The 144,179-nt window shown below is 43.4% G+C and overlaps 2 protein-coding genes across 3 annotated transcripts; one reads left to right on the top strand and one right to left on the bottom strand.

Moving 5' to 3' along the window:
* The first annotated feature begins 52,029 nt into the window (after window positions 1-52,029).
* oxr1a (oxidation resistance 1a) lies at window positions 52,030-130,062 on the top strand. Of its 2 annotated transcripts, none has more exons than XM_079227696.1 (15): window positions 52,030-52,187; window positions 86,176-86,258; window positions 99,175-99,282; window positions 102,177-102,290; window positions 112,025-112,177; window positions 113,476-113,660; window positions 115,144-115,811; window positions 118,121-118,280; window positions 121,148-121,313; window positions 124,315-124,395; window positions 125,476-125,601; window positions 126,376-126,528; window positions 126,678-126,773; window positions 128,354-128,427; window positions 128,669-130,062. In XM_079227696.1, the coding sequence occupies exons 2-15, from the start codon at window positions 86,220-86,222 to the stop codon at window positions 128,802-128,804; spliced, it is 2,259 nt and encodes a 752-aa protein (XP_079083822.1). In that variant the 5' UTR covers window positions 52,030-52,187; window positions 86,176-86,219; the 3' UTR covers window positions 128,805-130,062. The 2 variants fall into 2 exon arrangements, with proteins under 2 accessions (XP_079083822.1, XP_079083821.1); XM_079227695.1 differs by having other exon boundaries at window positions 118,115-118,280.
* Window positions 130,063-133,423: 3,361 nt separating this feature from the next.
* Window positions 133,424-141,609, bottom strand: sqlea (squalene epoxidase a; the record flags this gene model as incomplete). The annotated part of the gene is made up of 11 exons (XM_079227784.1): window positions 133,424-134,510; window positions 135,263-135,350; window positions 135,480-135,576; window positions 135,803-135,945; window positions 137,193-137,288; window positions 137,753-137,924; window positions 138,356-138,469; window positions 138,572-138,668; window positions 139,197-139,374; window positions 140,721-140,967; window positions 141,331-141,609. 11 exons carry the CDS (start codon window positions 141,607-141,609, stop codon window positions 134,318-134,320), a joined length of 1,704 nt encoding a protein of 567 aa, XP_079083910.1. The 3' UTR covers window positions 133,424-134,317.
* Between the last annotated feature and the right edge of the window lie 2,570 nt (window positions 141,610-144,179).

The raw sequence follows: 144,179 nt of genomic DNA, 5'->3' as shown, positions 1-144,179 counted from the left end.
TGTTTACCTCCAGTAGAGTAAATGCCGTCTGAGGTCAGTGTTAATGTGGGAGTGTGGAAAGTTCACTCCTCAGCAACTACAAAGCTCTTAGGAAGGGAGACTTAATGAAGTGAGTCAGCCCAAAACTCCCCACACCCTTGCAACGAAGCATGTAGCTAAGCCTATTACCACATTGCATAATGCAGTAAAGCACAGCACCATAAGGTGTATATTGTCCGGCCTCCTTAATCTCTTATTATACATCCTCATAAAACATATCAGCCCAGAGCGGGGTCAGCGTGTTCAGGTAAATGAAGCCGAGCCGTGTTACTGTCCATCGCCGCTGATGCTCTCTGGTGGTGAGATGTTCGTGGTCGATGAGACGCAGGTGTTGGGCTGACTCGTTTTTGGGATCACTGTTGCTTGTGTCGTTTTACTTGGTGGTCCATATTAGTGAGAAGACAATGTTCTTCTTCATCTGTTAATTTCAACCTTTTTCCTAATAATGCCTTGAATCAAGGAGCTGCAATTATTTTCAATGTTGATTTTTATCTGCCAAATACATCTCGATTTTTAATAGTTCCGTCTGTGAAATATTGTATTAAATCAAAGTGTCTGTCAGTTTCCCGCAGCCTCAGGTAACATATTCAGATGGCTTGTTTCGTCCAACTAAAAGTCACGAACCCAAAGATACTGTATTTAGTATATTGTCATTAGGGCTGAACCAATATAGGAATTTATTGTGGATTGCAATTAAGAACACTAACTATAAGTTGATTATGGTTAATTTCCATTATCAAATATCGTCACATGAGTGACTTGAAAAAGAGAAGTGCAACATAAAGAATGATTTAAAATACAGAAAATTGATCATGTGAGAAAAAACAGTGACATGATGCTGCTATTTTCTATTTATTTTTATCCTTAATTTTTGCAGCAGGACATTATGATTTATGATTATCTTGTTTAAAATAGTTTGTTTTTCACTTAAGAGGATGTTCCTAAAAAAAAAGATGACGTGACGCATGAAACATATTTGTGTCTTCTATGTTTAAGTGCCATTTTAAGTATATTTTGATGATTATTGGGATAATATCGTAAATCACAAATATTTTTCCCATGATAAAGGTGGCGACATGATGCGTTCATATCGTCCAATGCCGAACTATTATACGGTATGCAGAAAAGAAACGCATCTTTTCCATTGAGAAACTAATCGCTTGAAAAGCGACTCAAACAGTAAATCGTCGTTGCCGCTTAGTTTTCTCGTCATTCGTCCAATCAAATAAAATGAGCAACCGTGTTATCTCTTAACTCTGACTTCTAGTCATCAAATAGAAATTTCGGACTAATCATAAAAATGACAATCCACATGTTGAGAACCTGTTGTCGTAGTGGAGAAAAGGAGCACAATCACCTCTATTATTACTGCAAAGCATGACACTCACACACACACACACACACACACACACACCTTGAATGATGACTCTCGTGATGAATTATGCACGGCCCTGCTGGTTTTGATTAATCCTTCGCCCTGCCGTCATCAGCCAGTGCTTACTGTCACCAATTGATTCCGCGTTGAGATTTGCCGGGATGAAACTGAAGCATATTCACTTAGCAGAAATTATAAAAACAAAAAAAAGAAACAAATTCAATTGGTTCTAACGAAATACGTTTTGAGTATATCAAACTGTGCTTTCATGCTTTTGATGCTTTGTTTCCGTGCCGATAAGCCGGAGCTGTAAAGGACGAGGCTTGATGTTTATCAAGGTGGCCTCGACGAAATTCGGTATCTCTCCGATTCATCTGTGAAAGGATCTAAAGTCATGTGGTGTTTTAACAGCTGCGACTATCTCATCTGTCTCTGCTACCACACACACACACACACACACACACACACACACACACACACACACACACACACACACACACACGTGTCGACTGAATTACCAACATCACATCTGACTTTTGGCCAGGAAGACTGTTTCCTGAAAACCCACTTTGTGGGTGTTAAGCTGCTGCCATTTTTGAACTGAGGTGTTTCCTGAGACGACATCTAGCACAATCTGCTTTTACATTGAGCAGATAATGCTGATCCGTGTTTGAATCCTACTGAAACGCTACTAGGAGTTATTGCAATGACATGGAATAAAGACGCATTTGAGGCTGAACGATGCTGGGCAGAGCCACGTGAGACCGTTAATCTTAAATAATGAAATTGGTAAAAGGGGGTTCGTCTGCAACCAAAACCCGTCCCCTCTGATCATGGACCAGCGTTCTGACTCTGTTCAGCACTTTGTTCAGGCTACATAAGAACCCTGTAGTTGCTCGGTCTCCATGGGCTATTTCACATGCCAAAAAAACTAAAAAGCACTTCAATTCATTAAATGTACCAAAATGGGCGACAACACACTTCCCAAACTACTTTTATATGGCGGACTCGGCAGCTCTTTAAAAAATAGCAATCTCCACAAATAGCTGTATAATAACAGATGCCGATGCGTTGTTCTCTGGAAGAGGAAACGACAGACTTTTTGGCCACCTGTAAATTTACGCAAGGCCAGGAAATTTTGATTTGATGTCGTAACATGCAAGTCATGGCTTGAGAGGGAACGACTTTCGGGCCGTGCAAAAAACATTCAACATTTCCAGCATGGGAGAGGCATCTGCTGTGCACGTCTCAACTCATACCCATCACCTCATCGCCGGCTGTTTCACCCGGTACAAACGTGACCCGGCGCTTCCCTCCCGTCAGCCATTACGGAAGAGGCTGCAGGCTCTAGAGTGGTGGCTAATTCGCCCTTCTCCTACAAGCCAGGGGGCGACATCGTCGGCAGCTAAGTAGAAAGTCGGCGGCAGCGTGTAACAAGATGGCTCTTACCAGCTGCCTTTGGCGTGTGCCATGAGTGTATGTATGAAGACTCACAGGTTATCTTTGATCATCTCTCGTGTGAAAATGGCCGCTACAATTTCCCAGAGTCCAAGATGAGGTCATCCAAAGTCTTTATAATGAGAACATACAGTGCAATAAATTGGAATAATAAAGAGTTGTGGTGTTCCAAAACATTGATGAATGTCCTGGCGCCACAAGAAAGCAATTAGATGATGACAAGGGCAGTGACGCAGTGATTTGTGGCCGTCTGTTGTAACGTGATTCCCGGAATCCAGCTGAAAAGCGAATTTGGACGCTTCCAAGAAAATGCATTCTTCCATTACGTTGTTTAGCGGGGGTTCATATCGCCATGAGACAAAGATGCCCCAGAGACTCGGTGCCACTTAAGTGCTCCATGTGCGGTGTGCTGGGAAGGACTTATGCTTACATGTAGGGGCGACGTCGCGCAGCCACAAAGCTGCCCCCCCGCAGCCCTCCCTCGTCTTGGTATAAATACCTCGAACTGTCATCTTCATCTCTTTTGTCTGACTCTTTCCCTGTTATCCCGCTAATGATGATTATCTCAAAAGAGATTTATGGAGGATAAACTCACTCAGCAGTCATCTTAAAAAGAGAGCAGGTGAACAACAGGACGGGCAGTTGTGGGATGTAGCTTACGTGGTAGCGGCAAAGGCTTGGTCTGGGGCCGTAATGGCTTTACCTACATACAGTAATCGGCACCATGGGACCGGTTGCAGGATTACGGAGGATTTGCCTTGCTAAGCCACAGGGACCCAACCCAGTGACCCAACCCCCTCTACTTCTCACTCTTCTTTCTTGAGCATGGCAACAAACCGCCCTCTTCTGTCTCCTCCCAGTCCACATGATGCATCATGGGTAGCATAAAGGATGGCGGATACCCTCCTTTTGGGTATAGATGTTTCACAAAGTGGTTAAAATCGGTTTCTCTTGCATTGGTGGTCTGAGAGTAATGGTTCCGCGCTCATTTCTTCGGTTCCGCCTTGTTTTTTTTCGGCCGATTTGACTTTAACGTCCAAATAGCTGTTGGGGTAAATCAAGGGCATGTTCCGAGTGCAATTCCCTTCCCTTGCAAACGGAGCGATAATGTGACAGCCAGATGACACGCATCACAAAACCGCCGCCACGTAACTTGATGGGAAGAAGGCGACGCTGTTGGCGAACTAAACTCAGATTTGGCCCCCGTCACTTAAGTTGAGCGACCATTGCCTTTGGTTCCACTTTGGGACACGGCTTGAAAGCTAATTTAATCAAAGCAAGGGGGATGGGGTCATTTTTGACTGATACTCCACGGGCGTTTGTCTCTGTCAGCCTAATATCACACGGTGAAGTGACTCAGCAGTTCCCAACCCCGACTGTGTGTATGTCTTTAACTCAAACTGACAGTGTTCTAGCTCCCGTACATACCTTGCCATGAGCTACTCTGCTTGAAAGCTGAGGTTTCTTCTTTTTCCCTACTATTGTCATCATCGTGTGCAGCCTCCATGCACATAGAAACTTCAGGAACACTCACAGACAGAAATAGATCACCCAGGGAAGGCAGAGGTTTATTTTGAGTAAACGGTGAGCTGTGAAGAAGAGATTCTCAGTAGTTTTCTTGGCATAATGTAATCTCACGGGGCTGTGTAGTTCCTGACTGGAATGGTGTTATATTGTGCATGCAAGCGAGAGCAGAGACTCGTTCCCTTGGTGTGAGGAATGACTTTTGTTGCCAGGCCTTCATGTCAATATCTCTTAAGTGGTTAATTCTTTTTGTCATCGACCCGCCAGACTCCTCTATTAGAGCTACAGAACGACATATTTTTATGTAATGTGCAGGAGATGGCGTTTCTCATGAGGGCGTGAAAGTTGAAGGAATTGAGGGAAATGCTCAGAGGGAATCTTAATCTTATTAAAGGCGGGGACACAATTGTTTGAAAGATTATTCAGGATCTTGTAGCATTATTTGTTTAACTATTATAATAAACATTGTATATTAAGTATTCAAATTGAGAGATCGTGATGGCAGATCGATCCAAGTACCTTGCTCGCGCGTCATCGACGTACAGTTGTAGTGTCATTCCAACATGACACCACGGACCTCTTGGGTTGCAATCTCCACCATATACAGCCGTCACCAACCATTATCATGTGACCACTGTTCCACATGTGCATTGTGCTATTACACCTGAGCCAGTTTCATTTGCTTAAAAGCTAGTGAACCTTGATTTATTTTTGTCAAAAATATCTGATGTTTATGTCTGATATGTTTGCAGAGCCACGGTTCAGCTAGCAATAGTTTGATGTTTTGCCATATTTGCTTTCTGGCCGAGATTTGGACCACTCATGTCTGTCCTAAAAATATGAAGCTACAGCGAGCAGCAACAACAAAAATATCTGCCTGCCTCAGAAGAAGTAGTTGTAGCGCGGAACTCGCTCTAAAGCCGTAAATGGTTTACGTTTAGTTTGTTGTAGCAAATGGGACACAATGAGTGGATTAGCTAGCTTTTAAAGGTGTTGGTAGGCAGATTTTGCACATTTCCAGTATTTATGCTAGGCTGTGCTTAGTCTCCTGGTTCCAGATTCACTCAAAACCTCTCCTGTTTTCCCACTTTTATTGTTTTGGAAGGGGAATTGGCTAACAATTGGCTAACCCCCAGTCTAGACTTTAGGTGTATCAGACGTGGTTTCTACTCGCACAGCTCTTGCACAGAGACAGTTATTCCACGTTTGCACCTGTCTGTCTGGGGAAAAATAGACGTAAAGCCTAAATAAAAGCTTCTAGCCGCGGTTGCGCCCGTGAGCCGAGACGTTGAGCTGTTGCAGATATCTGCATATATTAAAGTATCTGTTGTGTGAGATGTGCGAGTCAAAAAAACGCGTCTGAACAGTTGCAGTCTAGACGGGGTGGTTGTGGGTTGTAGCTTCAAATGTACCAACAGGGTGATCTCTCCATCATGTCACATAGTATCCATGAATTACTTTATGGCTAATTTCTGAAGCCAGAGAGCTCACTTTACATGCATGCTTTTTTTTTTCTTTTAGTACCTTGTTATCTTGTATTTAAATTCATAATGAGACCGGGTTCGAAAAGTTTAATAAAACATATTAAATGAACTCAGCCAGCTCAAACTCGTTTTCTGTTTAGTGGAAATAGTCATTTGAGAAGCCTTGCATATTTTAACCTCATCGCTGTGAAATTCCATAAGCATAGATAATATTACCCAAAGCTGCCTGTCTATAAAAGATATGGCCGTTATGATTCAGCCTACAATGAGCCTCCTGCTGCTCTATTAGGTGGTGAAATAAGAAGTAAACTCATTTAATTTCTTTCAACCCCTCAATGTGTTAGGTATTATCTTACTTTTACACTTAGTTCGATTTTAAGCTTTTCTGTCCAAATCCACCCAATAACAAAATAGAAATTGTTGAAGTCCAAGCGAGATGAATCCACTACCCCGTTCACTGGCGAGTCTGGCAACATTTACATTGAGATGTTTTATTAGCTCTCATCCAGGGCAACGGCAAACATCACCCAATGACGCCACCGACCTCGAGCATGTTGCCGAGTTCCTCCGGGGAGACGAAAAAATGCCCCCCAGCAGATAACAAGCACGCGTCGCAACCATTAGCAATAGCTCAACGCAAATATGAGTCGAAAAAAATGACAGGAAGGAGTTGTTTATTCGTCGCCCGGTAATTGACGGAGCATTTCCATCACGGCATTGTGTTTCCTGCCAGGCTAATGTGACCCCTATTAGTTCAGGAAACGTGCCGCAATCGGGGCTGCACAGGCCAAAGAAAATGAAAGGGGGGGAGACGAGGGAGGCAGGGAGAGATGTAAACACTGGTGAGGTGCAGACAATGGGACGGCGACGGGACAGGGGAGTGGAGAACAGAAGGGAAGATGAGTCATATCACTGCAGCGAAGTGGGCCCTGATTAAAATGCCACTGCAGCTACAGGACTATATATATTTATTACTCACCAAACGCTCATGATTTCTAAGCGGGCGTTGATTTACTCTCAGTTGAATGTTTTGCTTTGAATCCTTGTGTTTTATAACATAAGAAAACCAAGACATGTTCTGTGTTGACTCTGAACAAGACATTGTTACACCTCTTGTCCAGTTGCATGTCAGTGAACTGGTCACCCCCTCGAGCATGGAGACAGTCGACATACCAACAACGGGAATTGATTTAGACAAAAAAAAATATCTACATTGCCTACACTTTCTCAGCCGATAAATGTTCCTCTTTCCCGACTGTTTCTGAGGCGTATTAGAGGAGAAAACGCCCGTGCCCTTGCTTTAAAGTATCCTGTACTGTGTTACACGGCTGCTGTTGTTTTCCTGCCTCTGTACTTCTTCACAGCCGTTACTGATTTAGCTGCATGCTGGGCCAGCTAATCCTGCCTCTGATCAATACTCCACTTCTCCTGCTAACACCCTGGATGTCATCCAGGAACTGCCGCAGCTGATATGTTTATTTACCTTCTCCATCTCGTCATTCACAAACCCTTCAGGGAGGATTGAAATTTACATCTGAAACTGTGTGCTGGGTACATGCTTAGCTCATCTTTGTTTTGTGTGAAATAGCTCAGTCAGCCCTGAACTCAAGGCTGTGTGTGTTAAAGCAAACGCATCACCTAGTATGTGTCATCACCTTTTTTTACTACCGGCAGCTCTCAGCAAAAGTCTGTCTGTCTGGGATTCGCCTCGATCCATTACATGCTTGGATGCTGATGGTGTTTGTCAGGATGCTTTGAACGCGCAAAGACAATTAAACTGAAACACAAGGCTGGCTTAATGACGCTCGGCAGGGAGAACGTCCTCAAACAAGCTTCTTTTGCCATAGAGATGGAAGTAGACACGGTCTGGTCACATCGCACCGATGTGTAGTTGTGGTGCAGGGTTATGCATTGGTGATAGTGCAGGTAAACGGATAAACCCATTAAAAAATAAAACTTTTTGAAGACATTATGATTTACTGACACACGTCGACTTTGGAAACTGTTTAGAAAAGGACAGGCAGTGATTGGACGAACCATCTGTCATCCAGCTTTTCCAACTCACTTCTTACCGAAGCGAGTTAGAAAAGCGGTATCAGTCTTATTTATTTTTTCTCATTGAAGCAATGTTCTCCAATTCTGATATAACTTATGTTATTGCAGCAGTACGCTATCCCTCTAAGAATCCATCTGCCGAGGAATGTGAATGCAGATCTCTCTTACCTGTGATCGAGGGATGCAATGGTTATGGTTCTCTTGACAATTTTGATTTGTCTGCGTATTGGTGTTTAGTGGTCTCTTTCGCCACTTGTTAGCAACTGCCTTTTTTTTGAGACACTTCAAAATTCGAAGGTGGGGTGTTTTCTAGCGCATTTTTATTCGACGAACATGCTCTTCTTCTTTCTAGCGGCTATAATTAAAGAGAACTTTAACGTCTCATTTTTGGTGCAAATTTGGTATCCAGCTACGTAGGTTTGAGCAAAATGCAATGTATCTATTTTTCTATTTGTGTTCTAAATTAGTCCCTTAACTTTATGTGGTGCACCTATGCAGCACTTTCTTTGTTTGTGTCAAGTAGCTTCTTCTTTTACTGTAAATGGCTTAAACAAGAAACGTATTGGTTCATGTTCACTTTAAGCCCGCTGGCAGGTGAAGCTGGCCTCGTATAATCCCAAATAATGTCTCAATGTATTTTCAGTTTTGGTCCTGGTTCAGTATAGACCCTAGAAAGCTGGAAGGTTTGTTATTATTTTTTTCTGAGGGGAGCGCTGGGTTTGGTAAAGCACTCTGTGTAATCACTTTAAAGCCCTGGAACACTGTGACGAATGGGTGGATGAGTCACATTTTAACAGCAATGGAAGAGGAAATTATGCGACTCTTTGAAAATCTCTCTCTCTCTGTGATCCCTGGGCTCTGAATTCTCCCTCAGATTAAACAGTTCTGTTTAATGAAATGAAATAGTTTAGAATAATTGGCTGTCAGTGTGCATGTACCTGCAGCCCTTTATGGCGAGATATTTCTCATCTCTTTAACTTCCCCCTGCTGCTATAATGGTATGAAATGTTTCAGATATTAAAAAAATAATAACAGAACCTGTTAAATGATGTGCTGCTTTAAAGTTGAACCATTTTCCAAACTGATATAGCTCAACTACTGGCCTATTATATGAAATGTGCTGATATTCATAGTCCCCATAGGGATGAATGCAAATAACCTTTTAGCGCCACCAGGAGGCTGACATTCGTGGTTTTAAAGTCCAACTGAACTGCATTTAGTCGGCCCCCTTTTAGGATAGGGGCTGTGTTGTTTTTATTAATTATAGTTTTTAAGTTATACAAATAATATAAAAAATGTCGTCATGTGTGATTGACAGCAGCTAGCAGGCTGATCTCGCGCAGGGAAACCGGAGCGAAAGTAAACGAGCATTGGTATTAAGGAAGGAGCACGGTGACATGCCCTCTGACATGTGCAGGAGCGTTTACATGCTCTTCAATGTGCAGGAGCGTTTACATGCTCTTCAATGTGCAGGAGCGTTTACATGCTCTGACATGTGCAGGAGCGTTTACATGCTCTTCAATGTGCAGGAGCGTTTACATGCTCTGACATGTGCAATAGCGTTGACGCGCTCTTCAATGTGCTGCAGGGTACCTAGCTCGCATAGAAATGTTAGCGTTGCTCCTTTCATGTCCGATGTTTTTATTTCTCCCAATTTATGACCAAATGCCTGCAAATGAATGCCATTTCCATCAGCTTTGTCTTTTATTGGTCATGCCCACTTAGCGAACGTTGGCTTGCTAACAGGCTAAACTAATTTGCCTATCACAGCAAACTACACCCGCTAAACATTAGCATGTTAGCTTTAACGCTAGGAGCCTGTTGGTTTTGGATGCCGGCCGCATATAACAATATCGTAGAACTGCAAAGCTCGCAGTAGGAGGAGGAACCGACTTGGAATAATGTGTAAACTCAGACAGAGTGAAGGGAGGTTGTTCATGTTCTTCTCAACATTGCATGAACGCAGCATTAGCACAGCCTCAGAGCTGCTGGCGTGGCTGTTGTGAGATATATGTTCAGATCCTGGGAGGTGGTGGGAAATGAGGTCCGGGATCCAAAAGAATTATAGTAAAAGTATATTTAATAAAAAATGATAGACAGTTTATGCTCCCGCACGGGCCCTTTAAATCCACGGCGCACCTCAGAACACAGGTCCGAGTGGTTCGCTGGGCGGAAGGAAAGAGGCCGAGCGTTTGCGCACCAGTTAGTTTTATTACCTTTGTAAACATATTATTGGCCCTGCCGTTTCAGGGGCGGAAATAGACTTCTTCTTCAGTCTTCTTCTCCAAAAAGGGTAGTGTCCATTGTCTCAAAAGTCAATATTCGGCTCCGCCCCCTCAGACGAACAAGAGAACTACAACTCATGTAGTTCATGTCATGCAGTTATGTTATGCAGTATTTGTCTAACATTCATTCACACATCAATCATTCTACAGTAATAAAAGTGACCTTCATATGCATACAATTACAAATCCCTCATAATAATATCACTTATTAATTATCATATTTCATGCATTGTAATGTACACACAACACACAAACAACTCATTTTACATAGATGTGCAAGTCCAAATGTCACAAACTAAGCTTAAAGTATAGTTTGATAAAATGTTTTATAGAGCGGTGAAGCCGCCCTTGATGGAGCGTGAAACCGGTGACAAACTGTTGACAACAGCGTATGTATGTGGCTTCTAACAGTGCGACTGCGCTAACGATTCATCTTAACTGCAGCCTGTATTTAAAATCTTCTTCTTTTCTTTTTGAAAACTGCCAATTTTAATGTGACATACTTTTTTCTCCTTTCTATAATATTTTCGTGGCCGTTTGCCCGTGTTGCTATCGTCTGACTCACGGATGCCTTTGATTACTTACAGAAGCGACTGCATCCGCGGTTTCCATGTCGCCTGAATGAATTATCCGACATTTCCAGTGTCACACAACTTTGTGTGTGTGTGTGTGTGTGTGTGTGTGTGTGTGTGTGTGTGTGTGTGTGTGTGTGTGTGCGCGCGCGCTGGCTGCTTTAATCACCCCATTCTCCTTCCCTCTGGCCCTCCACTCATCTCATTACGGACAGGAGAGGTTGAGGAGTGAGGCCTGCATAGGCCTCGGCATTAATTATTGAACCCTATCTTCTTTTACTCTAGGTCCTCCTCCACAGTCTCTGATAACCTTAACTCGCAGCCATTATACAACGTTGGGGATTTAACCATTCAGAGGCTGCGCTACACGTGACACGTTTGCCAACACAAGCAGATCTCGCCTCCTTTTTTAATTGGGTTTTAATTGTCCCTAGTCATTACAGCGTAGCCGCGTTGCTAATTAATTCCACTCTGGTTTAAATCAGTGTGGTTGTGGGGAAGAAAAGCAAAATTATCAAAGCTGACATTTGACTCTTTTGTCTTTGTCGAGTCGGCTGAGTTCCGCTTGTTTCCTCCTGCCGTGCCCGGTCAATTTGAATTGCTCAGTTGGAGGCCGGCAAATGGAGGTTGATGAGATCAGCGTGGCCGAGGCATTCAGACAACTTGAGGGCGACCTGACTGATGCTGGAAATCTAACGTGTGTGTGTGTGTCTGTGTGTGTGGTTGTTTTGCAGGTTTGAAACGTCAACCTCAAACCTCAACCTTCCAAAGCCTCCAAGCAGGAGAAAGAAGACGCTGCCAAGATGTTCAGCACCAAAAGGTCAGCACAATGTCACTTTTGATCTATTCTTATCCACTCAAATAAAAAAAGCCCGGCAGAAATCTCTGGGAATTTTTCAAATGGCTTCTGCTGATAATGGCTGACATTTCTGGTCAGCTTTGTTCGGCTGATGACTTTGGTGTGAAGAAAGGTAATGGTTGACTTAAGGTCACAACACAAATATGGAATCATTCCTCTTTTTGTTCCGTGTAAAATATGTGAATTATTTTGAGTTGACATTTTCAGCGAGCACATTTTCCAAATAGGTGGAGCCCAGAGAACCTTTTAAAGCTGAAAGTTTAAATACTTTCTTACTGCCTTTTGTAAGACGTTTTAGGAAACCCGGTTCTCAGTCTTTTCCTGGTCGTGTGTACATTCTGTATTTTTAATGTGACTCGCGGTAGCATGCACAGTCTTCCCATACATCATTTATCGTGTGTGTCATCAAAACAAAGTGCTTTTTGGTTGCTTTGTTCATGTTTTATTGTGAAACAGCTTGGGTTTGGTTTCTATTTAATTATCTTTCGCACTGGATGAGAACAGCCCATTCCATTGAAAACACAAATGAATTTGAGTTCTGAGAACTGTACGTTTTTGTTTTTAATCAACATGGTTATAATGTCGTCTTACACTTGAAGCTCATTTTGTTTTCACACCCTTCAGCTGTTTAACCTCGGGAGGTCCAGTGGAGAAATTGAAACCTGCGCGACAGTAGTTTTTCAACAGGAAATGTTAGGCGAATGTGTCCACAGCCCAGACTGTTTATTTTTAAATGTATTGCCTGTATTAGACGTCTTGTCTATGACATTTTAAATGGGCTGTTGTTTTGACAAACGTATCTGCCTACAACTTGGTACGAAAATACAATATGTGCATGTGCAGCATACAAAATATTCTGAGGCCCCTCATCGCTACCTCCTTCTACTGACATGGATCGTGGTTATCTGGATCGTGGTCATGTCTGCTACTCATTATATGAATCATTTCATATTCATGTAATGTGCTGTAACTCTGTTACATTGTTCATTCTGGTCACATGACATCTATTGCGTCTGTCCATCCGGGGAGAGGGATCCTCCTCTGTTGCTCTCCTGAAGGTTTCTTCCTTTTTTTTTTTTTCTGTGAAAGGGTTTTTACTATCTTTATTTGGAGGAGATTTTCCTGATCCGATGTGAGGTCCCGGGACAGGGATGTTATGTGTACAGATTGTAAAGCCCTTTGAGGCATATTTGTGATTTTGGGCTACACAAAATAAACTGAATTGAAAATGCATCAGGAATTGACCATTCACAAAACCCTTCTCCCAAATAGCGGTTTAACTCAAACGTACTACTGTAGCTTAGCAACTGTAACGAGGTGTGGCAGGCCTGAAGAGCGTTGGATTTCTCTACATCATGATGCAATTTGCACAGGGCTGTGATAATAGCAATACTAGTGTTTTTAAGGCTGGTGTGCAAACAATTAAAAGGGAATAAAACGTGTGTTTTTCTGCTTTAACGTAAGCTTCAAATGTTAGCATGTCTGGCTAATTAAAAGCAACAGCGGTAACCCTAGGAAGTAGACTACATTACTTTATGAGGCTTGAGGATATTTTAGGAAGATCCACTGTGTACTATATCCCCACTGCGTGAAAGCCGGTCTAGATGCTACTGTTTCAGAATGTAGGGCAGCATTAGCAGCTCTGTCCTGCTCTTTATTGGATTTGGATGCAATCCCTTACAAACTCTATCCGAGATGGTTGCATACCAAAAGACTGTAAACAGTCATTTAAAAAGCTTATTTTTTTCTCCTTTTTCCAATGTTAAAAGTGAAACTTCTTGAAAACACAAATAAGCCATCAGTATATAACCTCTGTGTTGCTTTTCCAACTAAGCTAAGCAGCCAGACTTAGTTGGGAATGACTGATGAGAGTGACTCACGAGTGTGATCTTGCATTTCTTTTCCTTCTCATACTTAAAATACAACATTGACACTACAATACAGTATATTCTTGTCTTCCACATGGATCATCAACTGGTTAGAACATTTCCTGTATGTCTGGGACCTGTTGACTTTAGCCTCAGGCTTGTAGCACGATATGTTACCATCAAGTGCACTTTTAAGACATTTGAAACAACTCGGCATGAAACATTAAAAGTATCTGGAGACGTTGTCTTTCATCAGCCAGCTAGCTGATGAAATCTGTCAAAATTGACTTTCCTTTACCTCTGTCTGAAATCAATTTGTTTTAAGCGTGGTTTAAAAAAGAGCTTGACGGGTTTAGCTTGGGGACTGGGATTTGTGCTGTGATTAAGGCTGTTCGCATGTAGAAATTGCCTTATTTCTGTATGTAAAGAATTGTGTCTCTACCCTGGTGAGGATGGAGAAGTTGATGTGAAATCTAGGTAAACTCTGCGTGACAGTGAGAAAGATAAAAGCTGCCCACCAGCTGCAGTCCCCAGCCATGACTAAAGAGAGAATTCTTACTGCTGGCGTCCAAAACTGAGGCCCGTCTGGTGAAATGCATTTTTCTTTGTTACATATATGTTCTTCAATACCTGTAGTTCTTATAGTTCTGCAACTGATCCTTACAAGATCAGCTGTTCACATTTTACCTTGTCCCTTCAAATACTCATCTATATACCACACACAGGGTTGTCATCTGTGGCTAAGCCGATTTTTTATTTTTTTTTGTGTGTGTGTGAGATCATGGTACTGTGGGTGAGATGATTAAACCAAGCCAGCTCTCCATCTTCAGGGAGCTGTGTCAGCACAGGCGATGACACGAATACGCTCAAAATGACTTTAATAGGCTGCCATCTTGAAATTCAAAGACTCCAAAAGCTCATTCACATTTTCTGCTGAATGCGAAACAAAGCGATTTTATTTCTCTCGCCCTAAACTGCTGAACGCAACATAAAACAGGGCGAGGAAATCTGTGTATCTGTCAGGAATCTCTATGTGCTGCAGTGGCTTTATCTGTGGGTTTTTAATATTGTCTCTATACTCGTGGGCTCCCTCGCGTCACCTCAAACCACAGTCGCATACAATGCAAGGCCCAAATTAAAATGTAATCAGTCAAACGTCTTAGCGTGGCAGTCTACTTTTGATCTGAATGGACTGGAAGTGTGGCACAGAGGGGCGGATAATAAATCCAAAGCATTCGCACGTCTTTGTGCTTCTCCCTTTTCTGCCTTGTGCTCTCTCCTCTACTGAACCGTCCCGCTGTAATGGATAAGCGGAGAGCGCACGTATCCACAGCCTGATTGTTTGTGTCGATACGTGCTCATTAAAATGTAACTGGAGCGCCGTTAATCTGCGTCTTTCATTCCGCATGAGGACATTTATGGAGTGACACACACATCTTTGATTTGGGTTGCAATTTGAAACTCCACCATGTCAGAGCTGCTTCTGCCTGCAAGCATAAATCTGCGATATTTGTAACGTTTTGTGGTTTTTATATAAAATTGATTTACAGCAACCTGTACAGCTGTGACAGTCGTCGTTGCCGCTGTTTTTTAATGGATGTAGCTATTGTAGATGGTCACGTAGGAAAATTACGGCCCTGTTCTTTATCCTCCCTGCAAAGCTTTTACTGGCCCTTTTAATTTCTTCTCCAACCAGCAGAAATAGCAGTAACACCACACCTATCTGAGCTCAAGAGATTTGCGTCCTTTTTTCTTCCATCCCTTCCTACTACAACTAACAGTCACTGAATTGTTTTGAGTCATACAAGTAGTTGCAATGTCCCAGTTAAGCCACATTATACAAATGAAAGTGAATACTCCTCAACGTCTGTTATAATCATTCACTGTCAAATAGCATGTGCGCCATTTTCATCGCAAACCAAGTTTTCCAATGGACCGATCATTTTCACTTCCAGAGTTAAAACTGGGACGTTTACAACCGGCAAAGCTCCAAAAATGCGACTCATTGTAAATAAACAAGTTATTCTCTTAACACTGCTGACTGGAGGCAGTTGTAGTCTTCTTCACAGGTGTTTCAAGGTTTGTTCAATGTCTATTTTTGCTGTTGCTCCCAGCCAAAAGGTTTCATATATGGCTCCTGGCTCCTTTTTTGTTTTTGTGGACCTGCGTGGGAGGACAAGGACAAAACTTAGACAAATTTGACAGTCTTTTGACTTGTAACTTTTCTACGCACCAGCTACATGGACCGCAGTGACTGCTCTGTTAATTGTTCGTTTTCAGTGACACTACATGTCCAGCTTACACCTGAAATTGCGTGGACGTCTTGTAACTCCACGACGTAACGCAGTTTCCGGTTGAAGTCACTCAGCGCTATCTTCCCAGGCTGTGCAGGTGTTTGCTCAGATTGGCTGCCCTGGAGAGTAGTTTTGGTTTCCACCTTTGGTTGTCAGACGGGAGAGAAATCCTCAATACAAAGTAGTTCCTCCCATTTTTTGTGTTAAACTTACAGGAACAGGAAATAACTGTCGCGCCGGCAGCAGCTCAGACAGAGATCACGGCGAGACAGTGCGAAGGTGTCACAACAGTACCCAGTAATTGCTTTCAGTGGGAGCTGTAATTAAATTACCACAATATGAGTTGGACCCATTAGCGGCAAAATGGTGGGTATGACCTCGCCAAATCTCTCCACAGCCTTTCCCCATATTTAATCTGACTGAGTTAATGTTTCATGTGGCTTGACTGTGATGTGGGATGCTCCATTATAGTGATGCATTGTGGAAAGGTGCCTTCCTGCGGTTGCTGATACTTTCTCCCACCGCTTCAGTGGATGACTCGTCATCAACGATCCAAACAATGAAGAAGGTAAACACCTGTGTCTGTACCTGCACCTCTGCCCTCATCTTAAAAGCCATCAATATGACACCTATTCATTATTGTAGTAAAGCTTCTGATGGCAAGCCAGTAATTACGGTCTTAACGAAATATCAGATCCGACATTGACCCCCCCACTTATCCTGACCTTCATAAGGAGTAATTGGATATCTGACTGTTTTGTAGCTCTGAGCTGGTGATCGACATCAATGGGCCTTGCACTTGATTACTTATGTATGCAGGGGAAGAGAATGGTGTCTGGGGGGGGCAGAGTGCATGCTGGGATGTGTTAACCCCCATGCGAGGGCCTGCTGATCCAATCATGATGAACAGGCTGTCACCCCGACACTGCACGCCATCTCTCCTTGGGCCGACCTTGAAGGGCTTTGCAACAGCGTTGCCGTGCCTCTTAGAAGATATGAACTATCTTGCACGTTGAGGACTTACTAATGTAATATACAGTACATTAGGTGGGGCTGAACATGATTGATTTTAGTTGAATGCCAAGCCAGTTTCTGCTTTCGATTATAGTGCAGATGGTAGTTTGTGAGCGGCTGGCAGGTGTCCATTGTGATAACATGACACCTCAAAAGCCCCGGTCAGCATTTGGACCATATTTTGTATGGCAGTGCACAAGGTACTGATGACGGTAGCAACAGTACTTATACTTTGTGCTACAGTGCCACAGAGAAACGGTCATACTCTCATTGTAGTCACCAGAGTAGAGGACGGGATCTGGGAAGCGGCGGCGAAACAAAAATGACAAAGAACACGAGTTGTCCGATGATGATATAAGTTGTAAACCTGTCGATTAGCCATACTTTTCGTTGAAAGAGAAAACAAAACTCTCTTTTTCTTCTCCAACGCTTTACTACAACGCCGTACTTACCACAGTTAGTTTTCATTGTCCTGAACACCTGAATCAGTACGTATTGACAGTTTAAAAACAGCTTTTTTGTGGCCATGAATAGACCTGGATGGATGGGAATACTGCGTAGATGTGGTCTCAATCAAGGTCCTGCCACTGCAGCTATGGAGGAGGTTAATATCAAAGGTAGTCTTCAGGTTTTTGTGGTCCTTTTTTATTGATAAAAGAGCAAGTGCTTATACAGTATCATAAATAACATCATAAATGCATGCAGGCCTTTTCAGATGGGCTGCGTGAAGACTCTCCTGGCGAGAGGAGACTATTCGAGCCAGCAAAAACAATGTGGATCGAATCAGTCTCGCGGCGAGAGATATCCGAGTCGTCTGTTCCACCACTACTCTTAGTTCACCAATGCAGACGTCAGCAGCTTTTCTTTTTAATCAGGCAGACTTGGATGCAGCAGGTCTTAGACATAGAAAGTGGCAGCATCAGTAATGGAGCCGGAGGACCACTAAAGCTCTGCAGGAAGGCGATGAGGAGAGGGCTTTCTGCTGACACTAGAAAGAGGGCGGTATCGGGTGTCAAGGGACACATTAATGCTGCTGTTTCTTTCATGGGCCTGAGCAGAGTAAGACTGGATAAATGAGCAGGAAACGGGTTTTGCACATCAGTATTTGTGCACCGCAGTTTGTATATACAGTATATATTCATGCTCTCTGAAAAGCCAGATGCCATCGAAATCCCATAATCTTTTCATTGAATGCTGATACATAATTTGCTGATGTGTCTTTGGCGTCGCTCCGTCCGCTCTCGCTGCACAAGTCTGTTTCTCTGTATAACGAAGGCGTTGTTCAGTCTAACTTCTCTTATTGATTGAGGGGCAGTCGACTCAACCACTCTATTGATTTTTGCATTCTATTTAAAGGAGGTGTTTTGGGGGAGTTGGTCAGTGGCCAGAAATTTAAAAAAAATCCCAGCTCCGCTGTGTCCTGACATGCAGATCACCAGTCGGATCACAGTCGGTCAGTTTTGTCCACAAGGTTTAGTCTGTCATTGTATTTGTGGACGGATGAGGCGAGTCTACAGCTTACTGCAGGTTGTTTGTGGCAGTATTTAAGCCCCAGCCTCGTGTGCTACTTTCTCTTCTCTAATCGTCAGTGGGATGAACACCACTACCATGACAACAGATGCATGTTGTGGCTGTCTAGCACACATGGCCTTGGTTCTGAGTGCACTCAACTTCTGCAAGAGATTTTGAGCCTGCGGGTCTCTTTCTGTTCTGATGGAAACGGTTGCAAAAGAGCAACCCTGGGCCTACGACAAAAGAAGCCCCTCTCAAACCTGAGAGTGACGCTGTACTTAAAGTATTTAGTAATGCTAATTTTGCAGCATTTATGGTGACCTTTTTATTTTTGCTACAGCAAGCTATGGTTGTGCAAAAATAAATGTCATTCATTGCCAATTTTAATAGTTCAAGCGAAACTGAAAAATAAAGTTTTTAAACCTGGTGCCTACTAAATTGTAGCCTCAAGCCCCAAATGATGACTGCATCAATTGGGAAAGCTTAATCCGATTGTGCTGCTTTTTTTGGGGGTTTGCATGACTGCTTTATTGATCTAGCATAACATGCTAAAATGTTTGCCTCTCAAGCAGCTAAATGTTCCGCTTCATTCTGCAGCTAGCTTAGCGGCTTTAGTAGAGCTTTTAGCCGCGGTAGAAACCGCTGAAATGGTGGATCAGAGTTCTTGGGCCCGGCAGCCATAATAACAAGCCAAAAGATGCTAAACTGTTTGGTAGAGCTGAGGTGTTTGGTAATCCTGCGTGGGTTTGTCACTACAAGTAACTAATTTCACAATACACAATTTAACAATTGTTGATAAGATATTGTTTAGTGCAGCTTTAAACTTAATCTTGTGATCCTGTTGTTGTACATTCCATCTTCTAGAAATGTCAAGTCAAGGCCCCTGAGAGTCAACAAGTCACTGCTCTTGTTTCGTAGCTTTTTGTTGATGTTGCTTGCTGTCGACTTTTAAATTAAACTGGGGTAAGATTGGTAATGAAGGACATGTATAACCAGGATGAATCCAGGTCGTTTTTACTGCATCTGTATTATCAAGGGCCCTTATTTGTATTTATCCACAGCGTGTAGCCAGCATTCTCTGGCACTACAATCAAAGTGAGTGGTGGGGAACGGGATGTAGCTCCACCCAGAGGATCCATCTCACCTCGTAAACCACGACACCAACGTAACGGAAACAATAAAAATGGCAAAAACGACAGGATTTAACATGCATGTTTTCTCTTTTTAAAGGCAGATCACGTGTTATCGGTCCCACCCTCCCCTCTCAGTCTCCCACCCTCGCACTTGTCACTCATTTTCATGAGCTGTCTACTACAACCCAGAAGTGTCCACATCTGACTGGAGGCGGTGTATTTGAAAGGGAAAAAAAACAAACACCACGTGTCCCACTGGTTGAATGTTTCTTACCACATGCGTCTGTTGTTGGGACCCTTCTGTGCATTAGAGCCACACGAGGACGGCAAACGCCACACACCCTCCAGAGAACGGATTGACATGCGGATTGTAGTATAGAACAGATGCTAAACCTTTGTTTTGATGTGGGATATGGTGCATGTTGTAGTGTTACATTTGTATTTATCTTATGGTGGCAGTTCAACAGAAACGCATCAATAAGAGTGCGTTGGGGGCGCAGAACGAACCGACGGCGATACGCGTTCCTCAGGAGCCTCGGTTATTTGAGTGTGCATTGCCTCACGCATCAGATCAATGGTTGAACATCACCTGGTCAAAATTGTGAAAGTGAGCCCGCGGGCCCCGGCCACTAGCTAATGAAACTTTGATGCAGCTTTATTTAGAGCTATATTTTACGGGATTACGTTCCAGGCTCCGTTTCAAACTTCAAAGGCGAGCTTTCACCACAGCAGTGTTCACTGTTTTTTTTTGTTTTTTTTTCCTTCATCCCCTCCCCCACCTTTTCGTCCATCATTCAAAAGGCTCCCAAGTGATCAGTTCTGATCTGACTCTTTATTTTTCATCCTTCCCCCACTTTGCTCGGTTAATCCACGAAGTGAGATATGTAGTGTGTGGCTCTCTCGATTTAGATTAGATTAGTGCTTTCATCACTTGTGGCCAGATGAGAGTTATCACAGGATGGGGGGCGTTTGGGTTATAGAACTGCCAGCTCTCTATTAAAATGGTTCTGGACTGGTGACCGCTTTGTCCCAGAATAAACACTATTTATCTAGCGCATATGCATTCATATCCCCCAGCTGATGTGACGGCATGTCAGTGGTTGGCATCTGTCGGTTGTCACAATGTGCTGAGTGCATACAATGGGGCCGCACGACTAATAGACTCGAGATCACAATCTTGTGCGATCTATTTTGTGTTGCGTTCCTGCTGTGTTCGCTTTAGTCCTCGCTCTAAGCTGCATCAAGGAACGACAGGTGTGTGTTACTCCGTGTGATGTGCATGGGAAGAGAGAGGGGGCGGGACATTGGAAGTAAATCTAACATGTGTGAGAGACGAGAAAGTAAAATGCAGTGAAAGAAAAAAGTTTGGGCAGCAGTTGCCCCAGGAGATCGTTGACCTGGGGTGAACGCTGAAGAAGAGTCAAATTAACGCGTTATTTCATTACTCTCGTTTAAACACCTGCAGCGGCAGTAGTTCTCAATGTCATCCAGAGGGTAAACGCTGCTCAACCAAAGGGGGGTGGCGGTACAACAACAACACCACCATACAACGTACAGCTCCACTACTGGAAGCAAAGCTGGTGTTTATTTAAATATATCTCTGTGTCTTAGACCACAGCAGTTATTTGTAATGCCGACAGGATCTCTCTTGCTTCCTGTTGTCTCTTCCTCTCTTTGTCTCTGCGGGTTCAGTATTACACCATGCAAACAGATTGGGCCAGCGGTAGCCAGAGAGCAGCAGAGAGGGAGGGGGAGAGAGACTCGGGGTGGTTGGATGTGTTTGTTAAGCATGCTAATTCACTGTGGGGAGAACGCCAGAGGAAAACAAAACAACCCTTTCAAAGATAGTCTGCATCTCTAGCTGTGTAGCCTTTCTGTCTGGGCTTTCATCCTTGTGGCTCAGGGTATTCCATATCTTATCACAGATTAAGAAAACAAAACACATATATATTTATAAAACACGTTCAGACAAAACTGCTTCAAAATCCAGCAGTTGGGAGTCAGACATGCGGCGTGACGGCTATCTCCCACTGCCAATGCATCAAAGTCAATTTGCTGACTGAGGTGACATTTATATGATCATGGGAAAAGTGCACCGGCTGAATTTATTTATTGTCACCCTTATCTGGCAGGGAGCATTAAAACATGAAGCGTACCGTTTGTTTTTCTGCCTTTTTTTTTTTTTTTCTTCCCCATGAAAGTGGCTGAACCACGATTGGCATCTAAGGGCTGCATCAGCTGGGGTCAGGGCGACCAGGTCCAAGCGCTTCTGAGGGAGGACTTTGTGATGGCAGTCGCTGAAGAAAGGCAGTTACAGCAAACGTCTCCCTACATTTGTATGTGTGGTAAATAATTGACCGATTATTCAGTCTACTAAAGTACACGGACGTGGTTTGGCGCTATACTTTTTGGTTTTGGTTCTGTGCGGAGGCCCATGTTGCTGAGAGTAAGTTAGATGAAGATAGAACCCACTCTCGTGTCTGTATACTAAATGAAGCCAGCTGGTTAGCTTAGCACAAAGACTGGAAAAAAGGAGCAAACATCAAGCCTGGCCTCATCACTGCGGGGTCCTCCAGATGCGATAAGATATACCATTTTAATTAGTGAGGTTTAGAAGTGCTGGTAGTTGGATTTTGTCACCTTTTGGGCAGAGCAAGGCTAGCTTTTTCCACTGTTTGACAATTTCTGTGATAAGCTAAGCTAACTGGCTACCTTCCAACTTTAGTAATATCAAACCTAGCTTAGAGAGGATGCAGTACATTGTGTGACCTCTGCATCAATAAATCAGCTAATCAGAGACCTGCGGTTTTGATTCCCCCGTTTGATTCATGCACTTTTTTGAAAATCTGTATGGTTATGAAATCATTTTTGCCCCAAAGACTTACTCACACATGCATACAAACACATATATACTTCTTATTTTGAAGTTCCACTGGAGCATCTCTGAATTACTTCTGACAAATGCACCCAGCGTTACAGACTGGAGGCATCTTAAAATAAACTGCCCTTTTCCCTCTGTCTCCTCCTGACTGCTGCTGAATTCAAATCACATCTCCCCTCCCCCTCTTTTCCCGAGCGCCGTTGCCTCAGGTTGGGCCTGTGACTCATCATAAAAGAAGGAGAGAGGTAGGTAATGTGATGGCGCCCTGAACACTACGCACATGGCATACAAAGAAAGAAATACTATATTGGAGGGAAGAACAAAGTTCAATAACTGAGTGCTCGTGGACATTATGTGAATGCTCAAGAGGTGAGCCTGCTGCACAGCAGAATGAGGCCCGGTGCTCAAGGGGGATTAGGACTAGACGATGGAAGAGAAAACATACAAAGAAAGCTGGAGCTGAGGGCGGGTTTAATATCGTTTCCCACTGCACTTAAAGGACACATAAGCATTCTGATGACTTCCAGAGTCAGACAATAACTGTCAATTATTTATTACATTTTATTTCATGATTTCCTGTTTGTAATACAAAGGTTAACCACCCATGTATCATGGTAATACATTCTAAGTAATTCATAATAATAATAAACAGTGAATATACTCATTCTTGCTCTTTACATGTAAAATTGCGATTTTACACGAATAGGAATGAATACAAATAAATATTTTTGTTTCTTTTAACAGAAGTAATCTGTCTCACTAGCATCTCCTCCGAATGCACCGTTAGTTTGACAGATGTTATATTGGATAATTAAGATAAGCTCTTCATTAGCAGTTCATTTTATATACTGCATACTATATTTAGCGTGCACTGTAAATTAGTGTGAAATACTGTTTTACTAAATCATCTTACAGGAGAGGTGCCCCTGCATTTCCCAGTTGTCAAAGCAAATCATATCAGCGAGCAGCACTGCTGTGAAATGGAAGCTATTTGCAAGCTTTACATCTGTCAGAGCAGTCTCGGTAAGGAATAATTTGACTTCCATCAAACCCCAAAATGGTTATGAACAACCCAGAAATAAATCGTCTCCAATGAGGCGCGAAGATTTTCTCTCCGATTTCACAAATTCCAACTTTGTATTGGTGCCATGCTGCTGCTCTGTCCATTACAGTCATGTGTGTTGTACGGTGGTATATGTGCATGTCTGATTCCTCCATCCTGGCAAGTGTTAACTCATAAATCTAATTGCAATCAAATGTAATTCAATCCCCTGACCTGTGAGCTATGAGCTCTCTGCAGTCTGATTGCAGCTTGTGATGTGTTTTCAGTCTTACCGGTGCTGATTAAGTGTGGGGAAGGTTGTTCTCCACCAGCCACAGCTAAATTAAAATGGGGAGGTGAGATGGGGCCTGTCATCACCAGCTTTAGCACTTCACACACAAACAAGAGATGTGCTGCACAGTCAGCAGCAGCTGTGTGCACAACCTTTACATTACATTAGCACTACTGCTTTGAAATGGCTCAAAATCAAAGGAAAAAAATAACCAGGATTTACCCATCAGTTTTTGAAAATCGGAAAAGTGATTATAATATTAATAATTATAGCAGCATAGTTTGCCATTTTGACCGTTGCATCTGGGCCTTTTGCCACCTTATGGTCTGTGTTACGCTAAATGTGACCATAGTTTACTAAATGCACATCAGGCTGTAATGAAGAAGACTTTAAACTAGTGATTAAGACCATAAACTCATGTTCACAATTTTCTCACAGACTTCTACACACTATACACATGTTTGCAACCAGAGTGCCCCCCTAATGGCCAGTAAAAAGAATGCAAGTTCAAGGCACTTCCACATTCGCTTTTCAGATTCGGAAGATGCAGCTTGTAATATGCAATATCTTGCCAGAAAAAAACAACAACTCTATTTTGCTTAACGGCTCACTTGGAGGGAAACATTAACTAACCGAATCAGAAACGCTTCAGTTTTTTCTGACATAGGAGGTTCTCAGAGATTATGCAAGCATCATATATTTCCATTTTCTTGGTTTATGAAATTCATAGTTAATCTATATTTGATGTCCTTCCTGTGTTTTTTTTTTTTTTTTTTTTTAGACCATCCTCTTCCCCCAGAGACCCATCTCTGCTGCCCTGCCAATGCCATTAGAAATCACCGGTCATCTGATGCGGTCTCCATGTGGCAACGGGAAATGCATGAACCTCATTTATGGACCGTGTAAAGCAATGACTGGGTGGCTAGCAGCAGTTAAGTCAGGAATTAAATTCTGTGTCAGCGTCTCTTTACAATTCATTTTGCCTGATAGCCTGCAGGGGATCATGCAGTCGTTGTCTGCATAAATGGAGCCTCACTTGCTAATGTTGACATCTGACAGGTTAGTAGCAAGTGGGATTTCGGTGCTGTGTCTACATGAACGTTCAATTATAGGGACCGTGATACTGCTTCCTTTTTCCCTTTTTAAACACCCGCAGACCCTCAACCGTAATGGGCTTTGTTCGTCTTGGTAGAGGAAGTGATATACACTTACAGATTGTATCCATCCAGTGAGGAACGCTGGCCTCCACTTTAATGGCGCTATGAAAATGGAGAGGTCAGACCAGGCTGTCTGCTGATCTCACTAATCAGGCGCCGAAAACGGAGGCTAGACTCGAGGAAACATTACTCAAAGTATTCGGTCTCCTCTCTTTCTTTCGTCATTTTGTTTCCTCTTGCAGTAAGTGTTTAGCAGCTTCTTCTGGGTTTTAATTACGTGGGCTGCTTGTTTGTTGTTTGCTTGGATCTTTTCTGTCTTTTTTTTTTCTTCTTCATGGAAACAATCCTGTTCACTAATGAGGAAAAATAGAAACAAGATTGTGAAACGATACCTTAACAAAGGGATGACTGACATCTGACCAAAAGTAAGTAGAACCATGTTTGTGATTGCTAAATTGAGCCAGAAGACGCTGCTATAATTGCCTCCAGTCTTCAGGTTTTTGGTTTTCTACACCAATTTGGAACCAGGTTGCAGTGATTTGCAGCAATTCAGCCACCAGAGCTTGAGAGAGGTTGGCCAATGATGAGTGATTAGTCCTGATGTTCCCATTCATCCCAAAGGTGTTTGTTTGACGATGCTCTGGTCAGGAAGCCTGGTTTCAGGCCTGGCCATTCCTGATTTGTTCAGCGACTGAAGAAACAATCGACCAATCAGACGCATGTTGGCGGGATTAAGAATGTGAATGTCGATAACATCGTTAGCTACCTAGCTGCATTGCTTGAAACATCGGGACAGAGAAATGGTGAAGAGACCAACGCAGCTGTAAGTAACCTTTCCCAAACCACCGACTGTATATAAGAAGTGGAATTAGTCGTCGTGACGTCACCCATTGGTTTGTGGGTGGCGTTGTGATTGGCCGTTGCCATCTTGGTTATTTCCAACCAGTGAGCGGAAGTGACCATGTGTGACGTAGAGACTCTGGTATCAACCTGTCAAACACAAGGCAGCCCCCCCCCCCCCCCCCCCCCCCCCCCTTAAAACATACCTGCTATGGTCTATTTGACAAATGGGACCTTCATTTACTAAATGAACATCATGCTGTATTGAAGAAGACTTTGAATTAGCGATTTGAGACCATAAACATAATAAATCGAGTGAGAAGTACAATAAGTTTCTCATAGACTGCTATGCAATCAGACTTCTTTTTGACACCAGAGTACTCGCTCCCTGATGGCCAGTAGAGAGAATGTAAATGAAAGGCATTTCCACGCTGGCTGGTTGGTTGGAATCCAAATCATGACGGTCCTCAGAACAGAAGTACGCAAATGTATGAGGACAAGATTGTCACTCTTACGGATACATACAGTGAACGTGCGTCCGTCAAGAAGATGGAACGATGAAGTGTGGACATCAACAATGTCAATTACAAGATTTCACAATTGTAACTATTACATGAGGCTGTTTCTACAGCCTTATGTAATAATTATTCATGTGTCAGATAATGGAAGGAGAAGCTGTTGGCAAAATAAGATTAAGACCAGTCTGAAAGTCAAAATTCATTACAATCAGATGTGTAGTGTCTGGAAGGTGACGTGTGACAACTGCAGGCACAGCTGGCCCTGTTATTCTAGCAAATTATTTCTTGCTGCCTGTGAGCAAGACGGCACTTATTTGTAGCCATTGAACTCCCTCTCTGCGTCTCCTCCTTTTGATGCGTTACTTAGTGCTTACCTGGTCTGGAGTTTGTTTGGATGTCTATTTTGGGCTGCAGGAAAAGGAAGTGGGGGGTGTCAAGTACTGCTCAAAACAAGGTGGCATGATGTAATTGCTTCACATTAGGGCAGAGGGGAGTTCCCTTGCTAATGAGAGCTTTTTTCTCTACATTACATTTCTCTACATTTACATGAAGCAGTTGCAAAATGTTTTCAGATGAAGAGAATCCACTTTGATTTTACAGTCAAACAGCTCCAGGAGGTATTGCAGTATTACTGTAACCTTGCTCGAGCTTGGTTTCATTTTGACATTTTCCCACGATCAAACAGTTTGAAAACGGTTTAGCGTTTCATCTTCAAGCAGGGTGTAAACCGTGATGCGCCACAGTGGTATGAAAGGAAGTGTCTGCCGGTAGAACATGCTCTTTAAATCCTATGACGTTTCATTACCGTAGATCACGTCGCTCCTGCTGCCAGGACAGACGGCACTATCGTCCTCAGACGGCTTGTGCCCGCAGGTCTTGGTCTCACTGCATGACAGGAGTGTGCTCCTGACCATCCGTCTCATCAACGCAATGCAGAGGTAGTGGAAACATGCAAGACTCAAGCAGTCATGACCAATATCTGTCAACTTGTCAGGGGGAGATGCTATCAAAGCTAATACTCCGTGCTATTATATCAGGTCTTTATCAAAGGATTGACATAACATCGGACATTTTGCTGATGTGAAATTGAAATGCCACAGGAGTAAATTCTCAAAAGTTGTGTTTTGGTTATAGAAGCTTTTGAATTTAATTCCCAGATTTTCGCCCAGAAGTTGATGCCACAAACGGCAACAAATCTTTCTTACTAAACTTTCCAAATGTTGTAAATGTTGGGTAAGTGGCGAGGTGGGTGGGTAGATAACATGGTAGATGGATATGTAGATGTGTATATGGGTTGATGAGCAGATGGTAATCTGGGGGGCGACTGTGGCTTAGTCTCCGCATATTGTGCCTGCTTCCATAAAAGATGCAACGAAAGGGATACTCTTCATCCGGGCTTGTTGTCCTTGACGTGTTTGACATTTGAAATGGACATGTATAGTGCAGTGAAGTCATCCCGGTTGCATAATATCCACTCCAAGGCTGAGAGCCTCAAGGACACATGGCCACAATTATCATGAAAGGTCATTTAGTGTAGCAGAATACGGTGCATCCACTCCGTTGCATACATAATTCAGGAGCACAAGCTCAGGGGTAGAATATATTTTCTTGTAGACTCTGTTGCCGGTTGGACATATTGCAACTCATTCAAGCCTGTTTTTGAATGTTACACTGCAAAGTGTATGTGTGCACGTATAATTGATTAGATATATATTATTCAGTGACTAAAAATGTTTTGCCACTAATGAAGATTCATGTCTTGGTGTACCTGCTAGTAGTCACCCGCAGAGGTGTGTGTGTGTGTGTGGGTGGCGAGAGGGTAATCCAGGGGGTGCGTGTGTGCGTGAGCATAAACACACACCCAAATGGGATTTACACCACAAATGAGGAAAACGATCTATAGAAAAGAGGGGATTCTTCCCCCCCAGAGATTTGTATGTCTGTGTGCTATCTCGGCTGTCAGCTATAAATGTCAAAACAATTCTGTTTTTTTCTCCCCGAGATTAGCCCGGACGCACGTGCACTGTTGTCTCTCCTGTGCGCATGATGAACAGAGCTGTGTTCTGTAACTGAGCATCTTCATTCCAGGCTGTCTAACAGGAGACATTGCATCATTTGTTCTTCGCGTGTCTCTTTTTTTCTCTTTTATAACTTTTGGTTGAAAGGCGCCAGGAGGAGGATGATATGTCACTCTTACCTGTCTTAAAAACTTGAGAGCCCTGCATCAATGCTGGTGTTACTACTGATATTTCTTGCTGAAGTTATACTTTAATGGTGGTTTTGGAAACTGCATCATCGCCACACCATTACATGTAGGAATTTTGTCAAAATTGCATGAATTTTTACAAAACAAAATGACCACAGTACGATCCTCTGGACGAGGTTTGGAAAAGTTTTAAGGGGTAGATCATTTCATTACTTGTCTTGGAGAGGAGAGCTACCGTGAGCTGTGACACAATTATTATAATATTGTTACCCTGCCTTTAGTCAACAATAGAGGGCTGCAGAAATTAGTCGTAGAACCCGTAAACCTCCGGTCCCCCGTCTCAAAGTCAACAGGTTATTTTGAATGGATGTTTTTGATTAGATGCCTGAAATAAGGTCTGTGGTGACCAGAAGCTCAAGAGACTAAACATATTCCTGTTTTTTTTTTCAATTCGGCGCTGTAATTTTATAACAAGTGTGAATGACTGAAGCAAGTTACCCTGACGGGTAAGTAGCTCCACTGCGCTCCCAGTATTAAACTGTACACAATAAATGTTGCTGCCTGCTGTTGTTGCGGCTATGGACCGCTCGCTGGCAGTACTGTGATATACCGTGACACCGCCAGAATCTTACAAAATACAGTGATATGAATTTTTGGCCATACCGCCCAGCCCTAATACCGCCTATCCTGAATCCTTTTTTTTTTTCCGTGTCTTTTTAAAAAGGCGGGTGCTAAGAAGTAGCTAAATGAGACAACCCGACGTCATCACACTAAGTAGCCAGCCTTCGCCGCCTCGTTGTTCGTACTGGTTCTCATGGTGGAGTTTGTTTACAGCCCATGTTTCACTTCTGACGATTGCGTTCACGCTTCTAAAATCATAAGTGTTGTCAACGTGTAGAGATCATCTTGCTGAGCGCGTAAGTATCGTCAGCGTTTGTTTGCCACAGAGTTTATTTTCCTGCAAAAATCCCAAAGAAAAGTGCCCGTTGGCTTTTTGGCGAGGAAACCAATGCGATTCGAACTTCTGGTGTTGGCCTGCAAAAATACCTCATCCCTGTCGCTCTCTATTGACACCAGTGAGAAACTAGATAATCATTGTTTACTGGTAAATGTTGACTTTTTGGCCGTCGCTGCTTACATAAACAATTGTTTTTGTCCTTTTATGCTGTAAAGTATTAACCTGGTTTTCCATCATGATGTAAGCCCTTTCTAAATATAAATCTGACAAGATTAATGTCTGGTCTGATAATGAATTTTATGCGGAATAAAACTATTTATGTAATGCTCCCCCAGCCCGACCCCCTCCTCCTCGACAGGCCTTGGCCTTCTCTGATTAAAAGCCCAGTCTCCACTGCTCCCCTGTCACAGGCTTTACTCAATACATCACACAGAGAGATAGAGATAAAGCTCTTTGCATTCCTATTTGCCAACAGAGGATTTATTTGAATGTTTACACTGCATGTTCTCTTTGGTTAAACAAATGTTCTTTTTATTATTATCTGATAATATGAAAATACACAACAACAGTGATACAAAACTGAGATTTAACAAAGTATTACCAACACATATCATTTACGGGGTGATGTCACAGTATCCTGGAGTTCACTCGTACCATCACCTCAAAAGCCAGACTTTGGGAGATTTTGTCCAAACAAAATGGATATAAGGAGTACCTAGCATTACTACCTAGTAGCAAAACAGTGTTAGTCTTAGTGCTAAGCTAACCATCTCCTAGCTCCTTTCACACAGCTTCACACAGCTGTTCAAGGCCCATTGGTTAGATTGAATAAAAAATACAAACGTTGCCTTTTTCTTCTTTATATATAAATGTGCTCAAAATGTCACATTAGTGACAGAAGTCAAGTCAAAGACCACTTTCGTTTTGAATATTTCCTCACGGATCAAGACGCTCATCAGGTGGAAATAAACGCCGTTGGACAGCCAACGTTTCCTCGACTGCAGTGACGTAAAATAGATTTTTGAGGCAACAAAGTGACGGAACCTGCACCAGTAAAAGCTCCAAAGCGTGTAGTGAGGAAATAACCCTGGATATATACATTTGGATACAAAATGGGTGAACGTAAGCGGTGTAATTATTCAGCTCATTGCAGCAGACGGAGGCCTAACACACATTTACCACCCAGTTTAGTTTCCCCCTTTTCTGTCCCTTTTTACGTTTTTCGTCTCTTATTTGAGATTGTGGTCCTCCAGAAAGTTGGCAAAGGTTGAGAACCTCTGCTAACAGAAACTGTAGCCTCAGCAGCTACAGTCGTTTGCAACCACTGGCTACACTTCTGTGAGATTAGAAAGAGAGAGACACAATGCTTAATTTGCTAAATGTGAAAGATATCACCCCAATTATGATTCACTGTGTGAGTCCTCAGACAGCATCTCTCTATCTCTCTGGCTTGGGGTGCAATTGAGTTTCCATGACACTGATGGATAGATGAGGAGCAAACGTTAACTCGGCGGCTTGTCTTTGCTGCCGTTTCGGCCACTTGGTGACCCGTGTGTCCAATTCTTCTTTCTCAACAGCTTTGAATCCCTGCATGTGCTGCTTCTCGTTGCAGTTACAGTATAATGCGATCGGACAGCACGCTCCAAGCCAGGCTCTACCCGGCAGCCATGCTCATCCTATTGTCACAACAGGAGCACTGATTTAGGATCACCGGTCAGGTCATGTTTATGTGATTTGTTTCTTCTACAGATAGTGCCGGGATTCTTCTATAATCTTTACCAATAATTCCTGTAGGAAAACACAGTACAGGAAAACTTCAAAATCAAACCTAGGAGGTGCGGTTTGTTCCCTTTTTTTTTTATATAAAAATAAACGAGGCACATAAATAGTTCTGTACTTCATCATATTGTCATATATGGCTGCATTTTCTTTACCAAAAAGTACAAAATTGGTTGGACAACTTGGTTCCAAGTGTCAGCTTTTCCATGGGTGGCAGCTAGGCTCCTCAGCCAGAGAGGCCTTTTCACCAGACAGGCACACTGCTGAGTGCACCTTTCTAAGTATACCAGAGTGCAGATCTCGACCCAATGTGTGACCCTCTCTCCTCCCAAACAGAGGAGACTTCAGTTTTACTCAATTGTCCGTCCCAGATTCTTTAGTGTTGGTGAAGATGGAACAAAAACAGGGATTTATTTATCTTCCCTAACTTTAGTGGATTATATTGGGTATGAAATTAATCTGCAGATGCTCCGGTTCAAAAAGAGACCAAATTGTTCTAAAAAAAGGCCAAAAATGTGTCACGGTAAAGCATGTTTCTAGCCCAGCCGATTGACTGAATATATTTGGCTACTAAACCAGTTGATCTTTTGCTGCCCCTATCGGCAGTCTAATACATTTGTTTTTTATTTCCCAAAAGTATGAATCACCATAACCACAACAGGTCCTTGAGCATACAGTCACAGATGTGCACAAAAGATATTAGGCTTATGGGTGTAGCAGATAAGCCGGGGACTGAGATGCACACACACACAACCAAACGCATGTTCTCCAAAAAGGCTTACACCTGGTGGCGACGATGATAAACGACATGGGCAGACTATCTCTATTGTTTTTGTGAAAATGTAATTCATCTTTGGTTCTAATTTAGTTCTTGAAGTGTTTTTTTTGTTAGTTGGAGCTGTTAGTTGGCTGCATGTCGCCATCCGGTGCAAACAATACTGGGGAGATCACTGTGTGGCCTTCAGCCTTTAATCCGCACACAGATTTTAAGCCACGTTGCGATCCAGAATTCCCTGTGTGTGACCCCTGCATTTCTGTCCTTTCACTTCCTCATGTTTTTACTTCCTCGTGTATAATGTTTTTATTTTTTTCTCCAAAGTAGCATCTTAGTTAGCATATTTTCTGCCTGTTTCTAATGCTTGAATAAGATATGCACCGCTGCAATCATGGTGCCTTCTGCCGATACACCCCCACTGCTGTTTGATACGTTCAACTGTTATTTTAGAGGATCACAACTGTGCCGCATTAAATGAGCTCCATATACTCTCAGCTTTCGCTAATCGCATCTCCGCCACCAGGAAACCCTGGAAACCCAAGGCCCTGTATACAGCGCAGAAGCTAAATGTATTTCTAAAGGGGCTATTGCCATGATATTTTCACCAGATGTCGGCAACAAACCAAGTAATCCATACACGTGTGTGTGTGTGTGTGTGTGTGTGGCGCCTCTGCTGAAGAAAAAGCACGTTGAAGCTGGTTTAAAGTTTGCTGCACAACATTTAGACCTCCAGTGTAATACCAGGAGAATATAGTCTAGTCAGAAGCGACCACAATGGAACTCTTTGGATGCCATAATGCACATGTTAGGAGGTCAAATGGCAAAAACACGAGACCAGCAGTAGAGTCTGGAGGTGGGAACATCATGAGGAGCTGCTGTTCAGCATACAGCTCTGGCAAACTTCATATAATTGAAGGAAGGATGAATGGAAAAATGTACCGAGACATTATTGATAAAAATCTGCTGCCATTCACCAGGATGATGAAGATGACACTAGGGTGGACATCTCAGCAAGACGATGATCCCAAACACGGCCAAGGAAACTCTCCACTGGTTTCAGAGATAGAAAATGAACTGCTAAATGGCCCAGCCAATCAGCTGACCTGAATCCAATAGAAAATCGATGGAAAGAACTAAAGATCAGAGTTCTCAGGGAAGCTTCAAGATTTGAAGACTGTTTTGTGGAAGAATGAGCCAAAATCACACTTAAGCAATGCATGAGGCTAGTGTATCATACAGGAGGCGTCTTGAACCAACAAAGGCTTTTGTACCAAATATTAAATACTTTTCAGTCGGCGTGTTCCATACTTTTCCCCTGTCATTCCATTTTATTACACATAACTTAATTTGTAAATGTATTTGTTTGGTTTTCTTTGTATGTATGGATTACTTGGTTTGTTACCGACATCTGGTGAAAATGTCATGTCAGAAGCACCTTTTTAGAAATATATTTACTGAGCAAAATGATGGCGTGTTCAATACTTATTTGACCCGCTGCCAGCCGGCCCGTCGCCGTCCTGCTGACAGCTTCTCCGTCACGCGCGCATCCCTGCTCGTCTGGCTTATATTGGGTAAATAAATTAGCACAGTGCCACACTCTCCTAATGAGGACATGGTCACATGACAGGACTCTTCATACGCTTAAGTTAAGCAGTTTGAGGGATTGATACCATTATCTCCTCAGCACAAGTCAATGGAACCCGTTCGGAGACCTGCTGGGTACGTATACTCTTTTAGCTGGATTCTCCTTTTTAGCCTTCCTCTTGTGTTAGCTTCCTGTTACCATCTCTTATGTTAACGGGTCGGTTTTGACCCATGTCTCAAATCAGCTGTAAAATACACTAAAAACTATCATCTATCATCCAATTTGTTTCTCATCTCTTGGTTTCCTTGTTGGGCTTCCTTATCCATGAAAATATTGTATGTTTTAATATTTTTGGTGTGAGCCTCTGGGCCTTTTCTTTGTCAGGATACCCCTCCATTTCAATAAAAAAATGGTATAATGAACCTCAAGCGAATCATTATAAAGGAATAAATAAATAAAAGGTTGTTGTGTTACCTGACTATAACTGAGGGGTATTGGAACACATCTCTTAACCCTCCTGTTATCTTTGGGGTCAATTTGGCCCCCTTTCAATGTTTAACGTCTCTAAATATATGATTGACATAATTTCTTTTGCTTCATATTTTATGACTTTTCCTAATTTAATGGGGACAACTGGGTATACATAAAAGTAGCATGATATGTTTTCAATGTCATCTTGTACGCATCAGTGTTCTGTTTTAGCTGTATAAAACATGTAAGAAATATCAACATTTTACACACTTATTTTACCACTTTAACATGCAACTTTATAATCTTCAAAAAGCTTTAGGTTTCTATCCTATCATAACCATAACTGTATTAGTGCGAGTAGTTCTTAGTTTAAAAAAAAAAAAAAAAGTATATATTATTAACTAGAGTAACATCTATGGTGTTACGGGTCAATTCCGACCCATGTATATTTACTTCAAGAAAAAGGCTAAAGTATTTTTTTCAGCAATATAACTTTAATACAAACACAAAATGAAAAGCAGAACACAACATATAGATTTGCAAGGTCGAAAAAACAACAACCAATTAAGCAAATCTTTTTTTTATAACTCTGTCGAAACCGACCCTAACAACACAAAGGTCATAATTTCAACCAGCGCATTTTATAACTTAGTGAATTTATTTTTTATTTTGTTGAAATATAGAGGTTCCTGTCAAATTCAAAAAGCCTTGATGCAATAACCACATTTTAAATGGTTCTTTTATACATTTAAAACCTAAAAGCAATTTCCTTTCCCTAATGGTGTTTTTTAAAAAGACTAGCTTTATTTCAAATTGAGTTCTATTTTGAAAGGAGGAGGACGCATATTGAGCATCATTACACATTTTTCTGTGCAAATGAAGACTACTGTTGAAGTTAAGAGCCAAGTGGCCTTTTTTGCTCTTTTAGCATGTCAATCAAAGGAGAACTAATGGCACAGAGTTGGGGGGCAAAGAAGAAAGAAAAAAACACTCCTGTCTCATCTCAGGAGAGCAGAATATAGAGATTTCAAAAGCTTAGTGGGATTGTGCAGGAAAAATTGGTTTGTCAAAGGCGGGTTTTGAAAGCATTCATCAACGTTACGGATGACCGTTCGGTGGTGGCCACAGAGTCTTAAAAACATGAAAACACCCTTCAGATTTATTTATTTTCTTGACACCAGATGGTAAGATCGTCATCAGGCCGCAACAATTGGCTCCTCTGAAGTGGAGCGAGCTGTGTGTCCCTTTACACGGCCAGCTTTTCACAGACGTGTCATCCATTCGCGAGATCATCTCTCTGCTATTGTTTGATCACACAAAACCGTTAAGATTTTCACAGTAATCAGAAAACGGTAAACGTGGCGCTGTCTTTCCACTCTGGTGACTTGGATGCAGTCTTGTCGTATTGGAGACCAGATTTCATTGTAATAGAGATCAAAATGGCTTAATTTGTTTAGTTTTTTATTTTCAGCTAAATAGAATGCATTTACATAGGACTACTTTGACCCTATTTCAACTTGGTCGCATAATGCGTGTATTGTATTGTGTATTGTTATCTGTTAGCCAGCCGATCTCAATAAGGCTAAAGGTAAATGCACCCAAGAAATGCCTCTAAATCCTCCTCCAGAGACGTGGAGAGGAGCATTCTAGCTTTCGCTCACAGGTACTTTTTAGCCGTCCCATTGTGTAACTGTGTCAGTTTTCAGTCTTTGGAATCTGCTTCTTTTTTTTAAATTTAAATTTTTATACATGGTCACTCAAATAACACTTGTTCTATCTCATTAAAGCAACAAGGAAAAATGGCTAGAGCCATTTACGATACACGGAGCTGCTAAATGTGGGTGAGCATCGGAAACCAGGTGTGACGAGGTTTCCGACTTCCCTCTCAGACTCTCATGTCATTCCTCACACAACTACCTGCACAGCCAAGCACAACGCTTTTTAAAAGGAGACGACATGAAAAGTCGGTCCCCATTTGTAACTTGAAGCTCGGTCTCTTCAGACTGCAAAAACGTGCAAGAGACACCAAAGCCTTGTGGAAAGATTATGGAAGCAGTGGAATGCAGCCAGGTGGAGTCTGTGATTGTAGGTTCACCCTCAGGCCTAACAGAGTGGTCATTTGGAACGGGTCTAACAACTCGGCCGTTGGGCTTCTGGACACATTAACACGACTACTTTAAAGCTACTGTTGGTAACTTATTTTGGACGTGTTTGCTACTGTGTCACTACATCCAGTACATGCAACAGATAATCTGAGAATAAATCCGGACTCGTGGCCACGTGTCTCTTGAAATCGCAAGGCATCTTACAATGCTAATGCTAACTATGCACTCTGCTGCACAACAATACTCCATATGTCCTTGTCAAATAGGCCCAGAAACGTCTACATTGAGTAGACGTCAGCCGTACAGCCGCAGCTCACACACGTGTCAGAATCTAGTGGAAGATTTTGAATGAACGTTTGAATGTCGAATCAAATCGGTGTCACAAAAAGGGAAAAACGATCAGGGCGCTATCCAACTGCAGGGGTGAACATGGCCCGTGAGAGGAATCCCCAAACCCACTCGACTTACTGACGAGTAACATTCCCGTGGCTGAATGGTGAATAGCGATCACATGAAGGCTCGACGACGCGGGGGATCTCCACAGTGAATCTGTTCGGATGAACGTGATCATAACGTGATCAAGTATCCCTCTGTGCAGACGGACGCACACGCAGTGGCGACTCCCATCCCGTCCTCGACCGAACTACACCGCCTGTCCCCAACAAGGAGCTCCGGCTGAACGGATTGGAGGCGCTGCACTCTGGGCACACGGGGCTGTGTGCGGCACGGTGTTTGTGTACAGTGTGCATGTGCTCAGTCGCTGGTTGGATTTGTTCAGAATGCTGAATTATGCAGCAACTGTGTCCTGCATGTTGATTATTAGACATGCTTTCCTTGTTGTTCTGCACTCTGCCAGCTCAGCTGTCAATCAAACACTCCAATTGCACCGCCCACTCAGTGGCTTGGAGGCTAAAGAAGCCTTTCTGATCATTCCTAAATGGCTTTTTGTGTATTTTTCCTCTTTCAGTAATAAAGCAAACAGTGGGAGTCTCCCAGATTATTATCCACTCCTGTAAATGCGCACAAGATTTGTTTACCCAGTTCTTTGTGACTGATAGCATTGGTGTTGGTGTGCATTGGTCCCCTGAGGTGCTCCACCGCAGAGCGAGGTAAACAAAACAGATGTGAATTACTGAGTGGATAAACTCATTAGCAACTTCCCATTAAACAGGTTTACATCTGCACTTTCAATTTTTGGAGGGCAGCGAATTAGAAAAACAAGTATTTATGTCAGCAGCTATTAGGTCAAACAAAGACAGTGTGCGTCTGTCCCTTTCCATCTAGGTCAGGGAGCAGATAGTGTGTGTGTGTGTGTGTGTGTGTGTGTGTGCGTGTGCACAGAAGTCAGGGCGCTTGTTTGTTTAGGAAGTTTGCAGGAGATTTGAGCTGATGAATTAATGGTGGCAGAGCAGTGGTGCGGAAGATGCTCCGGGAGGGAGAGAGGGGGAGAAGAGAGAGAGAAGGAAGTCGCCCGCTCGACTCTCCGCTGCTAAAAAAGCCCAGCTGGGCCAGACTGGCGCTCGCTCGCCGCTGGTGGCGTGGGGAGGCGGGTAAGGAAGGGGGAGTCAACACGACAAGGACAAAGCAAAGACAAGCCACAGGCTTTCTGTGTGTGTGTTGTTTGTGATGATGGGTGGGTGGGAAGCAGAAGTTATTCTGTCCTGTGGCTGCAGCCTTCCACACACTGTGTTAGTGGTTAGTGCGGATGGCGGCCGCTGGTTGCAGCAGCAGCTGGTGAAGGAGGAAGACTGTCGTCCGTCAGTACAATGGGGTTCGGAACTGTCGCTCAACAGCCGAAGGGTCACTGTTGTGCATAGACGCACCTGAGTGTACGCACCCTGGTGCTTTAACTCTAAACCCATACTACTACATGCTTAACCTCCGACCTCGCTCCAAAATAAACCTAATCCTAACCCTGAATACAAATCCTGCAGCGGGTTGACGGACTGAGAGGAAACGCCTGTAGAACTACCACTTTAAGAAGCTTTTAAAAGTTGTGTTGATTCACCTTCATGGATGTTCAGACTTCACTGTAGTGTGTGTGGTATTGACTTCAATTGGGTGGTGTTATTTGGGTCTTAAATGCATTATTAACATTTTGATAATGTGTTTTAATCTGTTTATAGCGCTGTATAATTAGTTTTAAACACTCTAATATTCTTTACACTTTATTATAATCACCATAATGCGTTACATAGCATTTCAAAATTAGCATTTTGTTATGATCTTGACCTTTTGCATCATAATCACTGTTATAATGCATTTTGTGCATTTGATTATAAGTAACTAAGTGCGCATTGTTTGCTTTCAATAAAGTTAAAAACATTCGCACAAAATGTTGACTTCTATTTCACATTATTTAAAGCAAACAATGAGCAACAGTGGTTATAATGCACTATAACTATGGGAATCGTAATGCATGATGTGTGGTGCATCTACTATGCAGTTCAATGCTGTATAAACAATGTGGGAAACGCCCTTACATCTGTGAGCCACAACAACATCGCATGCTGTTGCTGTATAAACGCACTCCTGAATACACACACACTACACAATGTCCACCAGCAGCTATCCGTTTCAAAACGCAGCTAAACCAAATACACATGGCAGGTTTGTCTAGTGTGTTGCCATGTCGACAGTCTAATTCCTGTGGGGTTGTAGCACATGTGTAAAAAAAAAACACAAGTGTGAGCGCACATATCGGGTCACTAATCTGTCAAGCGGGTCAGTGTTGGTTTCAGTGTTTACTGTTGGCTCAGGAGCTGAAGCCGCTTAGCCTCTGTGTAGCGCAGCATGAATGGCCTTGTCAATGCACCTGGAGAGTTGAAGGTCCTGTTGGTCGGTTTGGTGTGACCAACATGCACCTCTAGATGCGTCGACACGGCAGTTCTTGCTTTTTCTTTTGAAGTGCATGCAATTCTGAGCATTGTTTTGGTGGATTGTTTCTGCATTCACGGTTGCGTGTCAGCGGTGACTTCCCTCGAGGATGTTCGGTCCCTTGGTTTGTGAAAAGTTCCCAGATCTTCGAGACAAATGGATACATACTTTATAGATGTATGAAGTTGAGGTAAATGTATTGAGTAGTATTTTCAGACTGGTTTGTTTGCAAGTCATGTGGAAAGCAGCTGGTTAAAAGAGTGTTTGAGTGAATGGCAGAAAAGTTGGCATGTGAATGGTCGTTCTCTTCTTCTCAAGAGCCCTGCCTGTCCGCCGCACAGCAATTGTTCTTTTGATGGACTGACATCTTTCAGCCAGGGTGGTTATGTTGTTTTAATGGAAAACCTTATATTTTTTTATTTTTCTTTGGAGCAGAGCATCAGCAGTGTGAGGAAAAGCGCCGTGGCGACTCTCACAGGAGGAGCAATTTGAAGATTTCTCGGCAGCAGAGGAGTAGATTAGAGGGCGTTGAACTGGATCAACCCGTCAGCAGCATCTACTCGAGGCTTCCTGAAGCGCCAGATGCTCAGTTTGTTTGACTCCCAAACTCAAAGAGTCACTCTACATAGCTGATGGATCGATTTGCCACTCAAGAACTTTTTTTTATCTTGGTCCTCTAAACCTTTGCAGCTGCATACCTCTCCGTTTCCTTAACAAGTATGGCGTTCATAAAGAGGGTGGGCGGCCTGCTCTTAAAAACAACGCACACTTAAAGGCCGCTGCTGCATGACCCCGAATTGCCCTCGGACCCCTTCACTCGTCAGCAACTGCACCAAAATAATAATCTTGAGCCGCGTTCCCGTCAATTGAAGTTGCCAAAGCAATATTGAAGCAGCTGGGCAGTTCATGGCCCGTTTCTGCAGGCGGTGCCTCGTTGTGAGGGAGGTGGGTTTATGGAGGCCGAGCTGCAGGAAGCTAACAGATGTCCCATTTGAGCTGAGCTGTGCTGGGAATTTCAAGTGTGGCTGCCCGCGTGGTGCTAGTTGGCTGCAGCAGCAGCAAGACAGGCTGTTCACTAAGTGCTGCCCGTTGGGAGGGATCAGTTGTCCCTCTCGCCCAGCCTACCGTGACACCACACTGCAAGTCACATGATGACCCGTGGGCTCATTCGGTTCAAGCGCTTGCTGTCTATGCACCACTTAGAAGTATTATGTATGAACTTGTTCAAACAATATAGCGTATAAAGGCCACACGTTGTGTGTTTTATGGGTGGCTAGGCTGTATCTCTACAGTTTGCTCGGCAACCTCTTTCGGTGTTGGCAAGCAGATGTTCACTTTTGGATAGATGGAGGCTTGTTTTAGTTTTTTCTGCAAACTAATCAATTAGTTGATTTAATCGACAGATCTGTAGAACTCTGTCTTAGAACACAACCCACGTCGTCTCATTCCAACGGGGGACTCAAGATCGGTTGTTAACAGTTAGCAAACAGCCATAACTTATCCATGATATTCCCTTCCACCATGTAGACTCCTAAAGCACATTACTTTTTTGACCGCTTGGTGTCACGAGTATCTGCTCTACACAGCTCGGTAATCATGGCAAACATGTTGTGAATTTGAATATCTTTTTTTTAACTTGTTTTTTTTAATCAAAGGCTACAGAACATAACGGATTACTTTCAAAGTTAGCTCGAAATAATTTAAACTAGAGCCTTAATTAGAATTTCCAATAAAAGTGGCGGCTCTACTTGACACAAAGCTCATCTCTCTCTCTAACTACACAAAATGTACGTTTCAAAATACCTGTAGATATTTACCGTCATACAGCAGAGACCGCATTCATCTGTCGGAGGCCTTACGCCTTCATGTCCAATCCAGTGTAGTCTTGTATAATCAGCCAGGCAATACTCATGCCCATAGTGTTCATGGCTATTCGTGCATTACTTTGTGTGTAGATGTGTGTGATTGTGACACATTGTGAAGCTCTTTACGCCACTCTTGGGATAAAGCTGCTGTTTTAAATTCAGTCCATTCTCCATTTACATCTTCCGTTTATAATGGGGCCATTAATGCAGTCCTTTCAGCCGCGTTGCAGCCTGTTAACCGATTCAGCCGCGGTGACGGGGCTTGTTGTCGCGTAGATTAGAACAAGAGGGCGTTTGGGAGCACCATCCATCACAGCTGTAGTAATGTCCACCTTCAGGATGCATTGTATTGACTGAGAGATTTCAAATCCATTTCACTGTTGCATTGATTCCGCCCCCATTTAAAGCAGATCTCCTGTCGTTTGTTCCCGAGACAGTTGTCGGTGGCAGGGATTTCTTCTGTGTGTATCTAATCAAAAGTGCAATATAAAGTTGGCAAATTTAACAGCAACACATTAAGATGTCCAACGCAGCTGCAATAAGGCTTTCCTCAACATTTTGAGTGCTGCCGTGCTGCTACGACAGCAGCATGAGTCTTTTAAGCCTTTCAAGCATTCATTTCTCTTTTACTTGAGGCTTTCAAAGCTGCTCAATGGAGGCATTGCTTTTTAAAATGAATTATGTACATCAGAAGGACACTCACGGCAGTCGTTTGACTTCATCTTTGTCGAAAAGGCCACAGAGCTTGAAAGGTATTGTCCTTTTGATAAACCTGTGAAGACTGCAGGTTTTTCCTTCATAGATTGAAAAATTCACTCGGAAGAGTGAAGATCTCCACTGGTGTGTCTCCCTCTGCTCACGAACAAAGAAGAAATGTAATCTCACTCAATTGTGCCTCCTAGCTCCCTTACAATCAAGATGGCGTGGCAGTGGCATTTATTCATCTTATTGTGCCTCACTTTGGTCTCATTTTGAATCGGAGCATCAGATTAATTCCATACTCACTGCGTTATCGGCCAAACGTTTTGGCCATGACAGAAGCAAAAATATGGCGTGCTAGGGCTTGTTTTTCAGATTGCCTTCAATTTATTTTGCTACTGAAAACAGTTGTTGATCACGGATCCTACTGGCTGAGGGAGGAGTCGGCACCCTATACAAAAGTTTAGTTAAATATTTTTTTTTATATATATATATATTGAAAATCACCGCAACCAGGGGATGTACTTGAGCGTATACGAACAAATGGGCATAGAAAATATTAGGCTGATGGGTCGAGTAGTATGCAATATTAGCCGTGGACAGATAGACTCATGCACACGCACGACAAGGCGTATTATCCCCGCACAGGCGTTCGTCTGGCTGGCACAGATAAGCAACTATATTTAATTTGACTAGAAAGCATCACTTATATCTGTACTTTCTTTCTCACTTCTTGTACCGCTTTGGTGCGAGTCCGTTTGATGTGCTTGGCATGTGCCCAGAGACCTCCTGGAGGCTCGGTCTTCATTTGCCACGTCCATCTCAGCTGTCACTTTCCATTTAGGAGCTATTCTTTCTTTTATAGACCGTCTAACACCGTTGGTCTCATTCTCCTTCGGCGAGCCGTTAGTCTGGCCTCTGACTCTGCTTTTGTCAACCTTTCTTGTTGAAAGGTTAAGTAGCTGACAAAGCCACTTATGTTTTACTGACCTACTTTTTCTATAAAATAAAAATCATAGTTTCCACTCTGATTAAGTGCACCGCTTGGTTCGTGTTTGATTGTGAGAACGGACGACTTCCTGCTGATTACCATGTAAGATTTATTGAACTCCCATTTGCCCCGCATTTCAGCTTTTGTATCAACTTCATTGTATCGAACTTAAGTAAGCTAATGTCGGCGAGCCTCAGAATGAGCCGAGCGGCGCCCGCTGCAGAGGGGCGTCAGGGAGAAGACGAGGAGAGGGAAGCCGTTGATTAAAGACAGCGAGACGGAGAGGAAGGTGTGGGTGGAGGTGTGTTACCGGGTCACGCCAGGTAACAGCAGTCCACAGCTCTGTAAAACAGGGCCTAGTGCAAAACATTAAAACCCTGTGAGTATGCACATCCTGATGTATAGTTATACCCATTTCACCTCTGATTTGTGTGACCTGATCAGCTGGTGCCAGTGACACCAGCCGTGACAGATGTCAGTGCCTCCAGCCAGTCGCTGCTTTCTATCCTGCAGTGGACAGATGTGCAAGTGAGATCACTGTTTCATAACCAGTGGATGAATCTCATGACTGTGGGAGTAAAAAGCGTAAACATTTTCAAAGGTTTTGTGTGACGTGACATTTTATCAACATCTGTCAAAAGGGCTCAAATGGTCTTTAAGAAACAGGGTTAGCTTCAGGAAAGATCAGGAAAAACATCACTTTACTCGCCAATAGAAGTCCACTCTTAACTAAACTGAACTAAATGTAATCATTATTCACTAATAACGGTATGCCTAATTATTCTTTGCATCAAGATGGTGTATTACCTTCCTGTTCACAAAAGCTTGATTGTCTCTCGCAAAGACATGATGCTTAACCTTTTAAATGTTGGTGAAACATAATGACAGGACACTTATTCCAAAATGCAAATATATTTAATAGGGCATACATTTATATCCCAAGCCAAATCATTCCTGCTAAAGGAAAGAAGACACGAAGGTCAACAAAATATTATTTTTTTTAAAGAAGAAAACAAAGGATAATTTCTTAAAACAGCTGGGCACTGTAGTTTGTTTCACACAAATGAGCCTGTGTTCATGGTAATGAAGGGTCATCTTCTGTACTTTTTCTTTTTTGGACTACAATGATAAGGACACAGGTACTCCTGTGGTTGTTGGGTTGAATTATTTATCGGTTTTGGGCTTTTCATAGGATTTTTTGGGGACATTAGAATATCTACAGTATATCACCAGCCTTTAAGCTGATTGGCTCTATGTCAACAACCATAACTCTCTTGGAATTCATCCACATGCAAATCTGTCTTTCAAGTCTCCATCGTGCACTTCAGTTCAGCCAATCACTGGCTAGATGCCCATGTCTTTTTGAGCAGCATAGGATGATTTGACTGGTGTGTTGTCCTGAGGAAAGCGAAGGCTCAGCCGGTCGAAGGCTGTTTTGCCGGTGAAGTGTCCCTCATGCGTAGAGCCGGTGTCCACATGGAGGCAGCAGGGCTGCTTTCTCAGAAAGTGTCCAAACATTCATCCATCTATTAAAATAAATGAGATCTGACATTAAACGTGAGCGCCGGATCTTTCCCCGCAGTCATCTCCGCAGTAAGACACTAGCATTGGTTTTACATTAATTGCAGAAGGTGGTGGTTGTGGGGAAACTCTATTACATTTTCAAGAAATCCACTTTTGTTGCTCGGAGATCTCTCTGCGTGTTATTCTTCCTAACAAATGAAATGCAATGTGGGAAGCCAATAACTGTGATAATTAAAACCGCCATTTTCATCCTTCTGCTGTCTCGCCTGCCCCCACCCCCCTCCTGCTCTTCCCGCCAGCGCCGATGATCTAACCTGATGCTCCACACACCGCCAATACTCTGAGCACATCTCTAATTTCTGCACCGCCGCAGTAGCATGACGAGGCACCCACTGCTTCTGCTGTCGCCGGCGCTCGGCAAATGAGAGCGTGAGAACAGGACTGAGGCTAGCAACAAGAGGGAGGATAGTGGATGACCGCAGTAACGGTCCCAGGGCCCCGCAAATACTCACCGACCCGAACGCCGGAGGCTGTGTATGATCGAGTGGCCGAGTCTGACGGGTTGTGTGTTTGTCAACAAGATGGAGATAAAGAGAGCAGGTTTGCTCGCTGTACGTGCTACGAGCGATACACAGAGAGCCAGAAAGTGAGGGAGAAAAAACATGTCCCCGAGTCAGAGCCAGACACTTAATGAAGTCGTGATTTTTTTTTTTTTCTTTTCCCTGTCATTGTGTCATCTTAGATAATCTCTCTGTTAGTCGAGTGAAAGGGGCTGAGGGCAGTTTCTGTGCGATATTGACACATTTTAGAAAACGAACAGCAGCAACCACCCCCCCGAAACCTGATCTCTTTTTTTTTTTTTTTTTATTTGAAATGGAGCTGTTCGACATCGTCGGCAGATGCTGCTAAGTGATGAAGAAATCGTTAGACGTAGCTCGAGGCCTGGTGGCTGGTGAGGCGTTATGGGCTGGTGTTGTTTTAGTGTGCATGCTTTGTGTGTGAGATCCTCAGCCAGGCTAGATTTGTAATTGAAGCACAGGCTCAGTTGCACTTGTGTTGTTGTCATGGTGGTCAGAAACTTCACTTAAAGGCGCTACATTCAAAATTAGGACGGCTGGAAGCTAATGGAGCTAACGGCAGAACAACCGCCTGACGGTGTTTACCGCCTTGCATCTACCTTCCAGTTTCTCGTTACTCTACACTAACGTCTCCTCTGCTCCTGACGGACAGCATTCATAATTCATACGGCCGCTGGAAGGCTTTGTCGCTTGAACATCAACAGATTGTGTTTTGGATTTGCTGAACCGACGGATTTTGTTGTTTTCCTTGAGAGGACTGTTATGTTATGTAATGTTTAACACCTCATTGCAAAAGAGGAGCTAATACATTAGGCACATTTGGGATTTATTGAGTAGAAGTGCATATATTAATACAGTGTAACGGCAGAGACTAACACACACACACACACACACACACACACACACACACACACACACACACACACACACACTTCTCATCTGTTTATGCATCCAGTCTGTAGGAGCTGTCCTCCGTCTGCCTTCACCGGTGGGGGGAAAAAAGCAAAATCTTCAGTAATGGGAAGGCTGTGTCGTGTGTTGCATAAGGACATTTTTGATTGCCTTGTTCAACTTCGGCTCAATGTCCCCCGCTCAACCATTCAAACTCTGAATGACAAACGTTTGGTTAATTAGTTTTTTTCTAGTCAAATCCACACCCGAAACACCAGGATGCAGGAATTAACGACGCAGTGCAGGTTATGGCTTCTCAGTTCATTCGCCTTTAGACGCTAACTCTCACCGCTTCGATCCGGAGGCAAGTTTAAAGCCCCATTGGTCAAAACTGTCACACGACCCTTTGACCCGGAATTGCCGCTCTGGCATTTAGCGAGGGCGGATGAGCTCCGCGCATCATTATGCAGAGGTGTCTGACAGCGGGGCAAAGGGGCTGTATGTCATCAGGCTAATGGATGAAACCGGGAGGGGGGGATTCATTAACATACATGGCCTTCCTCTCTGTGCCTCGACGGCGACTGACTTCCTCTTATTGAGACTGAGCTTGTACACACAATTGTTCTGTTTATGAGTGCCTGCCTCGGAGGCCGCGGGAACTGCAATCCCAGCAAACCCCCGTTTCAAATAGTAATCTGATCCCAGTCTGATGGATGGTGTGACGGCGAGAGGCTGTTGACGAGATGTAGTTAACAGATACTCTGGAGATTGAGAAGACATCTCCTCCTCATGTTCATGTAAACCTAATGAGTCCTCATTCGAGTTGAAGGCGCCTTGTTAGTTTTTATAATTCATAACTGGTTAACCAGGGCTGTAAAACAAAGTGACTGGTGACGAGGGCATCTTTTTTATTTTTTTATTTATGGTATGAGAAGAGATTTTCTTGTTTTCCTTACTTGTTATTTGACAGGTTTACAATTCTCTAAAATCTCTCCAGTTTCAGAAGAGTATGGCTATATATATAATTATACTGTTGTCATGTGGTTTCCAAACCAACATTAAGTCTTTTGTGTATTTTAGGAGAGCGCTGTTAACATTATCCGCGGACTGATCCGTGCTGAAAGTGCTTGTTGTGATGAGGTTCTGACGGCATCATGCAAAAAATCCTACAGAGAAATATATATATATATTTTTAATCTTTACCTTTTCCTTGATCCAGACTCTTTGTTAGCATGTCCAAGAAGTCGGGGAGAAGTCTTGTTAGTCTTGTCATTGAAAATCGTAAAGATAAAGCCAAGTGAGACTTCTCCTTCGGCGAGACTCTTTCCATAATGTTGTCGGACGTTAATGATAACAATCGGATCCTGTCTGTGTCAAAAACAAGCACTTTTAATGGACGTACATTGACTGATCGCCCTTGATGCGATTACATGGCAGCACGTCTAACGGCTGCAGCGCTCTTGCTCAATACTGGACCAATGTCGAGGAAAATGTTGTCCTCAGTTGAGACTGAACCGAACGTCCACCGAAGGAACATCTGCCCGCCTCGAATAACTTGATAAAGATATGTGACTCACCGTCAGTCGCTCATTATGTTCCTTTACCTGGAGGGCACATTCTGGCGTTTTCTCGCTTCTCCTTTCGCAATAAATGAATGTGATGAGGTTGTTCCCCTCCTTTTTTCTTTTCAAGTTACTTACATAAGCAGCATTCAGTGTATGGGGACTCTTGGGCATCGTTATTGTCAGACGGGTCATTGTGCCGTCAGCATTGTAACACGGTATGAAGTCAACCCAGCCTTTCCCCATAGTCTTTATATAGCACAGCATCCTATCTGCTGCTTTAAGTAAACACCAATTCCCTGAGGAAAAAAAAAGAAAGTTATATGTCGTCGCTGCGGGGCATGCAACGGGAAGGCAACGCAGGTCCCTTTTTTTATTTATTTTCATTCCTAGGTCTAATCCCTTTTTAGTGGGGGAGCGATAAGCGTGTTTTGACTCAGCCCCAAATTTCTTGTTGTTTATGCATCCTTTGCCAAACCACGTGGATCCCAGTAGAGTCGGATAATCTCAGTGATGCCAGTTTGGCAGGGCTGCAAATACACCACTGCCTCCTGGCCCGGGTCAAATCACAGCAGCCGGGTAGAAAAACAGAAATGCCTCCGCGTCTGTCTGCCTTCATTTGTCTCCTCCCTCCGCTCATCTTTGCGTAAGCGTTCGCTCGTGGATAGGAATCTGTCGGAGCTGGTGGCTTTGTTGACTTGCGCCTCTCATAATGGAGTAATGGAGATTGGTGCAATCACAGCTCAGGACGAAGCCTATTTAAAAAAAAAAAGAGCCTGGTAATCTTGCTGCAATTTCAGACCAGGGCTTTTTTTCCTGGGTTTCACAGTTGAGTAGGGTGCGTTTGCGGCGTGGCGTTCTCAGATTATTAGTTAGGTTGTGAAATTCCACGCTTTCCATCACACTTTTCACACTTTTAGCTTAATGCAGGGAGTTCACTACATGCATTACACTTTGCCTAATGTTGTGATGTGGTGTTTTTTTCACCCATACCAATGACACTGGGCTATGGGGGTTTGTACTTAGTTTTTAAATGACCTCCATAGCACTTTTACACTTTTATGATTTGTGTTCTATATGTCTTTGATTGAATTTCTGTATCATTGCTGTTGTGTCTTAAAAAGGTCCTTCATGAGAAGGAGATTACCTAAATGTAAGTGTAATTTTTCAGAGGATATCGTATGTGTACAGATTGTAAAGCCCTTTGAGGCGAATTTGTGATCAGGAGCGATTCACGCTCGCACACCGACGGCATCAGGAGGGTAATTTGGGGTTTGAGTATCTTGCCAAAGGACACTACGACCAAAGACTGCATATAAAAAGTGGATGTAGTCACCATGACCGGCACCATTGGTTGTGCACTATGGATTTTAAGCCCAGATTCTGGCATTTTGTCCCTCGCCATCTTGGTTTTTTTTGCAACCAGAAGAGATGCCAGAGGGAGGAGCTGAGTACAACCAAACTCTGAAAAAGACTCCGGGGCAACCAAAATGTTTGTCTCCTTTTCATGAGGTGAAAAAACACTGTGGAAGGGTTTACATTCTCGGACGAAAACACGGACAACCTGTCAATCACCAGGTAGCCACGCCCTGGTACCTTGCGTTATTGTCCATTTGACTCTGAATGGGACCATCATTTAGGGAATAATCACCTGACAACAACCTGAATACATAACTTCCTTGTTTGAAGTGTGAAGTTTCCAATTGCACCATACTGATCCCCTTTTTGTTTTGAATTGTGTAGCTCCGGGTAACCGCTTTGAATCCAAAATGTTGCTGTTTTGGCTCGGCTGTCATTCAGTTCCAAGTTAAAGGAAACCTGCTGAGAAAGCCATGCTCGCGGTGGCTGAAGACTGCAACTGAAGTAGGAGCGCAGCATCAGCATTACTTGAGTCGGGATTCTGTAAAACACCGAAATGTTGCATTCCCAGCTGGGATGGACATCAGAAAGGACGATGCTGACCACAAGTCAGCTCTTCGCAGGCTCACAGAGGCACAACAATGGCATCCTGGGCAGCATTTTTCACATTTTTGCCATGCAGTTGACACACTCTTGCGTGGACGCGCCCGCTGTTCCTCCTGGGCCCTCGACGGCCCGTGACCGGAGCCGTTGTTACCACAGTGCAGAGCCTGAGGCCGTGTGGGAAATGTTGGCACCACGCAGCCTGAGAGCAGAGATAAAATATGCTGACCCCCACAGTACATGCACTGCAGCAAGAACTAATGCTACAAGCTTTATTGGACAAAAAAAACAACTGGACAGCAAGGTTTTGGGGACAGTGAGGGGGGGAAAACAGCTTTTAGAGCTGACATCACCGTGGTGACATTTTGTCACATGTAGGTGCCAGTTAACCTCAGTGAGCTGTGGCTGTTAGCATTGGCCTGATAACAGTCTGTTCATACTGTTATAAACCCAGTAGTTACAGTTCAAAATGCACTCTGGCGCTCATCTTTTCAAGAGCAGCAGGTAATGATGCTTCATATCGTGTCTCGTAGCAGTCAAGCATCCTTGTTTGTTTTTTGTGCACCTCGGTTTATATTTAGCTTCCTACGTTCATATTCATATATAGTTATATTTTTCTCAATATAAGCAATTAATGCAGCCCTTGGGCAGATTTGCATAATTGTCTCCCATTTAGAAAATGTATTTAAATCCAAAGGGCTTCATTGAGTGATCAAAGTCGTATCACAGTTGAGGCTGAACCACAGCAGGGCACAGTGGTTCTCTCCACCGCAATCTTTTTCAAGTTTTGAGTCGGTCTTGAAATTTGTTGGGCTTTGCTTAAAGTGGTCTTGACTACAGCCTACATTGAACTGCATTGTCCACCGTAAATTCCCCACTTGTGAAAAAGAGCTCCATAAAGTAGATGGTATTTGATTGAACTGCAAAAATAAATATACGGCATCCCCGTTTCCATCTTCCTTTGTAAGACTTTAACACATTGGTTCTGTTCCTTCCTTCTCATTTGATCTCTGGCGCGCACACACACACACACACACACACACACACACACACACACACACACACACACACACACACACACACACACACACATTGTGTTTTGATGCTTTGGCCTTGTGAAACAGAGCTGGGAGAGGGGCTTCTGCTCTATGATGAGACTGTAATTAGTACCAACTCCTAAGGGAGTGGAGATAGACTTCACACAGCTTGACTCTCTCTCACTCTCTCTCTTGTCTCTGTGTGCGTCATACGCTTAATTTCCTGCATCCTTGGGGACTTTTATGCACCAATACGTGGAGGAAATGTCTTCTTTACGTACAGGGAACTACAAAATCCATGCACCAGGAAAATATAGTGTATTGTAATGCAGTAAGCGCTCAGGCATTCTGTATTGCTTTTACTCTTCTTTTGTGTCAATGATACATTCATTAATTTGAATGAATGTATACACTGGACTTAAATGAGCTTGTATGTGTTTCAGCAAGAGTTCCAAACTTTCTGCATACTCCAAACATAAATGTAATACGAGAATAAAATCATAATGTTTAAAGTAGCAGTCGGAATTCAATGAGAATAATATTCATAATATTTAAAGTCTGCCGTCGCCTGCTGGAATATATATATATTTTTTTGTGAATATACTTTTAGAAAAATGTCCAGTGAGTGTTTCTTCAAGACTAAATAGACTTTGGGAATCTGTGAAGCAGAACGTAATTTCATCTGCTTATTCACTTCTGGGTCTACTCCGTTCACCTCCTCCTCCGGACCGTTTGGGTTGGTTCAAATCCACACACACACAGTGATGGACAGCATCTCAATGGAGATTATGCGTTTTCATTAGCCAGTTAGACACTATGTCATGTGTGCTGCTTTGGTCCATCGGGGGATGGGAACTCGGGTGAAATGGCCAGAAAGATTCTGTTCGCTTCAGCAGTTTTTGCTGGAATGATTGAAAGTGTGTGCGCGGAAGCGGAGTGCTGGGAATCTTGTATTGCTGTTTCAGGACTTTTTTAGACGGCAGATAGATGGTGTTTCAGGGGACATTTTCCCTTCTTTTTACCCAAAGTTTTTACTGGAACGCCCAAGTATACGTGTGTGTGTGTGTGTGTGTGTGTGTGTGTGTGTGTGCTCGTCATCTCTACTTGATGCTAGCGGCTGAAGGCTAAATCAACCGCCGCTAGCGCAAATCACACTTCAACCAAACTCTTGGTGGTCCAGTTGCTTTCTAGATAATGTAGGCGGCAGGTTTTGACACAGTGTCACATCTCTAGTTTAGCTGCATCTATTTCTAGGAGTGCAACGCAAAGTACTCTTGAGTCCAAAAAGTTTAGGAACCATAACTTTGGAGGCACAATCTCAACTGGTGATGGCTGCATTAGACCTCTGATGTAGACAGGTGCCTGACCATGCACAGCTCTAAAAGTGTTCAAAAGAATTCACATTGGACCTTTTTGAAGAGAACCTGGTGAAAAGCTTTGGCCCCAGCGTTCTGGACCTCTTGTAACCGATCCAAGGATGTAGTGAGAAGACATCTGCAACATTTCCTACCACCGCAGACTGCCGAGCATTCGCACCAACCGTTTGTTCTTTGGGTTGTTGCTCCCTGAGATTTTGTCACCAGCCAGGTCTTAACTCTGGACTTGTGCTGTCCTCCTCTGCTTTATCCCCTCTTCACAGTAGAGAAGGCTGTGCACTGAGCGAGCGGAGCGATTCTAATGAATTCACCCGTAACGAGGGTGTGACTGGCCTATTGATTCTCCCTCCCAACCTCCTTGCGGCTGCAAAAATTGCCCTGCACGATTACTTTTCTGTGACACATTTGCATCGGCGACCTCCGACGCAAATATACGCCTCCATCGGAGGTCGTGCGATACCTCCGCTGTGTATTCACAGTAGTTTCCAATCTTATGACCAAAACAATAATGTGTTCTGCCGCTGTGCTTTCGCTCGTGTCCCCGCAGACTGAAGAAGAAGTCGCAGTCGGTGGACATTGCCAGTGAGGGTTTCTCTCCGACCCTGGTGCCGGCCTCGCCCCTCAACAAGGCCGCGGCGGCGGCGGCCAAGACAACGGCCGTCCTGGCCGTGCAGGAGAACAACACGACCAACTCCCAGCGCCGCAGCCCCCGGTGTGGCGAGCTGAAGAGAGGCTACACCATAGGTAAGGGACGTCTGTTTGTGTGGCAGCTTGATGATGTAAGATCCAGCACGTCATATGCAATACAAATGTCTGAGAAATACATGCAGGGTTGTTATAGTCATGGGAAACCTGGAAAAGTCATGGAATTTTAAAATGGTTATTTCCAGGACTGGAAAAGTCCTTGAAAAAAATACAATCCCAAAGGTTTTGGAAAAGTCATGGAAATTTGTTCTATTCATGTCGTTCATTTACGGCGAGTTTGAAATAATTAATATGCTTTTAAAAGAAAGACGCTTAGAATATAAGCAGGCATACATACAGGCATCTATATAAATGTTTATTCTTTTAATCAAACTATTGTCTCATTCATTTGCGTCATTTAAGGTTTACTGTATGCTTTGTATTCTCATTGTTAGTTTAAATACATTTTCTCACTTTTTCATGTTTTACTCTGAGATTTGGTTTAAAGTCATGGAAATCCATGCCTCTCTCTCACCCTCTGTGAGAATGCAGCCTTTAGCTGCATTCTCACAGAGGGTCTCTCTCTCTCTCTCTCTCTCTCTCTGTCTCTCTCTCTCTCTCTCTCTCTCTCTCTCGCGCTCATAGCAGTCGACATGAACTTCTCACTCACGCAAACTTCACTGTGTCACATCCACGGGCTCCTCCGCGTTTCTCATCTTCTAATTCATTTCCTGCCCGCAAATTATAATGACGTGACCGTGATGACATTTATTCCTGCGACGAATTCTATTTTGGTTGAGGGGGGAGAGGGGGGGGGGCAACTGTCTGCTGTCGGTCTATTTCTGTGTCGGAGGCCAGGTTGCTACTTGTGAGAGTAAGCACACTCCAGGGAGCTGACTTTCTGCAGATGATGAAATGAGTTTGAGCTAAACCAATTCTGAAACTCGCGATTCAGTTAGCGTGCTGCTCGGGTCAAGGTTAGAGGAAGGGAGCGTGCGCAGGAAAGGGAGCGCCAGCAGGACTCTGCTGAACCACTGAAAGGTAATCTGTGAGACCCTCATCCTGACTGATTCCTCTTTTATTCGCGGTGAAGTCGTCTGCGCCACTGAGCCACAAACGCAGCGCTGCTGCTGCACTTTATTTACCTCCGATAGTCTTTTAATTTTAGGAACGTGCAAACAACATGAAACTTCGGACGTTTCCAAAATATTTTTGACAAATGTTCATGATTGTGCACAAAACATTTTCCGTTTCATGCAGCAATTGAAAATGGCACCTTGGGTCTGAAATATACACGTGTGTGTGTATGTATATGTGTATATATATATATGTATGTATGTGTGTATGTATGTGTGTATATATGTATGTGTGTATATATATATATAAATAAATTTAAAAAAAAATTAGGTCCATGTGTTATAGACCTAAATAGAAAATCAGGATTACCCAGGTTAAAGACATAGAAAAAAAAAAAGAGAAAGAATGAGAAGGTGCAAGAAAAGAAAAGCTTGAACGAAGCACATAAAAGAAGGAAAGAAAGCAAGGAAGACGACACAGCAGCTGTAGCGTCGTCCATCCCATCGCCCTCCTCCTAAAGCAGAGCGCTGCTCACACACCCATTGTAAGACCTTTCTAGTATCGGTACCTCATTATTTATTGGACAGTGATGAGGATGTCATCCTGCGTCATTAGCGCTGAACGGACCCACATGGGGGAAATCAAATTTCGGAGACTGAAAACAAATCATGCTGCACTTTATACATGTCATAAATAATGATGGATGGGTATACGTGGGACAAAAAACGTCCAGTAGTTGTAATTTAGTAACTCACTTTTGAACCAGGAAATCACATAGAATAGTACACAATACACTTCTGTTCTCCAGTACCGCTGATTATTTAGAGAAAAATCCCACGTTGCAAGTGCATACATATTACCACGGTTACCTGAATACTACACCGATTGCTTATACAGATTGCATCCTTGACTGTTTCTAATTTGCTAATGGATTTAATAGGAGATTAACTTTTGAAATGACATGCATGTTGTCACACAAACATGAAAAAGGCCCAATGGAGCCGGACCCAGTCCCGCATTGTGGAGCCGTCTCGATGTGATTTTTCGGGCCGTACCGGAGTTGAGTTGAGGGTTTTCACACCAGCCTAAACGAACCAAGTTAACAGGGCAAATGCCCCAGTTTGAACCGTGAACTAATCTTTGGATAACGCAAACAACTTCACTCAGAAATACAGTTTGACTTGGTATTTAAATGGGAGCTGAAATAAAGAAGTGGGGAAAAACACGACATCGGGACCTTTACCGTCCCCCAACTAAAGCGAGTGAAAGTGAAAGATTGATCATTGTCACCTCAGGCGTCTCAGGTGAGTTTATGCTGATCCATCAGCTTATTTTCCACCTGACACTCCAGCAGCTCTCTAAATAAAGCTTCTGGTGAATTTTTATTTCCCTTCATGTCCTCGAGCACGCAGCCTGCGATTTACTTATGTAAATCAGTGCAGCGGCTCAACACTCTGCACTACAGTGTCTGCGGGGTCACAGGTCACCGTTTGCATCACCAAGGGCGGGGACGAAGGCGTGTGCTCACTCCGTTGAGCTCTTTCTAAAGAGTCAGCGCACATCGACTCGGCTCCCCGGGGGCCCGGCATCGCCAGGAGAACGGATCAATTTGGGGTCGTCCACATCTGTGCAGATGGCGATAATCAATGAGGGGGGAATTGCGGGATAAAGGGTTGGCCGGACAGGTGGAGTGACTGTTGATATACAGGCAGCCTGCTGTGCTGTGCTGCCAGACTTCAGACAGACCTGTCATTAGAGGCAGGCAAGCACATTCACCGCCGACATTTTAATATGACCCATTGAGACTCCCCCCAACCACTGGGACGACACCCACCCACCTCTGACGAGAAGCGTTCGTCGATACGTTGACGGTGCGCGTCACATTTTAACGGCATCGTTTCGGCCTCCTTTGACCCGTAATTTAACCCTGGTGAGCGGAGAGAAGGCGTCAGAGAGCTGGGCGGTGTCGGAGCAGGTCAGAGTGTTTCCTGTTTGTGTGCAAAGGAGGAAAGAAGAGGTGTGACACCATCCCAGCATCTCCGTCTGTCAGCCTCGAAAGTCGCACTGACCTTTTTTTTATATCATCGTAGCCAAACTGTAGCCTCCGCTCTGAAGCTCTACACGCTGATTAAAAATAAAAGGCCAAGCAAGACACGAACGGAAACGTCTCCGCCGCTGTAGACTCATTCAGTAGAACTTCTGGCCTACAACGAGGGTGCGTTTGAAGACTCTCTCGTCACACCATGTTCTTGTTGGATTCTTGCTGCACAGGGGCTCTTCTGTCTCTTTGTTTAGTTTTTCTCCCTCCGAGGCTGACTCACGCTCTGTGCTCGCTCACAGTTATGCATGAGTTTGTGAGATGCTTAACTATGGAAACGGTTTATGACTGTTCGGTAAGCACTTGCAGGCATGTGGAGAGATGCTGCCGTGCCTCTTGTCGATGTTTTTTGTATGGGTGCAAAGGGAGAGACTTCACAGCGTGTCGCTGCCGATAATGGCTTCTAAAAGGAGAGCTGCTGCACTTCTCGCCTCCTTGTATCCCTACTCACACACACACACACTTGTTTTTCTGCCATTTTGTCCTCCGATCCCTCCTCTCCTCGTTTCTTGTCCTCTCTTCACCTCGTCTCTCACTCTCTCCATCTTCACACCCTCTACCCTGTTATCCTGATGTACACCCTCTGATGTGACCAACCTTGACTGCATTCTGGGGGAGGCATTTCATCGCATTATGCTGTTGTCCGACTTGGGCCGCTGTCCCACTTTGTCCTTTTCAATGCAACGTTTGCGATCGGGTGAGACTGAAATGCAACCTGCCTTTTAAGTGCGAGGAGCGGACAGAAAAAGTCCTACTCATGCACAAATATAAAAAATAAGGATGACCCCAATGTCAAAACAAATCGATGGAATTTAAACAAATATTTGTAAAGGGTTTAGTAAGTATTTATCTATATTTGTGTAGAAAATATCCAGAACGTCTTGATTTATATTTTATGATATCTATCAAAATATGTTGTGCATGGGAAATTATTCAAGCCGCTAGCATGCATTGCCACCTCAATCTCCCCCTCCGAGGAAATGCAAATAAACAACACGGAGCAACACGTGTTGCCGTACCCTGACGGCACAAGAGCGGCGGACCCTGCCACTGCCGCCATGTGACAGATTATTCCACTGTTAGTTATTCATTGGATTTTCCCTGCAGGGTCGAAGAGGCGAGGAACCGGTGCTGGGAGGTGGACGGGCAACACGCTAACTCGATGCTCGCTCCCACCAAGCCTCGCTGGATATGCAGTTTCATGTGTCAGCGGCCTTAAATTAGCAGCTATTCAATAAATAGTGTCCGCTTGCATGTTAAGTCACCACCCTGTTGCGTCTTTGCTTCGGATACTTGAGTTTTTGTTTTGAGTGTGGACCCATAGCTGGAGTGCCCTGTCCTTTGAAAAACAGTGTATTTTCCTGCAGCAGCTGTATAGTCTCAGCATGATGAGGAGCTAATCACGGCGGAGGTTGACAGTTGCAGCCTGCGCTGCGGGCGCTACACCGCTGTTGCTCTCTTTTTTTTGTGTTTGATGTAATTGTCTCAGGTGGCCAGTCTCTCGTGTTTACAGATCCAGGTCGTAGCCAGCGGTGGCAATTACACGCAATTTTCTGCTGCTTTGTATTCTTCTTTCTCTATGGTAATGGGACAACGTACATGTCAGTATGGAAATGAAAATAGTTGTTTGACCTTGGGGGCGCAGTATTCCCCGGATGATTTTAATTTCCCCCTTCTTTAGGTTTAAACCTTTCGTTTGACGGGCTAAAATGTCAGATGACCCCAGTCTGGTCCAGGCCGGAAAACCATGTGTCACTGTTGGTACAGTAGATTAGTCATGATGCCACGTCAACATCTACGCGTGTTCTGCCTGGACCGTGATCACACTGAGTCCGTGACTAATTTTAGTTTTCTAAGGAAATTAAAAAAGAGCCCGGTGACTGTGAGACGCTGATGATAAAAGACCTGCTAGTGTCGCCCAGTGACATCGGCAAGTGCCACCATTTAACCAGGTTTAAACGGCGATGTGTGCCTTGTTTTCTCCCCCGCTGAACATCAGTCTCACCTCAGTTCTAAAGAGCAGGAAAGATGCAGCTGTAAACTCAGGGAATTACATGTATGTGGCCCCCGTATAGCCCCTGTTCAGGTGTTTACATGCCTAAAAATAGCATCTCCAAGCAGCCTTAGCTTCTTCTTTTTTTGCTGACAGGCTCATCCAAAGATCAGGTCAATAAGCCCCCAACATGGTATAACGAGCAGCTACTAACTTCTCGTCCATATCAATGCATTTTCTCCTGGGTTCAGGTTCATCCCAATGTCGGTCACCGCTTTGGTGGAAACTGAAATCTCTCAACAGCCATTGGAGGGGATTGCCTCGGCAGTTGGTGCAAACATTTAGGATGAATTTCAACAATGTTTTGATGATCCCGAAACTTATATCTCTCACCAGTGTGTGGTCAGAATGTGTGGTCAGAATTTTGAACTTCTCCAATAGGCTGACAACCAACCACTTTCCCATCAGCCTCAGTTGCACGCTAAAGTGCTAAACTATAGATAGTGAATGTGATGAGCATTATACCTACTAAACATTAGCATGTTGGCATTGTCATGTTATGTATATTGGCATGAAGTTAGCATTTAGCTCAAAGCACTGCTGCCTAATGCTGCATTCACATGGAATCAGGCAGACAGTAGGTGGCACACATGATATCATGTTAGTGGACAGAAGCAGGTACTTTGGAATTAGTTGAGGCCGAGAGACGGTTGGTAGGTTAAAAATGTTATGTTTCGTAGCCCCCTTACTCCAGATAAAGTTTGCAAAAGTATAGAGAAAGCTGCATTTTACATTTTCCTGCATTACTAGAATAATTACATATATTTCATTCCATCAAAATATCATCAGTGTTTTGTTTCGCAGTCCTATTGTACCGTCTGTCTGATTCCACGTGAATGCAACATATGAACAGCCTGCTAGCGCGGCTGTTCACTTAAAGGGCCAGTATACTCCCATCATACCGACATTCACGCCCACTTCACAGCGTTATTAGTCAGCTGTGCAAAGATTAAAAGTAGCCAGTGTTTAAACTTATTTATTTCACTCTGTTAATGCGTGCTAATTATTGGATGCCTGGTATAGCGTCCGGAAGAACTTAGTCAAACAACTTCTCTTGTTCTCTAAATTTATTTTCCTTGATCACAAGTAGAGTAACAAATGCTGCAATCTTGATAGCAGGGACTCGTCCAGTCAACACGCAGGTTGACCGTCCAAAAAACACCCCGAACAGCCGGAAGTTCGTCTCTTTAATACACGGTTTTCCGTCATGAACATCTAGCATTTCTATTGGCTCTAGCTTGTGTAAGAGGAGGAGAATCGTGTCCTCATCTTTTCTCACAAGGCTGGAACGTGCAACGACCAGTCTGCTTCCCTAGTGTCAACATACTGATAAACAGGTGTGAGTGTTGTGGTGCAGAGCGTGGAACCTTGAGGAACAGACCACCGGACTGTTCTCACAGAAACTTCTCACAGAAAGTATTTGTTAAACTGACCGTGCACCACCTGAACTCTAATAGACATAAGAATAATGAAATGCAGAATGTCTACAGAATATAACGATATATATTATCAACTCTTCTTTTTCTACACTTTGAACCACTTTTGTGAAAAAACAAGTACAAACACCATGAATGTTTTCCGAATAAACTGCATGAAAAAGCGCTGTTATCTTCACAATGTTGATCAACCGTAAACGCCTGGTTTCCGACGTGGTCAGAACTAGCTCTATCGGGTACAGGATGTGATGGCGGCGTGGGGACCTCGGTTGTCAGGGATGATTGGTTTGAATGCCCATTTTGAAAAACTGAAAGTATTTATTGCTTCTTTTCGGACACGTGGTTGGAAGAATTGATCTTAGGAAGGCGTCTAAAGTCAACCATTCAAGCGGTTCTCTGTAGAAGTTTAGAAGGGGTTTATGTGGTCTGGCCCTCATTGTTTTGGTAAGAACTTACGAAAGCCTTCATCCTTTTCAACATAAGCCGAGCATTTAAACCAGACAAATGGAAATACCCTATTTACTCTCTCCCATGCTGTTGTTACAAACCGTGTGGGAGGCCGTCAGAAAAAGGAGGCCACTCGTCTGTTGAGATCCACCTTAAGTATGAGCGTGTTGTACATCCGTATTGAGTCTTAGAAGCGCCTCCAAAGTGAATGAATGAGAAAGGGGGAGGGATGGAGTGAGCGGGTGAGGGACAATAACACGGTAAAAAGGAGAGGGAGAGCTATTCGTCACACGCGGTGCGTTTGCCAGCAGAGCTGCATGTGCGCGCCGAGATAAGCCCGGGCCTCCTTTTCCTTGGCGGTACAGGCTGGTCACGTAGCACCGGAAGGCAGCTTAGCCCCACCAAGCATCCAACAGAGAGTCTTTCCCCTCACCCGCTCCTCACTTGCGCTTCCTCCCACAGTCTTTCCTTCTGTCCTCCTCACTCTCTATTGCTTCCCTATCTTTCTCAAGGTCTCTAGCTTCTCCTGACACTGCAGGTGTATTTGAGAGATCAGGTCTTACTCTTCCTAGCAACCACTGGGTGAACAGCAGCTCGTGGAGATAAGGGGGAGAACAAAAAGCTACAAAAAGAGAGAAGGTCAACATTTTGTGGCACAAAGAGCTGAGACGATTGTTTTCTACATTGTTCTTTGCTTTTGAAAAAGTTAAAGGTTCCTTTTTGCTCAAAAGTGTCAAAGATAGATGGGTGATGGTAGGTCATGCTATTGCAATCATATCAAACTTTCATCTAATGGAATGTGTATATAGTGAAATAAATAAAAACGGGTTGCATGCTTCGCAGTTGTCTGCTTACTTGGCAACTTTCTCAAATCGGGTCCCGTTTAACATTGATCCCAGCACCCGAATGTTCACTCGCATGCAAATACGTCGAACAATAGGAAAAAATAAACCCAGCATTGCACAACATTCAAAGCTTTTCTATTTTTTATTTGTACAGCCAAATATCACACATTTTGCCTCAGAAGGCTTAACAATCTGCCCGACAAACAACATCCTTTGTCCTTGGACCCTCACATCAGTTAAAGGAAAAACTGCCCAAAAGTATATTTTAATGGAGGGCGGGTGGGAGCAGAGGAGGGATTCCTCTCCCAGGAGCTTCAAAAGCCTCTTTGCCGATGTCAATATCAATCCATATGACCGAAATGATACATATCATGAGAGCAGTGATGGCAGTATTTGCAGAAATAATACCACGGTCCAGGTATAACCACGAGAATACGCAAAGACTCCTGGGAATAAGTCAGTAACACGCATGCATGTGCCATAAATGCAAAGAGAGAACTTAAAGGCAATGTTTCACACAGGTCTTGAACAGAAAGATATCCCTGTGGTTCTCTATTTTATGTACTTTTTAGTGCTTTTGTTGGGAGGTTAAGGAAGATGAGATAATATTGTACAAGAACCTCCACAGATAATCCTGCAAAGTGGTGTTGCCCACCATCGTCTGCACCACGCGTTGATAAGAAAAGCCCGACAACAACGTGCCCCCCCGGGCTGTGTTCGCACCAAACGGCACCAGAGGCGCCTAAATCACGTCCGCTCTGGCAAGGTCGAGGTTATAGTGTTACAGATGCACTGCGCATACACAAACACACCTACACGCTCCCCAGCGACCCGGGAGAGCTCAAGACACCATTTCCACAAAGGTTCATGGCATGCGGTGGTCCTCCCCCGGCAGCTTTGACACCAACTTGGTTACAGGCGATAGAATATCACTTCTTATTCCAGGTTTTGCGTCTTTCAACTCGGCGCTTATGATTCTCCGAGCTCCCTGCACGTTCTTATCCGGACCAGACTGGCTGCTCCGCTGAATCGATGTCCAGAACTTTTCCGTTTTGTTATCACAATAGGAGATTAAAAAAAAGAGGCGATTAAAACAAAATCGGCACAAATTGTTGGTCTTACCTGAGATGGTTAGACGTATCACGAATCCCGACAGTCGTGCTTGATTGATCCATGCGGCCCTCGTTCCTATTTGCCCCCCCATTGGCTCCGTCAATCTCAAACTAACCAGGTTACATCCAGAGGCAGATTCTTGATGGATTTAGAGTGAACATCCTCTCAGGCCCCAATTTTCAGAAATGGAGGTTTACGTTGTAACTCAATGTCAAAATAGACGGAGTTGCAGCTCCCGCTTATTAACAATAGGTAGTAGCCTCCAGCAAATCACAGCACGGCATGCAAGACACGAACGCACCAGGGACAAGAGGAGCACTTATCCTCGGGCCGTCTCAATGTCATGAAGATCGGTATGATGTTAGCTCGGTCACGAATGTCCTTTCGATATTTGTCCGACATTTCTTCATTTCTAAACGTCCCTCAGAGTAGACGTACGCTCCGTGGTCCTTGGATCAATTCTGCGCTTTTTAAGCTGCTCCTGCGTCCTTCACGTTTTCAAGAAACACGAGATGGACTTCAAGGGCGCTTTACGTCCACCTGTTTCAAGGGTACTAAATGCTGATTTTCCTCCACGGCCAATGTGCTCTCATACGTAAGAGTCAACATGGTGTCGCTCTAAATCTCGACACTGACTCACAGCTTGGCCAGACGCAAAGGCCACAGATGTTTTGCTCCCAAGGATACTGGGCTTTTGCTTTCTTTTCTTTCTTTGATTTCATTTTCTTTTTTACTTAAGACCGCAACAAAAACATTAACGTTTTCTTATGTAGTGCAAGAAAGCAACATAAGGAAAGAGGCTCACTGTTGCTACTGCAAAATATCTGTGGCTCGGATTTATTGGCCTGGCGGTGTAATTACGTTGACCGGGAGTCTCTCGGTGGCCCTCTTCTCGTTGGACTCAATTTATAAATGCCACAGAGCTAGTAATCCCACAGTTTCCCCGCTTAGTTTGGAAAAGGGCTCCAGCCCTCCTCTGGCTATAGGATTGATTACACAGCCCAAATGAAGAGTAAGCAGTTTTCCACTGTCGAATGCCAGCGCCGGTCTTTTGCTATTGATTAAATTTTTTTCAGCAGAAGGAAAGTAAGATCTGCCGCTTCTCAAAACTGTAGATATTTGTTTCCGTTTTTCGCTTGTACATTCATGGCCACCTATTATTCAAAAACGGTTCCATTTTGAGCGTATACAAAGTACATATGTTGGCGCTAAGGCGGGCTGACCTAAAAACGGCAGAAACCCTGTTTTTTGTAATGTCAGCGAGGCAGTACTAAATTGCATCCAAGGAGCAGATAGTCCGTTACACAGCCATGGGTGATATTTACATAACTGCTCATTTAATTTTGCAGAAGCATGTTGCAGTGGCGTAGATTTGAAAAGCAGGCCTCGGCAGAAGTCTCACAAGTTGAGTCAATGTGACGTTTGCAATCAAAACCAACTCTTCTGTTGCTCCATCTTAAATGGCAGAGTTGTCTTACTTGGTGGAATCCGCCATTCAATTCCTACCTACACACAGGGCTGAGCAGTATGGACAAATGTATATCACAAAAATAGATTTGATGTCACGATGTGATTCCATTGAAAGGCGATAAATGATCACGTTGAATCCTCGCACAGCCCTACACATGATGGTCACAGGAAATGAGGTGCCCTCTAATCCGGTGGTACCGTTTTTCTTTCCGTTTTATTGTGAAACGTCTCGGAGAAACGCAATTTGTTTGGCACCGCGGTTATCGCTAACCGCGATCAACTCTTCAAGATGCATTTACAAAAGGTGTCTGACGCCATTTTGGCATTTTGTTCACCATGGATCTTCTAGAATAGCAAAATGTTAAATTTTCTGCAGCATGGAAATGTGAGGTTAAAAGGTAGGAGATAACTCAATTTAATTATTCAGCAAAAAAAAGTGTCCGTCAGAGTCAATATTATTCCAAGTTTCTTCATTTACATAATTTAGTACATGCATGCATTAGAGAGAGAGAGAGAGACCTCTGAGTGCTTTTGGGTTTAATTGTGTAGCATCCTTTGTCCTTGTAGTTTTTACCTAATCAGTGGGTATGATAACAAAACACTATGTGGGCCAAAATGGAGTTGAGCTTAAAAAAAGGCCACAAGTGTGACTCATCCACATCCACCTTGACCTCTGCGTCGCCCCCTCTAGTTCTCATTCGTATGTGGAGGACCATTTGCATTGTACATGCTCCGGGGGCCGTGTTTACTATGCGCTGGTTTACCCAAGAGGAAGAATAGCTGGGGGGCAGGATTCAGCCGGCAGCGTGCAGTACGCTGTCTTCTCCACCCGGGTCACTGCGCCGGACATTCTCCAGATAGCAGGGCGCCGGGAAAACTGTCACAAGGAAGCCTGGTAGCAGAAGCTCCTTCACATCGGGTTTGAACGCCTTTGCAAGCTGCGTTGGAGCACATGCAGGCCTTAAAGGACAGACTGAATGTGAAAATGGGATCTTAAAGAAAATGTCTCTTCTCATTGGAAAATTCTATTAGGTTCATTTTAAATCCAGTGGGTTATCTAGAATAAGTGTGTCATCTTTGTTTGTGCTATTGCGTTATCTAGAATCTATTTATGCCTTCCACTCTCAAGCACTTAGTCATTTTTATTCTCCAGCATTTTTGCAGAGACCAGAGACATCATTGAATCAAGAGCAACCAGACGTTGATCATACTGGTGCTGTATAGAGGGTGCCGGGCGGTGCTCAGTCTTCTATGTGAAGCCTCAGGTATGATAACGGTCTTCTGGTCAGACAGCACAGGCTGCCGGCGGTAATCTGCCACGTCGACGCGATTGACACACGTCGTCTTTCAACGGACCTGCACATTCACTGTGTGCCGTCTGTGAGAAGAACGGTAGCGTTCTGACGTCTCTGCATTCACTGGGGAGCTTGTCGTAATGTGGTTAGCTTAGCTGTTTCTCCCTGCCTCCTAAAGTAGTCTACGAAATACAGTTTGTAGTCCCAGTTTGCAACATACTCAAGGTAAAACACACACACACACTCATATGGATGCATTGCCGGGCGGCTGTTGTCTCCAATATCACTGGCGCTCGGTAGATTGGTTCCGATGATGTTCTTGGCGGTTTAACGAACCCCTGTAGAGCCTTCTCGGGCCGTGCACATCCCATCCAACTCGACATGTACAATTGTATCAAAGACAGTAAAGAAAACTCAGCTCTTGCTCAGCATCATCCCAGCCATGCCGTATGTGACAAAAGACTGTAATGATGCTTATTCTGTAGGATTGGAAGAACATGAGGCATTGAGCTCTTTCTAAACACCACATAACTCCATCGATTCATGTTTTTAGTCATTTATTTGCAAAAGGACAGAAATGTGATGGAAAGATGAAGATGTTTTAGCCACAGAGAAGGCTACAATGTAAACTCTGCATCAATACTATGGCACCATATTTGACTTGTGTCATTAACAGACAGTGTGACTACCGTTAACGAGTCCCTCCTTGCACAGTTAATCACATCTCCATTGGTTCCTAAATCGTCCACTATGCACTTCGAAAGGTTGCGCCCATTTAGCAACGTGAACGCCACGCACCTCAAATGATGCACTATATGTCCCGGCTCGTAGTTCAACCAACAAATTATTCATCTGCTGCGTCTCCTGGGTGAGGGGATTTCATTATCCCATTTAGCATACTTGTGGAGCGGGCTATGATGAATGAAGAGTGTCCAGGGAGAGAGACAGCTTTACAGCAGATAGAGCGCGCAGAACCGCTTACCCTCTTTGTCGGCTTTAGAATGTCCATTTGGCTTTGATGATGTCCTTGGGTCTATAGTGCATTTCCGTATCTGTCCGAAGTCTGATTCTAAGCCCGTTGGTCGAAGCGAGGAGGCTCAGAGCAATCTCTGTGCTTTTGTGTTCCCGTTGTTGCCGAGCGATTCCCAAGAAGCTTTTTAGGGTCATGACGAAATATATGACTGTCCGAGTTTAAAAGAAATCAGTTGGCTTTTCTTTTAAGAGGTCAGCGCAGATAATAAAGTGGACACTGACGCGACGGAGCATATTTGTGTTGTTTATTTGCCGGCGACGCCTCGGTCTCGTAGCCTCTCTTTCTCGATCCCTGACAGGTTTTATTGTAGGCTCAACCTTCAGCGCAAGGCTGGGCTTTATTATTTTAATAAATTGCCCCGTATGAAGAGAGCACCGGTGCATGTCCCTTCCTCCCTCGTTCGCTCATCCTTTCTCACCCCCCTCCCCCTTATTTTTCCTCCCGTCTTCCCCTCTTTAGACCTTCTTCTGTGCCGTATATTAACATGCACACTTGCTAGGGAGTGCAAATGAGATGTGTTCATAAAGGGAGAGGAGGAGGAGGAGGGGGAGGAGGGGGAGAGAGAGATGTTCTTCCTCGTAAGCTGGCGGTCATCATTCGTCGGGTCCACCCAGCCTCTCGGGGCTCGGCCTCAGACGGCGCTGACACCTACGGAGGATAGATGACCGTGACCAATGGCGGGGGAAGTGGCGGTAAAAGATGGCAGAGAGAGAGACCCTCTCAGCCACCATGTTTTCTGCCTCTTGCGGAGTCTTCACATGAAGGCGCTCGGATAGAACACAGGGGCTCACTTCCATCACGTACGGACTCTAGTGTTTTTTAAGCTTAGTTTGTGACATTTGGACTTGCACATCTATGTAAAATAAATTGTTTATGTGTACATTACAATGCATGAAATATGATAATTAATAAGGGATATTATTATGAGGGATTTGTAATTGTATGCATATGAAGGTCACTTTTATTACTGTAGAATGAATGTTACACAAATATTGCATGTTGCATGTTATATTGACTGTCGCTTTAAGGAATTGTAGTTCTCTTGTTCGCCTGAGGGGGCGGAGCCGAACATTGACTTTTGAGACAATACTCTACCCTTTTTGGGGAAGAAGAAGACGAAGAAGAAGAATAGTTCCGCCCCTGAAACGGCTGGTCCAATAACATGGTTATACCCAGAGGTCAATAAGTATTAACCAATAGGAAGGGCCCTAAGTCCCGCGAATGAGTAGAAAACTAACTTGAATGCAAACGCTCGTCCTCTTTCCATCTGCCCAGCGAACCCCTCAGACCTGAGGTCTGGAGTCCGCTGTGGATCTGAAGAGCCCGATCGAGAGCATAAGCTGTCTGTCATTTTTATTAAATATACTTTTACTATAACTCTTTTGGATTCCGGACCTTATTCCCCACCACCTCCCAGGATCTTGAACATATATGTATACAGAATCAAGTTTGGAGACTTTCTTTCCATTTCCACATCACATAAAGCTCTTGTAGCATCAAAAGATGACTGATTCGATGATATATGTTGCTCCTTAGCGGTTTATCCTCTAGAATTAGGACAGTGTCTCTGATGGGATTATGTTTTTTGCTTAGGTCCTATGTTTTTCTCTAACGATAATGTTGCAGTAGAGTACTGTTTTGAGTCGTTCTTTTGGAAGCTAAAGGATAGTTTCAACTGTGGGTCTTGAGCTTTTAATTGTAGTTGGGAGGCTGCCTTGGCAGTGATAAAATACTTTAACCAACCATCCACGGTGAATGATGCCATTTCTGTCATGTAATCCTTTCTTTGTGGTTTCCCCCATTTTAAATGGATAAGTGGAGAGAAGATAGACGTAATGTGCATTGAGAGAGAAGGTGTGACGTGGAACCGAAACAACTACATGTGGTTCAGTATGATTCGTAACCACTAGGCCTCGAGAACGCCCCTATTGCTCCCATGTTTGCATTGGTCTCCCCCATCTGATCCTCTCTCCTCTTAAGTCCAAAGATCAGGTGAAAGTGTGAATCGCCCGTGAGTCGTGAGCGTGGATTTGTTGAGCTCTCTTTTATATGTTAGCCTGCGATTAACTGGTGACTTGCATGTGGTGTTTGGTCTCCTTATATTTCAGCCACTGCATGCTGGGTAAGTGTAGGGAAGGCAGCAGCTTTTATCTACTGGGATAAGGCATCCGTGTGCCGATGAATTCACCGTACTGACATCTATAGACCATGATACAATCTATGCTTAATCTGAACGGAAACGCTGAAACTGAAATGTGAAAAAGTCAATTCATAGTTTTATAAGTCACAGCCTGAGACCAAAGAGGCTTCCAGTCTTTAAGCTAAGCTAGGCTAATCTCCTACCAGCGTTATCTCCATACTTGATGCACAGGCATGAGAATTTTACCTCATCTCACTCACAGGAAATTGCATTTTACCAATTCTAGTGACGGCAAGTGAGCACATTTTCGTCATTTCTTTTATTTTAGCACCAGAGCTGCAAATACATTTTTGTTCCTCTAAATTTTAAGATGCTGTTTGTCATCTCTTTTTGCATACCAATTGATGGAGCTCACACTCACAGATGATGTTGTGCTGCGCTCAATTTACCTTGGAAATCGGGAATTCGGAGATAGGGACAGCGTCTCATCCAAGTTGACCACGTTTCAATACAACAAGTCGGAAAAAAGGAGGAGTTTGCTGCAGCCAGGTCAGCCATTGTTGGCAATACAGATGATAACAATGCATTACGCCGGTATTATGAGCATACTGAAAACCTAGCAACATGTCCACGGACAGACGTCGGACAGTACTGTCTGTATGGAAATCCGACTTTGGGCCGTGTTGCAATCTTGACATCCTAACTCCACAATTGTTGCACCCTTTCGACCGTAGCTCACACGAGCTGCAAGATTTGTTGAAGGCTCGGCTACGTACAGCGCTCCTGACAAACAACATGCGAGTGAGGACAGTCAGACTTGCGCAACTACAGTGTCGAGCGATTAAAACGGCCCTATTCCTCATGATCCGCTGATTCAGCTTGGCAGGATGCCGCACACCGTTTGATTCCCGTTCCGCTCTCAAGAACGTTTGGGCACCTGCTGGTCGGAGTGAAAGACATGTTCATTTGCCGTAGCGTCGACAGCTTCCGAGAGGCGAAGCTTTACTTCCCCCTCGATGAGAGCCTCAGAAAGGTTTGGGATTTTTCTAACAAGGGGCTGTTAGACACCTGTGATTGCCGCCATTGTCTGGATGCCTCCCTCCGGCAAAGCTGGCTGTCTTTTATTGTTCGTCAAATGTGACAAACAGGACAAAGCGTGCCGCGTGGTCCGTATCCCCACTCCGGGGGTGCTCCGAGAAAAATGCAAAGAGATTCGTCTCTTTCGAGGGGGGGAAAAAAAAACAATCTCAAGCCACGTGTCTTTCGCCTCGCGCGTCTCAACGAGCCGTCCCAATTACCGCACACTGAAAAAGGCTTGTTTGTGTTTGCCAGCAGGTGCATGCGCGTCGCATGACTGAACTCCCTGCTACATTTGTGCGAGATGGTGTGCTAATACAGTCATTCCTGTGCACACATGCTGGTGCTGCAGCTCTGCTTATGTAACCCGGCTTGTGTCGTCCGTCCATCCGTTGACGGTGGTAAAGCGGCAGCTCTCCGGCGGCCTCCGTGTTTGTTGTTCCGTAATGAAAGCGACCCCTTTCTCAGGATTAGGCTGCAGCCTACCTGGCTCTCAATGGGGAACCGCTGAGATTAACACTCGCTCCCTGGTGCCCCTTCCCCACCCCACGCTCTCAGGCAACAACACAGCCTCACACACACACACACACAAGACCCTCTAAGGGCTTCTTGCTGGCAGCTGCTGACACCGGGAGGTTTTTATATGGGTTCTTGTATAACCAGGCTCCGCCAGTTTAAAGTCGTTAACAGAATGGTTCCCTCACTGGGGCGTTACTGCACTCGCAAGTGCTGATCCGATCATATCAGAAAATGAACAATAAGCAAGGCGGTATTACAAATGTATTACAAATGTGTGTGTGTGTGTGTGTATATATATATATATATATATATATATATATATATATATATATATATATATATATATATATATATATATATATATATATATATATATATATATATATATATATATATATATATATATATATATATATCAGCCAGCCACAAATAAGCGGGGTAATTTGCACAAAAAAAAAATCTGAAGAACATATCACCATAAGGGATGAGAGTAAACTAATTGGCTTCCAAATGTCTTTAATCACCTATAGAATACAGACAATACATCGAGCATGCCACCTTAAGTAGAACAAAGTGTTGCATAATTTCCATGCAATGAGGCTCATGTTGTTGGATGAGCGCAGAGGGAATTCTTTAATTTCCCCTCTTTGGTCACACTAAAGCTTAATTAGAGAGTGGAGGACTTCTCTGAAAGAGAGGAGAAAAAAAAAGGCCTTCATGACTCTATTCAGCTTCGTGGCTTTGGTCTGCACTGCTGGAGAGTACATCTGTCAGCCCATGAGGTCCAGACGCAGAGAGGAGGGAGCCATAGTCAGGCTCCCTCTGAGGACGCTATGGATGATTTGATGACCGCTCTGGGCAGCTGTACAACACAGTAGATCACGCAGCTACAAGGCCCTGTGGGGTGGCACTGGGCCAGTCTGAGAACCGTCTAAACACACTGTCCAAGTGCCAAGTGCACCAGCAGGGGCCTGCGCAAGGTCAGAGAAGATCAGACGGACAAATACAATCCCTCAGATGCTGCAGGTCATGTGCAAATAGGTTTCGAGTTGATGCCTTACAATCACAGAACTCATCTTCAACATTCCAAATGCCGATGAGCGGCCAAAGTTTTTTTTTTAACCCAGCTGAAGTTTTGAAGGACGATAACTTTGATAATCAATCATCCAAGTCATTGATTCAGGAAGATTCCAAACATCCACTGACTCCAGATGTGAGTATTTACTTGTTTCATGTCAGTTAATATATAACAACGTTGTTTTTCGAACGGTCAGTTTTTCAAAACGATGAATCAATAATGAAAATAGTCGCCCTACTCATTTAGCAAGACTAAAGTTGCATTCAGGGTACACCAAAGCAGATGCAAGTTATATCCTTGTGAACAGCAGGCTCGGCAGTACCAGCCATCCTTACTTTTATTAATAAATTCATTAAACAAATGTATATATAATTTTTTTTTTTGCCATGTAAATATATTATCTATATTTGATTTCGTATTGCTTCAGCTCTTCACTAAAGCATGTATGCATTACCCGATGAAACCAGCAGATGGGGCACATTCATACTGAATGGCTCTGACTGGTCTCAAATTGGTTCAATGTACTTAAGGACAACATCTGCTTCCACCTCCTGCCACAGACACAGGGAGAGAGAAACTCGGGCACTACGATGTACAGACAACCTAATAGAAATGCTCCCCTCTTTGCCTTTTTGTTTTTATGGTGAATGTATGAACAAATGTAACAGGTCCCCACCATGGTGGGCACAGAAGTGTGCTTTGTGCCCCGAATGTGAAAGTCCCAATTTAATAGAACGTTGTTATGGTGGGAGTCAGATGGACGCCCTTCTCTTGGGTGGCATAAAGCCATCATCACACTTTGAAATATCCTCGGAACAGTGTGGAAATTACTGCGGGCTGAGCTGGGTTGCATTTTTACGCATGTACTACTTAACTTATTATTATTTGTCAAGATTTGTTTTCTCTCCCTAAAGTTCATTTTCCATGACCATGATCTGACTTGTAATATTTAGAAGTTTGCATCCTATCGGCATTAAATCTACAACTCATTCTTTTCAAATATACTTATAGGCCCAAAACTTAATAATTAATAGTAATTTGAATATAATATTTGCCTAGTGTTGCCTACTTGGCTGCAGCAGGACATTTGTATATTATCAAACCTTTGTCCTGAACCAGTTTTCAGCAGTGGGGTGATGTTGCGCAGCTTGACTCCACCAGGGGTTAAACAAAACAAAAAGTTTGCGCTGATTGGCGTGTTTCATATAGTTCCTGTTTTGGAATGCGTGTTCGTGTTTGGGATCCTTTTCACGCCACGGACTGACTTTTGTTGCTGTGCCAACGCTGCGTTTCGAGCAATGACAGCGGCATTTCGACCTCTTTGGACCGCTTTTATTCTCGGCTAACCTGGCCTAGGTTGTAAACAGTAACGTGAGCTTTATGGAGTTCATATTTTCTATCACGGGCGGCGGAGCTGTCAGAGTTGTCAGGGACGCAATCTCCCACAGACTGTGGCCTGGACCCGCGGAAGTTCCCCAGCAGCAGCATGCCGGAACAACACACGACAGAGACACCCGCAACTCCAACACAGGTTAGTCGAATATTCGGTCACGTTAGCTGGAAAGCAGACTGCAAGAGACGCCGCCAACTTCCCAGCGAAGACGAACCTCCGACGCATGCGTCCTCCAGGGCGTAGCGCCACACTCCCTTCACAACTCGTGCAGTTGAGCGTTTCCTTATTCGTCGGATACTTTCCCGACCCGGTAGGACAAATGTTAGCACATAGACGTGCATATTAAATGCCGTCCTTTAAATCGGCGACCTTCTATCCATAAACAGTGTCGCTTATTCCAGTCTAATGTCAACTTTAGTGTGTCGGAACTTCTTTCCGCAGCGCTGTCACTCAACCACGCTGAGCGCGTTCAGCGCGACAAAAAAAAAGTTGAATTTGTTGAAATACGGCTCGGCCTACATTTCGAAATCACACCTGCATTCACCAGGCTAATTATACGATTTTGAACGAGGTGTGCAACTCGTGACAGCAACAGACTGTTGCTGTCACGAGCAGGAAGCAGCCTTGTTGGATTGGCATTAGTGTCACCGAGTGTCCAAAGCGGGTAAATAACAACAGTAGAGCTTTATAAAATCTAGGGCTGCAACTAACGATTATTTTAATAATCGATTAATCGGTTGATTATTTTTTTCGATTAATCGATGAATCGGATAAAAAAATGTTTTTTTCAAAAAAGCGTTCATTTCCAACCCTTTATTCAAAAACAGAAGTGACAGTGCAAAACATCTTCAGAAAGAACAAACAGGTTGCTCCTTGAACATCCCTGAGCTGTTAATTAAAACAACAAAATGGACTAACACTAAAAACATACACATCTATGCTTTACATCTGCCAAATGTGAGCCCTTTTTACTGTAATTGATCCCTCCAGAGGCTGCATTTACATACCCTGCGTTATCAATATGTATGAAATACAGAGGGAAGCTGTACTGCTCCATATAGAGCGTCCTCTTCCTTAAACTCTTTCATTCTGGGTCTCTTATGACCACAACGTCACGTTGTTGCTAAGCCCAACGACGTGATTTGCTTCATTCCACTTTGAGTAAAAAAAAACTAAAAAAACCTGCAGCCAGATCCGCCGGTGTGCCGGTTTAACGTTAACGAGCGACAGCGTGAACTGAACCAGACCGGGGGGTGACGGCATGTTTCATCACGTTACGTTTTTTTACAAGCAAGACTGAACTGTAACGGAACATAACGGAACTTTAACGACAATACACAACCAAACACGTTAGCTAACGCGATAGCAAGCTGACTAGCTTCCATTAAAAACAAGTTTGAGGAACACGAAGACGCTGATTGGCCAAGACTCGACTCGTCAAAGATCTTCTATTTTTGAGAAGATCACGACCTCAGCTTTTCTCGTGTCTCACTCCAATCTCAGAAACGCTGGCCGGCCAGTTGCTCTGCTCCGCTCTTTTTTTTTTTCTTCTCCGCGACTTATTGCCCGGCGTAATAATCGCGCGACACAACGAATCGATAATGAAATTTGTTGCCAACACTTTTGATAATCGATTTTATCGATTCGTTGTTGCAGCTCTAATAAAATCCTATATTGATTAACTAAGGCTGGAAGCTTGGGGGGTGGAGGGGGATCACTTGAAAGCCCTGCAGGAGTCATCACCAGACCCTCTTTTTTATTATTTTTTTACACCATACATAAAACTTAAGATTCATGCATGCGTCAGTATCTGAATATGCATCAGGCTGAGCATGGGGACACAAATCTGTTATGCAACGCTTGATTGCTTCCCTGCTCGATTCCCTGTTCACGAACTGATGTGAACTCTGTAAATCATCTTAAGTTCCCGTCCTCCGTGTGTTGGTTGTCCAGTTTGTTGTTGTGAGGATGCACGGCCCGTAACAACTGAGGCATTCCAAATATTTCAGATCAGCAGACAGCGCGTGCTGAAACCATCCAGTCGGTGAGCGAACAAGCATGTCCTCGAGGCCTTTCACATCGGGGAGTATCTCCATGTTAATGGAGATTGGCTTTTATTCTCGCACATGATTTATTATGAAACCCATCAGTGTCTTCTCTGACTTTAAATTAAAAGCTGAGAAATGTAGCGCGACTGAAATGAAAAGCAAAGACAGATCTGAGCTTTTGGCCACGCCGTCCGTGGAAATGTCACACAGCGGGCTCTGCGCAATTAGTAACCATGAATTGGTTTGCTCTATTGTAAGGGGAAAAAACAGACGGCTGCCGTGTGAGGTTCTGCTCTGGTTTTAATATCCATGGTCTGCGGCGTCATGCAGAGTCAGCAGCCTATGGAGCTCGATGGCGGGCAGGTTAATTGTTCGATCTGATTAGGACAAAGATTAATCAGATGCATGCTCTGCTGCTCTTGAAATGCCACGGATGGCAGTCGGGTTCATTAGCAGTTCCTCCTCTCTCTCATCCAGCAGGCAGAGTGGCCCGCTTAGGCGGCTTGTCTTCAGCAGGCTACTGGGGGGGACGAAATGAGACATGGAGTTAGGTAGCGAGTGAAGTGTGCACTGATTGACACATTGAGCATGGATAAAAGGGCGCCGGTCGCACTGTCCATGGTAAACATTTTTCACCTGAGAGTAAATATCTGGGTTCCAAATGCTGTTTAAGGACAGCGCCCTACCTGGGGCAATTATTCCTGTGGCCGATAGCCTGAGAGGCTCATAGCAGTTTCATAAAAGGCTTTGATGCTCACTTTCCTTAAAAATTATTTTGTATTATGTTTGCCAGAGAAAAACCAAAGACCATTCGCGTCCAGCCTCCTCGCACAAAGAGTTGCTCCTGGTGACAAAATTCGAAATTTATCCTCGCAGTTCAGAAAAATATCCTGATGAAAGTGATTTGCGAAGCATCTCGGCCCTTAGGAGAGTCCCTAAGTTCAAACACCGTTAGAAGGAAGGAGGACTTTTAAGAGGCCAGAAATGAAAGGGATCGCAAAACTGAAACATTTGGCAAATGGGGGGGGGAAAGGCTTAAGTGTTGGCTGGTTTAAACATGCCGACCTGCTTATGTAGCTGAGCCCCCAATGTTGAACACACGTAAACTATCAACGTCTAAATTGGCTACTGCACAAGTAGGCCAATGGCTTACAATTTATTAATTGCATAAAATAGTATTCACAAATACACCATGACTGAATAAAGACACAATGCCTCCCTTCCCTTTCTCAGAGTTGCTCTGAGAAGTTCCCTAAATCCCTCCTAAGCAAGACCTCCTTGCTAGAAATGTTTGGGCTGTTTTTTTCCTGAGAGTATTCCCAGAATGTTTGCGGATGCGGCCCCTTAAGACGGGGCTTGTGATTTCTCAGTGGGACAGTCTTGAGCTTTTGCAGGTCCATTGGGAATGCATGTCAAAGTTCGAGTTTGCAAGGGCGGTCAGTGGGAAAGGGAGGCTGTTGCTCTATCTGGACACATAGATTGAAAAGAGACAGCTGTAGAGATGCTCAGTTTGGATTAGTCACATATGCAACTTGATGAACAATTGCTTGCAGGATTGTATTGTTGGAGGTTGTTCTGTGACGTTGCTATCAACATCGGTTTAGCTGGCAGATGCAGTCGTGATCGAGGTGGATAGCCCCGCAAAGACTCCTGCAGGCTTACTTTGCGAAGAGGACAAAAGTGTCGACATAATGGAGAGATTAAAAAGGGCCGTTAGGAGACACAACAGCAGGATTTACGGTATCGTCTGTAGACACAGAACTGGCAGCCCTGCAGGCTTTGAAACGCGTGTTACGGCACAGCGTGCTCCTGCAGATGATCCAGACTCGGCAGGAGTCGGCGTCTTGTGACTCTTCCCCTGGTAGGACGGATGCAGTAGTGTGGATGCTTCTCGTCTGATCTGATTGCAGACGTCTGTGAAGAAGCTACAGAGACAGGGTATTCTGAAAAAGTGGTGGTGAACCGATATGAATGGGATATTTGATTGAAATAAAACATTCAAATGGAGAAGGAAGACTTCTGAGAATGCACTTTTAATATCAATTTCTCCTTTCTTTCACTTAATCTATATTGAACTAAAATGTGCAAAGTCACTGCGAAGGACATTTTTAGAGAACTACAAAGACAATCTCCAGAAATTAACAAGGAAAAAGCAAAGATTGAGTGAAGCTGCCAAAACAATGCCCCCCATCTTTGGAACCACTTGGACCTCTCGTTTGCCCCACTGTCGAAAAATGCGTTTGTCCTTCATTTTACAGCTCACAGTTTTTGTGGATTGATTTTTTTCGGCACTGGAATACACACATTTCGTCATTATATTTAAAAGGACTTCTGATCCGCCGTAAACTTAAAGGGATAGTTGGGATTATTTGGAGTGAGGTACTTATTCATTGCTGGTGTATACCTGTAATACACTGACTATGTATGTGTGTGTGTGTATATATATATATATATATATATATATATATATATATATATATATATATATATATATATATATATATATATATATATATATATATATAACCCCACTTCAGAAAAATCCAAGCTATCCTGTTAACCTTTCACACTCTGCTCCAGGGAAGTGGCCATAAAATCGCATAAACAGATCGCTTGGCCGCGTATTAAAGGCCAGTGATTCACCAGTGCCACGGTGCAAGAGCGCGTTTGTCCTCTCCCCCAGGGCGATCACCTATGTGTCACTGTTCACGTTCACCCCAAGGCTGACACCAACTCCTGCTGCAATTACCAAGGTGATTCAGAAAGCGTAATCTGCTGACCTCTCTGCGCTGTTATAGGTGATTTTAATCACCTCGATTTCCAAAAAGCCCTTAAGCCGTTTGCACCGGCATGTCACTCGTCCTGCACGCCGTTATGAGACAGTCCCGGGATCCGTTACGACTCCGCCAAGGGAACTTAAGTGGCCCGTCGAACCGACGCTGTGCCTTTTTTCTCCAAGGAGTTTGTCACCCAAATAATGATGGGAAAACTATAAAGGTGGTGAGTTGATGCATTATCTAAAAAAAAAAAAAACGTTTTCCTACTAGCAACATATTTACAGTAGGTCTGTTTGACGAGGAAGAAGAAGAACATTCCCGCAAGAAGGGGAACAACATCACAGTGAGCAGGTTTTGCTGTCCAGCTGTGACGATGCTGTCATCATCCATTAAGAGCGTCAGCAAGGCAGAACTGAGCGAGACGAGATGCTTGTTGTGAGGACAACTTGTGCCATTCTCTATTGTCCCCGTCAGCTGAGTTTTCTGGTTCTCCTCTGGGCACAACAGTAGAAGCCCTCAACTTCACTATAACCACTAAAATGAAGCTACTTGTTGTTGTTTTGTACTGCGATACTTTTAGTGCATTTAAGTGTGGTCAGCTTTGGTTATTTATTATTGCGAGCAGGGTTAATAATCTTAGTTTGTATTGCCACGTTGGCACCAGTTTCATGTGGCGAGGATTGTGTTTCTCCGAACGGGAAAGGGTGAAACTGAAAGTGAAATAACATCGGCGCAAATAAATCAATACCAGTTAGTTTGGACACATTGCTAGTATGTCGGTTTGAAGTATTGGTTCATATTGAGGTGTTTTGCCAATAATTAGTCACAAGTCGGTCTGAACTACATTTAAAGCAATCTGATCTCGCTCCCAGCCAAGGAATAGCCAACGCACCGGGCCCTCACTATCTCCAATGTGAATCCATCCGCTTCATAATTAGACGCTCCGAGCAACGGACGTAGTACTAAAGAAGTGACCGTAGCTTAAGTTAAGCAGAGTTATTGCTAAAAGGACAGACAGCTCACTGACCTTCAATGAGGTCAGAGGTCGTCCGTCCTTATCTGTCAATGTTTGAAGAGGCTCTCATCTAACTGGTTTGTTTTCAGCCGTGGTTTAGACCCATGGTCAAAACGTCTAAATTCAATTTCTTATTTTTTTAATTTATTTCTTGAACTCTTCTCCTTCTAAGCTTGATGTAGTTAAAAAAAACATTATCCACTAAAGAAGTTTGTAGGAAGAGTTTTGTTTTATTGCTAAGGAGAGAGACTGTTCATAAAGTTGTCAAGTCTCACGGTGTGTGATGGTTAGTCATGTGGATGGATTTGAGGAAAAGCTGTCTTATTTCAGTGTAATGTAAAAGTATTCAGAATGAAATGTTCTGCATTCAAAATCTTACTGTATTTTTAGGTATACATTAAGTATTATCAGTTACATGTATTTAAGTATCAGAAGGATATGTTCTCATGTGAGAGTTTACCATTTCTGTTATGCACAAATCTTATTAGATTATTATTATTATTACTAGCGACGCTATTGGATTTACTTATTGTGCTCCTTTTATCCTCTGTCAGCATTAAAGGGCCAGTGAGTAGCATTTCGGGAATCTATTGGCTGAAATTAAATATAATATTCCTAACTATGTTTTCATTATAATCACCGACTATAATATACGCAGAAACACAATGCTGAAAAGTAACTGTAACTTAATCCACTCTGTGCTGCGTCCCCGTGGACCAAGACATGAGAAGAGAAGGAAACAGACAATTCAGACCCATAGGAATTATCCCAGAATATGGACCCAGTAGCCGCTGTTGCACCTAGTTAGTCACTGATATTAATGTAACTGTTATTATTTACAAAGTATTTATTCATGTGACTATTCCCCCAGTGTCCCCTTGTGTTACTCCTCTAACTGAATTTGGCCTGTACTGGATTCAAATCTTGACTCCTGAACAAGACACTTTTACTTTTGGCTCAATAAAAAGAGATCTGATAATGCGTCGTTCGTGTTTCTCAAAGCTGAGCTCATCACTTCTCCTGCTATTGATTAGAACTGTAACCTGAGAGGTCAGTGTGGCTGCCCGAAGATGCAAAGTGCCAGGGCGACGCAAACCGCTAAAGATGCGCCTTAGCATCACAAAGTGTCCTCATGCTCTTGTTTCATTTTCTTCCATCTGCTTTCTACCCTGAAACTCCTCTTGAGGCAATCCAAAGATTATTTAATTAATAAGGGCGATTATAGACTAATAATAGTGATGAATGGACTGATGCACATCATCACATCGACTGAGTCTCAGCGTTGCCTTACTGTCATGGTCAAGATGAATTGCAGAGTTGTTACGGAAGCTACGCCGAGTGTACATTATGTAATGTGTCATCGCCGTCGATCCAGCCAATGCAGATCTAGGCTTCAGCTATACCATTCATCACGCTCCCTTTAGCCCCCCAACACACACTCACACTCTCTCCCACCACTAATTTTACTTGCAAAGAAATATTGCTCAAAGGGCAATAACCCGGACGCCAGAGGTTGGAGGAATCCCAGTGTGATTAGTGGGCCCGGGAGTCTGAATGCATATGACAGCAGAGAGGGATGATGGGAGGTCTGGAGCTTAAGTAAGACCTCCTGTTTCCAGCTGCATGAACTGCACATCAAAGTGCTTTCCCTGTGTGTTCGTGAGGAACTGGCATGCAGGATATTCCTTCATCAATGTGGTGTCAGCGTGTGTGCATATCCACTGCGGACAGCAACAATTGACAATTCATTTTCCCACAGTGGACAAATCTTCCTGATTTAAGTGATCTTTGGAATTTTCCTCTCACGCCACTATGAGGTTGACTTTTTATTTTATTTTGTGTATTAATGGATGAATTGCCATAAAACGTGGTACAGGCATTCACCTCAGGCCTCTAGCACTCTAAACTAAGATGGCGATCACGGTATTGCACATGTTATATATCACTGTGATACAATGAGCGTATTAGCATGCTCACATTAGCGTTTAGCTCCAAGCATCGACGTTGGTAAATATTTTTAGCGTAAGCATTGATCTGATACAAAGCGATATGTGTGTATGTATGTATGTATGTATGTATGTATGTATGTATGTATGTATACATACATTTAAGTAATACATTCCGTTTTTGGAGCAGATTCCATAACATTGCAAGAGAGGGCACTCACAGGGTGCCCTTCTAGTTCATCCATACTAAAGTAAACCATCCAGCTGGTTATGGTTAATATCTCATTATTATTACAGTGAGGCAGCCCTGTCTCTGATCCGACAGCGCTCATTTTAGCAGCCTGGGCCGGCTCTTTGTAATTGTTTGCAATGAGTGAAGCGTTTTGCGCCGCAATTGAGCCTTGAGTTGAAAAAGAAAATTGAACTCTGAGCAGAGCAGCGCCCTGTGTCATTAGCTTTTCGTCTAATTGTGGCGACTTTTGCTGGATACCTGTAGCTGAATGAAGTTAGCAACTTGGTGCAATCCTTGTTGCTCATTTTGATTCCTTTGAACCGTCGCCTTCTGTTAACTATTAGGTAGCGTACACAGTTCATGGTTTGTGTTCGGCTAGCATTAGCACTCATCCGGTGGTTGCCTAGCCACTAGGGTTGGGAATCACCAGAGGTCCCACGATTCGATTTTATCACGATATTTGGGTCCCGATTCGATACTATCACGATACTGCGATATATTGAGTATTGCGATTTTATTCCCTTTTTTTCACCGCAAATTGTCCCCGAAGGAAAACTTTGAAAACTTTATCTTCTTAGATACAATATGTTGACGGTCTGTTCATCTCACTTCAATAATTTTTATTGCAGCAAAATGTGATCGTCAAGCAGACAAACTGACCAGCACTTTCATAAATGTTGCACCTGACAAAGTGAACTGCTTGTGTTTCAGTCTGCATAGTCGCGTCATTCGAGCTGGGTGCGCCAGAGAGGGGGCGGGGCTTATCTCTGTGGTTTATCGCCTGCAAAGAGTTTCCATTTCTGCCATCCACCATGAAAATAACTACTATTTCTGCGTAATACTTTTGTTGTGGAAATCCAAAAGAGGTCGGAGCATCAAACGCCGTCGTGTCTGGGGTCATAATATTACTTCTCCAGGAACTGCGTCGGGATGACGGTGTTACGGATTAACAGGCGGCCGTGTTAACTGGCGACTTTCAGCCGGAAGTCACCAGTTAACACGGCCGCCTATTGATCCGTAACACCGGCGCAACTTCCAGCGCTACGAGAGCACCAGCAGCCAGTTTGATTTATGCTGAGTTAACGTCTTTGACCAGCGACATGTCGCAGACTTTGTCATGTGCAACGTGCAACAGCTGTGCAGCAGCGCCGCTACGAGTGACAGGAAGTCCAGACGTTTCATTTACACGCGGATGGCGCATTTCTCATTTCTTTCCCCGATGCCTCCCATAATTGATTACACAAAAAAAAAGATCGATGCTTGGCTTCCGTGTATCAATACAATATAATTTTTATTTGTGATGTTGGGCTATACAAAATAAACTGAATTGAATTCAACTAGTGTGTAATGCAGCCGGCTTTACCGCTCTTAATTTTTTTAAACATCCCTTTCTCCCTTTAACTCTGCAGCAGGTTCGTCACTATGAAAACTGCGCTGGCAGAATATGAATTGAAGTGAGCGTGCGTTAGCGTGCGTTAGCGTGCGTTAGCGTCGACTCGCTGCTGGCCGTCTGCCTTTCAAAGTCGAAGATCGAGGAAAGAGAATCGGCTCGCAGTGTAAAGAATCCAAGCCACATTACCAGCGACACGACGGGAGTGCGATTAGCCAACACGGGAGAGTGTTAATGAGAGGACAGGGCACATCCAGTGCCTCCTGTTCTTGCGTGGACACACACACACACACACACACACACACACACACACACACACACACACACACACACACACACACAAAACTGCAGTTCAGCAAAGTTTCTCATAAAAGCTGAGTGGTGTCTCGGCTGGTCCGTGGAGACTGGCGGTGTAATATAGAGCCGAGTGGTACTGAGTGTTTGCAGCGGGATGTTGCCGTCACGCCGTGTTCTCCGTGTTTACCTGGACAGCCCCACTAGACGCATGTGCTGTGTATTCATTACAATGGAGAGACCGATGCTTCTGCTCGCACATAGCGCCGTTACGCGGCAATAACGGAGCGTTTTCATTCTTCACCTTTATTCGGTGACATTCATAAGTCTTCTGAGACAATGTTGATTTAAGAAAGCTGACATTTGCTGTTGTTGGTGTGATGCATTGCCTTTATCATCCTGAAACTTACAACAAGGATCCATAATTGTAATTACTTTCCGCAGTTATCTAAGATCGGTACAAGTTGGGTAATTCTTCTGCTGGTGGCCCCCACTCCTTTAGCAGTCATTTTAAAAATGTGTTTATGCTCTATACTTGAGTAAAGGAGTTGCCAAATGAAAAAGTCTGTTTTAACTCTGCTGGTGTTCTGGATTAAAACCAAGGCAATAGAAATATAAATAGTACCTGACCTTAAACTGACTTTGAATTCTGACGCTTGTCCTCCTCCTCACCTCCTCATACTAAACTTTCATACACTCAACGTTGTAGCGCGCCGCTACAGGGGCCTCAAGCCAGAAAAGGCAATATTGGTTTGTGTTGCGAAACAGCCTTGTTATCTCTTTACCTGATATTCTCATTGGATATCAGATACAACTAGCTAGCAAGATAGTTTGTCCATTACATGCATCATAAACTGTGCCAGAGGACTGTTGTTTGTTCAATTTATTTAAATTTTCCTCACTCCCGTCCCTCCCAAACCTTTGAGGAAAGTCTCCAGCTCTCTCAAGTAGTCCAGCACAGCACCTGTTCAGAGTGGCTGTGGTGCATTCAGGGGCTTTTTCTTTCTTTAAAAAAAAACCCAAAACATCTGGGGAGGGCTATGTAGGCCAGCAGGCAGGGAAAACAAAGCAGCTGAGGGAAATTGGCTGCTTGAGGGAACGTTAGTTGTTGACTCTCCTATTCCCCGCCCGCCTCACGGCTGTGTACAGAGCGAGGGGAACTATATATATTTAGCAGCCGTGATTCATACCAAACAGACTGCGCGGATACAGAACACATCACGTCCAATACAGCAGCATTTGCATTTAGTGCTTGTCGAAAATCATTGAGATTCAGTGCGTTCCTTGGCAGCCGTTGGATTTATTGAGTGTACAAACTCCCAAAGGTTTACACAGCTTCTGTGTCTTCTCAATGGAGACATGTTTCCTTGTGTCTTTAATATATAATCACTGAGGACATCCATTAATGGCGGCTATGAAAGAGTAGTTTTGTTCTCCCCCAAAGCTATTCATAGCGATGTCCTTTCAAGGATTCTGAAGTGTACAAGTGCCTTATTATACTTGTTTGTTCTTTCATTGGTATTTTAGTTGAATGTGAGTGTAAGGACAGAGGGAGGAATCTTAAAGGGCCTGTTGATGGGCTTTTTAATAATCGATTTCAATATTTTCATCCGTCCTCTGAAGCTTTATTTCAGAATGATGTCACTCAGCGGTTTATCACAGTTTTCATGTCGCAGACCACCGTGTGGACGTATTAAACCGCGGAGCCGCAGAGAGGTGCAAGTCAACCCTGCAGGACTTTGTAGTGAACGTCCAACCAGGACAAAACTCTGCCTGCTTGGCTCCTTTACTGTTGTGGTTTGGCGGGCCGTGAGCTGAACGCTTCTTTTTTAATTTTTTCTCTCCGGTTAAGTTGCTCAGGCAGGCCCGACCTCTTGTGACTGTTTGCGTCCCAGATCGGTGAGAGGGAGCCTTTGTTTTTCCTGATCCACAGCCGCTCCTTTCAGCATCCGAGCGAGTCACATGGCTTCTTCTCACAGCCTCAGTGCAATTGTTATTCAGCCCATTAACGAGCCGAGTAAAATGTCCTTTATAACAGTAACGCGGTGCACACCGTAGCAACTGTTGTTTTACTCGGTTGAGCAACAAATGAGATAACCGGCGACCTCGGCTCCCCTCTGTTGGAATTAATTTTTTTCCCACCACGCTGTTCGGGTTAACTGCATTTACTTTATCTAGATTGGCATTGGCCACAGGCTCATTTCTTCACGCCTTTCCTGTGCAGCCTCCGCATCTCCATTCTGCCATACTGAGCATGTTACATCACGCTGTCTCAATGCATGACGTGCAGCGGGTTTACCGTTATGGTGCAAAAGCAAAGGCCGAGTAATCAGGACGGGAAGACAAATCAAAGATGAAATTCTATCTGTGTCTTGGCAAAATTCAAAATTCCACCGCATCGCTGGATGCGGATGAATCGCCTGGAACAAACGGGCTGTGATTCTTGGACTTAAGAGGTAGCTTCCTTCTATAGAGGCAGAGGCTTATTCAGACACAACAGATGCTCCTGGTTTCCTGCGGAGCGGGATGAAACCAGAGCTATCCGTTACTGAAGATGCCCTGGTGCTGGGCTCCGCTGTGTGTCTGGAACGTGAATAAAATTTCCACTTCTTGCGCCACCATCCATGCCGGAGGTTTAATTTTAGACCAATCACTGGCCCGCCGTGTGCAAACACCCTGCAAACAGCTGCTAATGCATATCCGATATCGGCAGTCTTTCTCTCTCTGGTCCGCCTTGCTCTTCGTAGTTCACCGTCACTCCGCCCTTCTCCTCTCGGTCTGTATTATTTATCTCGCCTGATCTTCTGTTAACCCTGATCGTGCTCAGCCTGCACCAGTTTGGAGCCGAGCTGCGGAAAAAGCAGAAACGTCGGACAAACCTTTGTCGTCTTTGCAATTTTTTGCAGCAAACAAAGCCGATCAACACCTCCGCTGTTTACAAACAGAGACAGGTTACATTTGGCCTGACACACTGCAGCGATCCACAATCAAACAGACACACAGTGGATTATATTTCATCACAGGGAAGCATGGAATCCCAGTTATGACGCGCCGCCTTAAATAGCAACTAAAACGCAATCATCCACACAATCCACAGCTCCAGTTTCTGTTGTCCCAATGAAAGTAATCATTCTGCCAAGGTTTTCATTTGGATGCTGAATAATTGATTTGGCACTCGCCCACAGTTTGTGCAGCCGTTGCGTTTTCTTTCTCATCACAAATCCTTACCCAAGTTTTCATGGCGCTATAGGTTATTAGAGGCACTGGGTAGTGTTGACAAAATCAAGTATAGTAATTCAAAGAGATATTGAATGAAGTGCAAATAATCCGGAAATGACCATTTGGTGATATTCAAAGATAAAACGCACCAAACAAATGTTGACAAAGGAGTCGGAGCACAGTGAGATCCATACCGCAGTCATCCTGACCTGAAGGAGCACTGACGGCAGCATGATTAGCTCTTAATTAGTTTTTATAGTTTAATAATTGCTATTGGGTGGCAATGTAATAATGTCAGAACAAGTTAGAGAAGCTAATTCCAAAGATGATTGTTTTAATGTGCTTAAAGGCTAATTCATAGAAAGAATTGAAACATTCTCCCCTCCAAAAATAAAACATTCTGCAGTCAACCGCAGAAAATAATTTCTAACCAGTATTGATCTCTAAATTGGATTTAAATAGTTTCATGATATACTACATGTTCATAGCTATACATGGTATGTACACTCAAATCCACTCAGGTATTACACACACATTGATAACTGAGTAATATTTAACTCTGTCCAACGCGGTTCCCGCCTCCCGCCATTTCTTTGTACGAAGGAGTCACAAGGAGCAGGTAAATGTTTTGCTGCAGGGCTACCCGGCGCTTATTTTACGACCTGCTCACAAACGTGCCTCAATCTTTACGTCCAACAACGTCATCAGCAATTCAGTCATCTTTGTTTTGACTGTTTGAGTTTAGTCAGTGAGGCTAACTGCTAAGTCACCGCAGCAGTAGCGGAAGCTCCTGTGTTAAAAGGATGTAAGCGGCACAACCTTGTACTCCGTCTTGACAAAATCAACAGTAAATCCAGATATTTGCGAAGCATACATTTCATGAGCGGCACTAACCGCATCGTCTTTACTCGACTAATATTTACACCTGAGGCAGTCCCGAGCACCAGAGATAGCAGCACTGGTGTATGGCTCATGCTTTGAGCTGTCGAAGATGCCCAACGAGAAAGCCACACACAAAAAAAGGACATGCGAAACGCAGACAAAAGAAAGACATTCACGGGAGGCATCTTGAGGGTTACTGGGTCAACGCGCGTCCCAACAGAAATCCCTTCACCCAAGCTCGGCGACCCCGTCTCCAACCAACTCCTGACCCTACACCTCTAATCCACACAGCCTTGTGCATTTTTCCTTGAGCCCATTTGCTCATGCTCCTTGTTCTCGGCGCTGAAGACCAAAGTCAGCCCCTTTTCTAGATCGTCTCCATTCCCAAGAGTCCCCTTCCAGTTTCTTTCATCTCTTCTTTCATGCCCCTGAAACTTCTTCATGTGCATTCGTCAACCGTCTTGTCACCTTTTTGATTCATCCCATCCCCCAAAGCCAACCATCGCTACCATTTTAGATGTTTTTTACTCTGACTAAAACCTCTTGGTGTCTTATCTTCTGCTTCGATTCTCCCAACCACCCACCCAGGATCTTCACCCTTCCTGTACCTTCTAACTCTTCCAGGTCCTTTAAAAGGACATTCTGATTATTCCTAATATTCGTAAAGCCTTAACAGCTGTAGCTACAACTAAAACCCTCTACCTCAGCAGCCACTTCCCATGCTACATGCTCCATTTCCCCCTGTGGTTCAGCCCCCCAACTTCAGCTTTTCACCACCCCCTCCACCCCACCTCCCGACCGAATCCATCCTCCTCTTCTCCTCTCGGGCTCGTATCCAGAGCGGCAGTGCCCCGATGGAGGTCAGACACCTCTGCCGTGAGACAACAAGGGGAAGGAAGGCGAGGTGAACCGCTCTCGACGGCTGTCACTGCGCCGTGCGGTGAGGAGGAGGAGGAGGAAGAAGGGAGAGAGAGAGGAGGAGAGGGAGAGAGAGAGCGAGAGAGAGAGAAAGTAGTCCAGCGCTCACAGCTCACATCGCTGGCTGGCTGGCTGGCTCGCTCACTGTTAACGAATGAGCTGTCTACCCACGGGGCTGGGAAACGGCAGCTTGTGACAAGCTGGGGAGAGAGGAACATGAATGTAATGCGTACCTTGCCTCGCTTGCTTTCAGATACCGGCCAGAAGAAGACTCCGGAGAAGAAGGATGGGAGGCGCATGTCGTTCCAGCGACCCAAAGGGACCATTGAATATTCTGTGAGTAGCGTGCAAGCAAAGCCTCTGCTCTCTCTGTGTTGATGTCGTTATGTGTTTTTGACGCTTTCCTCCTCCCGTGCTGCTGCTGCTGCTGCTTCTGTGTGTCTGCTGCTGCTGCTTTCTGTTGCTCCAGTAATATTCTAGCTGGAGCTGCTGTTTGTGTTGTGAAGGCACCGTGTCCGACCATGCTTGGTAGCTCATTAGCGAGGGTGAGATGCATTTTTGTGCATTTGGCCAGTGTAACACGTGTACCTCGGTCTCAGTGTTTACATACAGGCGGGGTGTGTGTGTGTGTGGGTGTGCGCAGGGTAGCTGATGGCAAGCTTATGGAAACAATGTATCCTCTGATAGAGTCCTTGTGCAGCAGCACAAGGCTCAGCTCCATTTTGCATGTTGATGTATGGAAAGGAGAGAGTCATTCCAGCAGCTCCGTGCGTTTCCTCCAGCTTGATCAGAGCAGGACAGACAGTGCTGGAAGGATGTGTATTTGTTTGTCCTCCCCTGTTCTCTGTGCCACGTATCGGCGAGCATTCCACCACAGAGTTGGCTCTGCGAATGACCTTCCAACTGCGCTGTCATTTCTATTGATTTAGCTGTTGTGTAGGGGGAGGGGGTGAAGCGATAGAGAGAGAGAGAGAGAGAGAGAGAGGGCTCTGGTTGGTAAGCTGAAAATGGAGCCCGTCTCTGCTTCGCCTGGTTGTGTTCTTGAAATGACCCTCAAATCCAGAGAGAGAGGAGAGAGGGGGGGGAGAGTCGGGGAGAGACTCTCTCTACCGCCCTGTCAGTCATCCAAGACTCGCTGATTGACAGGGCTCTTGTCTACCTCGCTGGGGCTTGAACAACCTAAACCATTACAACAGGATATTTGTCAGCGCCAAAGCATGTCATGGTCCATCATATGGCCTGATAAGGGCAACAAGAAGTCTGCGAGACGGACAGAAATGCTGGGGGGAAATAAATGTTGTGTTTAGTTTGCGGGGAAAAGATTCCTATAAATCCTACAGCATGCCGACCGTGTTCATGTCACATGGAAGGATCGAGCACTGCCGATGATTGTGTCCTGTAACCTGACACGCTGCAGCGGCACGTAAGCGAGGAGGCTCAGGCGATATGACCACGCTACGGTCCCAGTGATTGAGAAGTGGCTTTATCTTAAACTCATCCCCCGTGGCCGGCGACGTTTCCTTATTTCACTCACCAGCAGGTACGTTTTTATTCTATCGCCTGGCGCCCACCCAGAAAAAAGGAGGGTTTCCTTTTTACGCCGCCTTATCAATGCAATCTCCCTCCTCCTCACCCCTCTACCTCACACACAGGCTTCTGTCACTGTCCCTTTTTTTTTTTTCCTCGTTTTGAGTAATAACCTGAGCAGCTGCAACCCATCTGCCTAGACACTGATAACACCAGTTCATTCAGCCAAGCCCAGCCATTGGCTGACCTGCATCCAATTTTTAAAAAAAAGTGTTTGAAGTCCTTGGGAACAACAGAGATGGATGATGAAGCGGGCGGACGGGGAGAAGCAAAGAGCCGTACAGGGGTGAGCCGTCCTCTCAGCTGGTGAAAGTCAAACCGAATGAAGAATGGAACAGGAGTGCGGGCCGCACATATTTATCTCCGGAAACACCAGCTGTATCACACCATGGACGTAGATGCTCTATTTGGGATGCTATTTTGGATCAACAGGGTGTCTGGACTTTCAAATAGATAGGTAGGTTTAAAGGACAGATTTGGGTTTATTAGCGTTAGAAACTGATGCACTCCTATATCGCGTGAGGTGCTGGCTCGCGATGCCTCACACTCCCATTGTCAGTTACCTAGCTTTGGCTTATCCTTTTCAATCGGTTAGGAAAACATTGCACGAGGTAAGTGTCATTGATCTTTGGACACGGTGGAATTGCTAAAAGCAAGTAAGAAAATATGGCAGTCAAATGATTTTCCGAGTCACAAGTCCCACAGGGAAAGCGTGTTCACAATTATGGTTGAACCAGGAGTGTGGTCTCTTAACTGTAATATGTGTACAGCAGACCATATTTCGGAGTAATGCTGTTCACAAGTTACAAAAAAAAGCGATTTTAAAAGAAATCAGCAAGGTTGATACGTTACCTGAGGGGTTCCTTTAAGACCGATCGGCCCAGGGACTCTGAGACAATGACCATGTAAGGACGACATCTCGCCTCAAATACAGGCATACAAAAATGATCCCCAAATGATCCAGTCTGGTTGTTTTTTCTAACCAGCAGCAACCATGGCCCAGAACTACAAAGACAACCTCTGTTGTGATAAACTGGAGTTCTCTCTTAACGTTAAGTCATGTTTATTTTTTGGCCTGACCCTCCCTGCCCACACGCCGTTTCTGTCTGTAGCAGAGCTCTCCGCAGAACTGGCACAGCAGAGCTCTCGATACGTTTTGCATTATACCGAGAGCGGTTCGTTAGGGGAGAAGCTGTCTGGACTCCTGTTTGTAGGCTGCGGTAGAAACGAGGAGGTATCGGCTCACCGTGCTGTCATTCTGGCCAGCAACACGACCGGCCAGACGGCATCGTCAGCTGTGTGTGCCCTCGTGGGTTGGACCTAAAATGTGTGGGGCGACTGTGGCTCAGTGGTGAGCAGGGTCGCCCTTCAATCAGATCGGCGGTTCAATCCCCGGCTCCGCAAGCACTTTGAATGGTCGGAAGAGTAGAAAAGCGCTTTGTGTGTGTGTGTGTGTGTGTGTGTGTATATATATATATATATATATATATATATATATATATATATATATATATATATATATATATATATATATATATATATATATATATATATAAAAACAATGAAATTCCCATCCGCCTCTATTTTTAATAAATTGTGTTTATGGCGTATACAGTGTGATCCAGAGGATGTGTCACAGTTTCACCAGATGTGAAGAGGGTCTCTGTGTCACCACCAGGTTGAATGGATTTCAGCTGGGCTCGGAGGAAGAGCTGTGGGCAGTAGAGGACTTGTGAACATTAGATGAGTCAAGCAGTGTGTGTGTGTGTGTGTGTGTGTGTGTGTCCGCACCCTCCCGACAATCAGTCCCTCTGATTGCATTATTCAGCGCTGGAGAGGAGATCCCGCTGTTTGAGCTCCTTCACCGCTCGCTTGTCTGAGAGTAGAGAGAACAAGTCAAAGGACGATGGGAGGAATGTTGGGAACTGAGGGCTGTGTGGCCGGCAACGTTCAAAGGGATGAAGGGGAACGCATGTGGAGAAGATGGAGACAGCTGGATGGGTCGAAGAGAGACCAGTGCAAGGCCCAGACGTCAGCATCTCGCTGAGTTTTGAACAATATTTGAACGATCGCTCACCCGCCACCCGTCATGTTGGAGCGTGAGATGATTGTAGAGATGGAACATTGTTTGTCATCTTTTCATTTTTGAGAATGTATTGCTGGCCGTAGGCGACAACGCGTAATATTTCAACACGTTATGCCAACAAGCGATGTGACTTCTCCAGTCAGGGTTTGAGCCAGAGCCTACCCTTAGGACAACCTGTTGTCCCCATGAAGCCAAGGGCAGGATCAGTGCTGTTAGCAGGCATTCCATTCTTTTTTTTTTTTTTTTTTTTAAAGCTACATAAAGATTGTATTTTGTTTGTTAGCAAAGCTACAAATGACTTTTTAATGTATTAATTTGAGTTCCCTTTGAGGTAAATAACACAATATCAGGAGAAATAACCAGAACTTTTATTGTGATGAATTAATAGAAAATTAAGAGAGAAAAAAATTCCACCGTTTCGCCGCCGCTCCTTTTTGTCTACGACAAAAATATGCGACCAGTCGGTGTGGAGTGTGAACACACACACGAGGACACGGCTGATCTGGCACATCCGATCACGAAGGTTGCATTGTGACCAAGGCCTGAGCCGAGACTCTCTTTTTTTGCTCCCCTCTTTCATTGGGTCCCCGTGTTTGTGTTGGTGAAAGGCTATCAAACCCCGGAGCAGGGGATCTGTGTCTGGCACAAAGAGAGATCCATCAGAGCTTCAGAGTGAGACAGCAGAAACTTGTTTTGTGCCCCCTTGAAAGGGACAGAATCACTTAGAGGGTCTAAATTTAGGTCTGCAAACCATCAGCAAGGGTGTAGTCGCACACAATACACATGCCATTAGCGTGGTAACGACAAAGTCGCCATGGCAACTGTCATGCCATAGCTGGGCTTCATCCTTCCTTATAAAATGAGGAGCGATGGCTGCTTTGATATGGCATTATGGGTGATTAAACAGTGCTGTGTTGAGTTTTAGCCCCAGTTTGATTCATGGCGTTGATTAGGGTTTCCCTTTTCACTCTCCTCCAGTTTGTTTTTCTTCTTCAGTGTGAATCCTAAAGGTGGTCTTAGTGCACAAACGGGTCCCGCACTTGTGAATGGGTACCTTTTCTAAACACATTTCTTCTTGGTAAGAAGAAATGATTGCATCTTATTCCCGCGGTTGGCCTTTTCGCAGTAGCACTCATGGATTTGCTCTCATGTTCCACACTTAACGTTCCTACCAAGATGCCGGCGGGCTCCTTAATGGAGCAATTAGTCTTTGGCCGTCCAGCCGGCGGCCCTTGTAGAATCTGTGCGTCCTCTCCTGTTCAACAATGTGACCATTAGCTACACGTCGGTCACTCTCAAGATGGCTGTCTCGGTCGGTCTTCCTCTGTCCTTATGCTGAGAAGGACAGATGTCGCCCTCTGACAGGAAGAAGTTTAATTATTCATCCCCAGTTTGAGATGAATAATGGGCATTATTGATCCAGGGGATAAGACGATCGGGTGCACCTGTCATTAGTGGCTGTGATCCTGATTGTGATTGCTCTCTCTTTCCCTCGTTCTCCTGTCCGTGTGTCAATAACAGGTATTTATCAGTGGGTCACAAACATGTCCCCTGTCCTCTGCTGCCTAATCGAGTTAGAAATAGCTCCCCTTCCATGTTTCATTTTAGTGTTCCTGTGACGCACGAAGACACAAGGTTTCATATTGTCACCTTCCTAAAATAATGGCCCAAAACACAAAAAAACTGACCAAATGTAATCGGGGTGTAATCTGCACAACAGGCATACTGTAATACCGGTCAAATTATGTTATGATTACTAATATTATGTTCAAGTGAGATTTTCATTGACAAAAATGCTAACTAAATTGCTAGCTTCAAAATGCCATCTTGAAAAGCTTGTAAAATGACTTAAGTCACATTGTCTTTTGACTTAAACAAAATAAAATGGCCTAAGTCACAGAATAACTAGGCCGTTATACTATAGGGGTAGAATCACATGATCTGTTCAACTGAGGATATAGGAGATTTTACCAGGTGGCCAGTATCATGAGGAGATTTAGGCAAGAAAATAATTCATCAAAAAAAAGATTTAGGCCATTATTTTAGTACGGTGACGATTTGCAGATTAAGTGATCAATTAAGCTTAAAAGGCCAACTTGAATCACATGGTTCTTACTGTACGCCACATTTAATGCCAAGATCCGCCCACCACCTGGCTTTGCCAATGTTGACTTCATTGAACAGCAGCTATTTCTTTTCTTTTTTTACCCATGTTGATTGGCTGAGCTCCTGATATGAGAACTACCAGAGCAGCCATTTGATACGAGAGCCAGCAGCCGTCATTGGTCAATGCTTTGAGCTTTAAGATATCTAGTTTGAGAGCGAAAAGGCAGCGCTTTCGTCAATAGAAGCCACATACAACCTGACTAATAAGGGTGTTTCAGCAGCTGTGAATGTCCTGCAGACCCGAGTGTCCTATAGAGTCGGCTTTGTGCAGAGCCATAAAGCTAAAAATAAATAGTTCATGGATGAGACGGTAGCAAATAGCACCTAGGGAGAATCGATGCCCTGCGCTGAAGCCGCCTGCATGAAAGGCTCTGACACTTTAGGAGCCCTGCTGATGATTAACTCCTTATGTTAACAACAATAACAAAAACTCTTTCTGTTCCTTAGGACAACTTCGATTTTAATACATTTTCCAATTGTAAAATCCTAGCCATGTGCCAAGGACATCACACAAATGCTGAACAGCAGATTATAAATACCTTTGGGATGGGATTACTGATTATATGACAAGCGACAGTAATAGTTTTTACTGCTATAGTTATTATTCTGCCTTTTTAAGTCTGTGTTGTAAATTGTCATTGCAGCTCTGGATCTGATCTCTGACGTAGACTTTGAGGACAGGATGTTTATCAAGCTGACATGCCGCTGTTCACGTCTCCCCTTAGCTGATGAGATGACGGGTTACGAAGGAGCACTTGTTAACGACGCAGTTATGAGCAGATGTTTGACATGGGACACATACCTGTCACCATATCCCACCTGTGTCTTTCTTTTGTCATGAAGGAAGAGGGAAAAAATACATTTATAACTTTGAATATGTTTTATTAATACTATGATTTTTTTTTTTATTATTATTTATACAAATAAAGCCCATAACAACATAATAATTTAGCTTATTAAATAGGCCCAGAGTTAACTTCCATTATGCTCCTTTTAGATTCATTAAGGCTAGTTTGAATGAAAATCTGAGGTTTTTGAGAAATACAGTTTTTCTTTGAAGTGTTAGCTGCATAGCTTAATTTAGCGTCTTCTCAATCTGATCAACAATAACAGAAGATGACGAATGCTCCCTAAAAACTGGTAGCTAACGACAATCTAGCATATACTGCACAAACTAACCTGTATGTCCATTTTTAATAAGTTAAACACCAGGTCTGTAAACCATTTGTTTCTCAGTCCTTCCTAAATATTGGGTAATAGCATCTGTGGTTTGTCTCATCGTGCATCCGGATGGTATTCACATTTCCAAAATGACTGGAATTTGGCAGCTTTGTGTACTGCACCGCAGACGTGTTCCCGTCTATATCCCACACAGACAAGAAAGGTCTGTATCACTTGCGACAAATTCTGTTAATTTCTCAAGCCGACAGCCTCTGGTCCGGATCTTCCCGGCCTTGTTGCCGTGCAACTATCGTTGAACTCTATCTCAACTTTGATCGAATTATTGAATTAAATCTGGCCTGATGAACAAGTTATAGAGGTATCAAATAGCATTTTGAAATATGAAGGACGCCTTTCTAATTTGATTTGTTCCCAGAAACTGATCAAATTAACATTTAATCTAGCAGGACAATTTAATCATCCCAACAAACTGCTGTTATTGTGCATCTCCACGTTGACCCTTCAAGGAGATCCGTCTGTTAACGGGGCAAAAATAGACGTCACGATTAACAGGCGGTCTGTGTGTGAATCAGTATGTCATTTTTCACTTGTCACACTGATGAAAAATAAAAGTTGTTTCGTTTTTAAGCGACGTAGTCAGTGGTGGTGTTTGAGGGGTAAAGAAAAGGTCCTCGACTATATTAAATAACCACATGGTAAAGCCTTCTTCTTCTTTTTACCCCTGTGTGAATAAAATACTTTTTAATTAAGACTTTTAGTGAATCAAAACTATTCATCAACACTTTGTGAAAGTTACAACAAGTTTTCAATTAAAGGTTTGAATAGATGGGCGCATGCAGATGACCAACCAGCGGGATCCTATTGTAAGCACCTTAATAAGTTTCCTTTTAGCAAAATGCTCTGATTGAATTTGGGTTCCCTTTGGTAAACAGTTACCCATTGCATTTATCTTGGGCTTTTATTTTGAAATGTAAGAACAGCCTATTTGTCAAGGTTGAAAGGAGCAATTGAGTTTACCCTCTTAATTCGGACTCCGGAGCCTCTGTGTTGTTGTGCACTATAGTCTATGTTCTGAATATGTCCATTCCGCATAACTTGATTTTTTGCTTATTCGTGATGTGAAAGCGCCGAAAAAATCCACCTTGTTCAAATATGACCTATAACTAAAAGAACACCCTCAAGGTGTAAAGGCATTTTGAAAATGGTTTGATTCATCTACATGGAGGTATTCCCTTGAGCAGAATTCAGATCTTCTAAGAAAGTTAAGTTTGTATGTGCTTGTTGTTATCAATTTAGATGACGTAGTTGTGTATCGTGATATCTTTTAGAAATGATTTCCTTGTTGCATTCAAACAAGATGAATTGTCATATTGGATTATTGCCCAGACCTTTCTACAACCAGTTACCGGCCTGGAATAGGCCACCTCGACCCATACCAGCACCATCATCACCATCTGTGTAACCTCTGCCAGTGATTCTCCCCCCCCCCCGGTCCATACTGCCCAATGCGTCCCCGCCCTGTCTTGTTCATTGTTGTCCACACAACTCACTGAGTGTGCTTGAGGGTCTTGGCCTGCAGCAGCAGTTATCACTGACTCTGCTTCCATCAGTAACCTACAAGTTTATGATCTAGGTGTGTCCGACCACAAGGTGGTCTCAGTGGCCTTGACTTGTATGCTACCTACCATTAGTCCTAAGTGTGAAATGTCTTTTCGGTACTGGAAAAACATTGACCCAGCCACTATGACCATGGATCTCCAGCTCATCACCTGCCCAGCCTCTGCATCAATGGATGAATTAGTGGAGCACTATAATACATCCTTGAGCAGTGTTTTTGGTCTCCATGTCCCTGTCAAGTCACGTGAGGTCAACTTCTCGCACTTCGCTCCCTGGTTCACACATGAGCTGCGGAAAATAAAAACAGCTGGGCGTGCCCTAGAACGACGCTGCAGACACTCTGGGCTCACTGTCCATAAACTAGCCTTCCGTTAGCATCAAAGGGCCGACTCCAACTCCACAGTTCTATTTCAGCATAATCAATAAAAACCCTGGAAACTCTAAACAGCTTTTTTTCTACAATAAATCGTCTCCTGAAGCCACAACCATCCTCTTCAACTGAGGCTACAGAGGAGCAATGCAACAGCTTCATTGACTTCTTCAGAACAAAGGTCAACAACATTCGCTCTATGATGTCCAGCTCTCCATCTCTGCTTCCCTCTGAGACCAACACCTTACCTGAGAGTGTGCTGTCTCCTCTAGATCTCGCTGAGGTTCAGGAGAGCCATGTTGAGAAAATTCTCAGAAATATGAAATCCTGTACCTGTACCCTGGACCCCATTCCCACTGCTCTGCTCAAGTCACATATCCCCACTCTCAGTCCTTTCATCACCAAAGTTGTTAACCTTTCCCTTCGCTCCGGCTGTGTCCCACCTGCTCTCAAGGTTGCTGTCATCCGTCCCCTTCTCAAGAAGCCCACCCTGGACCCGGAGGTTCTAGCCAACTACAGGCCTATCTCCAACCTTGCCTTCCTGTCCAAGGTGTTGGAGAAGGTGGTTGCTTCTCAACTTCAAGACCATCTCAAAAACAACAACTTATTTGAAAAATTCCAGCCAGGATTTCGTTCAGCCCACAGCACTGAAACCGCTTTGCTAAAGGTGACAAATGACCTGCTGATGTCAGCTGATGCAGGATCACCCTCACTCCTCATCCTCCTGGACCTGACAGCTGCATTTGATACAGTGGATCACACCATCCTCCTAGAGCTCCTCCACACCACCATTGGACTATCAGACTCTGCACTCCAGTGGTTCCAGTCCTACCTTTCTGGCAGAACTGAATATGTTTCACTGGGAAGATGCAAGTCCAGACGGCTCCCAGTCTCCTGTGGTGTTCCACAAGGGTCGGTGCTCGGCCCTATCCTCTTCATTATTTACATGCCCCCCCTCGGCCGTGTCGTCAGCAGACATAGGATGTCCTTCCATTGTTATGCTGACGACACACAGCTTTACATCAAAACTGCCCTCAACCCCTCTGCAGCCATGTCATGTGTCACTGCCTGTCTTGGAGATAAAGGTGTGGATGAGCAACAAATTTCTCCAGTTAAACAGCAGCAAAACTGAAGCCCTCCTTGTTGGCACTCCACACCAGGTTCAGACATCATCCATAACTCATCTCACCTTTGACAGTCAGGTCATACCCCTCTCCTCCACAGTCACCAATCTGGGAGTTCGGTTTGACCCTCACCTGACCTTTACTGACCATATCAAATTCCTGTGCAAAACCTCCTTTTATCATCTAAAAAACATCTCCAAACTCCGCCCCACTTTAACCCTGTCAGATGCAGAGAAGCTCGTCCACGCCTTTATCTCCTCAAGACTGGACTACTGCAACTCACTCTGCACTGGGATCACTGACAAGAACATCCAGAAACTACAGTATATCCAAAACAGCGCTGCCAGGGTCCTGAAGAGAGTCCGGAAATATGACCACATATCACCCATTCTCCACTCACTGCACTGGCTCCCTGTTTCATTCCGGATTAACTACAAAGTCCTAGTACTCACCTATAAATGCATCAATGGACATGCATTGGTCACTCCCCTAACCTCCACCCGCACGCTCCGATCCACAGGCCGCTCGCTCCTTCAGGTCCCCAACACCAAGCTCTGCACCATGGGCGACCGGGCCTTTTGCTCGGTGGCGCCACGCTTGTGGAACGGTCTCCCTGACCACCTGAGGGCAACTCAGACACTGAACTCTTTTAAGGCTGGCCTAAAAACCTTTGTATTCAGGAAGGCATTTTTTACCTTAATTTATTGTCAGCTATTACATTCTTTTTTTTGTATTTTTATGGGTTGCTTTAACTATGTTTTAATCAGTTGTATTTGTTTTTACTATATGTGTGGCACTCTGAGATTCTTTTGAAGGAAGAGTGCGATAAAAATTAAATGCATCATTATTATTATTATTATTATTATTATTATTATTATTATTATCGGAGGTACGTTTTTGTTTTTTTTGCCAGGGTTTTTTTAATGCAGGATTTACCGATTATTTTTTATTTTTTATTTATTTTTTCGTTCTTTTGTTTCACTTTTCCAGTGTGGCATCATGTTGGAAATCTACTTGCCCAAATAGAGTTTTTCATTGCCTTAAACAACTTGTTGTTCCTGCTTCATGTCACCGGCTTATCATACTCGATCAGTAGTGTTTTCCTTACGCCTGAGAGGAAATGCGCTACATATTTAATTTGAATTTCAAACATGGATTTCTTGCCAATGTAAAATCTGAGTTGTGTCGTATCGACAAGCTTGTTTAATAGAGAAATACCACCTAACACTCGGTACTGGCTTTATTTGACCACAAGCCAGTCCACAGCTACACTGTTCCCGTCCCCGGCTTCGGCCCCTCTCTCCAAAAGCCTCGCCCTATCTCATCATCAGAAGATGCTCGAGCGAACAGGCTAAATAACACTTTTAATATTTCAGCCGATGAGCACTTGATTTGCTCCCCTCTTGGAGCCACAGATTCCGGGGACGATGCCATGTTGTTCTTGCTAAATCAAGCTCACTTTTTTAAATATTTAAAATATTTGAAGTATGAATTTCTCAGAGCTCTGTTTCAAACATATTAGCCCATGACACTCCATGTGTCTGTTTCAGTTCATGGCGTTGGTTTCAGTGAAAGCAGTCACTGGCTGCGGGCAGCTTCTGAGTTGCTGCATGTTCTGCTTCTTTCCTCGCGCTTGTCATGTGTCGACGTGACCGTGATCATGTCATGTGTGACTACCTCGCGCACAATGATTCTGTGTTACTAATGTTCCAGCTCGTCTTTTCTTGGTTCCCCTTACTTTACCACCTGTCTCTGTCTCTGTCTGTCTGGTGCAATAATATATTCCTGGAAACAATCTGTCATGTGAAGAATTTGGAGACTCTGTCGTTCCATGTTGTTTTTGTGCAACTGTTTGCACACACACGCATGCTGAGAACCACTGAGGCATTCACATGACTGTTGCACCAAAACACACAGTGCCATTATCCTGTCCTAATTATATACAGCTCAGGGTCTACCCTGTCTGTCTGGTTCTCTCCCTTGAGCTCCCCCCTCACTCTCACACACGCAGGCACTTTCTGACATGGTTGTCGTCCTTATTTGGAAGGTAAAAAACTCCCACTCGGCATGCTGGGTGCTACACTAGTTCAGACACGTGGAGCACGTCTTCATTAAATTGATTTTAACTGGCGGCACAAATAAGTGCACAAAAATGCCTGTAAAAAGATGGAATATTAACAGGTGTGTTAATATTAACAGCTATTCTTAAAACATCACAATAGAAATGGAAGGTTAGTATAGGGTTAGCAGTATTGCAATTGGATCAATGAATATCAGATCAAAAATATGGACAAACAAATCAGTGTAAAACTATTCAACCACTGAGTCCTGCAGAGGGCCCAAACTGTGGGGATTAAATGTATTCATTTACATTTGTAAATAAGAATTACTTACATTATCAATCAAATAGTTTAGGATTAATCAATAATGAAAACAATCAGTTCATAGTTGCCCTTGAGACCTTAATGCACGCAAGAGTCTGACTTACACTGTGGCTCAGTAGTGAGCAGGGTCGTCCTTTAATCAGAGGATCGGCGGTTCGAGCCCATGTTGATGTGTCCTTGGGCAAGACACTTAACCTCAAATTGCTCCTATAGCTGTTCCTACGGTGTACGACTGTTAGTTACTCCTGATGGGAAGGTGGCACCTTAGCCACTGCCAGTGTATGAATGGGTGAATGATAAGTAGTGTTAAAGCGCTTTGAGTGGTCGAAAGACTAGAAAAGCGCTCTACAAGTACAGATCCATTTAACATTTACATTAAACTGGGGGGGGGGGATTATCTTGTGTGGTGCACAAGATAACACAAAACTGCCGCTGACATTCATGTCAGTTCATATTTCTGCCAGCATCATCGCCTCCCGTGGGAATCTATTCCTGGTCAACATCTGACAGCCTCGATTTGCATCACATCCCAAAATCTAACATGCAAAAATCAAACATTCAAGTAATAATTGCACAGCTTTGTTTTTTCAGCCTCTCTCTCTCTCTCTCTCTCTCTCTCATATTATCTGAGTCACATCCTCCAAGTCGTCGTCCCCCTCCCGCTTAATAAAAAATGCCCTGACCCGTCTCCGGAGTGTGATAGATTTTGTGTCCTCTCTCTTGTTTTGTGCTCCAGGTGGAATCGCGGGACACGCTGAACAACATTGCGCTCAAGTTTGACACCACACCCAACGAACTGGTTCAGCTGAACAAGCTGTTCTCCAGAGCAGTGGTGCCTGGCCAGGTGTGAACCGCCGTGCACGCCTTCACTGATATATTCAGCTGCATCACCTCATCACTGTCCTCCAGCAACCTCACATCCATATCTTCCATCGAACCGGTCACTTGTCTTGATCTCGCCTTCACAAAACATTTTCCACAGTGCATCTGGGAATCTAGGTGGAGAAATTGGACATAGAAGTTATTTTGGGAACGTCACATGCTGCATGTGTTTATCCCTCTACTCTCTCAGAGGAACTTGCTGACTCACTGTTCACATCCCTACTATCTGCGTGCCCACTTATTTGCCTGCTAATTACAGTGTAATTTGTTCCATTAGGATGCAATGCGTTGCAAAGGACCAATTTCGTTTCTAGAAAGGTATAATAATATATGTGATGCTTGAATTGTCCCAAAGATGCTTTAGGTCCGACAACATGACGCGACACATCCCATCTTTAGACCGCTAAACACACAGCCAGCCTCCCAGGCTTTTCATCCTAGATCTTTTATTTCTCCCAAATTTAAAATCTGTGGGGGGGGGGGGGGGGGGAGGGGCAGTGATGGAATTATATTTGGACTGTACTTCTTGGCGTCAAATTAAAATCCAGACGAATGGGGACAAACTACACATGCCAATCCCGCTCTCGGTAAAAGATGCTGAGTTGCGTCCAAACGGTGGTGTGCGGAGAGAACTAAAGCTAAAGTTAAACCACAACGTAAACGGCAAATTTCAAAAGCTGAATCTAGATCGATTTCATGTCTTAACTTGTCAAAATTTAAGGTCTAATACTGTTTGAAATAGATATTGTACAGATTGTACAGGAATGAACAAGTCACAGATGTCTCCCTTGTGTTGTCTTCGGGTCAAAATGACCCATCAACACAAATACAGTGGCTTGCAAAAGTATTCATACCCCTTGAACGTTTCCACATTTTGTCACATTACACGCCACAAACATAAATATATTTTATTGGATTTTTATGTGAAAGACCAACACAAAGTGTCACACAATTGTGAAGTACAAAGACAATTATACATAAAAAACTGGAAAGTGCAGTGTGCAAAATTATTCAGCCCCCCTGAGTCAATACTTTGTGGAACCGCCTTTTGCTGCAATTACAGCTGCAAGTCTTTTGGGGTATGTCTCTACCAGATTTGCACATCTAGAGACTGAGATTTTTGCCCATTCTTCTTTGCAAAACAGGTCAAGGTCAGTCAGCTTAGATGGAGAGCGTTTGTGAACGGCGGTTTTCAGATCTTGCCACAGATTCTCGATGGGATTTAGGTCTGGACTTTGACTGGGCCATTCTAACACATGAATATGTTTTGTTTTAAACCATTCCATTGTAGCCCTGGCTTTGTGTTTAGGGTCGTTGTCCTGCTGGAAGGTGAACCTCTGCCCCAGTCTCAAGTCTTTTGCAGACTCCAACAGGTTTTCTTCCAAGATTGCCCTGTATTTGGCTCCATCCATCGTCCCATCAACTCTGACCAACTTCCCTGTCCCTGCTGAAGAGAAGCACCCCAAGCATCATGCTACCACCACCATGTTTGACAGTGGGGATGGTGTGTTCAGGGTGATGTGCAGTGTTAGGTTTCCGTTTTGCATTTAGGCCAAAAAGTTCAATTTTGGTCTCATCTGACCAGAGCACCTTCTTCCACATGTTTGCTGTGTCCCCCACATGGTTTCTGGCAAACTGCAAACAGGACTTCTTATGGTTTTCTTTTAACAATGGCTTTCTTCTTGCCACTCTTCCATAAAGGCCAGATCTGTGGAGTGCACGCCCAATAGTTGTCCTGTGGACAGATTCCTCTACCTGAGCTGTGGATCTCTTCAGTTGGTCCAGAGTCACCATGGGCCTCTTGGCTGCATCTCTTGTCAGTGCTCTCCTTGTTCGGCCTGTAAGTTTAGGTGGACGGACGTGTCTTGGTAGGTTTGCAGTTGTGCCGTACTTTTTCCATTTCCGGATAATGGATTGAACATTGCTCCGTGACATGTTCAAAGCTTGGGAAATCTTTTTATAGCCTAACCCTGCTTTAAACTTCTCCACAACTGTATCTCTGACCTGTCTGGTGTGTTCCTTGGACTGCATGGTCCTGTTTGCTCCCCAATATTCTCTTAACAAACCTCTGAGGCCGTCACAGAACAGCTGTATTTGTACTGAGATTAGATTACACACAGGTGTACTACTTAGTCATTCAGTCAACATTCAATCATTCAGCAGTCATCAGGCAACTTCTGAAGGCAATTGGTTGCACTCAGAGAAAAGGGGGCTGAATAATTTTGCACACTACACTTTTCAGTTTTTAATTTGTGAAAAAAATTTCAAATCTTGTATAATTTTCTTTGTACTTCACAATTGTGTGACACTTTGTGTTGGTCTTTCACATAAAATTCCAATAAAATATATTCATGTTTGTGGCGTGTAATGTGACCAAATGTGGAAACGTTCAAGGGGTATGAATACTTTTGCAAGCCACTGTACATATACACTCGTACACGGGTCATTTTGACACGAAGACAACTTAATATAGTTAATACCATTATTTATTAATTAATATAATCCACATATTAATAAATAATTAATCTAATTTTTATTTTCTGTCCTATATAGAAATAAAATTACATTTAAGCATGATTTGTGTTCCAACTACATGAAAACCATCAGTTCCATCACTGAAAATTCGGACTCATCGATTTAAAATCATAACTACTTTTCCTGTCTCTGTTCATCCCAGTCAGTCGCATGAAGCTATTCATTTGTTATTTGTCTTGCTTTGTGGTTGGGGTGTGTGCGTATGCATATGTGTAAGCATGACATTCTCTTTTATCTCTCCGTGTGTGTGCGCGCTGTGTGCAATGCGTGTTTGCACAAAGGCACCGCCTGTGTAAATACAGAAATGGATTGTGTTTGCAGGTTCTGTACGTTCCTGATCCTGAGTACGTCTCCAGTGTCGGAAGTTCCCCCTCCCTCAGTCCCATCAGCCCCCTGTCTCCCACCTCCTCAGAAGCTGATTTAGAGAAAGTGACGGTATGTTGACCACACCCCCGATCTCACACACTCATAAAAAAAGGATGTTAACCGAAAGACTGTCATGCAATGTATGTAGAATCTAGAACTGTATGACATATTTACCAATATAACAGATGTTACATTTTGATATAAAACGTATGAAGAATAGTTAGAATATCGTTTTTTGTAGCCACCATTCCTGCTACAGTCATTATTTGGCTAATGTTTGGCAAGTTTATCATCTATCTAACAGATACAAAGATGGAAAACTATGAAGATTTTCATTATTTGATGTGGGCCATTTTTTTCTTAAATTTGTCAGGGATAGTTCACCGAGATAATTAAGGAAATCTAGCAGCAGTTTCTAAGACTGTATATAATTCACACACACAACCAAAATTAACAGGCCTCTCTGTCACCACCACACATTGACTTATCCTTCAATCACTGCTGTCGCTGTGAAGCTCTGCTTATTGCCTGAAGGTGAACATCCAAGACGATGTGTCATGCTGTACTTTTTTTACACTTAATGTTGCACAGTATATCGATCCTAAAAAGCTACCTCGGTACCCGTACGTTAAAAGCGATACGATTTGGCCTTTTTTTTGTATCGATACTTTATTAAAATAACGCTCTGTCATGTTGCCTGCATGCAGAGAGTCATGCTCACAGCGAGTGATCGTTTGTTTCTCGGTTAATTTGGTGTTTGCTGAATCCAAGAGCAGCTCCGTCTGGTTCAGAAAAGCTCTCCAGTTGATATTAATGATGACGTGTTGTCCAGTAAAGCAGCATAGTTTGTAAAATCCATTAGTTTCTGAGTAGGGTTTTGTTGCACACGGTCCCTATCAGGCCACCTGATGCTTGTGCTGCAAAGTGTGTGTGTGTGTGTGTGTGGGTGTGGGTGTGTGTGTGTGAGGTATATTTATTTTGCACAGGATTGTTTTTACACGTGTCTAGTAGTAGTTTGCACATGTGCAGTACCGATCATGCAGGATAAACGGATCGGGGGACGAGTGACATTTGTTGTTGATGTTGCGTAAATGAGGTGATAAAATGACTCATGTACTCGCTGAATCCCGATCCAGCTTTTTAGGTTGTATGGGATGCATTTCTCAATGTCAAACCATCTCCACTAAGATCACTGTCGAACAGACCTCCTTGAGGTCGGCAACCCGCAGAGAAAAGTAGAGTTTAATTCTGCGTGGACGTATTCATTTGCTTTCACTGCCAACGATGCCGGCTTACCTGCTTGATATGTGGCGAGAAATTAGCACACAAAAAAACAATAAATGTTGAAACCTCACATGAGGAGGACAGGGATGGAACCTGCTACCTTGTGATTACAAGGAGAACACTCTGCCACATGTATAGATAGCACTCAAGATCTGCATAGTTGTGTTTTTAATTGACCTCACATGACAATTAGTTTTTCTCCTCTTCATAAGAGTTTGAACATACAGTATAACAGGTAAAATATCAATACAATGTAAAAAATGTTCTCTATTCTTGTTCTATAATTTCATAGGGAGGGAGCAGTACTGTTCAAACGTATCTTCACTTGTAGCAGCGATGACATTGCATATTCTTAAGTATCTATGAAAAAAATACTTTTTCTTCTTGCAGTTGTAATGTAACAATAAATAATTGTATTGAGGCATTTATGCCGACAGATACGTTCTCTCACAAAAACACATTTTACAAATATGCTCACTTTACATCCTGAATTTGGGTCATGTTGTTTATTTTACTAATTTAATTTACTTGCATTCTTAAATAGGGAATTAAAGTCCTAAGGACGCAACATACTGTACATACATGAATTTTTCTATGTGCAGGACCCTGACCTTGTGTGGTCTCCGCTTCATGTTCACATTGACCTATGAAGGCTGAAGCAGGTTTCCAGAGCGACCTTCTGTGGAAAAACGGTCACTGAGTGCGTGGTTCCTGAATACTATCATAGCTGCTAACAGCAATTTAGTTTTTTTGATTCACTGTCGTAGTTTCTTTACATGAGGATGAATGATGATGATGCCGTGATATGTGGCATTTAACAGTGTGGCCAGCTGTATTTAACACCTCACATCAAGTGATCACAGCCTCTGTGTGTTTTGGTGCATCCACACATTGTTTGGGGATAAGTCAGGGTAAACAAATATATGCATTATCCCTTTCAATTCAAAAGGGGTATTCCTGCTCTGATGGCCAAATGTACATTTGTTTCACGCCACATGTGACATCAGACTTGTCCCTCTCAGCTTCACTGTCGTGTCGCATAAGAAACAGGCTGCAGGTCGGAGTCATGTTGTTTGTGACCGCCGTGGCTTCAGGTCAGCCAAACGCATCCTGCCCCATCTCCCTCGGCTACTGTGTCTGCAGCATCTGAATGAGCCAATCACTGAGGGCCGCAGGAAGCCCAGTGATCTCTTAAGAAATATGACTGTTTGCTGGTCTCCATGGAAACGGACTTCTTCTTGTTTTGCGGCTTTTGTGAGGAAAATGGATACCGGGTCCCACTCCGCCCCGGTTGCTAAAAGAACGGGCCCCCATTCATTTACTGCTTATCTATTTGGGTCACGCCAGCGAGAACGGGAGAGGATCAGAGAGAAGGGGCCGTGACTGCGGTGAAATTAAGCCCTTAAAAGTGATGCCGTGTCTGATATTTAGAGCAACTAATGAACGGAGCAGATCTCTCTCCCAGACGAGCAGCCAGGCAGCAATTATTCCAGGCAGAGGAAGTGTGCTTGGAAGGCAGAAGGGAGGGGTGTGTGTGTGTGTGTGTGTGTGTGTGTGTGTGTGTGTGTGTGTGTGTGTGTGTGTGTGTGTGTGTGTGTGTGTGTGTGTGTCAACTCTGCGTGTTTGTGTACGTCTGCCTGCACACTCCTATCTCCTTCTCATCCTGTGTGTGTGTGATAATCTTATGGAAGCAATCAGTATCCAGGTGCTGTTTGATTTTTAAACCACAGGAAAGGACCTTAATAACTCAGAATACCCGGCATCTTTTAATTACGGTGCTCGGCACGCGCGTCCCAATGAGGGTATTATCTAAATAAATGGTTCTGGGAGGCGGATAGTAATAGCAATGCAAGCAGCGAGTAGCTAGTGTAACCCTGACGAGGACGGGTGCTCTGAAGAGAGAGACTACTTTCAGATGCTTCTCTTTCTAACTTTTGGATATAATGAGTCAGATCTAGTGCCAGGTGTTTCAAAGTCCCATTAGATAGTTCAAATAGATTGTTAAATAATCCAAACCATTAAAAAAAAGATGTTTTGTCAGTGCAGAGTAATTTGTGTGGCTATTCATTGAAATCAAAGCTGAAATCATACACATTTTTTAATTGAAGCCCTGCTTGCGCTCACTCTCGCACAGTTCTATGCTTTAAGTTTTCCATAGAAATAAAGTCTGCGCACGAGACATGAAGAACCCTCCGAAACGCAGAGTGAACACGGTGAAGAGAAGAACCGTTCAACAGAAAAGTACACAAATTAAACAGAGTTATCATGCAGACTGGCATGGATGTCGCACAGTAGAGAGGCCTTAAAAGGCAGGGAAATGGCTCAGATATGTCAATTACACAACAATATCTAGCCTAAGTTTGCTAACATTAGCTAACACTAGCCACCATATTTACTACTGGTCACATCAGAACATGTACGATGGAAGCAGCAAATCCCTTGAGTGTTTTGAATTGAGTAAGAATGCATTTTAGTTGTGTGTTTTTCACATTCAGATCTTTGTTTATTAAAGGAAATGTGTTTGTTTTTCCTTCAAAAGTTAGATCGTCACGCTTTTAAAGAGCAGAACTACATCCATCACACTGTGCAGACGCCTCGAAGAAGATGCTGAGCTTTTAATGTTGGAACAGTTCAAACACACTGAGTTGGGCTAAACGCTGCCTAGCATCTATGGAAAATGTGTGTGCGCGGGGTGGGGGGGGGGCGGGGGGGGGGGGGGGGGGGGGGTAATTTGCCAAGGGTGTCGACTCCAAAACTGGCCATGCTTCAGTCGGCATGGTGAGAGTTTTTTGCCATGCATCCACGTTGTTCAGCGTTGCTGTGGGAGAGATAAAGGCCAGATAAGGCAGCTCTGAAGTGTCTTCATGCTCTCGCGCTGCCTGCTGGCCCGCCGGCATTGGCAGCAAAAAGTAACACATCTTGCAGGCATGGATCGTTGGCTGGTTGTCTGGATGACTGTGCGCGTGCGTGTGCACGTGCATGCATGTGCACGCACGGGGAGCTGGCTGACTTTCCGTCTGTCTTGCTGTCGTTGGATTATTTGGCAGCCACCAGCTCGCTGGTCATCTGTGTGGGCAGGCGTGTCCTCTCTGTCCTACCCAGACCTTCCTTGTGCTCTCACACACACACACACACACACACACACACACACACACACACACACACACACACACACACACACACACACACACACACACACACCTCCTCTTTTGGCGCCTCTTGTTTGCCTCCCTGTGTCCTTCCTTCCTTCCACTGGGGTGTGACCTAAAATTAGTAATGGAGGAAGTTCAACCAGTTTAGATTAGCTATATTTCTGGCGCCACATGGCTACGCTTGTGATGATCTCACTCAAGTGAACAGGTTTTCCTCTCCCAATGTTCAGTACCTGCTATGTTTTCGTGAGAATCGTCTGTTTAACTTATGAATGACGTTGTCTTGTTTGATTTTGTGTTTTTGTTTTGTAAGACGGACTCAGTAAATGTGCTCATCAGGATGTGAACAACAGCACAGACCGTACTTGAGGACCTCTGGCTTCTGACGTTTGATAAATCCCAACCATTGTGTGCTCTCTCTTGCAGAACACGGCCATGCCCACATGGTGGAGCTGTGGATCGTTTTTTGATTGCGCCATGTGTCATTGACAAGGTCAAAGCCGGGTGGCCCCTCCGAAATCTTTGTCAATAAATAGAGAGAAAAAAAGCAGCTAATGTGCCATTTAAGAGACATTTTGGGACGGTGTCTTTTTAATCTTTATGGACGACCACAGAATGCCTTTTATTGACATATTACCTCTCATTTTCTCCTCCATCACCACAGTAGGAGGGAACCCACATTTTACAGGAGCAGCGGCCTTTCTCTAGATTCTTTTAACCGGGAGAAATATTGGACCCCCCCCCCGCCCCCTTACACACACACAGACACAGACACACACACTGGTTACTCACAGTCTGAGGCCAGCAGCTCTTTCATCTTTGGATTTCAGTGCTGCAGCCAGTCTACTATGCTGCACTCTGCTCTTTCTCTCCCTTTGATGTCACGCACACACTGAAAAATCCTGTTTCCAAGACTGACTGGAATCTGGTTCCTTCAGGACATTGACGAGATGTGGCTCACCTCAGACGAGGTCAAATAGTCAGTTTGTCTTCATTATGGGCTTTTTCAGTGAAGTTGTGTTTGCCCTTTACCCTTATCTTTACTACCGCTGTGGACCGTTACCTTACCTCTACTTACTGTACCTTACCGTACCTCTATTTTCCTTACCGTACCTCTATTTTCCTTACCTCAGCTCTACTTTCCTTACCTTACTGTACCTCTATTTTCCTTACCGTACCTCTACTTACCTTGCTTTACCGTACCTCTATTTTCCTTACCTCAGCTCTACTTTCCTTACCTTACTGTACCTCTAATTTCCTTACCGGCCCTCTACTGTCCTTACCCACCCATACCTTTACTTTCCTTACCTCCCCGCTACTTTCTTTACTTTACCATACCTCTACTTTCCTTACCTCCCCTTTACTTTCCTTACCTCCCCTCTACTTTCTTTACTTTACCATACCTCTACTTTTCTTATCTTACTTTACCATACCTCTACTTTCCTTATCTTACTTGACCATACCTCTACTTTCCTTACCTTAGCGTGTACGGTTTCGCAGTTTCATTGGAAATTCTGTGCGAAGTTGAAGGTTCATATACAGGCGTAATAATAAGACGGGCCGGTTTAGCATCATCCCTCACAGTACCACACTCCAGCACAAGCTTAGAAAATATCGGGTGCCAGCGGAGGCCGGCGCAGGACAAACACTGGTCATATATTAGAGGACGCAAAGAAAACAGCAGCCCAGAAAAGCAATATTCGCTTGAAATATGCGAGGTGGCTGTGCCAGGGCGACGCTGTCTTACCTTCCACAGCATAAAGAACTGTATTGATCTGCAAGCTGTGTGTGTCCACTGTACCAAATAGAGTCAAACTGTCCAAGTCACACAGAAGTCAGTGCTCACTCTTTGAAGTATTGGAAAGAATTATTACCCTAACACTATTTTAATACCGGTATGATCTTCCCGTCAGTGGACAGTGTTCCTGTGCTTTTGGGAATTTTAAAAGGTATAAACCCTGCACTGTTGTTTGTTTATTTTTCTACAACAGTCATTGCTTTAAGCTAAACGCTAATGTCGGCATCATGTGTCGGATGGACAGGTGGCAACGTGGGGGAACCACAGGGGAGAGGCGTTGGCAGCTTGATCAGTGAGAGATATGATTGGAGCGTTCTGATTATGTGATGATTCTCTGATGTAGCATGATTTCCAGGTTTATCTCTCAGAATATCAAGGGTGGAAATGAGGGACTTGATAGAGCCCTGATTGTCACACCGGCTCCCATGCATGAGCTGCGGCCTGGGGAAATTAAACTGCAGAGTCAGTGAGCCATGTTTTGTTTTTTTTAACTAGAATGTCATATTAAAAGATGAATAAAGGGACTGATTGGCAGCCAATACAACAGGCCAACTTAATCTCACTCTTTTTACTGTATTTCCCTCTGAATTCAGACAGTTATCGTCACACACTGCATAATAACACCACAACTTTATCTTTTCTTTCCTTTTTTTGCCTTGCAAGTCAACATTTGGGCACTATGCCAAAATAAATAATGATCTAATCACCTTGTGATGGACAGTGAGTGTGTCTTCACTGTGTGCGGCATGTGATGGGTGTTATTTTGCCACCAACACATAATACCCATTCCTCACGTGCGCCATACAATAAGAGGGAATGGACGGCGCTGTTTGTCGTGGATTTCCACGAGGGAGGACACCCATTGCTGCTCATTTCAACCCAGGTGTGTGTGTCTCTGTTCCTACCTGTGTTCTCCCAGCTTTTTTTTTTTATTATTATTATTTTTTTAAGGTGAAAATGGCTGCCCCTCTTTTCATATTTAACATTGGAGCGGGAAGGCCAGCTTGAATGAGTCATTGGGGAAGTGACTCACAGGGAAGTGGAGCGATTTAAGTGCAGTTGTGTAGGTGAGCTGTGCTGAGTTTAAGTGGGGGACGAGCACTCGAAGATCAGGCATCCTGCTCTTTTTTGTTTTGTTTTTGTTTTGAGGATGTGCTTGAAACTTCTTTTTTATTTTCACCTCCAGATCCCTCTCCTCCTTATCTCCAGTTCACATTTTTTTATAGGTCCATTTCGCCTCTTCTTGGCCACTGGCCCCCTCAGCCAGTGTCTGGGCTGCTTGTGTCGGTGTGGGTCACTAGCTGCCGGCTCGTTGGTTGACTGCGTTGGAAGACGGGGAGGTGAGGGGGTGGGTGTCAGGAGGACAGCAGACAGTTGTTATGGGCTCAGGCTGTCTTCTCGAAGCTCTTCACCGCTCTTCACCGAACTCCTCCGTTGGCTTTCGACGGCCCTCCCCTCACCCGGTCGAAATCCCCCTCACTGATGACTCCCACACACTCCTCTCTGTCCTCTTTTCTCCCGTTTGTTCTTTGTCCTCCCTCCAATCACTCTCTTTCATTGCCTTAGGGTCTCTTCATCTCCTTGTCTTTTTTTATTTTCAAATTATTATTTTATTATTTCCTCGACAGCAAATTTGTGCTTCTGCTGCAGTTTTTTCTTTTTTTTCTTTCTCTCCCCATTTGTCCTCTCCCTCACTTCCTCTCATCTCTCCATCCGGTCTGACTCTCCTCCATCAGTCATTCGGTGACACAGATTGTCCAGCGTTGTTCAGTCAGCTCTGTCCTACAAAATGTCTCCCAGTCCGGGACAGTTGTCCCCATGGATGGTTATTCAGACAGACTTGAGTCAGCCTCTGCCCGTGGCTCAGACATCACATGGCAACAGGCCACTGGTAGAAACACCAAACTCACCACACCTCGCGTTTCCAGCCCAGCAGACGCGCCATCTGTGGCAGCTACCGCGGCGTAGCTGAAGAAGCAGTAGCGTGTGTGTGTGTGTGTGTGTGTGTGTGTCAACATATAATACAACAACATGGTTGAGACATCACTTGCATTGCCTCTTGGCTGTGGAGCATCTGGCGGACACACACAGAAATAAGTTATTCTTAAGGGAAATAGTGGTATATTTTTAATCATTTAATCATGTCTGTAATCTTCCTATAAGTGTCATTAACATTAACACCATAGTTATCATTATTAATATTTATTAAAGATACCATATATTTAACAGCGCTCAATATACCCACTAAAGGATGCATGTATATGTACTGTAGGCACGTATAGGTATTATTACTAAAGGCTTATTGTAATTTGGATGTGTCCATGTACGTGAAGAATACACCAATACACACACTTATCGATGTGTGTTAGTGTGTGGCCCGCCTTCTAAAGGACATAACACACAGACGTAAGTAGTTTATGTGCACCGGCAGGTGATTGGTAGATTGTGGGTATCACAGGTGGATTACTGAACCACCGCGATCCCCTTGACCTCTCGTTTTTGTTTGAAAGTCAATCAAACAACCACAAAGGCAAATGTGAAATTGTTAATTACATTGAATAAGCAATGTAAGTATTAACAATGAACGGTTTGTGAATACAGGGAATCGTGGCTCTTTGCACATTTTTCTTTAATACATTTATAAATGTGCTCCACAAGTCTGGCCCCTCATTCATCAGTTTCCAAACCCACTCTTGACTCAAGGGCACGTTGAGTCAAAATAACACTAACGAGATTGTGCCAAAATCACAATAATTAGATCTTCGGTCTCGTTTGAATATTTTTCACCTAATTGCCCGTGTGAGGCTCAGGCGCACAGGAGGCACATTCACTCGGCTCGTCATCGGGTTTCTTCTAACCCGATTGTCCCGCTGTGCAGGAAATATCTGTTTATTTATAGATAATACATTTAGAGACTCGAACGCATTAGTTTGATGAAATGAGACGCAAATTAGTTACACCAAGTATTACCAAGTGAACCAAACTATGCTTGTTCGGCAGTGCTTATCATCTGATCATGTAGTTGAATGCTGTTTTGTGCGTGCGTGCGCCTTACATTTAAAGGTCCCATATTGTAGAAAGTGAGATTTTCACTTTTGTTTTATTAGGTCTAAGTGCTATATAAATACTGTGAAAGTATTGAAATGCTCAATTCATGTAGAAATAGACATGTATTCAGAAACTGTCCATGAGCAGTCAGGAATTCTGTCCAGTGATGCAACTATCTGCTTTTGTGTACACAACTATACAATAGTACGTAAACATACAAAAAGTGTATTCCCGGTTCCAGTGTATGCATATATATATATATATATATATATATATATATATATATATATATATATATATATTCAGACAGTATACGTTAAACATGTCCTAGTAGAAACCCAAATTACAAGAATGAACCTGGAAATGAGCATGACTTGTCTCCATTAACTCCGTACTTTGAAATGCTCCCTCCTCTGTTTAGGGTGAAGAAGGACAAACTAGTCCAGCCTCAAGAACAGTATTATAAAAATACGTACTAACTGAAAACTGGTGTGCATACCCCTCTTCCGTCCTATCTCAAGGACTCTGATGGACCTCCCAGAGCAGAAGGCGTTCACCCTCCGGTGTTCTCCGCCTTACGCCATTCCAGAGTGGCGTCATCCGCCTCCGAGGAGGAAGAGGCCCTCACGGAGAAGTTCCTCAAGATCAACTGCAAGTACATCACTGGTGGCATGGTAAGGCACAGAGAAGGCCCTCCGTCTGTACCCTGCTGGTCATGTAACAGGCGGTCTGCTGCCAACTGCTGAGGTCAACAGCAAAAATGGCGTCATCAAAAAATGGAAAGATTGGAAGTGGTTGTATTGTTATCAAACTGGATATATGATTGTACTCTACAGCTGCCATCTGCAGGTACTCAACACGCTCCATATTTCAAAAGGCTTGGCTCTTGATTTGAAAAGAAAAGTATCGGACTTAAAGTAAAAGTCCACATGAAAGCTGTTATTTATTTTTCTTGGTTTGTTGTTCAGTGTTGTAAACCATCAATACGATCAAAGTGCTCCTTCTGAGAATCGGTAGTTTACACCCTTTCCACAATAACACAAGAACAAAAGCAGCACACTTTAGCAGACAATGCCGTCCGTGACGACCGCTTTCAGTTTTGAAAAGCATGCTAATCAGTTTCCGTTTCAGTTGCTAATTCCGTGCCCTCCCATGGTTTTCTCAGCGAAACATGAAATCACCCACCGAGGTAGACGTAAACAAGGCAGTTAGAGGGAAAGTCATCACACTCAAATCTTTCTTCACTGATATCTTTATAAACGGAGTCATTCCAGCTCGCCGTTGTTGTTTTTGTTTTTTTGTTTGTTGTTGTCGAATTGATTTTAAGAAAACCTGGAACGAGGATAAAATGAGAGCACAGTAACGATGTGGGCACACGTGTGGGCGGATCTGAATAACCTGAAGACCAGCACATGAAGAAGAGCATCTCTCCTGCGACTCAGTTTAATTCTGCTGATTAGAGTTAATGCTGTTCTGCAACCCCTTGAAGTGCTGCAAACTGAGTTCTCTAAATCAAAGGTTTTCAGTGCAGTTACATGTTGTGTTCAGATCATCGTCACCTCTGTTCAGTACCTTTTTTTTTGTAGTAGTAGTGTTTGACCTTGGTTCTAAAAGTTCTTGCAGTTTGCTAGAATAATAATAATAATAGTAGCTTAAATTGTGAAAAAGATGAAAAACTAAGAAAACATATTGGGACACACACACACACACAGACAGATCCATGGTATTGAACCACTGCTGATTCACTCCCAGGTACCAAATGAAAGCACTGAAGTGGTCACGGTGCCGGCAGTCAATAACTTCTACTTGATTTAGGACATTTGCGGTCCACAAATAGTTTTGGCTTCCAGTTGCTTATGTGACAGAGGTGCTTTTGATTATCCTTCGGTGGTCGATGAACATGCTAAGCCGTTCCCTTTTTTATGTGCGTTTAAAGTTCCATTTCTGCCTCTCTTGTCCCGTGTGGATTCAGGGTGCGGTGAGCGGGGTTTTGCTGGTGACGCCCAACAACATAATGTTTGACCCCCACCGAATGGACCCACTTGTTCAGGCGCATGGGTGCGAGGAGTACGGCATCATGTGTCCCCTGGAGGAGGTGCAGTCTGCTGCCATCTGCAAGGAGATCACCGACCCCAAGATCAGAGAGGCTGTGCCCGAGTAAGAAGGAAATGTTGACGCATACGGTTGTTGTTGAGTATGTATGGTGAAGACTAACACATGTAGTTATTTCAAGTATATGAACCCTGACTTCTGATTCTAATGTACTCCTAAATAGACTCTTTTAGTTAGACTTTATATCTTTCCCCGCAGTTTAATTCCAAATGCCTTTCTCCCACTCTCACCCTCCTAGCAACGCAACAACCTCGCTATAATCAATGTCATTCTCTGCTGCACCCGCGGTCAGATTGCATCAGCAACCAATTTCAAGTTTCAGTTTAATCCCTCCACATACCAAAATATAAAGGAAACGGCAATTACACCAGGGTTAATGAAGTATGCCTTCACCCCTCCTACGTTCGGATTGCTTACCTCCTTTACGCACTAGGCAGCCACTTCAGAGGATCCACTCGTGTTTCCTCCCACGAGTTTGTGTTTTGTTTTTTGTGCTTAATTTAAATTGTTTTAGGGTTGTTGTTGAAGACCGATTTATGTAAGGGTAAATAAATGTGATCTAATATTAGGAATGCTGTGGAAGCCGTTTTTGGGGGTCTGAGCGCTTTGGTGTTTCAGCAGTCGAGTGTTGCCCGTGGAGCGTTTACTGTGTGAGCAAATGATTGGTTTGTGTGCCAGGCCTAGATGTTTACTCGGCTGTAATCGTCTGTCTGTCTGTATTCATTCATCTTGCGACCTCATGAGAGGTTTTCAAGTAATAGAATGTTTTTATTTACGTGAAACACAGAATTTGGATTTGTTTTTTGTACATACAATTAAATTCAGCTATAGTATTTTCCTAACTTTTTCAAATGTATTAATCACTCTTCACAAAAATGTATGAATAAAAAAAAACATACTGTTATCCAAATATGCAGAAAGTTGGTGCGACAGTATTTATGCACATATCAGTTCTGTCCATGCTTTTCGAGCCTGATCTCGACAGTTAGGTAGGGGGGTGTGTGTGTGTGTGTGTGTGTGTGTGTGTGTGTGTGTGTGTGTGTGTGTGTGTCATAGTTATCATGTTTGATCTTTTACATTTAGTTTGACCATTTGTTGAATAACAGAATGGGAGAGGAGGTAGCAGGTCAATTGTTACAGTAAACTCAGGAGGGAAATGCATGTTTTATGCATTATCACTTTTTATCATAGATTGTTGATCATAAATTTGGCTGATTGGTTAGAAGTGCACTCAAGTGATTTAGAGTTGCGCTTCTAAAAAGATGGGGGATTCACAAAAGGGTGTATGCAGAGACCCTGACTGAGGTCAAGCTCCAAGAATGTCCCATAATGCAACTGAATAGTTTCTCATTAGAGCATCCAGGCCAGTTGAACACCCACGTTAAAGTCTTCTCATATATTAAACGGCTTCTCCGCAGCCACAGAAGGCATTTACAGGTTGACTAATACTAACAGCAAAATCCATGTCCAAATATTTATCTAGTCTTGATAGAGTTGCATATGTCTTAATTCTACTCTTTGTTTCCAGTGACCTGGAGCCTCTTCCCACTGAGAGACATCCCTCCCAGAAGGAGCCAGAGCAACGCCTTAGGGAGCCGGGGACCAACGACAGCGGCGGCGCGGCCCCGCGCAGCACCGAGGGCTCCATCTCCGAAGACGTCTTCACCGAGACGGAGCTGTCCCCCATCCGCGAGGAGGAGCAAGCGTCTAACGAGGACCTCCGCCTGGACAAGTCGTCGGGCGCGTCCACGGAGTCCGTGCAGACAGTCACCCAGGTGGAGGCCAGCGGTGCCGCGTCCCAGGCCCCGGGCGAGGCCCTATGCGCGTCCAATCAGCCGGAAGAGAGCGCTGCGGCAAAAGCAGAGGACAATCAGTCAGGCGCTGCCGCAAAGAGCGACAGCCAGTCCCCCATGGGATCCAAGCAGCACAGTGTGGAGAAGCCACCAAGTACACCCCCCACCAGCAGCACTAGCCAGGCAAAGGGCCCCAGCAGCAGCAGCAGCAGCACCTCTCGCCCGGGGTCCCAAAGCTCAGCCATTCCTGGTGCCGCAGACGCCATCTCTGTCTCAGCCAGTCCACAGGGGGAAGCCAACGAGGGGACAGACGTCCCCAAAACGGACACTATGCAACAGGGCAAGGAGGAAAAGGAGAATGTAGAGCAGACGCCAAAGGACGGCACGCAGAACTCTGCAGAGGGTAAACACCTTTACATAGTAACAGTTAGAAAACGTGTAACTCAAAGCTCGTGAAAAACAGGTAGCGGACATTTCAGGTGATTCATTTATGTCGTCTTTTAACCTGCGAACTCGACATCCATATTCCTTTGAAGACTATCAAAGCCAGTTCCTCTTCTCTCTGGCTGCTTCAGAATCCCGTCTCTCATGTTGGTTCCCGATAACCTTTCTGTTACCACTCTGCCTTGGTGCTAGTAATTGGGATATAAAGACGAAGGGAAATGGCAGCCTCTCTGTTGTTATCAGCTCGGTGGAGCTAGCCGGGCTTTATGGGGCTTTATGCAGCTCTTTGATCTTGGGCTCTGGTGGTCTGGGCCACTCCTCTGGGCGATAAGCTAAACCCTATCAAACACCACAACGGTACAAACACAAGTAATGCCCAAAGGCGAAACACGGTGGCGATGAAACCCAACATCAAAACACCTTCTGAGACAGCATTCAGAGAGGTGTTATTTACACGCAACATTATTCTATGGTTTGCTTTCATGTGGATTTAGACTAATACTACCTTCCCCCAAAGCATGGAATAAACTTTTTTGGTTCTCATTGCTATGTTTAAGATTAAAGGATCACACCAGTGGCTTTAAGATGTTTTAACCTGCCAACTATGAGTAGTTAGTTATTGGTGGTCATGCCAAATGTTTGGTCCATTCCATGCTGGATCTTCCAGTATATACAAAACCATAAGAAAAACTTGAGATAACATTTGGACTTCTCTAATCTTTTTTTTTTGTTAAACATATATTCATGTGCAATATTTCAAGTAAGCTGTACACCAAATAGAAGAAAGAAAAGAAATGCTCCAATCCGTTTCTTTTCTTCTTCATTTTATCAGGCTATCTTTCTTGCAGACAATTTCTGACAACTTCAGCAGTTTACGTTCAAATGGCATTTCAGATCATCTTGAATGCACCAGCAAGTAGTTTTTAAAGCAACTGTATTGCCACCAGTGATGACATACAGGTAGCAGAATGTTGACCGTGATGGATAACCTATCTCCAGCAAGATGAGCTAGGAAAGCTGTGACTGCCGGATAGTTAGGTAGTTGCCAAAAATACATACAAGAATTGCTAGAGAGAATGACTGGCGAATCCTATGCAATTAGTGATTACTTGGCTAACACATACAAAACCATGGCAGCATCCTTTTAATTAGAGCCCGGGTGGCACAGTTTGTGGCTTGTTATCTGACAGTAGCCTCAGTATGTCACACTCACTCGTGTCGGTATAACCCACTGTCCACTCTAGACATGTAGTTGTGATTCCAAAAAATAAAATGTCTCTCCCCAAGAAGAAATGCACCAATACAGTTGAAGAGAGAGAGAGAGAGATTCGCCATTTTCTCCCCGTCAATTATTGTCGCACGGAGGAGCCGGGCTGCAAAAGCAGCTCTAATTCACAGGGATCTCAGCAGGGCTGCCCATTATTCTGTGCACATTAGCACAGCCCACACAAGTAACAGCAGACACCTCAAAAACAAGCTGCATTAATACAGAATTAATGCATTCTGAAAATTGAATTTGTCCCACTGAGCGTGTTGTCGAAGCAGATTATTTTGTCTATCATTATTGCGAGTTATGTTGAGCTGCCCAACCAGGAGCTGACAATATGTGGCAGTGTAATGTCACTGGTGCAGTGATGTCATTCAACTCCCTGGGGGCTGCGACCTTATAATAGGCCATTGATAATGTTCCACGGGCAGAGGACTCAGTGCCACTATCAATTGTAGTGTGCTTCTCCGTTTGTTTCTGTCATCTGCTGCGTTTCTGCCACAAAATGACTAATGCCAGTTGAAGTAGCCAGAGGGTGGGAAACTAGGTCACATGCATAAAGCAAGTATTAGCGGGAGAACACACAGTTAATCAACAAGATGTGTTTAGACATTTGAAACGAAACACTTCATGGTTTTTAAAAGCAGCTTGTTTGATACTTGGGAATTAGGCTGCATTCAGATTGATACCAGTCACGTGTCTAAAATAATTACAAAGCAGTCATTAGCTTAGCATAAAGACTGGACACGGGACAGCTAACCTGGCTCTATCCAAAACTGGCAACGTCTGTTAGCTCACTAATGGACTTGTTGTATCTTATTAGTTTGATCAATACACACAACATACGTGTAAAAGCCTGAGCTGGGCGAACAGTTTCCAGTGTCTATGCTAGGCTAAGCTGAGCTTCATATTTTACCCCGTTTGTCGTAGCTATTAAGTCATAAAATAACACATTTCTCTTCCTTGTGTGACCATGTGATGATTTCCTCTTCCAGCTACAGGGTCTGCGGAAAGGCGGAAGCACCCCTCTCACAAGTTCCTGTGTCTGCGGGTGGGGAAGCCCATGAAGAAGACCTTCATTTCTAACGCCAGCGCCTCCATGCAGCAGTACGCCCAGCAGGGCAAGAAGCACGAGTACTGGTTTGCTGTGCCGCAGGAGAGGTCGGTGCTTCTGCCACACCTTTGAATTCAAGAAAATCCTTTTTGTGGTAGCCTAAATAACTTATAAAGAAACAGTGCTGTATCTGATGACGTGGAGCAATATTTAAAATGCGAGGAAAAAAATACTACAAAGTCAAGTACATGATATAGTAGCCTCTGATAAGTCCACTTGCAGTGCAACAGACTTTGTTTTTAATGCAGACAGCTGCAGGGCTTTGACCGTGTGCCATCCTAACATACTCCTACACACCACAATATTCGGCTGAGTTACCAAGCCACCAGTCCTTTTTAATATTTGAAAGCAATCACTCTTTGTCGGGTCTGACTCCCACTGCGGCTCCTGCCCATCTCCCTGTGCTGCCTCTGCCAGACAGCAGAACGATTTATTATTCATTCACTCTGCAGGGAAACAGACATGCACTTTATTCCTGCGCTGGTACACACACACACACACACACACACACACACACACACACACACACACACACACACTCTCAAAACCCATCCAGCTTGTGTTTTTCCTAGCTTTGTATCCTCAGAAAGAGTTCTGCCCACAAAAATGCTCATGTACTTGTTCTGACCTCCGCTGTAATGTTTTATATCAACTGAAAATAGATACGACTTGTTTGTGTGGTTTTTCCAAGTTGGAGCGCTCCGACTGGATGTGCACTTGCCAAGCGAGCAGCAGTCATAATTACATTAGAGCTCTTCTTGCTGGAAGGAGACGCATTTCATGAAAAAGTTGCGTAATATGCTTATATGGAGAGTTAATTTAATAAATCATAGGCCATTCATTAGACAAATCTGGCTCCAGTACAGGATACAAAGGTTACAAAGGAACAAAAATGGTGACGACAAACGTGAGGTGGATCTGATCAGTCACTTGTTCAGCCTTGAGTTGCACAGCACTGTTTTCAGTACATTGGTCTGTATGTACTTTTACAGCAGCAGTACACATGGTGTTCTCTCAGGCTGCTAATCACATTTGAATCAAACAAACAGGCTTGTCCTTTTTAGTTAGTCACGGTACCATAATGCTTCTTGGTTATGTGATGTGTTGAGAGTGCAGTAATGACACAGAACCCCCCCACACACACACACACACACACACACACACACACACACACACACACACACACACATATACAAACACACACACCTTAATTATTAATGATGAACTTCAGGAGTCTTGTTTGTTAAAGGGTTGGCGTTGTCATCTGCTGGTTGCTTAGGTGCAGCATTTCCCACCTGGAAAACCAGTTTGCTGCTTCTGGGGATGGTATCCCAGGGGAATTGTAGATTCAAAGCTAGTATTTAGAGACGCTGCTCGTACATGTGACTACTCATTATTTTTAACTTATTGGCACTGCGGGCTGAGGCGTGTGGGAGGAGTGATCATAAACTGTTGGGACTGACAACACAGCGGCTCGTAGTCCTTTCCTTCAGACGCTGCTAGGCTCTCTGGAGCTTGACCTAGATGGGAGGCGACCCACATGATGCGTCTTTAAGTTTCCTGGCAATGGTGTGGTAAGAAAGGGAGGCCATTGAATGAGCAGTACACAACAACAACACTGAATAAAGCTCAGCACTACTGAGTCTGCACAGCTCTGTCATGTCCAAAGCAGTATGTTGCACAAACTATTTGTTTTCCACTTTTGCGTGAGTTATACTGTACTATCTTATCATATCCTGAACTGTTTGCATGGTTCTCATGTAAAGGCAGACACAAGGGGAGAGCAAAGAGGGGCACAATTATAGTTGCAATGTTTGAGAGCGACAGGAGATAATTCAATTCAAATTCAGTTTATTTTATATAGCCCAACATCACAAATACAAGTTTGCCTCGGAGGGCTTTACAATCTGTACACATGACATCCCTGTCCCGGGACCTCACATCGGATCAGGAAAAACTCCCCCAATAAAGATAGTAAAAACCCTTTCACAGGGAAAAAAGGGGAAGAAACCTGAGGGAGAGCAACAGAGGAGGATCCCTCTCCCCGGATGGACAGAAGCAATAGATGTCATGTGACCAGAATGAACAACGTAACAGAGTTACAGCACATTCAAATGAATGTGACAGAAATTATTCATATAATGAGTAGTATGCATGGTCCATGATCCAGATAGCCACGGCCCATTAAGCAGAAGGAGGTAGAGAGGAGGGGCATTCCAGGGGCAGTGGGAGGAGAAAGCAGGGCCATGGCAGCTGGCAGGACCGGCTCCAGGCCAGTTGCATCAGCAGGGCCATGGTTGCATCAGCATATCTAGGGGCTGGACCAGGGCAAACCTGAGCCAGCCATAACTATACGCTTGTTTAAAGAGGGGGGGGTTCTGACGGAATCAGGCGCATTAAGCATCTAAAGAGACAGAGGTTTACCTCAGGAGTTGGTGGAGACCAAAACGGAGATAAGGGGAAAGTGAATATGGGACTTTGATTATTTGTGTCCAGAAATACAACTCCAAATGAATGCCAAAGTTGCTCTGTTTTTTTAATGTGTAAATAAGAAACTTTTGGCCAACAACTTCAGAATATGTGAATGTTGTATTTACAGCTTGTTGGGCTGCCCACAAGGGAACCACACAATCAGTGTAAGCAGATTCAGCTAGTTCTTATAAGACTATTTGTTCCCAAAGTGTTCCCACCACTTAAGCACAAAGTGATAGCTTTTGATAAGCACACTGTCACACAGGCAGGCATAAATGAGGAGACAAGTAAAATGTCTTGTTCACCATCTCTGTTGATGTTGGAATGCTTCCTTAACGGCCATTAGGGCTGTTTGAGAATACTTTAACATACACAATATTGATTAATTCTCAGAACTTACTGGAGTTGATGTGCTAATGGAAGTTGCGTTTCTTCCGCATAGGTCAGACCACCTCTACGTGTTCTTCATGCAGTGGAGCCCGGACATGTACGGTGAGGGGGTCAGGGGGATGGGACAAGAGCCTGGGTTTATGGTTGTCAAGAAGAATGAGGTGTCAGAAACGGCTGAGGACGAGCCAATCACTGACCTCAATGTCAAGGAGTGGGAGGTAAGTTCCACACGGCTAAAACTGTTCCCACACCTTGCTTTAAGCACACCTGTTGTGTTGTCTCGAGCTTCACACGCATGGATTAAGTCTAGTTACTATGGTTTAATCCATAACCTGTGAAACCAGACCTTCATGTGTTGTTCAGTTTATTTGTGTGTGTTAATGTACATGTTCTATATAAATGTGTTGATGTGCTTTCATTACGTAATACATAGTCCAAAACGTATTGTGCTGATCATGGTTTTGAATCCATCAGAGTTTTGCAGTTTTAAAAACCTTGGTTTCCTATTCTGCTTCTGTATATTGCACTTCTATGTACCACTGCATATTTCTTGATTTGATGGTAACTTTTTGTGTGAACTTTCTATCACATGTAAGTTGTGTGAACACTTGCTTTGCTTGGAAATGCGCTTCTCTGAACTTCCAACCAAAGTGTTTTGCATGTTTGTGTAATTGTTTACTCTCAGTTAGTGTAATGTAGTTTCATCACATGTTGTGTGACTGTCACTTGCGTTAGTCAGCATTTGGCAACGTATTTTGCTGACTGGCAAAAGGCTAACACAATTATGAGTTGCTGTAGGGAATGTAATTGTTGAGCAACTAAATAGTTGTGGGTTTGTGGCTATGAAATCACCCCAAACTCATGTGGCACTGATGTGGGTTCAATCTGTCTCCTTTTCTCGTCAAACTAATTTCGCGAGGTGTCTTCATTGCGCATTTTCAGAATGTGGCAGTACATCTAGGAAGTACAGACCATCCTGTCCATTCTAGATAGTCCATCCAGCACTGCGACGGCACATCACTGATGATTTTGATACAGTGAGATTGTTTTCGAGCCTGTAGATAATGAAAGGGGTTGTATGAAGAATTTGATACGATGGAAGCCGTAGCCAGGATTTAAATTTTAATGTAAATGAATGATGTAGGAAACAAAGTGGACTTATTTGTTTGTCCCTACAATATCCATTACATTTGAATAAGTAAACAGGAACTTGCTGCTTTTGTTTGTCCTGTTGAGCAACACTGTTTTTGCATAGAGCTCTTTAAGGAAGGAAAAAAAAGATGTTTTACGAACGAGTTTTGTCTAACTAATATATTTTTGATGAAGAAAAAGACTTCAGTTGTATGAATGTATTTTTTGTTTGTTTGATTGATTCATTTGATTGAATTTGAACTTGTTTTTTTTAACCAGAGATCTAATACCTCATGGGCTTGTCGTGTTACTGTCTCTTTAAATCCTGTCTATTATGGGACCGGTCATATTTCCTTTTAACCAATGGGGGGCCGGTGTCTCTCCTGTCCCGTGTTGCTATTGGCTTTTACCGATGTCACACAAATCATACGGGGTAGAAACCCCATTGGGGGAAAAAAAGAAATGTTTCTATTTTAGTCGAGCAGGCTGCCAGGCTTCATACCAACTCCGTCTTCTTGTCTCGGGGCTGAACGAGGGAACTTAAAGGATCTGTAATGTGACTGCCCGCCTTCAAACCTCGCCCAGAAAGCAAGACATGTATTCTAGGAGGGTGAAAGAGCAACGGCTGACCCCCAAGTACACCTGTGTATGTTCCCTGTGCATTGTTTCTGTTGTCAGTCTTTGCAGATGTATGAACGTTGTTCTTGTGTGTTCTCTTGTTGTTAGCAAGCCGTGCTAACTCGCTAGCGAAGCTAACTAGCCCGCTAGCCCATTAGCCGATATGGTCTAGGTCAGTAACTGATGTTAAACAAAGTGGCCGCTGTGTAACCACTATTTATCAGTCAGGAAAGTGCTGTCTCTTGGTACCGTGTGATACGATGTGTGCGCTTCTGTGTGCTGTCTGAAAGTTTACTGTTGCTAGGCGCCAGTTAAGAGATGAAAGCTCCGTTTTCATTCATCAGTTTACTTAAACCTCAGAAAACATGCACGATGTTGTTTAGTTTTTACCAGTTAGCATGATTACGTTTATTTTTCAAGTTTATATAGCTCGTAAAGTGACATTTTAATTAGTCACGTCTGCTGTGTGACACCGTAATTAATTCACCAGTCACTTCCAAAATGCTGACCTTTTTCATGACATTGATCTCGCCAGATAAAAGGCATTTGATGCACATTCAAAAAGTCTGTCGACTGCTGCTTGGTCAACGTTCATCTTCATCAGGGGACTAAAGCACGGAAGTTCCTTGAGCTGCAGGTTAAGTGATGCACAGATGTGCGTTTCATTAGGGCTGTAGTTTACCTGTTCTGCTACATTACTGAGGCAGCTTGTTACCAAAACATGTATTTACACCAAAGGTAACAAGTTGAGGGCGAGATTGTCTCAGTTGTACAAGAATTAAAGGCAGCTTATGACGTCTTTTCCCAGACAGTTTGATATTCATTGGAATATTGTATGACTCGGTGAGTGTGTGGTATTGTGGCTGTGTTTGTTTATCTTGCACACAGGGCTTTAAATATCTTTCCTGCACCGAGACACAGTGGACTGTTTAAACGCCAACGTTTACTCGGCGTCAGAACAGAGGCGGCAGCTCTCAGTGGAGTTTGTAGCGGTGGGTGTAACGTTGTTGGAACGTATCCATGCTCATAGGTCATCGTGTTGGTCTGTCTGGGCTGCAGTTGTAGTTGTGGATTAGTATTCCTGACGAGGAGAGAGTGGGTTCATGTTCGTGGACGTGGCAGTGTTTGGGGTTGACTAGAAGAAAGACTGATTGTATTTCCATCCTTTGGTCTGAGTTAACTTTTAGTCTAACTGAGCAACTGGTGTTATTAAACATATTACACAAACATGCAAAACGATGGAGTGCTTTTAAGTGCCCCTTCTCTTAACAGTGGCCTTGAGCCTTTGTTAGAATTAGTGTCTTCACATTTTTTACATCTACGTTTGTATGTAGAGCAGTGTTAAGTTCACTAAAAATCGCACTACCTAGTGCACATAATGCTTCCCAAAACTCACCCTTTCCTTTCCCTGGCCGCCGATAGATCTGGCAGAGTTTTATGTTCCACCTGTTCCTGTCTTTATACTACCAGGTAGTGTCTCTGACGGAGTACCACCGTCGGATTGATGCACTAAACAGTGAAGATCTACGTTCGCTCTGCAAACGACTCCAGGTGCCCTGACTGCCCCCCCTTTCTCTGCCCAGCCCTGCAGCTGCTCGCACCAAGATGGTCTCCCATAGGCTCTAGCAGACTTCAGCTGATGTTGCATTCCAACCTCAAAAACACAGGCTTTGCATAACATTAATCTGTTGAGTAGGTTTCATGAGTGTTTGGCCTCACAAAACCTATTCAAAACTTGCTATACAAGATCAATTGGGAATGACTTCATTACAGAAAAATGTGTGACGAGGTTTTCATGTGACAGCAGCCTTATCTCAATATGTCAGGCTTTGCGTCTTAGACTCGTTTCAGGGTGTTTTCAGTGCCTCAACCCACTAGATCTGATAGGATCAATATGTCGATCATATATAGGCCCCACAGAAATGGGTATGGTCTTTTATGCACACGTGCGATGGTGTGTTGGTAAGGGGGTGGAAGTAAGACTCCCTTGACAGGGGTGAGTGATGTCTTTTGAGTACAATGCAGGTAGGCCTCATTTGAATGAGGACTGAAACATGAGAGCATCCCAGCCACCAATGGTGGAGCGCTCCACAATCAGCCTCTGTTATCGAGAAAGATAAATAACCAAAACAGTCTGTTGGTCGGAGAAAATGTCAAACAGTGGAGTGCAAATTATTCATTGGGTTGATTTTCCCATTCACTTTGCAGTCTCCTCTCCCGTGTCTCTGCCCACTCCCCTAGTTCTGCCAAACCAATCCTACTCGTCTGGCCCCGAAGAATGGCAGGAAGATATTCAGCTGTCAGCAAATACTGCGTTTTATAAGTATATATATTGGCAGGAACGTTGTTAATTTTTAAATGTGATCTGTTGTTGCTCAGGTTAGGCAAGTTTATTCATGTTACCCCAGCCTTTATCCTAGAGCAGTTTACTAAAACCGTGTAGAGTTTTGTGGTTACTGCTTTAGATAGCTCACTATGTAGGAGTAGCCCGATATGATGCAATACTAAATTGTAGGTTTATGACAGATAGCTGTAATTGAACCCATCCAGTGTCGGTGTCTTTTGGAAGCTGAATGTTAAACCACTCCCTGTGAGTGTATATGCATGTCTGACATGTGCTTGTGCCTGTAGATCACCACCAAGGAAGAGGTGAACTCCAAGCAGGGCACGTCCATCAAGACAGAGCTGGAGCCAGAAACGTTCAAACCCAACCTCAGAGAATCCAGTGATCTCCTGGAGGCCGACCAGATAGAGAAGGTACAGACTGTTGCACAATAATAACATCATTTATGCAACTATGTGCATCTACATGCTAATCACAATTTAAAGGGTAAGGCAGGCAATCTTTTGTACTTTTCTTATGGCCAACAAAAAGCAGAAATTAATGGATCCAAAGCCTGATATATATCTCAATCCTGTGTGCCATAGAGCTACATTGTTGTTCGAAAGCTGTTCCTTTGAACAACTGTGGACAGGTGTTTGAAGTTAGCGTTTCACCATTTACTCTCAACACAGCTCGAGGCGGCCCGCATGGTTGAGCCAAGTCGAAGCTCGTCTCCTCATGGCTTGGTTTCCAACTGCTTGTGCTGAACCAACAAGAAAAAAACGAGCAGAGGGACCGATTAATTATTGGAGAGCGAACAGACAGTTTAAAGGCCCTTGCTCAATCCAGAGGAAATGGTGCAGCATACTGTAAAAAGAAAAAAGTCACTTTTAATTCCATGTTTTAGTCGGTGTGTGTGTTTTATCTGCCTGTTAAAATGACGCCTAAACTGCATTGCTCCTCCATCTCCCACATGAACCCCCGCCACTGTTAATCCTTCAGTCTGTCATTGGCAGCAGAGCAGCAGGCTCTCTCAGGGAGTGCCGGACCTCTCTTTAATGGCTCTGTGTGTTTGGAGCCCTGTTACTCTTCTTTAAACACCAGACGGTGTTAAAAGTTTACTGCAGATGTAATTTAACATTAGTGGCTGTGGCCTTTCTGTGTTTCATTTAATTTCTCTTCTTTTTTTCCCCATTCTTCCCCCCCAGCTTGCCAGGAATCTTCCACCGCGGACCATCGGGTACCCATGGACGCTGGCTTTTGGCACATCAAAGCATGGCATGAGCATTAAGAGTCTGTACAGAGCCATGCAGGGCCAGGACACCCCAGTGCTCATGGTTATTAAGGATAGCGATGGCCAGGTAAGCTGTGAATTCAACAGCATGTAAGTAGTGCACTGTAATATATTGGAACTGACTTAAAGCGTGAATCACTTGCTAGAAATTCTCCAATGTCAGAGTTGTGTCCTAATTGTCCAGTGGTCAGTTGTACTTGCGTTCTCTTTCTGCAGGTGTTTGGTGCGTTGGCGTCCGAGCCCTTTAAAGTCAGCGATGGCTTCTATGGCACAGGAGAGACCTTCCTCTTTTCCTTCAACCCAGAGTTCGAGGTACATAAGCTTGTGGATGTTGGTTTTATTTTGAATGTAAATTTGCCAAAAAGGCAAACCCAAATAGCTTCGACCGTTGTCATTGTAATCAACGTCCAAAATGCATTGGAATGCATTGCGTTGTCATTGCAGCGCTGTCTTGGTGCATTGAGGCCAAAAAGTTAAATGTTGGTCTTATCTGACCAGAGTACCTACTTCCACATTGTTGCTGTGTCTCCCACATGGCTTGTGGCAAATTTCTTATGGTTCACTTTCAACAACGGCTTTCTTCTTGCCACTCTTCCATAAAGGCCAGATTATTGGAGAACACGACTAATAGTTGTCCTGTGGACAGATTTTCCCGCCTCAGCTGTGGATCTTTGCAGCTCCTCCAGAGTTACCATGGACATCTTGGTCATCTTGGTGATTAATGTTCTCCTTGTCCGGCTTGTCAGTTTGGGTGGATGGTCTTGTCTTGGTAGGTTTGCGCTAGTGCCATATTATTTCCATTTTCTGATCATGGATTTTATGGTGCTTCGTGAGATGTTCAAAGCTTGGGATGTTTATCATCTAAACCCTGCTTCTTACTTCTCCGCAACTTTATCCCTGACCTGTTTGGTGAGCTCCTTGGTCTTCATGAAGTTGTTTGTTCAGTAATGCTCTCGAACAAACTCTGAGGCCTTCACAGAACAGGTGTTTTTATACTGAGATTAAATTGCAAACAACCCTATTTACTAATTATGTGACTTGCAAATGTGACTTGTGAAGGCAATTGGTCACACCTAATTTGTTAGGGGTGTCACAGTAGAATAAAACTTTTCAGATTTTTATTTGTAAATCATTTTGAAATCAATGTAATATTTCCCCCCACTTCCAAATGATGGACTATATTGTGTTTGTCCATTACATACAATCCCAATGAAATACATTTAAATCTGTGGCTGTACCATGACAAATGGGGACAAATGAATACTGTGTATAGTCTCGTGTGACCCATCGTGTAACGTGCGCTCTGTTTGTTCGCTTGTCACTCCCATGCTGTTCTCGATGCATGCGACACTCTGGTCCTCTAAGGGCTGTGATTAATATGTCTACATATCTTTATACATGGGCATTTAGTGTTCTGTGACTTGCATATGCTTTATACATTTACACTTAGTGGACTCAAGCCAGGGTTAGTGAGATGAATTGGCTGAAAGCAACACATTAACTGCGCCACTTTTCACCGGGATTGTCTTCATTTTTCTACAAACAAGAACTTGTAATTTGAAAAAGAGTGCACACTATATTATGTTGGCTATTTTCGCCGCTTTAAGACCGGGAACTGAAGTCATTGTATCCATCTATGCTCTCTTCAAAACCACCTGACTCCATTCATACAAACAATCCTTTTACCTCGCGTAACACTGGAGTTCCTGGTCTACTACTCGGTGGGTTTGTTTGTGTTGTTGTGTGACTTTGATGAATCTGAACTAACCCTTTGAATCACCAAAGTCACACACCTGCATATGTTCTGTTCCAAACAGGGTTGAAAACTTCTGGACATACAATGTCGGTATTTAACATGTCTTCTTATGTTTGCTATGTTGTGTCTTCGACAGGTGTACAAATGGACAGGGGACAACATGTTCTTCATGAAGGGCGATATGGACTCCTTAGCGTTTGGTGGAGGAAGGTGAGCCCAAGCTGCCTTTTTGATGCAGTCAGAAATCGGTTCTAGCAGCATATGTTTTAAATTGATCTAATGATGCAATATAGTTGAAAGTAGAGCAGCTAAATTGAATAATTATTTTTGAAGAGGCAGATAAGTTGTGTTAATTGCCCAAGACGGTTTAGTTCTGAAGAAAGATGCAACACAGAAGATCTGGAGAAAGCGTTTTTGGCCCCCCTGCTTATTTTGTTCTCATTTCCTTCAGCGGCGAGTTTGGCCTGTGGCTGGATGGAGACCTCTACCACGGCAGGAGTCACTCCTGTAAAACATTTGGGAACCCCATGCTCTCAAAAAAGGAGGATTTCTATGTTCAGGACATAGAGATCTGGGCGTTTGAGTAACCGAACAGTGCACCACAGGGAGAGAAAAAAACAAGTCCTGCAAAGGGCAAACCGAGGGGTCCTCCTCCTTTAGAACATTGGCAACGCCCCAAACCTAACTGCACATCACCAGGGCGCCCCGGGCCGGAAGCCAGCTATCGGATGCTTGTTGTGCGTTACTACTGCAGTTATTACGGAGCTTTTTTTCTTTGTGAAAAATTACCTTTGTGTGTATCTTGTTACAGCCTTGTGCAGCGTCTTTGCAGGGCAGGGGGAGGAGTGTGTAAAGCAGCGGTAATGATGGTTACGGATGGTGGGATGAGGAGGAAATTAGGGGGAATGGGCCATCAGGCCATGACGAGGAAGGGACTCCTCTTACCTGAGAGGAGGTGAAGATGACGGCGGCTGGAATTTGGGACCGCTGCCCCACTGGCCCGGATAGTGCATCTGAACTTCACAGAGCCTCAAGGAGTCCCCAGCACCTTTCTCAGACCCACCCTAGAACTTTGTTCATTCAGTAGGTTGTTACTCACTGTGCCGTCAGCCTCAGCGGGGAGAGATCAATTAGAGGGAAAGAAACGAGACAAAAGCCGAACACATTCCATTACTCTCGACGGTGATGGTTGAGTGTCACATTTACGTTGTGATTTATGGTGAAACACCGATATACGAAACCCATCAGCAGTAGGATTAGAGGACACTTGACTCAGAGAGGAGAGAATATTTGGTTGTCTTCTGAGGCTCAACTATAGAGTATTGTGTATTGTAGTCCTCCTGTTGTTCACAGTCATAGCACACCATCTGAAAGCACATAGCTATAATCAGATCACCCATCGTCGTAACGTTCTGTTCAGTGGGTGTACATGTGAGTCCAGCTAACACCGGCTCCTCTCGCAGGACGCTGGCTGTACTGTTTGTAGACAGTAACGTGTTGCAATAGATTTGTGGAATATGCAAATAACTGTCCTGTGACCTCAACTACCCGTGCGGGCCGCGGCACTTTTGCCGCCGCCTGTCGCTCTTTCAAGAGAGAAACTTGTAAAGCGTTTACGTCTTGATACACTATTGCTTTTCTGGGTATCAATCGAAAAGACCGAGACGTTGTTAACTGTTTTACATGCATATATGACAATTATATATTGGTATATATGATTATATATATATATATTGATATACATAATCATATATATTTTGCTATTAAGTGTGACAGTGATCTATTTGTGCTGATATTTCAGCTGTTACAATATAATGTATATTACCCTGTAAATTAATGTTCAAATAGTAGATTTGTTCTATATATATATATATATATATATATATATATATATATATATATATATATATATATATATATATATATATAATTATAAAGTGTGGATTGGTGGGTTGCTTCTAGCACTTTAATCTGGTGTGAAAGCGTCAAGGCCAGGTTATTATATTCTCTTAGCAGTAGCTGTACAGTACTTTTTTGTTTAGATCATTAAGATGTTAACTGTTAGTAGAAAGCTTGCTGCTACCAATATCAATAAGGCTCAGCCCTAACGCTCTGTGTGTCTAAAAAGTAGGATTACTCTGGTAGGAAAGGGGGGTGGAATGTGGTCCAACATGGCAGCAGGGCACGCTTTCTCTCCTCGTGCGGCTGTCAGGTGAGTCTCCACAGGTCCAGGTAGGTATTCGGGTGATGGGTGATGGATGCGTGCGCAGTACTTAACGCTCCCCAAGCTTTCTTCCCCCCTTTCTGGTCTTCCACACCAGTATTTGTGTCCTTGTGGAGCGTCACAAAGAATAATATGGATAAATCGTTCAATTATTTCACCAGAATACAATGTATCAGTGATGTATAAATAACAATAAAGGTGAATTAATTGTTGTAACCTGGAATCCGACTGAATTAGTAATGTTATTTATTTTTAAATATATGGTTTATGTTTAGTAGCGCTGAATTGAAACAATTCAAATAAAACATCAAAGTAATGCAAATGGAAAAGATCAATATATTTTCTAATGAATCACTAAACTGGTTACCTGGCCAATCGATTTAGTTTCATTCTTAAGTGACCCGCTGCTTATACATCTTTGAAATATTTAACTGGCCGCTCTCTTCAAGTTAAAGCAACAATAACACACGACTGTGAACTCTAAATGTTTAAGCAGGTAATGACTGGATCGTGGGATATAATGTGATAAGCAGACAAATAAGCAAATGCTCAAGCAAAAAGTTCATTTTAAGCGCCTCTGTAGCCGAGTGGTTGCAGCACATGCCATATAAACACGCCACGGCTTCAAGTCTGCCCAAGGGAGCTTTGCTGTGTATCATACCCAACATTTATATGCTGTCCTGTGTCCCACAAAGGCAAATAAATCTTGTTTTTTACATTTATACTGCACAATTTAAAGGCAAATTTGCCTAATTTATTTGTATTAGCATTTTGAAATGGATCCATTTATTAAAACCTGTTAACGTTCTGCCATCCCACGGGCGTCCTTTACTGTACATTCCATTGTACACTGTGCCTCTTATTTATAGTTCGGTACGAGTGCCATATGTTTCTGGAAACCTACGATTCTTGTGATTCCAGCTGTGCAAGCCGTTTCAAGATCAGACCACCACAGCAGCTACAAACAAGACTTTTGTCAGACAACAAACAAACAAACGATAGCAAAAGCCAGCAACTCACCGATGACGCCTCATATTGATCCATAACATTCCAACAACAACGCCGTTGTTACATCGTAAAGGTCCAATAAAAAAAATCCCATAAAAGATTTAGTCCAAAACACGTGATTACATCCATAAATATCCATGGACTGGTGTTGCATCATTTCATATCAGCTGGAAGATATGAAAGAATAACGTTTTGTTTTTAGAAAAAAGCAAGTTTGCATGAGAGCACAGCTACACACTCGGCACCAAAATGACCGTCAAAGCTCTAAGCTTTGTATTGGATCCCCACTTGAACCAATAAGAGCTTCATGTCCTGACTGACAGGCTACATTACCCAACCAGAAGCTACGTTGAAGTTCAGGCTCAGCCTCTATTTTCTTACGTGGCTCAAGCCTGTCACCTCATACAGCTCGGATGACAGCCAATGAAATTGCCTAAAAAACGAATACCAGGAAGTGGCAGTGGAGCTGATTCCAACAGCCTTCAACTTCACCAGAACATACAGCTGCTCACAGAGCCTCAGTTTGGCATTAAATTAGACCGAAAATGCATTTATACTTCATTTTCTGTCTCAGCAATACTGGTAGTAAATATGAATAGTACCTCTATAAATTTGCAAGACTATAAGCCTTTTTAATAGGTATATAGTATATATATCGTGAATATTTTCAGTCTCAAAATGGAAAAACATTTCATTCGAAAAACGTGTAAAATATTAATTTTCTGTGATATTGTTATCTGTTTTTTACTTAGACTAGAAAAGGCTTCAGGCTATGGTTCCATTGTGTTTTCCAGTCCATAAGTCCCATTTATAGTCATCTACAGGCATCTATTTGCAAAGAAATGTTCAGGCGGAAATAAAAACCTTATACTTTAGTGTGTTCAAACTCATATAACTCAGTGTCAGCAGCACTTAAAGTGATTATGACTATTGAGGGGAAACAGCTTCAGAGTGTTACCTTTCAAAAGAGACCAAGACCATGCATTTACTCCGAATAGTTCAAGTAAAGCTTGCAATTTACTTTGGGTATACCTGGATAGACGTTTTTCGTCAAATTTTACAGGAATGCTAAGAGGTTGACTAATCGCTCACTGAAATAGCCTTTATTTATTCCAGTGGCAAACTCCAGGTTCCACACATCCTGCAACACAGTAGGTTTAGAAAATGATTTTGTCTCCGGCATTAGAATGGAGCTCAGCTACTTTATAACTGAACACTGTCTGATGTTTAGATGCAGGAATCTGAGAAATAAACTATGGTCTGTATCTCTTTTGCCAATTCTTAAAACCAGGACACCACAGACAGTCAAACAACATAAACATGGCCAGTTTGGTCACTGAGAGTCTTTGTATGTTTTGTGTATCTGAGGAAGATCATATGTTACTTACGTGACCTTGAAAGAAGCTTGATTTTTCCAAATAGAAATGTACAGTACCACTCAACGTGGGTCTTTGTTCTTTTAATACATTAGTTGAGAACGTGTGTTCTTTAACTAATGTTGAAGAACACACGTTCTTTATACACCCTGTATAAAAGGTGAATTGAAATGACAATAATAGCAATCTAAGTCTTGATGTCTAGTATTTTTTTTTTTTTGGGGGGGGGATTGTCATTTTACCACCAGATGGTAAAACAAGTACTTTTAAGGCCTTGATTTTTATATATATATATATATATATATATATATATATATATATATATATATATATATTTTCACCATGCTCTGATCCGTGGCCGACCGTTACATGCATTCCAATGCTAAAGCACAGCAGAGGAACGCAATCCAAGGCAGAGCCTCCATTCAAACAGAAATCCTCCATCTGTGAGTGAGCGCCATCTAACGGTCACTTTTGTGAACACTTACAGTAGTCCACGGTACTAATAACTGGTATATAATAGTCTATTGTCAGATATTTTATCAGCAACAACTACTGTAATAAAACAGGAAAAGTAGGAGACACTTCTTGTCTGTCATGTATGATATATTTAACGGCCCATCGAGCCAAATGCAGGCTCATGTAAACGCAACAGTGGTGAATTACATGTCGGCACTTCCTCGTCTGTTTCAGCTCGGGACAAACACCGCCTGAGCATCATCGGCTGACTTAGTCCTGATATGAGCGTCGTTCCTTCCATCTCAGGTCCCTGTCAAACCCAAACTTCCCCCAGGCATGCTGCGCCAGCTCTGTAATGATATCCAGCAGGACTGAAATAGTGCAGGGATCATTCTGGAGTTCTGGGATGAATATTTCATTTTCTTGTCAGCTGCACTGTCAGCAGTGTAGAAACCAAAACATATATATATATATATATATATATATATATAGGGACGGTATCAGGAAGGCAAGAAGTGACTTTAGTTACTGTAAGAATGTGTGTGATTTAAACAAATAAAGTGAAGCAGATATTTTCCTCAACACAAGGCTGAAAATATCCTGGATTTTTGTATGACGTAAGAGAATATTTCAGAAGGCTTTCTGTTTTATAACATCCCATCATCAGTGCTTTTAGATAAAAAAATTATTAATTCTTGTAATACCATCATTACATGAGGATTCCCGTATTAAATACAGCAAAAAGTAGCTCAGCAGGAAAATATACAGCAGTGGCTCTATTGCAAAATCATTATTATTAAATTGCCATGTTCCACACAGCAGTTCTGTTGAGCAGGAGTAATTCCACAATATTAAATGTCCATGAAAAACAGGGCTACATCAAGGCATTATTGAATAATATGTCCCAATTGAAAGAAGACATTAAGTAGGACATTAAGACTATGCCGTCTTCAGGAAGGTATTGGCACATTGTGGAAAATCCACTAAAACGAACGCTGAGTTTGGTCCTTCTGTGTGCAGGTGTAGATACGCTTCAGTACACCAGGTACTTGAGCTCAGAGTAGATGAGTGGAAACATGACTGTGCAGGCTCGGTACAGGATGGCTCCACTCTTGAACAAAGCCCGAGGTTTGGTGCACCAAGACTCTGACTTGAAGTTGACGTAAATCGCGTACATTGCCACGGCGAAGAAGTGCCCAATAAGGGTCATGGGTTTGGGGGTCAACCTGGTAAAGATCACAATGTCATTAAGTCATTTGCATTCGTTCTTATATTTAAAAGGAATAATCTTTACATTTTGGGAAATACAAGATCGATACCACTCATGTCTGTACGAGGAATATGTAGGCTGCCAGCAACCGACTAGCTTAGCACCAAAAGGCAGCACTTACTGCTCACTGATGCTCGGCTCCGCTAGCCCATGTCGACGTGTCCTTGGGCAAGACACTTAACCCCAAAATTGCTCCCACAGCTGTGCCTACGGTGTGTGAATGTTAGTTAGTCCTGGTGGGCAGGTGGCTCCTCCCATCAGTGTGTGAAGCGTCTTTGAGTGCTTAGTAAAGCGCTACATAAAATTAAAGTATTATTATGAATGGATGAATGATGTCGTGTAGTGTTAAAAGCGATTTGAGTGGTCGGAAGGCTAGAAAAGCGCTATACAAGTACAGGTCCATTTACCATTCTTGGAGCCTTGATGATTGACATCAAGGCTCTAGGTTGCCATTGAAAAAGAAACAGCCAAGCTCATCAGGTATCCATTTTGAATGTTAAAGTAAGCCAGTGTGCTTTAGTTTTACGTTAAGGGTGCAGAGACACGAGTGTGGTATCAATCTTCTCATCTCACACTCAAAGTAAGCAGAGCAAAAAGCTTTTTTTCCCAAAATGACAAACTATTCCCTTAACCTTAAGACTGGATTCCATCATGCCATGTTGGAAAATTCTGTCTATCCTGTTATTGTGGAAGGTAATGTATGCTTACACTGAGAGGAGTCCAATAGGCCCAGCGATGCACTCTCCACCAAGCTGGAAGTACTGGAAGCAGGCTTTTCTCAGCTCATGAAGAGAGTCTGGTCAACACAAAACAGGCACATGATGAGACTCAAAATGACCATGAAGTGCTGTTTAAAATAATAGCAGATTTGGACTTTTGTAATGACAAAATAATAACCATTTCTAATCCACAGGCAGATACTTACTGTCTGTGGCTGCAAACAGCTCATACAGGGCTTGAGCCAACACATTCACCACGAAAGAATGTGATGACTTGCGTTCCCAGTGGAATTTTTTCTTTGCCTGTTGAGAAGAAAACAAATCTGTGTAATATTGCAGTTGCTCACCTACAGCAGAGGGAATAACAGGACAAGGCAAATGGGATGTGGTGAGGCTCCAAATATAGCTTATACTTGCTGTTATACACGTACACAGGCCTTATTGTTGTCATATGTAATACATTCATGAGGATTATAGGGAAACGGTGAGTTGTTGGAGTGAAAAAGGTTAAGTCTAGTCGATCGTTCACCTGCAGCATAGCCCTGTCGTCGTATAGATCCGGGATGTTTTCGAGCAGACTCCTCCAGATGCGAACGTCATTGAGAGCAACACTCATCCCTCCACCCGTCAAAGGATGCCTCATGTTGTAAGCATCACCCAGGAGAAGCACGCCTGCAAACACACTGATGTTTGTCTCTCATACAAAATACACCAGTTGTGGTCAAGTCCCCCCCTGAGTAGTAATAAAAGTCCTCCAATCAGTGCCAAACTCAATGAGCAAGATGACATCTAGGATGGCTTGTAGTGTTTCTCTGTGCTTTTATTTCTGTGTGTTTAAGAGTGTCATTGCTCATAATGCCCACAAAGCTCACTAGTGTTACAGCTTCAGTCCAACACCCCTAGTCCCACATACAATCAGTGTAATAAAGGAGCAGTTCGGCATTTTGGAGAGTACACGCTTATTCACTTTCTAGGAGTTAAATCAGAAGGTCGATGCCACTCTCATCGGCGCTGCATTTGAAGCTACTGTCGGCGGCTAGTCGAGGGTAACAAAATCTGCCACATTATACCTTCTATGACGGCATAAGAGGGTTATGTCGTAGACGTAGACTATTTCTTGGATGGGCACAGTCACTTGGGTTTTCCACTCCCAGTGATGACAAGCTTCAAAAGTTCTGGTAGGCTGCATGTGTTGCCTTTGGACAGAGCCAACTTAGCGGTTTCCAGTCTGTGTGCTATGCTAAGCTAACTGCCGTCTTCATAGCATAGCTTAATTTAGCATAGCATAGCCTGCCTCTACCCTCACATCTAAAGTTCACTAATTAACACATTGTAGCCTACTTTAGTTAGTTACTTTAGTTATAGCCAACCGTCGTTTAGCTTAGCTTAGCATAACAAATGCTGTCCGAAGGTATTTAGTTGTTTAATCCTAAAAACAAAAGTCATTGTCATTGTCAAACAAATAGAATACCTTTGGTCAGAGACAGGATAGCTGTTTCTATTCTTTATGCAAAGCTAAGCTAAACAGCTGCTAGCCATAGCTTCATATTTACAGCACAGATAGGTGAATTGTACTTCCCATCAGCAAGAAAGCTAATAAGACTATTTAGCAAAAGGACTATTCTGTTAAATCTATGTATTGCTTTATCAGGTAAAACAAAAAACATGTATTTTTTTAATGGATCCATAAAACATAGCACTACTTACTTTTGGAGAAATAAATAAAGAATGCTTTTACAGCATTTTATTAAACGCGGACTAATTGCAAAATAGTGATAACCAGGAAAGAACTTTAATTTGTTTCATCATACAGTAATGACCAAAGTGGTGCACTGCTTTGGAAGACATGCATCGTACTATTAACACGCTGAAATCGTTCACTAGATTCCCCCTGGCCGTTTGTAACAGCACTTTCGTACCTGACTTGTTGACCGGGGAGGGAGGCAGGAAGCTGGCGGGCATGGACCTGAGTCGATCGTTCTGTAGCGCCCCCATGAAGGGCTCCTTTAAATGCTCTGAGGGAAACGGGGGAAGAGAGAGAGCAGGCTGTAGATCACTCAGATTGCCCTGTGCATGAAAACTCAAAGGTGCACGCTGGGCACATGCACAATGAAAAAGCCTTTTCTTTTGGTGTCTGAATGTACGTTTATTAATGCATCAGTGTGACTGACTTCACCATTTCAGCAGGACCTCTGTCAAGGTCACCAGAGCTGATGCTTTGATATAGCGGCTTTGATATTTCAGCTGAATAGCAGAGCACGCCGTGAATGTCAAATCTGTAGCCCCTTTGGCCGCACACACATCGGCACAGGCAGCAGTCTGGATATGTTCCCACCTACCAGGACGTCTGGCATCACTGGCAGTATTAGAAGCTTTCATCATTTATGAAGGTCAAAGAACATATTTCATTCAAAATAACAACGTAAGTTAAAATAAAACCTCAGAGACATTTTCTAAATGTATCTCATGTGTCTTTTACCTGGCAGCTGAGGGTAAATCTTCTCCGCCATGTACTCTGAGAGGTTGCGAGGCATCTCCCCCCTGATGTCCACAAGCACTCTGGTGTCTGAGGAGGAGATCTGGTAGATGAGCACCGGGCTCGGGTTGGCCAGCACCAGCTCGGCATGGTTGGCTTTAAACTGGGGACAGTCCTGTGGGATGAGCACAGTGAGCCGCTGTGATCCACTGGATTGCAAACCTTTTGTTTGAATCAATACTTTGAGACTTTTTATTTCACTTGAGGCAGCATTTTTCAACCGAAGGTTCGTTTGTTTGGTTTACACACAGTAGTGAGTCAATCACATATTCCATTTTAAATGGCGTGTAACGTTCCAATGCTAGTAGGTATTTATCGTCAAAAGTATCAAATAATTGAATAGTTAAAGGTTGCAACTCGGGATTATTCTCATTACTGATTTATCTGCTCATTATTCTCTAAATGAATTGATAATTAATTGTGTATATAAAATATCTCAATATGGTAAAACAATGGAATGATGATTCACATTTGAGAAGCTGGGACCAGACTATTTGACTATTTAAAGGCATTCCAATTCAGACATTGCAGTGGGGTGATATTTACCTTCATGAGGCATCCAACAAAGTGAGAGGAGGTGTGAGCTTTCCCAGAAACCAGACTCTTTCTGAATTTAGAGAAACAGCCGTCAGCCACAACAGTCAGCGGTGCATGGATTTCCTACAGGACACAGGTTCACAGTCATCGTACGCGGTTTCTTTTCATGAGGTGAGGAGGAGGAACACACGGTTCTACACGCGCAGCAGAGCTCTGTCTTCTCACCTTGATGTCTCCAGTTTCTTTATCCTTGTACTGCACTCCGGTTACACAGCCGTCCTCTTCCTGCAGACTGGTCACGGTGCCTTCTACGAATGTGACACTAAGGGGCGCAATTACGCAGTTAGGGACGTCGCCTCCACAAGCTCGAGTAGCCTGGGCAACATGACAGGAGAAAGCTACTGGAACAAGATGAATGCCTATTCGAAATATGGTTTTATTGAGTTTTATTGTAAAGCGAGAGCGTTTTAGACCATTTCAGTAAACTCAGTCTCTCATCTTAAAACGTAGTGTTAAGAGTCCTGATAATTGTGTAAATAGTCCTCTACATGAACATAAAATATAATACATTTATAATTTCATTAATGTCCTGTAGAACATGAAAGTTCTACAGGATTTTGGCTTAACAGTGCAGAATAAATTAGCAACATGTGAACAACAGATTTTTAATTATACCCCTGTTCCCTTCAACCCTCAGTGCTGTCAAAAACAATGCCATCCAATTAGCTAGTTGGCATATGGACTCGTCGTGTGTGTGTGTGTGTGTGTGTGTGTGTGTGTGTGTGTGTGTGTGTGTGTGTGTGTGTGTGTGTGTGTGTGAGTGTGAGTGTGAGAGAGAGACTATACTCACTTTGGCTGAGCCAGGGCGGTTCTCCTCAGGCCCATGATGAATCGACCGTGATGGAAAGCGCGTCCACACTCGGGTCTGTCCTCCCCCTGCGGATAAGGGATCTCCACCTCTGTGCTGCTCTCCATGTCGTGGATCACATAGCCGCTCACCAGATGGGCATCCAGACCCTCCACTGAACCTGAGGGCAACACACACACACACACACACACACACACACACACACACACACACACACACACACACACACACACACACACACACACACACACACACAGAGAGGTTACTTTCACAACACAAAGTCATCACACTTATCACCAAACACTTATCTGGTACCATTCCATCAAATAGAATTATTCTAGATGTATTTTACTTTGTTTAATACACATTTTCACATATTTGCTACCTTTAGAAACTTTACTTTTTACATTTTACCTGCAAGAATGGACAGTTTGAAAAGGGGAAACTGCATAAATATTACAGAAAATAACTAAATATATAAAAGGAATATTAATGTTGTATTGCAGGAGTTTAAAAAAATAAATAATTATAGAGTACGATGTAGTCCCTATGAGCATTTAGGGAAAGATTCAAGGAATTCCTCATGAAGAAGGATTGCGTAGAGATTCTGCTGATCGTAAAAATTGTTTTAGGCACATATCATCAAACCACTTATATATACAATTTACAGCGATGTAGTCCAAACGGCAAGTGTATGTATAAATAAGTAGAGTTATAGGGAAGAAACCACTGAATTAGAAACTTCAAATCATATTGAATCAAACATTTCATATTTAGGACTAAATAACCAGCAAGATCAGAAATAATTATTTCCTTTTAGAGTTTCACACTCGTCTGATCTGCTCCATCAGGACTGCGCGCAGATCTGTCGACATAATCAAACAACCGGCACCAGATTCTGATTCAAACGTTGCTCACTCTGATTGGTGCGCGATAATATGTGACATCACCTTGTCGAACTGAGCCCCCCAAAATACAGAAAGCAAAAGATAAACTTGTGTGTTCATGTAGTTGTAGTGTGTAGAAGCCATTACACTGGTTTGTGTTTTACTTATTTGTTTAATTTGATTATGATGACGAGGTCAGGGGGCGTTCCCACTATATGTACGTCACCTGAGTACAGCCAGGTGTGTTTTGCTAGAGAGCGGAAGGGCAAAATATTTTCAACCGCATTCAACGCATTTTGAGACAAAGTGGGTTTTCTGTTTAAGATGAGTTTCATTTATTTTTCTGTTGCTGGTATGGAATAAAAGAAAGTTTTGAAGTGACACTACGAGAGAATGCGTGTTAATGTACCGACCGCTCCTACATAGTGTGTGTGTTCATTGCTCATCGTAAGAAGTTGTTTGGGAAAATATGTTCCCCTTATAAATATATATATATATATATATATAAATTAAAAAAAAAAAAATATATATATATATATATATATATATATATATATATATATATATATATATATATATATATATATATATATATATATATATATCTTCCATCACTGACCTTCCAGTCCGAGCTCCTTGAGCGCCCTGAATCCTCCCGGCTGCAGCAGCTCCCCCACTATCCTGTCCGGCTCTTTCAGGTCCCGCTCCACCACCGTCACCTTCCTCCCGTCCTGGGCGAGGACGGCCGCCAAGGCAGAGCCCAGGACCCCCGCCCCAACGATCACCACATCTGGCTCCGGGGCCACCGAGGAGCCACCGGCTGAGGCGGAGAGCTCTGCATCTACTCTCTTCCTTGTTCTCCGGCTCTGGAAACAAACGGAGGGGAGAGTCTGGTTACACACACAGGGTATGAAGTCCAAACTGAACTGTATATACTAATGTAAATGTGTTATACTTCATCCAATAACCTACGTCTCTCTGATTTCAGTTGTAGTCTTTGGATATAAAATATATATAAAACGTTAAAGCACTTTACTTCAGAAGTGCTAGAATACAAATTGAGAATAAAAAAGTCATGAATTCAATCCAGGGATTAAGATCCTACATTTGATATGAATTACTTCAGTTAAATGGGGGAAACAGGAATACGTAGTCTCTCTTATGTATTGGTCTTCGTCTTCCTTTGTTCACATTATGAGGCAAACATGTAGCCAAACGAGTTGTCTTACCTTTTTACAGCTGCTCTCCGGCTCCTGGCTCCTCTGTGCTGAGGTTTGGGGGATTACATAGTTGATGACAGGTACAAAGGACAAGAGGCTCAGGGGCAAATGCAATACCTGAGAGACTATGAGCTTCTGCACATGAAAATACCTGACATGTGATAGCAGCAGGCCGACTGTCAGACATAAAGCTGCAGCCATTACAAGCTCTTTGTGAGCGTAAGTCAAGACTGTGTTGGATTTTTTGTAAAGGTATGTGAAGCTTGCTATTCCCAGGAAGGTCCACATCTTTTTGGATTTAAAAAAAAAAAGAAATACAAAAAAATTAGATAATAAAAGCACTAGTGCTGATAACCCGTTTTTGTTTTTACGTTGACAGAAAATTACCACGCAGTTAATAATTCCTCTTCATGGTGTTTCTCAGGTGCTCCAAAAAAAGGAAGTCAGGCAACCCAAAACAAAAAGGTTACCTATCCCTTGTAACTCATGGGAACTTGCTCACAGACAGTCGGAGGGATGCTGCTGAATATTTTATGATAATGAGAAACGCGCACTACTTGGGATTCGGTGGTTTCACGTCTCGCCTCCTCCACGGTTCAGCCCTCCAATCAGAGGTGACGTTCCGGTGAGCAGAGCTCACGCTATCCGCTGATTGGACAGTGGCGCCGGCTCTGGACCTCCCCTCGGCCGCTGATTGGACAGTCTGCTGGCAGGACGGTAGTATGATGTGATGTCAGTGGAAAGGTGCGCGTTGCATCTATTTCACAGGCGCTGAATGAGAGGGGGCTGCAAAGATCGTTTATATTTGACAAGATAAACCACTCTGGGCTGCAAACCTGGGCCTGTTAAATACCATAGCTGCTTTAGTGCTCCATCTACAGCTAGTACGCTGTCGTTGTGAGTAGCGAGGGACAACAATTTGGTAATATGTAGCCGAGATAGCTCACAAAAATTGACATTTCATCCTCATTTGTGTGCAGTGTTGTGTGCAATAAAAAAAAAACTATTTTTTGTAAAAGAGGAAAATGGCCAAAGTGCCACGTCTGTCCACGCGTAATTTCTGGCTGGTCACTCAAGCCTAGTTTATGGTTCTCCGTCACGTCGACGGCGTCACTGAAGATGTCAATGATTTCAATGAAAAGGTGCTGAGTGAGAGCTCTTATCAATGCTTATTGGTAAATACTTTTGTTTGGAAAGGCTCTGCCAAAATGTAGCCTATAAGGATATTAACAATTTGAAATACTGCAGCATATGTTGTCCTGGAGAGTATACACAACATTATTTATTATAAATTGGATGTTGGATTGGATATATCAATAAACTGCTGCTATGTTTTTTTTTTCTGCCCATAAATAAAACCCTACTTAAAGTCAGTTAACCAATACAAACATGTGTTTTTGTATTGGTTAACTGTTGTCTAATGAACCTGCCTGTTGTTACTGTATCTTTCCTGTGGTTAGCAGCAAAGGACCATTTATACTCTGTTCCCTTGTAAATAAAATGACAACAATAAACTATGGTCTTCAAGAGTGTAGGATTATGAAGCATCTTTTCTATTGCAAGGAATCCTTTCTAGTTTGGTATAACTGTGTAGATATTGATGTTGTAGTGTGTTATTGATATTGCAAAAGTGTACACTGTCATTTTTATTTATTTCATAGAATGTAAATGTATAAATGTCCGTAATTTATCTTAAGACTGCTGGTAACTATCACATCAACTAGTAGTGGTAGTTGTTGTAGCAGTTGTAGTAGTTGTTGTAGTTGTAGTTGTGGTAGTAGTTGTCATTGTAGTAGCAGGAGTAGTAGTTGTTGTAGTAGCTTTTGTGTTAGTACATATTGCTTTGTCTTGTACAAATGCCTTGTACTATGCCAAAACTATAGTTTTAGTAATATGGTATGTCATAAAATGCCAATATTACAAATTTGCCTGTGAGGGTTTTACAATCTGTACATCTTACATCGTCTGTCTTGGTTCCCTCACATAAAAAAGTCATAATAATAGTATATTAAAGAAATCTTAGTCATTATTTATATCATTATACTGTGTCGACAATAGCAAAACAATTAAAAAAACAATAATATATTATAGTAAAGTCGACGAATAGCATAGTATCTCAAAGAAAGTAGTTGATATAGTATGACATTAAATGTCTTAGAAAAGCCAGAAAAATGTCAAAGTATGGTATTTCAAAAATCTTTAAAAAGTCAAAGTATGTTGAAAAAGTCCTAAATAAAGCACAGTATTGTTAAAACAATGAAAAGTCCTAAAAAGGTCACTATATATTGTTGAAAAAAATGTTGAAAGAGGTTTTTAGTATAGTTTTGTTGAAAAAATATATAGTAAAGACATTATAAAAAGGTAGAAGTAATATGTAGAAATAAAACCTAACAAAAAAGTCCAACAAAGTTTAAAACAGTCTTAATATGTTGAAAAGGTCAAGTCAATAGCAATACTGTATAAATGTAGAGATGTACTAACTTCTAAGGCTTTGTATATAATGTATTGCTCACTTATTTCCATATTTATCTTATTGTGTGGAGGTGTGGGGGTCAACCTATAAAACCTTTATCAATTCAACAGTTTTGTTACAAAAACGAGCGATACGCATCATGAATAATGCTGGTTACTATGAGCACACAAGTCCATTGTTTTTCAGATCACGTTTCATTTTTTTAAATTTAATGATTTGGTTTATTATAAAATAATGCAGACAATGTACAGAGCTGTGTACAAAAGTTGTTTTCAATACACGAGTACATATGATTTGAGAGATGTTTGTAAGTTTACTGTACAAAAAGCTAAAAAAGGGATTAAAAGAAGATGTATTTCTATTGTAAAATGGATGTAAGAATGGT

This window comes from Taurulus bubalis, assembly GCF_910589615.1.
Source record: "Taurulus bubalis genome assembly, chromosome: 12".
Taxonomy (NCBI): Eukaryota; Metazoa; Chordata; class Actinopteri; order Perciformes; family Cottidae; genus Taurulus; species Taurulus bubalis.
The sequence above is the reverse complement of the archived record's forward strand: the minus strand, read 5'-3'. Positions and strand labels throughout refer to the sequence as shown.

Bases quoted from the DNA above. Each gene is read 5' to 3' on its own strand.
- oxr1a (XM_079227695.1), top strand. From the start codon at position 86,220: ATGTCGTTCCAGCGACCCAAAGGGACCATTGAATATTCT. The intron at 99,283-102,176 runs GTGTGAACCGCC...TTGTGTTTGCAG, and splicing joins GAGCAGTGGTGCCTGGCCAG to GTTCTGTACGTTCCTGATCC. The intron at 125,602-126,375 runs GTACAGACTGTT...CTTCCCCCCCAG, and splicing joins AGGCCGACCAGATAGAGAAG to CTTGCCAGGAATCTTCCACC.